Source organism: Candoia aspera, chromosome 3, assembly GCF_035149785.1.
Source record: "Candoia aspera isolate rCanAsp1 chromosome 3, rCanAsp1.hap2, whole genome shotgun sequence".
In the NCBI taxonomy this organism is placed as follows: domain Eukaryota; kingdom Metazoa; phylum Chordata; class Lepidosauria; order Squamata; family Boidae; genus Candoia; species Candoia aspera.
Genome location: NC_086155.1, coordinates 177,199,467 through 177,343,645, shown reverse-complemented (window position 1 = coordinate 177,343,645; position 144,179 = coordinate 177,199,467). Strand labels below are relative to the sequence as shown.

The window sequence follows — 144,179 nt, the reverse complement described above, 5'->3', positions numbered from 1 at the left end:
TCAGAAGGCAGCTCGATTGGCTGCAGGAGAGAAAAGGCGCGTGAAGATCAAGCTGCCAGAGACAACCGATCCATTTGTAGAAGAGCCATTACCTGCATCAGAAGCCTTGCCTGTAGCCAGAGTGGAACCAGTGCCAGCATCTTTTACCACCGCAGAACCATCTTCTGCACAAGCCACTCCAGTTGAGCCTCTCCTTGCCATCCCTGCTGAACACAGTCTTGTGTCCAGCTCCAAACATTGTCACTTCACTCCAGTGCAATTCAGCTGTGCTCCCAGATCCAAGCCTTGCCTAAACTCTCCAGTCCAGCCCAGTCTTGCTTCCAGTCCTCAGCCTTGCCTAGACTCTCCAGTCCAGCCCAGCTTAGCCTCCAGAGCCAAGCCTTGCCCAGAGGTTCCAGTCCAGTCTTGCCTAGCCTCCACGTGTCAGCCCAGTCCTATCTGTGTGCCAGCTCACAGAACCTCGCCTCCAGTTTCTGCCTTGCCACTCACCCTAGCTTCATCAAGCCTGACAGCTTCAATCAGAGAGTTAGCTGAATTCTGTCTTGCTGTTCTGCCACAATCTGATCCTGCAGCCTTGCCTGTTCATCCATCATTGCCTGGGTGGTCTTGATTTAAATTGCTTGTCTTAATTATTCACTAGGACTTTACTGTTGTAAATAGTTTATTTTCATAAAGAGCTTCGATAATAATTCTGTCTGGCCACCTCATAGTCTGAAAAGGACAATATGCTATTTTGGAAAGGCCTCCATTGTTGGGGGGGTGGGGTTGTAATTTATATTCCATTCATTGTAATGGTAGACATTTCAGTAGTATAAATTGAAATATAGTTTAGTGTGATCATTAAAGCCAAACAATACAATACCAAGGCCCAAAGTGTGCCTGCTTGATCAACCATCCACCTATTAGGTGCTGATATAGTTTCAGTGTGCCTGTTCTCCCATCGTGTGGTTTATCCTTTAACTGGACAGGGGCCATATAGCCTTTTAAACAGAAGATTCATGGCATTGTGTTGTGATAGCATATCTATGTTTTATGACTTGCCAGATGGATAAACTGAGCTAAAGAAAACTAAGATCAAGATGAAATGTGTTATACAATTTGTACAGTTCACCCACGATCTGCCAAAGGTTTCATGGAACAATACTGGTGGGGGAGTGGAACAGGGAGCAGCATGCCGTCCATGTTACTGGACATTTCTTAAATGTACATATTCTTTAGAGATTGGAGCAGCACAACATTCTTCTAATGCCAAAACACTGAAAGTAAACCGATGTCCATTATTATATTAGCTGAAATTGATCTGAATATCCAAAATAAACATCATATACAGAGAAAGTTCAGTTTTCATTGGTAACTTTACCTAGTGGAGGGAGGATTATATTCTCAGGCTTTATGAGAATAATATTCTTTTTGTCTCAGTAATCCAGAACTTTCTGCTTGCTGTAAAATTACTATACAAATGACAAGTTCTATCTCCCCCTATAGATCAGCTATTCTAGTTTATAAGTCATTTATTAAAATGATCTATTTTTTTTCCAAGCTTATAAAAATAGTGTCACTTTGTGAATCTGGTTTCTTAATAAACAAACTTCAACTGCAGATCTGTGTTACATCTTTCAAAGTCACATTTGGCATTTATGTCAGACTTAATGAACAACAGAAAGAGAAGCAAAAAGCAAGCCAACATCTTTGGTGGAGTGGCGGAGAAAGGCAACTTTATTATTGTTTGTTTTTCATGAAAAGGAAGTAGTGAGAAAATGAAACAGTGACCATTTACTAAGTTTGGAGAATACCTGAGATCAAGCTTGTATATAGATTTGTTGGTCATATGTCTGCTTTATAGTTGACATGCTCTAATTAAAAAGATAATCCTACTCATAGCTGCAAAGTAAGACAAAAAACAAAAACTAAGACCATAAATAATGGGTGTAGTTATGGCTAACTAGATTTCATTTAAATATAAGGAAGACGTTCCTGGCAGAATGATTATATAAATATTACATGAATAATTTGTCATGAGTGTGACCACCTGTGTATTAGATCCATACCCTCCTGGTTGGTCAAGGCCACCAGAGAGGGAGCATGTGGGTGAATCCATGAGATGATAAATGCCCCTCTGAGAGAGAGGGTGGTCCAGCCAGCTCTGAAAGAGGCTGTGGCATGCCCCCTCCTCAAGAGGCCATCCTTAGATCTAGCAGAACTGGATAATTTTCATCCAGTCTCCAACCTTCCCTTTTTAGGGAAAGTGGTGATAAGGTGGTCGACCTCCAGCTTCAGAGGGCCCTGGAAGAATCAGATTTTCTGGACCCTTTCCAGTCAGGATTTAGACCTGGGTACAATATGAAGACAGCTTTGGTCATGCTTGTCAATGACTTCTGGCAAGCTCAGGATGGGTATGATGTGTCCATCCTGGCTTTCCTTGATCTCTCAGTGGCTTTTAGTACCATTGACCATGGTACCCTTCTGGCCCAACTAAGGGGATTATGAATGGAAGGCACCATTTTGTGGTAGTTTTTTCTTCCTCCAAGGATGGTTCCAGTCGGTTTTGATGGGAGGGGAGCAGTCGAGTCCTAGTTCCTTGCTTTGTGGGGTGCCACAGGGCTCTGCCCTCTCTCCCTTCCCCCCTCCCCCCTCCTTTTTAATATTTACATGAAGGCAATGGGGGAGGTCATCCACCAGTTCAGGGTGAGGTATCATCAATATGCAGACGTTACCCAGTTATACATCTCTGTCCCTGGCCTTCCAAGTGAAGCTGTCTGGATGCTTCTCCAGTGTCTGGAGGCTGTGAGGATCTGGATGGGAAGAACAAGTTGCAGTTCAACCCTGCCAAGACTGAGTGGGTATGAGTTCTGGGTCTTCCAGATCTAGAAATGTACATGGAGCTGACCTTGAAAACCATCCAGAAGCTTCAACTGGTCAAGAATGCAGCAGAGATGGACACATCTTGTTATGCCCATGTAACACTTCTACTCCACAAACTGCACTGGCTCCCAATAGGCTTCCAGATGCAATTCAAGGTGCTGGTTATTACCTTTAAAACCCTACATGGCATTGGACTGTGTTACCTGTGGGACCACCTTCTCCCAAAAACATCTGCCTACTCCACACACTCCCACAGGAGGGCATGTTCCAAGTTCCTTCTTTTAAATCTTGTCATCTTGTGGGACCTAGGAAGCATGCCTTTTCTGTGGTTGCCCCTGTTCTCTGGAATGATCTCTCCTCCCCCACACCCCAATATACGACAGGCCCCAACTCTTCTTGACTTTAGGAAAGCCATTAAGACTCGGCTTTCCCCCCTGGCATTAGGGCCCAGTTTTGTGGGAATTGCCTTGTGATTTTGCTGAGTTGGGCAGCCTTTAAAATCTTATAAATAAATAAATGAATTTGTCCCTTTCTTCATAAAGTGAAAAATAATTTTTAGAAAGTTTGTAAGTTGGTCTCAAAGAGTTGGAACATTACATGCTTTCTTATAATAAATAAGATGCTGGTTGTAAGAATTGCAGGACTGACATCTACTCTTGCCAATGACCTCCCAAATTCTCTAGCAGGGGTATTTGTGTCACCTAACATCTATTTTGAGCCAGTTTGGTGTAGGCAACAGTCTAGAACCAGGAGACTGTGAGTTCTACTCCCACCTCAAGCACAAAGCTGGCTGGGTGACCTTGAACCAGTCCCTCTCTCTCAGCCCTAGGAAGGAGGCAATGGCAAACCACTTCCAAAAAACCTTGCCAATAAAACTGCAGGGACTAGTCCAGGCAGTAGCCAGGAGTCAAAAAGCTGACTCAAAGCCCCCCCCCCAAAAAAAAATCTATCAAAAATCAAATATACAATCTTCCATGTGAGCAATGCCTTGTTCTCCTCTATGGATATTGACAAACTTTATATATGATTGACATGCACATCTGCTCGTCCAGCTAGGTCTCCATCAAAAAGCTACGGAACTATTGTATCTGTGAGAATTCAGAGAAATGATAGACCAGAGAGATTGTTTAACACTGCTTTTCCCCAACAGTCTTCTTTCCAAGTAATAATAATTTTGTTTAGTTCATTTTGCATAAGAATTTATCAAAGTCCTTCCATTTGTTCATACACAGTAGAAATAACTTGATACTGAAATGGATGAAAATGAAACTGACTGATTTTCCAGTCAATACTTTTCTCCCAACCATGTAAGTTTCCATATATTGGAAACCAGTTTTGAATTATAGTGGTGAAGGTGCTGGCCTAGAAATCAGGAGACTGTGAGGTCTAGGCCTCCCTTAGGCATGAAATCCGGCTGGGTGACTTTGGGCCAGTCACTCTCTCTCAGCCCAACCCACCTTGCAGGATTGTTGTTGCGGAGAAAATAGGAGGCAGGAGTATTAAGTATGTTTGCTGCCTTGAGTTGGCCAAATTAAAAAAATAAAGTTGAGATAAAAATCTAATAAAACTAATAGTAATAATAATTCCATATATAGGCTTGTACCAAATCCAAAATTTGGGCTTTTCTTGATATTCTAAGTTTTAGTGATCTGTTAAATAAAGATCTGCTTAAAGCTTTTACTGCTTAAGTTAATCTTTGTCTTATGATTTATACTTGTATTTTAACAATGACTTGCAGCTTTTAAAATAATGTGAGATATGTTTTTTGTTGTTTATTCATTCAGTCGCTTCCGACTCTTCGTGACTTCATGGACCAGCCCATGCCAGAGCTTTCTGTTGGTCGTCAACACCCCCAGCTCCCCCAGGGACGAGTCCGTCACCTCTGGAATATCATCCATCCATCTTGCCCTTGGTCGGTCCCTCTTCCTTTTGCCTTCCGCTTTCCCTAGCATCAGCATCTTCTCCAGGGTGTCCTGTCTTCTCGTTATGTGGCCAAAGTATTTCAGTTTTGCCTTTAATATCATTCCCTCAAGTGAGCAGTCGGGCTTTATTTCCTGGAGGATGGACTGGTTGGATCTTCTTGCAGTCCAAGGCACTCTCAGAATTTTCCTCCAACACCACAGTTCAAAAGCATCGATCTTCCTTCTCTCAGCCTTCCTTATGGTCCAGCTCTTGCAGCCATATGTTACTACAGGGAATACCATTGCTTTAACTATGTGGACCTTTGTTGTCAGTGTGATGTCTCTGCTCTTGACTATTTTATCGAGATTTGTCATTGCTCTTCTCCCAAGGATTAAATGTCTTCTGATTTCCTGACTGCAATCAGCATCTGCAGTAATCTTTGCACCTAGAAATACAAAGTCTTTCACTGCCTCTACGTTTTCTCCCTCTATTTGCCAGTTATCAATCAAGCTGGTTGCCATAATCTTGGTTTTTTTGAGGTTTAGCTGCAAGCCAGCTTTTGCACTTTCTTCTTTCACCTTCATCATAAGGCTCCTCAGTTCCTCTTCGCTTTCAGCCATCAGAGTGGTATCATCTGCATATCTGAGATTGTTAATGTTTCTTCCAGCGATTTTAACTCCAGCCTTGGATTCCTCAAGCCCAGCACGTTGCATGATGTGTTCTGCGTACAAGTTGAATAGGTAGGGTGAGAGTATACAACCCTGCCGTACTCCTTTCCCTATCTTAAACCAGTCTATTGTTCCATGGTCTGTTCTTACCATTGCTACTTGGTCGTTATACAGATTCCTCAGGAGTGAGATATGTAAAACTAATTAAATATTGAAAATTCTTAACTAACAAGTTTAGTCTTATTCATTCTATGAGGCTTGTAAATTCCCTGTTTATTCATTTTCCATGATTACCTTCCCATGAGAAAGATGAATTTCCAGATTCATCTTTCCAGATTAAACCATGTTTTGACTATCACCATCACCATCATTATCAACATCATTATCATCATGGTTCTAAGCATATTAACTTGAAGAAAGTTCATGGGAGATATGTCCAAGTATTTTGATCACTGGGCTCCTTTGGGTAAATCCATCACCAAAGAAATAATGCCAACAGATGTTACAAGTTGATTGGAAAGCTCCCCCAAAGATGCCACTTTGTATCTTTGATTTACCCTTCACAGTCTCTGTTGGCTCTTTCTGGCATCCTGAAGGAGGTGCAGCTTTCTCCTGTCAATATTTTGCCTGCCCTTTGCAGAAAAGGGTCTGCAGTCAGCCTTATGTAGTACTGGGGGCTATTTGGCTTTCCCTGAATTTTGACCTTGTATAGGGTGTTTCCCACTGCCACCACTTGGAAGAGTTTATGTCTGCAGCTGTCCAAGTCAGTTAAATATTTGACATAATCCTTTAGAGAGAGAATGGACTTTAGATACATAATAGTGTTTCATATCATATTCTAGGGCAGGGTCTTGGGTTGCATGAATTCCTCACTTACAAAGTATGGCTAAATGTAAGAAGAGTGTATGAAAGAAAACTTGAAGAAAGTAATAGATACGGATGGCCCTCATGGTGCCTACAGTATAAATTATTACCAAGTCGAATCCAACCTTTGGCTTTCTTTGGCATGTCAAGGGAATATACTAGCAAACATATCTATATTATTTTATTTTCTGTTTCCAACAGCAGAAATCAATGGTCTTCAAACAGAACATAGACTCATAGAGGTGAAAGAGGTCTCAAGACCATCTGACCCACTTGCTGACATTTGAACCTCTGTACAGGCTATCTTAGCAAAATTCATAGGAGCTTCATAATTTATATATAAGTAGAAGATTCCATTTTAATCTGTCAATGGCCCTGAGAATTAAATTATGCCAAAAAGGCCCTTCCAGTACTTTCATGATTAAATGGAAACCCATATTCCTTTCTCTGGTTCCTGCACAAATACAAAAACATTGTATTGGTGCAGGCCAAGAAAATATGACCAAGAGAGATCTATCAGGGAACAATCCCACTTGTTCTGTGGCTGAAATGAAAAACACAGCTGGATAAAAAGCATTGTTGGAAAATACAGAGAAGACTAAGGACAAAGGTGAAGTGTGGGTGAGCTGGAGAATAAGTATGGGATTTGGAAAATGTCTAATACTAATTTTAAAAGAAGATGGAGATTTGCAAATTGAAAAGGTATGACCTTTCGTTCCTGAAGCCTTGGGAATCAGTACTTGTGGCTCTGGCAGAACCACTAAAGAAGACTGAAAATCTCACAGCCCAAAAAGAGAGATAAGACAAGTAACTTTTCATGGCTGAGCAATGACAGTCCAGTCAATTGGCTCTGCTTTCTGCTATCCTGCAGACTACAATCTGTTTCAAGATTTGGGCTTTTTTTGTTGTTGTTGTTCCCAGTGGATTTGAATATCTGTAGAATTTAGTATTATTTTACCCAAATCAATCCTGGAAATACAGTGAAGATCACATTTAAGTTATTTGTCAGGAAAAATAGCCTTATTTCATTAGGGATTTCTTAGTTCATTGGGAACATCCATTCACCAACATTCATCCTAGCTTTGAGATGAAATCTAGTTTTTGAAGACATAATGGTTATTCTCTATATTCTGTATATATGCAGATTATTCTTGAACTTATAATAATTTTGCAGAACCTTGAGATTCATAATAGTCAGGGCAAGCCCTTAAGGCATGTGACTACAATCTTAAAATCAGAGGGCCCATGTGCCCCCCTCCAAGGCTTTTGTGCATCCCTCCTTCTACACTGCCACAAATTTGGGTAACTTGAAGTAAACTCAGTGGCTTTTGGGCTGGATGAAGTGGGAGAAGATTGGTGGAGAGAAATCAAACTAGAAAAATGAAGGTCTTTTAACACAGTGTGGGAGGCATCATGGCGTGGAGCCTGGTTTTTTGAGGGACCACCTATCTCCAGTTGTTTCTGGCCATCCAATATGATCAGGCAGATACTCCAGGTCCCATCATTTAAGCAGTGCAATCTTGTGAGACCCAGGAAGCTGGTGCCCATGCTGTTGTGCATATGCATATTGTTTAGAAGGCTATGTTGTTCTTGTATTTGCTTGCATTTAAACATCTTGGAAAGGGTAAGCAAGTTCAGCTTCATTAGCAATAGCTTCTTCTCCAGTAGCATTTTGAACTGTGGCCATTTGAAGCTCCAGTAGTACTGTACTGCTCTCATCCCATTTCTTATTTAATAACTGCGGAAGTCATTGGCAGCTGCACATTACTTTTGGCTACCCTTTCTTTGATCACCATAGGACTGTCTGGCTACTGGTGCTTTTTGATCTACAGCTATGTGCAGAAGCCAACAATCACGCCTAAGAGAATTCTGTTACCAGACAATGTTAAGATAAATGACAGAGATTTTTTGGGCCACTTCTAGTAGGATGACCTATAGCATATGGATCTTATGGCCAACAGGGCTCGTTTCATTCAGAAAATGAAAATAGTAAATCACCAAATTAAACAAAGATCCTGGAATGCAAAGAAGAAAACTTAATGAAAATCAACAGTACAGGAACCTTTGGTGGGATATACCTCGGTAACAGAATTCTTGCACCTTTGAGCTTGGTAATGAAGCTGTGCAAGATGTTGCCAAGGCCATCAAAACAATGCTTGTCAGTTACGATATTTTGTACGAAGAACCAGAGGACTTGCTGGTTTTATTTCAAAGCTATTCAAAAATCATCTTTTACTCCATGCATAGATCATAGAGGTCATATAAAGTAGTTTTTCGCAACCTGCTGCCTTTTGGATGTGTTGGACATGCTGGCTGGGCATTGCCCTTCTTTGGTCCTGAAAGTCCAACACGTTAGGAAAACACCAAATTGGAGAAGGTTAGTTGGTCATATTATAAGCATGACAGAGCTACGAATTTTATTCTTCAAATAAAATAGAAACCAGTTATGATCTTGATCATTCTTAAAAATATTTTTATTCATAAAAGCTGTCTGAAAATAAAATGGTTTAATATAGAATTAATATACACCCCTTCCTGGAGTGAGAGGCCCTCTGAACGGTCACTCATGCCCTGGTCATCTCCCATATAGACTACTGTAATGTGCTCTATATGGGGCTACCCTTAAAGAGTATCTGGAAGCTACAGCTGGTCCAAAATGCAGCCCCTTGGGAGATTTTAGGTGCTTCAAGATCAGCACATATTACTCCTTCGCTCTGCAAGCTGCATTGGGTGCCAGTTTGCTTCCGGGTCCAAATCAAGGTGTGGTTATCACCTTTGAAGCCCTACATGGCATGGGTCCAGGTTACCTAAGGGACCGTCTCATCCCCATTACATCAACCCAGCCCACCCGGTAATGCGGAGAAGGCATGCTGTGGACCCCATCTGCAAAACAATTCCATCTGGCGGGGTCCAGGAGGTGGGCCTTCTCTGCAGCAGCTCCTGCCCTTTGGAACATCCTTCCCCCAGAAGTGAGGTTAGCCTCCTCCCTTTTGGACTTCAGGAAATGGTTGAAGACCTGTTTTTGTCACCATGCCTGGAGTGGGGAGAGGAAGAGCCACTCTTGGGGTTGGTTGGTTCCCTAGTCTTGCCAGGATTGGTCTTGTCCACTTCGGGTGGAATTAGATCTGCCGTTACTTGGATTTCATTACATTTTATATTTATATTTATTGATTATCAATATTATTTATGATTTTATTGAATTTTAAACTGCTTTATTGTGAACCGCCCAGGGTCCCCCATGTGGGGGAGATGGGCAGTGATAAAAATATGATAAATAAATAAATAAAATACAGAAAAAAATGGAAAAATGGAAAAAGAAAAATGCACAAAATAATAACTTTAAAAAACTCAGATTTTAAGCATAACATTAAACCATGATAGCACAGAATAATACTGATAGTCTTTCTATTAAATCAATAAATAACAGCTCATAAGCAGAGAACAAACACACATTTATTTATCTCTTCAAGAAACTTACATGTCCGCACATTATATACAACATCATTCTGGGTGGCTCACAGCAACAACATAAAAACATAAAAGAAACAATTTTTTAAAAAGATATCCAAAAAACAGCACCCAGCTCCCTAAAGCAACACTCCCCAATAATAACAGCAGCAATCACTGGGCTTCAGCCTCACCCTATCCCAGCACTTGGGTAAGAGCCAGCTTCATGAATCTATCATGAATTGTAAATCCAGAGTATCTCTCATGAGTGAGGATGGCGAGCAGGGGGCTCCCATCCAGGCTGTAAAGCACATGCGTAGTACTGAGGAATTAGGTGGCCATTCAAAGAGACACAGATCGGGCCTGCCTTAGTCTTTGGGGTTTATATGTCTGGGTTTTCCCACGCTTCTTCAGTTTGTTAGGATTCTCTGTTATGTAGCAGTAAATAAACATTAGAGACCTATTCCTTGTCTCAGCGTGCTTCCTGGCTGTTAGGACAGTATCACTGCCTTTCCATTATAAAAGTGAGCTCTGAGGTTTGTTTGTTTGCTTTTTGGACACACCCCATGCCTAGTAAATCCATAGATCTTCAAACGAAAGTATGAAGTATTTGAAATTTGGAAAGTAAGTTCCAAATTTTTGGTATATAATTCAAAATCACATTCATGTCTTTGAACTATTCCCCAAACGACAGTCGCAGCATCCCGCAGTCACGTGATAGACCTTTGTGACCTTCTCTGCCAGCTTCTCACAAGCAAAGTCACTGGGGAAGCTGACAGGGAAGGTCGCAGGTCACTCCAGCTGCTTTTTCTCCTGAGGAGTCCACTGCAGAATACAAGATCCCAGAGCTCATAGTCTGTAGCGCACGCCTGCCCACAGCAACCCCCCGCCCACACTCCATACTGCTCACATACATGCCCGGCCATGCTCCCGCCATGCCACAGCATTCCCTCCTCGGCTTGCATAGCCCCACAGCACCCCCTCCCTGCCTGCCCACACTCATGTGGCATGAAAACACGCCCTCCTCCATCTGCACTTGTGTGGCGCCACAGCACTCCCTCCCCCACTTACCCTTTCCATAACAAGAGAACTTACAGCTATTAGCTTTCAAGGGCTAACTCCTTGAAAGGGGATGCAGGAGATATAAAAAAGAAGTACTGTAATTCTACAAGAATCACGTAGTATTTATTTATTTATTGCTCACGTTTATATGGCTGCCCATCTCACACAGGGCAATTCGAGATCGCGTACAACAATTAGATAAAAACAGTGAATAAATAATTAGTAATAGTATTGCAATAGAATGGTAATAGTAAATAATAGTAAATTTACTGCCACCAAGGTAGTCATCAAGGTACATGGGTTTAGAAGATGATTAGGTAAATCTGTGCTTTCTAGTCAAGAGAGCTACTTGAGACTTCATCAAAGGCAACCACTAAGGTACCACAGTTAGAGACAGCTGTTACTTGTAAACTATTGGGCGGTATATACTGGCTACTGTGGGAAGCAGGAAGATGAGCATCGTAGACTGTTAGTTCAAGTAAGGGTTTTCTTATTTCTTCCTATACACAAATTCAGAAAGAATACATTAGCTCCAGAATACTCAAGCATGTAAATCAAGACCATGTGGTGTGGTAGATATGGTTTTAGTTCAGAACCAAACAGATCTGGCTTCAAATCCTGTGGTGAAATCTGTCTTCCAATTCTTGGAGAAGTTTTCCTTCTCTGCACAAAAAGCCATTTATTTTTCTATCTTATTCTTAGGGGGGTTCACAATTTCACATTGCTTTTGGTATTTCTCAGTTTACTCTTGAGAATGGTGGAAGGTGTTATGCTGGTGTTCTTTCAGGTACACATCTTTCAATCATTTTGGAGCCTTCCTGATAACCCACCCTTTCTCTCTGAAAAAGCCCCCTAGGCAGAGTTCCTTCATAGAGTCTTAGGATTTAATGGACACATTGGAACCTGGGAGTTTCCTGATTGCTGAAGAGGTAACTGTACAACAGGCTATTCATGAACATCCCATTGGACATTTCCTAACTATGTGATGCACCACTCTCCATCCATGAGAACAGAGTTCGTCCAAGTTGATTTCCTATTTGCTAAACTTGGAAAGCAATTCTTTTTCATCAGATCAAATAAAGACCAGTAAAAAAATGCAGAAGGATTTCTTTGTAGAACACTAATCTGACAGATTTAGTGGAGCTTTAAGCAATTAGGCGAGGTAATTCGGTGTAGTGGTTAAGGCATCAGGCTATAAACCAGGAGACTGAGTTCTGCTCCTGCCTAAGGCATGAGTCCAGCTGGGTGACCTTGTGCCAGTCACTCTCTCTCAGCCCTAGGAAGGAGGCAATGACAAACCACTTCCAAAATCTTGCTGAGAAAACTGCAGGGACTTGTCCAGGAGTCACCAGGAGTCAAGACTGACTCGAAGCAAACCTCCCCACCCAAAAAGCTATTAGTGCTGGTGGGAAATATAATTACCCTTTTGGTTTTGTCTATCATCATCCGTACATTTTATCTAACATTAATCAGGAAAATATTTAGGAGATATTTAGTCAGAGATAGAAAGTGTGCTTTTCCATATCTCTTAAGGTTATAAACACATATATGGCTAAGTAATTACTGGCTCATTTCTGAGTTTTCTGTAACCAAAAATTTACATTTTGATCCAAGAAAAAGTTTTGGTTTTTTTTAATTTATTCTGGGTTTCAACTTTACAGAATAGCTAATTACTTGGGGTAAACTGGAGTTCAGCTAGGGCAGGATTTCTCTACCATTTTTTCCATTTATTGAAACTATTAGCAAATGCTGGTTTTCTATGTCATAAGCCTATCTCAAAATGTAGAAGATCTAAAACTTTACCATGGCACTGTATAAATACTTTCAAATCAATTTAAATTAAAATGAAACTTTACTTGGGGATGTTTGCACTGAGAACACTTTGGGTGAACAGTCAAGCTGATAATCTAATGTAGTTTTTGGAATAATGTACTAAAATCGTCACTTGGCTAAAATATGCAGCTTCATAATGTAAGATGAACTGACATGAACAGGTTGTTTTTTGCATGACCACAGTTAGAACTTTTACAATCAAGGTTTCCCATTTGTAAGCAATAGCAGTCTATTGTTCTGTTGTTTTTTAATAGAAAAGAAAAGCCTAAAGCTTTAACATTATTTTACAGTGTGATAATATGGAACAGTCAATCAAACAAGGCAAATTTCATACTTTAAGGGCCCCTAGAGGGCTACCAAAGGATATACAGATACACATAACATAAATCATTGCTCTGTTAAAGAACAAATATATGTTAGTTAGCCCTGTTACTGCAAAGGGGCAAAGCTCATTTTAAAATAAGCCTATTATGCTATTACACAGCCCTTGAGTCATCAACAGGCAGAATCATATCCACTTAAAAGGAGTTGATGTGCAACAGGAATAGTTGCTTAGCAATCAAGTGAAAATAGCCAATCAAGACTCAGGCTGCAATCCTATACATGCTTACCAGGAATTTAGTGGGGCTAACTTCTGAACAGATATGAATAGAATTACACTGTTAATTTCTCCAAAATAAGGTAAAACTATTCCTTTTGTCAAGCTTCATGCCTGGCCCCAGCAGCCAGTCACAGCTCGGTAGACATTTAACCCTTAGTTTAGTTTTCAGCTAGACTTGGCAGAAAATTCCTATACAAGACTTGGCTAGATTAGAATCTTTATTGCAGACAAGAACAAAGCCTCAAAAACAACAATTAGATATACTGTAAAGTATGGATGGATGGATGGATGGATGGATGGATGGATGGATGGATGGATTCATTATCCAGGGTTTAAAACTAGACATCTTTTTCCCATCCTTTCGAATTAATGGATATGTGGTAGATCTTGGTAAGTCATTTAAGTGTTTGAGATACATTTACATAATTGCTCCCTCTGGCCTTGGAACTGCTTGTTTCCTCCACAAGAGCCTCAGCTCTTTTATATCTATCTATCTATCTATCTATCTATCTATCTATCTATCTATCTATCCATCCATACATACATACATACATACATACATACATACACATGCGCACACACACACACACTACAATGCCCAAGCATATTTTTTTTATCTAAGGATTTGTCCTGACAAGCAGGAACCATGCTGAGATGAGGAATAAGTCTCTAGTGTTTTATTACTGCTAGGGTAGACAGAAAATCCTACCAAATTGAAGAAGTGTGAGAAAACCCACACAGATAAACCCCAAAAGTCAAGGCAGGTCTGTTCTGTGTCTCTTTGAATGACTGCTCAAATTCTCTCTACTACGCATGCGTTTTCCCCCCTGGATAGGGGCCCCCTCCTGCTCACCATCAGTGCTCATGACAGGATTTCTAGAAGTTATTTACCTTTCAGTGTGATATACTATTGGAGAAGCTATAGCTATGTACTTTGGTATAGTAAAGGTAAAGGTTTCCCTTGACATTAAGTCCAGTCGTGTCCGACTCTAGGGGGCGGTGCTCATCTCCATTTCAAAGCTGAAGAGCCGGCATTTGTCCATAGACACTTCCGTGGTCATGTGGCTGGCATGACTACACAGAATGCCGTTACCTGCCCGCCGAAGCGGTACCTATTAATCTACTCACATTTGCATGTTTTCGAACTGCTAGGTTGGCAGGAGCTGGGACTAGCGACGGGAGCTCACCCCGTCACGCGGATTCGAACTGCCGACCTTCCAATCGGCAAGCTCAGCAGCTCAGCGGTTTAACCTGCAGCACCACGGTGTCCAGAATATATCAGAAAATTAAGAATTAAAACACAGGTCAAGGAAAATTAACAATAACAATACAGAAATACGATCAAAATACAGAAATAACATACCCCAAGTAAGGTATTAGGCTTGTTTAAAAAGGAAGGTATTTAGAATCTGTTACAAGCTGGGAGGGGGGGGGAGAGGTGCACTTCTGAGGAGAGTATATTCCATAGTGCCATAGTGGGGGGGGGGGGGGCAAACACTGTGAAGGTAGTAGCCTAACTTGTTCAGCATTATCAATTATTATCAGAGAAGAATAATAAAAGTATCTAACAATTCACTAACAACAATCAGATAAGAAGAGTAACCGTCAGTGATGGCACATGACTTTGCTCTCTAGGTCCCAAAAGTTAATTACCAGTTTGGTCCAAGGACAAGGTGGGATTCGAAGAGATTTGATCCTCAAATAAAGATTGGGCCTGCATAAAATAAGCACAGTTCTTGATTTAAAAGTTCCACATTTGAGTTCATATTTAACTTGTGAAAATTCACACAGAAGAGCCAAGTAGTCCTCATGATCCCTTAATAAGTTTCATAAGGAAGGGTAAACTGTTTGCATACCTTACAGGCAGGTTTAACAATTTGCTCACCCCATAATAGAATACGGTATCTTCCTGTACTGAAAATTATATAGCAACTTTTCCCTTTTATCACTAGTAGCTATAATAAGTTGTTATAAATTAAGTATGAAGGAGGTGGAATGAGTGAGAGTCCAAAAAACCTGAAATCTGTAATCAGGAAATCTATTAAACTAGTTGTTTAGTTCAAACAGTAGGTACAACAAAGTGCAGAAAGCAAACATATAAGAACAGATCAGAAACCTGAGGGGCTTTATCTGGGGTTGATCATAACTGCTGCAGCACTTAAATGCCAGAGTGGGGTGTCTCCTCTGAGTCCATGTGTCATTAATTTCCTGAGACATTGTAGAAGATCTCTGCCTCAGTTGTTCATTATACTTTGTTTCTTGCACTTTCATGTGTCAATATTCCTAAAGCCTGGGGAAGAGGAAGACTTTAAACGTTATTCCTCACTAATTCCCTCATTTCTGGGAGTACTGCTTGGTCCAGTCTCAACCTGGAGAGAAAACTGTGCTTCAGCTGGCTTTTCTAAGTCCAAATCCAGCAGCTGCTCAACCTTCGCTTCATCTGAAGATTTTTCAGTGGTAAGCATGACCGCAATATGCTTGAAAGAACATAACTGATCAGAGATCACCAATGTCCATTTATGCATTTAAGCATGGTTAAAAGAGGTTCATTTTATGAGATAAGTTATATTTCCTAAAGGGACAGAGCCCTGATAGCCAATGGGCAGGCTCAACAACTCAACAAACATAATTGTCCCCTAATGAATAATGTACAGTATCAGTGTTAGGTAAGGTATAATGAATCAATCTCTATGTGGCTGAAGCAAGTGGATCAGCTGTTTGGGATCAGGCCATACTGCAACACAAATGGGCAACCCCAGAAATAAATATTAAAATGCTTTACAGCCTTCACATGCTAAAATTTCGCATTTGGTTTATGAACACTGAGGAGCAGAAAGCGAAAAACTGGCATGGGTTTCAGGTTTCTGGAAATCATCTTCCTGAGTCTTTAATAAAGTGGCACCAAGTCCTACAGAGCTGAAATAAGTCATCAAAAAGGGAAGGGCAGCCAAATTATAACAAGCCAGAAAAGATTCCTAAGTCAATGCAACTTTCTATTGTTTAAAAGGTAAGTTGATAGCCAAAGACCTGTTCCAGGAGTAATCTTTTCAAGTCAATAACTGAAATGATTCTGAGATCTACAAGTTGCCAGAAAGAAAAAAAGAAAGAAAAGAAAACAACTGTGTAAAGTTTAGAAATGCTCAGACTTTCACATTGGCCTGTACCTTCTTAGGTTAGAAGCAACCAAGCAATATGCAGTCAGATAGCTTTTAAAGGAATGTTGTGCTGTTTGTGCAGTCCCTGTTTCTGAAATCTTTCAAAAATTGTATATGTTACAAAGCTCATCAACAATTTCAACAAACGCAACATGATAATCCAAAACACGGACAATACCAGAAAACCTCACAAAATAGAGTTCATTGCCTTGTGATAAGATCCTTCATTTGGCCAGGCCTTTCCTAAAGCTTCCTGTTGTAAATATCTCTTACATGATGCCATACAGATGTATTTTCCTGTAATTTGATCATAGTCAAGTCTCCCTATTTGTATGATTTAACCAATCATACAAACTGGTTAAATTGAATACAAGTACCTGCCAGTTTATATGATTGGTTAAATTTAACCAATCATACAGATTGGCAGGTACTTGTATTTGATGTCCAATCATGACATTTCTGTGTGGGTGGAACAGTTAGCTAAAATAGAAGAAAACATTCCTATCTGGTAAATGAAAAATCTCTGTTGTGTTGGCAATCACAAATATTGCAACAAAGTTGTTTTTGGTCATAATTTATGCTCAGTATAAAGATAACATGGTGCATGGTGGTAGAACAAGATCAGAATATAGCATGTTGGTATAATGTTCTGAGATCCACTTTTCTTATCAAATTGTTGTGCCTTTTTGCGAGATCTTAAATAGGAACTCCAGATCAGTAAATTACAGTAAACATCCTTAATCAGAACCTCCTAGCTCCCTCCTCCTGTCTCAATTTCTCTTCTTTCTGTCTCTTTTACAATGCATTCTGGAACTTGTAGTTTCTAAGCAATTACACTATAGATATCATCAATAATGATAAGTTATTGTAAAAGTAAACAGTAAAAGAATGATTTGAATACATCAAAAGCATGGAACTAACTGGAGAGACTATTAAACCACTGGATCAGAAAGAAATTAAAGAAGTGTTAAGGAGAGAAAAGGGTTGCAGAGAAGATGAATTCTTTTCATCTGTCTTCACTATAAAAGATGTAGGATAATGTTACAATGGGAATGCTAGGATAATGTTAGAATGGGAATTATAGGGGTAATGTTAGGATAAGGAGTTGAGGCAAACATTAGTGACAAGAAATGAATCAGTGGTTATCTATGGAATCTAGCTAAAAGTTCCAAGTAATATAAAATTGCTGATCTTCTAATAAAACTCCTTGAGATTGGCTGTGGTACTAGAAGGTTGTACCAATTGCTAGATTTTAATCAAAGATCCCAGTTGTTGGGGGATCTAGGGAATTGCAGTTCATAAGCTTAGCATCTCCTTTGGGTAAATTGGGGCAAACTGAGTTGCACTGGCAGCTTTAAGTTGGCTTAGAAATTTATTTAGCTTGGAACTGCAGAATTGCTAGTGGAGGAAAAGTGATAGAGGTTTTTTTTTTTACAAATAAATCAAATCAAATAAGAATACACACAGTAGCTAAAGAGATTAAAACATAGGAAGCAAAATGTGTACTCGCACTGCCATTTACTATTATCAGTCCAACTAACTATCATGTAGTTAGGGACTCCGACCTTGGATCTGGTGCTCCCCAGTTTAGTTTCTGCTAGCCTTATAAGCATTATTCCATGTTCCTGTAAGGCTATGGCTAGATATGTATCATTCTACAGGCCAATACTTTTTACAGTCCCATGGATTATAACTTTATTTCTTTGAGAATGGTGAACTCAGCAAGGTATTCTAGATAACAGATTTCCACAAGTTATGCCTAACATGTAGCACCACTGATCTTAAAATACAACAGCATTATCCACATGGGATGCATGATGGCATACAGAGGGGATAGTATAAAAGTTGGGATTTCTCTAGAGTACTGACACTCATGTGCTGGAATAAATTGCATGCATGAGGAATAAAATATATGTTCTGAGCCAAGAAATTTGACTGCACATCAATGCAAATGCAGTTATATGAGTGCAATTTTTTTATTGCATTTGTGTCTTGTCTTTCTTCTAGATCTATGAAGCAGCACAGCAGACACCACCCACTGTTCCTGCTGTAAGAAAGAAAGGATTGCATGTTTAATAGGTGAGTTTTAAACATAGAACTGATCCAAGATGTTTTAGTATCTGAAATGAAAAAAGGTTCTGTCCATCACCAATCCTGCAGTAAAAACAGTACCATGACTGCTGCTTGCCTCCCTTCAGTAATGTTCAAAATCTGACCTATCAAAGAGGACTGCCATGTTTGGCATAATGATGAGCTCTCTTCTCATTGCTGAGGTAGGCCTAGATTTAAGGGCGGAATTCATACAAAATGCTTAACCAGCCTCAGTGGCTGCATTTGCATGCTGTGCAGATCTTGTTAATTTTAACTTTGGTTTCTTTTGTGGCTTAATTAGAAATATAGACCTAAACTATTTGTTTATTTTTAGGGTTCAATTTACTGTTATCCAGGGATACAATGGATGCACTAAAAACACATTTATTGTCATTGTTGCTATGCAAAAGAGAACTTACTCATTTACCAAGACTCTAAGTGAAGTGACAGGTAATTCATGCCTAGAGTATTTTCTATTAGTTCTGAATACTTTCAGCATATTTCAAAGGTTGTTGGGTGCACATACCAATGGATAGATTAGAACTGTAAGCATTCACAAATTCTGATCACATATGAAGTAAAGTAAGGACTAATAACTGTTGTTATGGCAAGTCTTACCAGTAAAATGGTGTGGTTTCCATGGAAGATTCAGCTGAAGGACATCACCCATTGATAATGCTAAACAATCAACCCAAGTAATAATAATTTTTAATCAGTTGATAGTGGTGAAAAATATAGTTTACAAGACTCTGTATGTGTGTGAGAGAGAGAGAGAGAAAGTGTGTGTTCGATTCAGCTTTGACTCCTGGCAACTGCCTGGACAAGTCCCTCAGTTTTCTTGGCAAGATTTCGGAAGTGGTTTGCCATTGCCTGCTTCCTAGGGCTGAGAAAGAGTGACTGGCCCACAGTCAGCCAGCTAAGAAAGGACTAGAACCCACGGTTTCCTGGTTTCTACCCTGGTGTCTTAACCACTACACCAAACTGGCTTTTACAAATCATAGGTGAAGATTTAAAAAGGCATACAAGATCTCACCCTTTTTGTCCATCTTCCCCCAGTGAATAGTCTGTGGACATTTATTATTATGGCACTGTTGAAGCATCTGATATATTTGCACTGAAATCACAGAAAGCCTTAATAAACATGAAAAAGACCAAAGTGCTCTTGTCCAGAAATGTTTACACCATAAAAATATGTTCATGTCTGAGGTTCCGCAGAACCCTTTGTTCTGATTGCATTCCAAAGAATATATGTATTAGAAGTAATCCACATTTGGTTCAGTTTTGCTTACTTCTAGTTGAATATGAACAGGGATTCTGCTCTTTACTGCAACTGACTAACTCAGCTGTATCTCTGGAAGGAATTCCATGTAAAATACTGTAGTTACATCATTATTTGTGATATACATTATTATTCATGATACAATGAATAATAAATAAATAACTCTTTCAGTTGCTGGTAGATTCAACAGCATGCTGAATAAAAAGCTATTGTACATTATTAATATGTGTTTTAAAAGTATTTAACTTGATAGCTATATTTGGATTTGATGTTTGATTTGTTGTCAGCTCTTATAACCTAATTAGGGCACATGGAAGATTATTCTTGTTGGTGAAAAAAAAAAGACCCTTTAAATATTGTGTGAATACTGATCTGTTTAGGAAAAATCCTTATATAATATCCAGAAAGTTTTACATGACCTTGTCAATGTTTCATCATGGTAAAAAAATTTCCTTGAAAAATGGTTGATTGCATAAAATGAAACTGAACAGCTTACTGTTTCACCATTCTTGTTTGTTTAATATGTGTTCACTCCTCCAACATCAAGGGCACAGAAAAATACACTGGAAATGCTTAATGCCGTTGCTTCATTCTGGAAGCCTGGCACTCAGAAGCAGCCAAGGCTGAGCTAGCTTGCTCATTCTCTCTTCTTTCTTTGGCAGTAGTAATAAGTTATGGTCCAATTGCAAATGGATTCTTTACAGCACACTTCGAGAGCTGTTGGCTCGTATTTTGATTCTTCCAAGATCTCTGAAATTACCCACAAGTCCATTTGTTAAGACAGAAAGTATTTTGAAAGCTGAATCATACCTTTCTTGGCTATAAGAGAAAGGAAAGGAAAATGAAAAAAGAAGAAAGGCCAAGGTTAGAAAGAAGGGTGTAGCATGACCTGGCAAATGAGCACTTTTCTAACAAATTAATTTTGAAGCTCTTCAGTGATGTGCAATTTTGAAATATGGTTTTCTTCCCCCAGTCCTCTGGGGGTATGGAATTGGCAATCAATAATAGTTTTAGAATATTGTTTTTAGCTATCTAAATAGATTATTGCAGTGTCTTAAAACAATATTTTCTTAAATAAATGGATTGCCTCAGTCAGGGAAGAATAGACACACACTGGATTTCCTGGATATTACAGCAATGGGGCACATTGAGCAAGAAAAGATGTCAAAGGAATTATCCACAAATAGGAAAGTAGATTCTTTTGAAATCAGTGGGGCACATATCTAAATGACTTATTGCATCAGATCATTATTTCTTTATATTTTTAGTAAGCTAGTGATGCAACTGAATGTGCATGTTCTTTTTGCAAAGAATCTTAGGAGCCAAACCCAAAAAAATTGCTTCAAATCTCAGTTTAGTCAAAAACTCACAGATTGGTGAGTAGAGGGTACCTTAATAACTGTACCTTACCTTGTTTATGTATTGATAATTTATCAAAATAATTTATTATAGTTTTTCCCAATAATCAATGGTCCATGTGGAAAGAAACGAAAAATCCACTAAACTCAGAAAAAGTACCAGTAAAAAAAGAAACCAAACTAGCAAACTAAATCAAAGCCAACCAACAAAAAATATATCTAAAAGTCCAATAAAATGCAGGCATTAAACATCTGGTGATAGATACATGTCCCAGACCCTTTAGAGCAGCTGATATGGAGACTGTTTCCTTAACATAGCTTTCTTTAGTTTTGTGTGGAGTTGATCTTCAAGACAGAAACTAGAAGATAGGCATTCCTTAGCCTAGTTTTATGCTCTAGTAAAAGTCCTAAGCAATTCAGACCATTGACATATAGTAAGTAATCCATTCCTTGATAGTTATGTGAAAAAAGAGAGAAAGAAAAAGGGTATAAGAAAGTATTATTCAAAAGGAGGAGTCAGAAAGAAGCCCCACCTGCTTTGGGCTCTGAACCCATCCACCATTTGTCTGGGACTCAATCCCCAACCGATTGCATCTGTGGCACTCAACAGAAAAAAAGTGTTTCATTCTTGGTAGAAAGGGAGGTTTTGTTTAAGAAGTCAGGGCCCAGTGCTCTGTCCTCACTTTGATCCAGTTGTGCTCAGTATAAGGAACAGAATATGCTTTCATCCATATAGGAGATGATCAGATGCTTGGAATGTAATTTGTAATAGAAGCTACATTAACATCAACATAGCTTTTAACAGATTAAAGGCTGTTTGAGAATCATAAGATCCAGCTGAAATTGAATTTTGCCACCTTCAAATTTAATAAAAAAGGCAGGTTTGCTATTCCCCTAAAATAATTAACCAGATATTTGTGCAATGTAATTCAATACAGGAATCATTAGACCTAACCCACATGGTTTAGAAGGACACTTCCTCCCAGATCCAAAACTTTCCTGGTAGTGAGCCCACTGAAAATAGTTTTATTTTACTCTATTAATCATTGCTTTTTTTTTCTGTTGCTCTTTTCCACATATTCACAAAATGCTCTAATGTCAAACCACATTTGAAGAGATAGGAGATTTGGCAATTATATAGAAACACATTATGCACTTAAAGCTTATCTGGCATTTACTGTATCCAGAAAACTACTAAGCGGGGTTAGAAACAGACTTACTCTGCAAATTTTATGTATAACCTGAAAATAAAGCTATTGATCGCATTTCAGAAAACATGCATTGCATCAGTACCATAGGAGGAAAAGGTTAGCTTCCTCCCCTATTTAATAGCACCAATTCTGATAATGCAGCATCCCCCTTGTAAAAATATTCAGACTTCAAGTATTTACTTGCTATATATTCCTAATTAGCATGATTGTATTTGATTGCAGATATATTCTACAAGAAGAAAGACATAACTAATAATTCAACTGTTACATGTTCACAAATCCTAATTAGATTCCTGCCACATAACAATTGTGTTTGAAAGAGAGAGAAAATCCCTGACATTCATTGCAGACCAGATAGTGATCAATCAGCACGTATTCCCTCTGGTATTCAATTAATTCTGTGGGCTACAAAATTTGATTGTTATTCAGTCAGAATTTAATCCACTCATGAAACAAGATAAAGTATGAATAACCTCAGGATCCTCTGCATCAGTTACTTTTATAGTTCTACTAAAAGAAAGATGGGATGGAGGGATGGAGGGAGGGAGGGATGGGCAGATCAAATAAATACATAAAACAACCATTTAATTGTCCCAGTTGTAAATTCTCCAGTCCTGGTGTTTGTATGTGCGAGTTTTTGATGTTTCAGCTCTTGAGTGACAATGTCATTCTGCATTCACATCCTTTCTCAAGCTGTTACTTTACAGATATACATACTGGAACTGCAACACTCAGAATAATCCTAATAGTTCTGGAGATACTGAATGGGAAAGCTGAACTAAATGTTGCTATCCAGATCCTATCTTCCCCATTCCTCTCATGTTTTCATATGGCAGTATGATCAAAGCTACAGTGCAGCCATTAAAGTATTATAAGCAAAACAATAAAAAAATTGACATCAATTAATTTGGCTTTTGCAAAATTAGATGCAAATGAGAATAAAAACTTTCTGTGATCTAGATATATTACATGATTCATGAGAAAGGAATTAAAATTAATTCAATTCATCCACAAAGCTAGGTTTTTAGCATGTTATTTCCTAATTCTTTATCTTGTATTTGTTTTTCCTCTGGGTTTTTAAAGTATACAAGGGAACCTATTTAGTCAATAGCATAGAAAATATATTGAGATTGTAGAAGAATGAAAAGAAGATAACAAAGTTTTGCCAAACAGTTTATTACTGGTACGTGATCAAGGTATGAAATCAATACTGTAACTCAAATACTTGCTCCCAAGTTAATGCCACTTTTTGATTAGTTGTGGTAAGATGTTCTGATTGAAGGACCCAGAGTATACATTTTTTCTGATGCCAAATGTATCATTACTCTAAGATAGAAGTTTGAACAAGGCCTTTAGTAACCTCATATTTAAAGCATTTGTTTTGGAAGAAATTCTACAGCTTAAAATATATGTTGGAGAGATGGAATTTTAAAAATATACACTTCATGGTTTATGCATAATCACTGAAATCAAAATAGCCCAACATATTTCTTTGGTTCATGGTTCATAGCATAGCTGAACAACATTGCTATTTACTGTGATTTATTGTTGCTTATATAACCTGTATTACCAGAGGTCAGCAAGTTTCAAATGTTCTCTGAAGAAGAGGTACAGTTTCCCCAGGACACGGCAGCCAGCTCCAACCCGAAGTACAGAAAGCATTTTATATACTGTACTTCATATAATCTACAGTCCTCTAATCTGTCTATTCAGGATAATGATATAGGTTTAGAAAAGTCAGTGGAATACAAGAGTTTTCCCAGATTACTTTGCCAATACTGGATTATTCTACCATCTCTGATGAAGTCTGCATTACTCAACCACAGGAAACCTAAAGGAAATATGTGTGTTAGTGCCAAGCCATGGGCTTTTAGAGCCAGAAATCATCCATAGTCTGGAAAAAGCTGTGCGTGTTCCATCAGCTGGGTATCCAAATGCTAGCAATCAGGTAGGAGTAGATATATCAGTATTTGGTTTTGCTTCTGTAAAAGTAAAATGCCTACACTGAGTGGGCTAAAGTATCAGAAAGATTGTCTTGTCCTACATGTAGGTTCATCAGTTAAGATTTGCTGAAAAATCCCACATGGTGGGAGGTTTTATTTAAAACACACCTTTTGGGTTAGTGATATTCTGGTTGGAGGACTTCCTCCTCTCCCCCCCACCCCAAACTTTAGGCTGGTGCACTTTTCACATTCTCAGTTTCAACAGACTTCATCTGGTAAAGCCTTGCTATAATTACATAAGCATAGGTTTAATTTCTTTTGGATTAACCCTGATGCTCAGGACATCAGTGCCCTCTTGTATGGACTGCAGTATGGAGAGATATCAACCCTGTGCTCCCCCTCTCTTTGTCTTACCAAAATTTTAGGTCCCATGGCAATTCCCTATTCCCATTATCAGAAGCCTAAGCAATTCATTATAGTTGCTGCAATATTTCCTGCCACAGGACATTGTTATTCATAGTGAACCATTAAACTGCCATTCTGTTTTCCTTTCTCAATAAACTACAGTGGGAAAAGTGAGCTCCAGCCTTTTATCTGTGATTTGCCCAGAACTTTACTTTCTGGATGCTGTCATCCAAATGAATTAGTAGCTTATCCTTCAGTAACACAAAGCAAAGGCTAGAGTTGAAAACAATATCTCCAAGATATCTGAGTTAAACTTACCCCCTTGACCAGGTCATTTGTGTTTCAGGAGATGTAGGATCATAGATAAGTAGTTTTAAGAAGTGAAATGGGAGGAATGTGCAGAGCAGGTACAAGATTCTCTTACACCATCTAGCTACCATGATGTAGTAGAGTGTTAGACTAAGACTGGGGAGATCTGGTTTCAGGTCCACATTAACCCATTGAAACTCATTTTGTCTCAGTCTATCTTACCACAGTCGATTGCTGTTCTGAGGATTAAATTGGAGAAGGGAGAACTGTGGAAGATGTGTTGAGAAACTTGCAGGATATAAATCTATCAACAGCAGCAGCAAGTTCCATATATTGCTCCAGTCTTCATAAAGTGTCGCTGGTTTGATGGTATAGCACAAAGGCTTTCTTTCTCTTATCCTTTCTCCATGGAATCAGTCTAGAAGTATTTCCTTTCATCTGTGAAAATCATTTGAAGCAAAGGTTTTCTTCAGCTTTGGGTGTTATTTATATTTATATTATTATTCATTTATTGATTTAGAATATTTTTAGATCACTCAAGGGCAGCTAGAGGTACTATATGAGGAAAAATAATGTTTAGAATAATATAGGTTATTAAATTTTTTTTGTTTTTTTTAAAAAGGCCTAGAACACCATCCTGTGGATGTTATACAATAAAATCATAGATGAACAATAAAGTCAGAAAAAGGAATATTAGAGAATTCAGCCATGAATTCTTATGGGTTTTGCTCCTACTACATGTTGCAGTCCATGGACCAGGGTCTGCTATATATTAGCTTTATTAATGTATAGCAGTATCTGGTCTGCAAAAACTCCAGTTACCACTAGGTAACAACAAAGAAAAGTTTCTGTATCTGCTTCTATGTGGTTGTCATCCTGATTTTTTAAAACTTCCTTTTAATCCATTGAAAGACCAGAGCAGCCATGAAGGCCTTGAAAAAGATATTCAGATGCTGTAATGTGCCTGTATCTGCAGAATAGTGCAAGCAATGGTATTCCCTGTGACACACTATGGAAGCTGGACTTTGAAGAAGTAGGATAGGAAGATCATTGATCCTTTTGAACTTTGATGTCAGAGAAGATTCTTAAAGATTCTCTGGACAGCCAAGGAAACAAACAAATTGATCATGAAAAAATCAAACAGAATTCTCACTAGAGGCACAAATGACCAGGCTCAAATTATTCTACTTTAGACACATTACGTGAAGACCTACTGTAGCTCTCTAGACAAGGCTCTAATTCTCAGAAAGGTAAAAGGAAAGAGAAGAAGAGGACAACTAGTAACATGGTGTATAGACTCAGTTACAGTAGTGATGGGCGCACTGTTGGAAGACCTGAAAGACCAGATTAGGGACAGATCATCATGGAGAAAATCTATCTATATGGTCACTAAGAGTCAACCCTGACTTGATGGCACTAGTCAATCATTTGCTGGCAGTAAAAGAGACAGGATTTTTAATAGCTCATATATCCCTAATCAGGAAGAAGATAGTGTTTACTAAAAACTTCTGTATTTTCTTTCCTAAACATATAAAAAGCACTTCAAACTAGGAACATCCATGTCAGTCACCCTGAGTTTATCCCCCAAGGGATATAAATCCTGATAAGGACTTCTCCCAGAATCACCTGCTAGTCATGGCAGTACAAAGGCCTAGGGGAACACTAAATGCTTTGCTGGGAAGAGGACAAGTCTGAAGAATTCAGAGGGAGAATCCAAAGAAAAATCAAGCAAAGACTTCAACTTCAACACTGTAGTCAATAGAATTGCAGTATAGATTAAGAGGCCAGCAGTTTGAAGACCATACCTGAATTACATGGTCTCCTAACTCAACTTCCCTTCTCCCTGTAAACTATTCCAATGAACAACACTTTTCTCCCCCAGACAACTGGGTCTGCACCATGAAAAAGTTGCCCTGGAGAAAAGTCTAAGTTTTAATGGCTGTATTGACATTTGATGTGACCCCTGCCCCTATTTGTTTTCTTTGAAAATAAATTCATTCCCTTGAGAGAAACAAAACATTCTTTTTCTTCAAAGTCAGTCCATTGTGTTATTTGTACTGATGGCAACCTTACCCTTATGCCACCCTGCCATCCCCACAGGAATTGCATGCTCACATACCCTTGCTTGGCAATTCAGCTTCTTAAAAAAATAGCAGGGAAATGATTTCAGAGTGAATTGTTGTGAATTGGGGAAAGTGAGAAAGGGCTTTGTCAGAAGCATGAGCCAAACCAACTGGAAATTCTAACAGTTTTAAGGACAGCTTGGGATTCTTTCAGGGTCAAATTGTCTTAACAGATCCTCAGTCCCTACAACAGCAGTGGAAAAGGGATATGCCTGCATGTGACTTCCAGAATACAATCCTAAATGAGACAGTTCCAAGTTGGAAGCACCTCAATGGCCCTTTCTAGATTCATTAGCTAAGCAGAGTCAGGCTTGAATGGGACACTACTAGAAAATGCCAGGGCTGTAGATGGATGGAAACACATTCTGGATGAAGACATAAACCAGCTGTCTTGCTGTTACCAAGAAAACTGAATAGAAGTATCCATGAAGTCACCAGGAATGAAGGAAACTCTTTCCCCCCCTCCCCCTATTTTAATATGTGTGTGTGTGTGTGTATTTATATATATTTATATTTATATTTATATTTATATATATATATATATGTCTCTGTGTTTGTGTGTGAAATAGATTATACAAATAAAAGAATCAAGTATGGTAATGAAATACAGGCAGGTAAACAACAAATCTGAAATACCATAAAACTAATATATCCTAATACATCATTAAAAGCTTATGATATAAAATATTCCACATCCATTTTCTAATAACCCACATGTCTCTGTCAAACTTTACGATGAAAGTACTTAGTCAATACAGTTCAAGTCATTAAAAAGGACTGTAAATAGTAAACAATAATTACATCAATACTGTCAATTATACATTAAATTAAAATATGGACTCTAAAACCCCAAGTTTGGATGTGGGACAATTCCATGTATAAAATTGTAGTCCAGCAGTGGTTTTCAATTAGGATTAAATTCTACATCAGGTTTACTATTTAGATATGAAATTATTCTTACGCCATTTTGTTAGCCTTTCTTTGGAAGAGGGAATCAGAGATCTTTTCCAATAAAAAGCCTATAGAATCCTTGCAGCCATTAACATATACAGTGCTAAGTCAGTGTATTTTGAAGGGCTATACGGTTTAGTGAAATTGAATAACTCAGGCTGTAATGGGATTATAACTTTCAGAATTTGTTCCGTTTTATAAAGAATCATTTTCCAGTATTATTCTTCCCCCCCGCCCCCAAAAAACCCACATTGGAAATATAACAAACAGGTTGGATCCTTTTTTTCTTATTTATCTATTTATTTAATAAATTTATTCATTGCCCATCTCTCCCCGACAGGGGACTCTGGGTGGCTTACAATAAAATAGGATTAAAATTCAAAAACATTACAATACAAAATACAGTAAAAATACAGATATAATAAAATCTACATGGCAAAAAGATCTTAATCAGTCCTTGAGTGTAATAGGCCGCTCAGAATCACTTTACGGCACTAGCCATCCCCAGGTGTAATTATTCCCCCTCCTGTTCCAAGCCTGCAGACAAAACCAGGTCATATGTGGTGCCAGTGCTGAGACTTGACTTCTTCTGAAAGGGGGAAGATTCTAGCCCTGTCCCATTCCAATAAGGTGTGTGAGTCATTCCATTACTGCCTGAATCTTCAATGGCAACCACACACAAAAAAAAGGTTTTTAAAAAAGAGATAAAACTCCAGCCTTACCTTCAAGGAGACTGCTAGCCCCTCTTTTACACTGGAAAAAAAAAATTCTTTTTTTTACAGAAGAATTACAGTTTTCAATGTCCATCTCTTGCAATATTAGTTATGTAGCTAAAAAACTTGCATGAAAATTACCTGGTTATTTCTGTTTTATTTTTACAAATTTATGCAATATTTAATTGGCAATAACATCCCAGAGTCCTTTGGGATTGGGGTAGGCTCTAAATTATGTCAAATAAATAAACACATCTTTACTGCAATCAAATAATTTCCACTTCTAACATATTTTATCTTTTGTGCAATTGTTAGAATTATAGTTCACTTTATCAGATGTAACTCTGATACAGTAGAGGCACACTGTAGTTATTTTATAATGAATTTGTTCATTATTTTTATGGTAGACTGTACGCAGCCTTTCCAACAGTTCCCACCACCAGAGGGAACCCTAAGACAATCTGATTGTAAAACTTCATTCCAGGTAAAAATGTTTTAACTGCTATGGAAAGAAGAAAATATATGGAGTGCCATACCAGATCTGGAATCTACTCTCTCTAGTTTCTGTGCTTGCCAAAAGACTGTCTGTGCTTGCGGGTGTATCTTGTTAGACCACAGCTGCCTATACATTTGTATGTGCTTTGGTTCTGACTTTAATCAGAAGTCTATAGCATCTTTTCAAACTAACCAATTTTATTTAAAAACAAATTGTGTGCTGCAGTTCACTTCATCAGATGCAGTTTTGACATGTATATCTTGTTTTTCCTGCTAGAAGCTCAGGGGAGCATAGAGACTTTTCTTTCCTATTTATTTTAACCTCCCAGCAAGACCAGTGATGTTATCTAGAACGAGCATTACCAGATCTGAGCGGCAACATCCTGACAATTGCCAGAAGACGGCAAAGAGAATGCATGCTAAGTCTTCATCCAGATTTTTGCCACCCAGGTATGATACCCCTAGCAGATAGTGAGGAATTGACAACTTGCTGCAGCTTTTAACTGAGTGAGGCTCTCTTTCACTGGGTCCATCAGAACAAAATGCTCTGAGAGGAAGAGCAGCATGACCATCTGCTCTGGAGGCATTATCTGAGCATACCTGGGTTGCACCTTTCATTTTAGTTGGCCGTTATAAGAATCCAAAAGCGGCACCTGAATTGTCTTGTTTTCCTTTGGCCATGTGTTTCAGTATCAAATGGTAGAGCTCCAATCTGCATATTCCCATACATTCCTATAGTTAGATTTTATCCTCTTCTAAATATGCAGGGCCCAATTCAAAGTTCCTGGTGTACAGAATTCATACTAATTTCAGTCAACAGAGCCAATTTGCAGGTACAAAGGAGGACAGCTGGGTGAAGGCCTCCCTTCTTCAGAATGAATGAGCAAATCACTTTGAAAAAAATAAATTGACTTGCTTCTTTTTGAAACGGACTAGTTTCCCTTGAAACTGAGTTCCTTTTCAAATGGACTTTAGTTAAAGTGAAGTCATTCTGAGCCACAAAATGAGTTGGCAACAGTTGGGATTTAAAGCAAGGTTGCATATCTAAAATGTAGCTTAGCTGAGCTTTCCATCAAGATTTCACAGTGATGGGTCTTTGTTCTGGTACAGTAGAAGGGGAACAGATTTCAACTGCTGATTTGAGGCATTAAAATATCACAGAGGAAAAGCAAGGGTTAAATTAGCTTTCCCTTTTCTCAGAGGCACCCTCAGAAAACAACAGTCAATTTTCAGACCTTGAGCCATAAGCCACACAATAAATTTGGAAACTCCCCAAAGATGAGACGCTGCCATTGCATGATGCTATTTTTAAAAGACTTGGTCATTTTAATTTCTGTGATGACTAAGTACCTAGATAGAAGTGAAAAACAATGTTTCCAAGAACAATCCACATAGGCCTTTGGATTATATCCATTTATTAAGAAAGAGAAAGGAACCCTCCAGATCCAAGGTTCTCTGCCAAGATGAGTTAGAGCCCATTGGCATGGAAAGAAATAATGTGTGTGTGCTTTGTGATTATCCCAGAGCCTATTATAATCAGGCTATAAACTAGTCTCACCAAAGAAGTGTGGTCTTGTTGCAGTATTTATTAGAGGAAAGTTATAGGCCCCACAGTCTGATTTCTTCTCCCTACTAGCAAGAATAATGACTTCAGTTGTTCTTCCTGCTGACTCATACAACTGTTATGAATTAAACAGTAATTACAGCACATCAGAATGGATTAGTATTATAAAAGATGTTCATAAATGCAAATTAATTTGACTAATGTTGTGAAATTAGGAAGGCCATAGTTCATTTTAAGACCTCTATGGACCACCAAGTGAATTTTTAAGTATATTTTTAAATGTATTTTAAATGTTACATCTTCAGATGTTTTCTGAAGATCTGGTTCAAAATAGTACCTTGCTTCTCAGTCTTCTTGCATGAAAAATAATAAATATTGTGTGGACTGACCTAAAAGTATTGAACAGCAACCATCCTATAAATATATGTTCTAAGTGTTGATGCCCAGATTTTGGAACAGTTATTCAGGAGATGAAACTTCTGGGTGCCTTCTGATGCCTTCAATTGGTACAAAATTGGCCAACATGTAATTATTTGTTCCCTCAAAAGGATTTAAATCAAGTAGCTCTTAGATAAGCTCTTAGAGATTCAGTCACAGAGATCTCAAAAAATCTAAGCTTCATACTTAGGTAGCAGACCTTCAGGAGATCTCCGGGCTGTTTAACAAGGCAATAGCAAACCACTTCCATGTGATTACCTTTCCTCTGGAAAACACCTTTCCAGATACATACTCAGCAAGTGGTAACTAGAAACATAGTAGTGAGAAATGCTCCCTATTTCTTATTCTATCCACAGGAATATGGGGAATTGAAGATAAAGTAGATTCTCTTACATCAACTCATTTTCTATTACTTCCAAATAGATTACTTTGGGTGCTCCAATAGTCTCTCCATTTTTGCTGACATCCATAACATGCTGCTCTTTCACCTTGATTCTGAAGCTGTATTGCATAGGCTTATGGTTCTTGGGACAAGCTCCAGTCCCATTATTCAAGTATCCCATATTTCCTAAGGTATTCTGCCTGCCATGCCTAGAATATTTCAGAGAAGTATCTCCTTATACAAAGACAGGATTTTGTGATCTTGTCAGCTGAATCGGAAACCTGAATCAGCACTGGACTTTCTAGGCAACCCAGGATTGTGTTCTTATGCTCATCAGCCAAAAGGGAATGTTGAAGGCACTATCCTTTCCTAAAATTAACAAGCAGTATGAGCCTCTGGATTAGACATAACAGGTTTAAATACTGGGAGACAATCATTCCCTGAAATACATTTATTTATCATCCCTTGGGAGGACATCTTAAATATTAATACTGCCCTGTAATCTAAATCTAAATTCTGGTATTTAAGTTATTAGAATGATGTCACACCATGAAGCAAGGTCATCAAATGGAGCTGCTGCTCCTCCTCCTCCTTTCTATGAACTTAATGTTCTCTGTCTTATTCCTGATGGAACTTATGCAAATAAATTAACTTCCCTGCTAAGACCTCCAAAGCAGGAATGAATTCTCCATCCAAGAGTCACAATGGCTTCAAGTAATTTAATGAGCTCTAAGAAATGCAAGGGGAAAAAAATAAAGGCAGCAGTGAGACTCAACATGTAGACTGAGCAAGATTGCTTGTAGCCAACTAGCAACATATTTACTCATGAAGAATTGAACAGGGATAGTTGCAACATATGTGTTCATGAGCAGAATCACACTAAAACCTGGGTAGGGAGATGCCATTTGACATGTACTGCTACCAAGCACAAGTAACTAAACTAATTCATATTCTGAACTGAGAACTTAGTAATATTGCTCATTTAGTATGGAACTGTGAGTTAGACCATTGTATCTTCTCCACTTCTCCAGCTGACTGGTCTATAAATTCATAAACAAGCAAACAAAGTATGAATATATTTATATTTATTTATTTATTTATTTGATTTCTATAGCCGCCCATCTCAGCAAGTGACTCTGGGCAGCTTACAACAATAGAACTATAAAACAATTAAAACAATTACAATTAAAACAGTTAAAATATAAAGTAAATACAAAATAAATATACATGGCTGCCAAGTGAGCAATGTATGGATGTTGATACAGCCAATATTTATTTATTTATAAATAAATAATCTATAAATTATAAATTATATATAATATATATTATATATTATATAATATATAATTATAATATTTATAATTTATAAATAATTTTATATTATTAGTGTACTGCTCAGGATATCATATTCCATATGTAAATAAAAATCCTACCAAACAAAAGAAGACTAGGCACACATTCCTGGAACCACAAAACTGAACCCTGGAAATTTTAAAGAGCTGCGCCTTCAAATAATGTAACAGAATCGGGGGGTGGAGGAATATAACAATACTCTTCAGATACCTGAACGAACGTCCCACAGAAGAAGAACAATTCTCCATTGGTCTGGCATGCAAGGCAGAAAATAATGAATTTGAGTTACAGGAAAACAGATTCTGATTGAATATAAGGAAAAAAAATGCTTGACAATTAGAAGAGTTCAACTATGGAACCAATTAACCAGAAAGGTGGTTGGCTCCCCTTCACTCTGTTGGAGACTAGACAGGCAGGCATCTGTTACGGATACTTTAATTTGGATTCTTGTACAAAGCATGGAGTTGAATCTTATGTCCTCTTCCAACTCTATTCTATTGTCAGACAGTGTTAGTTTAACAATTATTCCTGGTATGGATACCAGCTTTAATTGTTCTATTGAGCTCTCTCTCTCTCACCATGAGACCATAATGTATTAATATCACCTGCTGAAGTGAATAGTATTCTCTTTTCCATTTGCAGATTAGAAGTCTTAAATATATGCTAGTATAGTACAGAGGGTAGAGTTGCTTTCTCTATTCAGTGTTCTAAAGATATGTTTGGACTACAATCCCCATAGTTCCCAGCAAAGCACCAGGTTTGTGAAGTCTGGAGTAGGCTAGAACGTATGAAACTGCTTTGATTTCTCTGTCTCTAAGCTTTATTGACATGCCCATAAACTGGATGAAATTCTACATATTACTATATATTCTTTGACCAAATGGCAATACACACTCACGCTTCTATAAACAACAACCAGATTTTTGTAAAAATTTGATCTGGATTCCAGAAGGGTACAACTTAATTCAGACAAAACAACTCAAACAAAATATATTAATCAAAGTTATTAACATGACAAAAATCTAAACCTAGAAGCAAAATGGGAATTGTTGCACATAAATAATATCAGTGGTTATTCTCCAGGTTGAGGCCATCTACTGTTTAAAATACCAAGTTTATGTATTTTGAAGTTTTCCCTTTTTTTCTCAATTTAATGGTATCTCCATTGAAATTATTAACAAATCAGGTAACTGTAAAGCAGAAAGCCCTTTGCAACAGCATGGCCCAATTTTGGTCTGAATTTATTTATTATTGCATTTATAAAGCACCAATTTCTGCAGCTTAACATGGTATACACGAAGTCTTCCCTTAATTTAATCTCTACACCAGACCTGTGGCCCAAAATCATTCAGTAGTCTAACAAGAATTTCAACCTAGATTTCCCTTTTCCAAGTCCAACACTTACATCTACACTACATTGTCTTTCAGGGATAGCACTGTAGATTTGTGGTTCCAGGAATGTGTGCCTAGTCTTCTTTTGTTTGGTTGGGGTTTTTTTTATTGACATATTGAATATGATATCCTGAGTATCACACCAATAATATAAATATATTCATGCTTTATTTGTTTGCTTGTTTATGAATTTATAGACCAGTGAACTGGAGAAATGGAAAAGAGACAACAATTTAACTCACAAATGATTTAACATACTCAAACGTTATTTACTTATATAATTTCATGATACAGTATTTCATTATACTTTATATGAAGTAATGCTAACCTCTTCTGCTGCTTAATTTTGGGGCCGAATGGAATAAAAATGGTAGAGTTGGTGGACCTTAAGAGGATGTTAACTATGTCAGGTTTCAACCAGAAGTCTTCAAGGGTTAGGGCGGACTCCTTGTAAAGAGGTAGCAAAACTAAGAAAAGGACATTTCTACAGTCCTCGCACTGTCCAGCAAATCCTAAAGCTGTGCTGACACATAAAAGTATTTGGCAACAACTTCAAATAAATACATTCAGACTTAGTTTTAAAAATAAGTTCTTACTGTTCCACTTACTTTTCTGGAATGCCAGGACTTAATATGATGCTGAAAAATCAGTATTGTCTTGTCCTTATGGGGTGGGGTGTTTTGCTGCCTCATATCATTGGGTTTTCTGTAGTGTCAGGAGAGATGGCATAGTCAGTTGATGGGTTTAGGCCCTCCTGGGAAGGACCTACTCATCACTGGCAGAATGTGGATGTATTAATATTGTGGTTGCTGGCAATACTTCGGGTTAGTAGAAGCAGCAGAACAAAGGTAGCACAATGAGATACAGAACAAGAGAGATAGTCAGAAGACAAAGAAAGTGGCTGGCACAAAAAGTAGGATTTGTAGCCTTAGCACCTTCTGTTCTTAAAAAACAATAAATGAAAACCAGCACTGTTCATGTTAGGCCGGCACCTATTCACTCATTGTTGACAGGCTTAAATTTATCCTAGTCAGGCAGAATTTAAAAGTAAATTTTGATCCAAGAGTATGTTCTGCTCTGGTCACTTCTGAGCCCATATTAGAAATGATGAATTTCCAGTCATGTTGGCAAGAATACCACAACAATGTTGCTATCCCAAAGAACCCCCAATATGCAGAGAGCTTTAAAAAGTGATAAAGTGAAACTTATTGGCCAGTTACTCATGTTAACATTAGAAAGCCCACCATGCTAGTCATCCCATCCCTATACCCCTCAATGCTTCTCATATATGGAAGCATTATTTTATAACATTATAATACAACATATCATATTAACAATATGATATGTTGCCTGTAGGAACTCCAGAAGTGGCAGAAAAGCCATTGGTTATGTTAAGCACTTCAACAGGCTACAAAGCATTTTGAAGCCACTTGATTCAATTCACTGCTTTAAAGCAGGTCCCCATTTTGATTAGTTAATGTATTTCAGTGAAGCAATTTCAGTCAAAGCTTTGTTGAACTAAAACACTCCTTTCCAAGCTTTGTTCAGCCCAACCACATACCCCATGAAAAGTTGAGATTTGCTGAGGTATAACCTAAACAGTTCCCTAAACTAACAGGGTATGAGTTTTCATTTCAGTTTTGTTGATGTGTTTAAAATTCTGAAAAGTTTTGCCTATAAACTGCATTCTCTTCCAGCTGGTCTGTTTAATCCTTTCCATGTTAACTAGCCACAGCTGTTGGCTCACCAGTTACTCTTTCAGAACTTGGGGTCCTCCTACAATGAGCTGAGCAATCCTGGAAGATGGTTAGCAAATGATCATTTATCATTGCTCAGTCCAAGAAAGTGTAGCATTTGCTAAGTATCAGAGAACTTGACTTCTTTTCAAGTAGCACGTGTCTTTGCTCTCTGCTCTGAGTTTTTTTTCCATCCGTGAAGCGGGGAGGGGAACCTTAATTTTGGCACAAGTGTGATCTAACCAACATGAAATGTGTGCCAAATTAAAAATGATTAGACCTATAATTTGGCACTTCAAGCCCCCCAAACGTGCTGGCATTGATAAGAATATATCTTATGAAACCCTGCAAGGAAGAGAGCTGTTCTTCCTTTGATAATGTTGGGTTTTAAGTGCTTTAAGATTCACTTAAAAATTACCAGTCTTCAGAACATTCTTTTTGTTAGAACTCTTCACCCTGCTAAAAGGGTGCCAGGACTGACTCTGGCTATCATGGGTCTTTAATCTATATATACATTTGATGTACAGCATTTCCCAACTCAAAATTAGTAAGCAAGAGGTTTTTTACTTTATCAACAATGCTATATTGATGACTTTGACAGGTCAGAGACTGATTTGATACACCACTTGCTGCCTTTTGCTGAATGCTACGAAAGGGAAGATCTGATACCCAACTACATGGATGCTTAAGTAGTGGTGTTTCAAACACTTGTAGAAATAGGAGGGGCAGGTAATAGAAGATACGTGGATTTTTAAGTGCAGTATGCATGGAGAGCATTTGCACAGTCTAGTAATTGGTCACAGATATGTAAAGGTAACTTTTTTATTTTGAAAAAAACCTAAAATACATTTTATGTAACTGCTATGATTAAGCTTGCCCATTTGATTTGGGTGATCAAATGTGGGCTAGAGGAGGAACTGGGTCTTTAGAAGTAAAGCAAGATAGATTTTTAGTAGTCTTCCAACCACTCACAACCAACTAATGATTGGATTGGTACAGATGCTGATGTACAAAATGTTGCTCTGCTATTGGTAATAATTGTTTTCAAGGAGTCTCTTGGCACACTACACAGAGCATTCAGGGAGAAAATACTCCATCTTGGAAAGGTTAACTACTTTTATTACTTCTTTAGTTAGGCTTCTTGAAAGCATACTTTAAGATTTTGGGGACAGAGGCTGTCCCCAAATAGATATTAGGGGAAAAAATGTGTCCTTAAATAACTGTTCAAGGTTTTAAACACAGGCAACAGGGACTGTGGCACCCAGTCCTCCTCTTCCAAAGTAAGATTTGAAATTGGAGTTGATGAGAAGGGTTGATACTTTTCATTCAAAACTGTAAAATCAATCAGTTAAAATAAAATCCCAAGAGTCATTACTTTGGGATGTTCCCACACATTTCTGTTTACTACATTATGGACTTTTAAAAGATGCACTGATATAGAATGTATTGAGAAAAAGGAGGGGATCTAATGAAAATCCGGCTCAGGTTTATCACAATCTTGAAAAGGCTTTGATTTTGTTACATAAGCATATTTTTAAAATTATTGGATTTATATATTATGAACCATACAGTTTTCTACATTTCTATGAAGTCTCATTCAGTATAATGGTGGTTACTCCTAGGTAATGGCTATAGAATGACAGCTCACTCCATTTAATCATTAGTAATCAATTATTCTTTGTTATAATTAAAGAAGGATGGAAGTTATTTTGTGGCTTCTGATGTTATATTCCATTGTAGCCAAACAACAGATGAGCTAAGTTTTGGCATCCTGTTGAAAAAGGCTCCAAAAAGGGAATCACATTTCCCAGCTTTATCTGCAAATAGTGCATATATCATGAACATTAATTTTGCTTTGCTTTTTGACACTCTTTCAGTCAATAGTATTATATTAATTCCATATTTTTCCAAATAGCAATTCTATTCCAGAGCAGTCAGTTTTGTGCACATGGTGTGAGCTTTTTCCACAAGGTAAATTCCTTGGGACTGGCACTCAGTTTAGTTTTCTAGTTAGAATATGCTCAGTATCAATTGGGATTACAGTTTTAGATCAGGATCCCTGGAAATGTCCATATGTTCATATGGAAGCATCCAAAATAAAGAACTGGGAACAGTAAATAAACAGTGTCAAAGAATCTTTCTTTCTTCAGTACTGCTGGTATAAAATTAATTTGGCAACTTGATCGAACCATGTTTTCTCCTCAAGCTGAATTTCATGAGTAAGCATTTTGTTTACGTTGTTGTCTTTCTATAAATCCACTGCTCTTAACACTTGCTGGGTCTTTTTCCATAACAATAAACATATCATTTACAAATCTGTTGCATCAGCCAAAGAGAAGTAAGCAGAGCTTTACCATATGGGAATGTGTGTTTGAGTCAGTTGATTATAAACTGTATCATGTCAACAATGATTGTAGTTAGAGGGAATTCTCCCACTGATCCAAGAATTTCACCCATCTGGTTAAGTTCTCAGGAGGGTCTCTGAAATGCAATTTTATTTCAGGAATTCCCACACCACAGGCCAGTTCAGCCCCACCTAAAATTTGACATGGCATTTTGTATAATTCTTCAAATGTCTTTTGAAATAAATAGGCAGATTACTTAAGCATCTAGCATGCTGCCACATATGTAGATACTGTCTGAACTAGTCAAAAGAGTGGATGGCAACCTTTGGGGGCTCTGAAGGATTCTACTACAGGCAACAAGGGGGACTGGGGGGGCCACATGCACACCAAGGTTGCCTTTGTCCATCCCTGTCTAAGGCAAATCCTAGAAGTAAACAGTGAACAGTCCCTCAAATAAGAAAGGCCATCTGTATAGGTCCTCCAAAGAGGAAATGCATGACACCCCCAAAATCAATTTCCACAAAATGTGCATAAAGTAATTTTCATATATTCTTGCTGTTTTGCATCTATTTTTTGTAATTATGTAATTACAAAATTACATAATTATGTAATTATGTAATTTACATAGAAGTGCAATATATCTCACCATACATGGGCATCTACCCTGTTGAGTCCATCAACATCATAATGCATGCTTTAGTTCCATCATAAACTGCTTTATTCATATTCAGCAACTTTCAACTCCAAGTACATGCAAAACATTTCATAATTCAAACCTATTCACTTTATCATATGCTTTAATTAAATTATTAAACATACAATAAACTTTCTCACATTCATATGTTTCTCAATGACCTTCTGAAGAGCAAACTCTCAGTCTGCACATTTCCTGCTGGCATAAAGTCAGACTGCACTTTCTAAAAGTTCCTGATTGTCATCTATCATACCTTTTTGATAAAAAAATTACCAAACAGCTTCTCAAACATACTTAACCAATTAATCACCCTGTACTTTTTGCCTTCAAAAACATCCTTCCTTCTGCCTTTACCTTTTTACACAGAAATGATGACAGCATTCTTCCAATCATCAACCATAAATACAGTCTGCACAGACACATTAAAACAGTCACACAGCGACTCAATAAGGAAACCACATCCATATTTTAAGATAGTTATGTTTATACCATCTTTTCCTCACCATTTTTCAACTGTATCACAACATAACAGTCAGGTGGCATACAAGTTTAATAAATTATCATCATTATTATTATTGACTTACTTTCATTATTTTTTTTTCTTGGATACTACTATTTATGACATTTGTTTCAATTCCATTCTTCAACATATCAGTATCATTGCCATACAAATCTCTAAAATATTCCTTCACTTCAGTTTCATTTCAAATAATTTCATCACTTTTATTTTTAATTCAGTTCACTCTGCTGCTTGTTTAACCTTTTTCACCCATTTCTAAAATAATGTTTATTCCCATCAAAATTGCTCTCTTTTTTCTCTGCCTCTTTAACAATTTTTTCTCTCTGATTATATTTGCAGCATTTTCTCTCATCAATTTTTTTTCAGTGATCATTCTCTTACAGGTAGTCCTCAGGTTACGAAGGCAGTTGGGACTGGGATTGCCATCGCTAAGCGATGTGGTCATAAAGTGTGACATCTTGTGAGTGCATTGCTTAGTGATGGCAATCCCAGCAGTCCCAGTTGCCGGCATAAGCCCAGGACACATGGGTCGTTAAGTGAGAAGAGACGGGAGTCCCATGTAAGGAGTGCGGGGGTTGCACAAGTGCCATTGGGGTGGGAGGGTGCCACAGGCAGGTGCTATGGAGCACAGACAGGTTGGTGGGTGCTGCAGAGGGTTGGTGGAGGTCTTGGGCAGGTTGGTGAAGGCCACGGGAGGGTGGGGAGTAGCAGACTCCTCAGGAGAAAGATCAGAGGGAGCGAATTACTGGGGTGACTTGTGACTTTCCCTGCCAGTTTCCCCATTAACTTTGATTGTGGGAAGCTGGCAGGGAAGGTTGCAAAGGGCAATCTTGTGATGTGGCTCACTGCAATATCGTAATCGCAAGCCAGGCATCCAAGCACCCAGATCGCAATCACATGACTGTGGGGATCCTGTGACAGTCAGAACTTCAAGGACTGGTTATAAGGCCATTTTTTTCAGTGTCACCATAACTTTGAATGGTCAAACAAAAAAGGATGAATCACAGAGAATCAGAATCATACTTTAGGCCAGTGTTTCTCAACCTTGTCAACTTTAAGATGCATGGACTTCAACTCCTAGAATTCCCCAGCCAGCCATTCATTCTGGGATTGAAGTCCATGCATCTTAAAGTTGACAAGGTTGAGAAACACTGGTTTAGGCCATTTAGTTATCAAGTTCAACTTCCTGCTCAGCACAATAATCAAAATTAGAGCATGCCTAGCAACTGGCAATCCAATGCAACCAGTTTGAAAATATTCAGCAAAAGGAAAAAAACCCATCTTCATTTGGAGTTCCTACTATTAGAAAGTTTTCCTATATATGATTTAACCAGGCTCTGCCTTCCCTTTATTTAAACCATTTACTTCCTCTTCTGCCCTCTGAGACAGTAAGAGAATAAGTTGTGGACTCTGGATAACTAGCTCTAGTTTTTTGGGTGTTGAACTGGAAGGTTAATTAGATAACTTACAAGTGTCCTTCTATGTCTATGATGTTAAAACCAAGGAGTGATGGGACTAAGTAGCAGACCCTCTCTAGTGTAAACAACATTCCCATTGCTTTGATTAATGTAAAGCCAAGTGCTGAAGTGACACTAAGGATACCCCCTTGGAATCACATCTCAGTTTTTAAGAATTAATAGCAGTCAGGGTCATGTCTGTTGAGATAGCTGAAAGTATTGCACATTGAAATTGGTGCTGTAGCCTTATTAGTGAGTATTTAATTTGATATTTTTGTGGCAATAATTTCCTGGAAGTTTTCAGTGATATGAAGTAACCAGGACCTTTATCCCAGGATATTACTAGTGCAATAAATTACATGATCTGTGAGCAGCTGAAATCTCCCATTTATAGAGATTACAGATTTAGAAGAAAACTGTTAAACTTTAGCATTCTTTTGTTGTGTTAAAAACACACACACTTTTATGATGCTATCCTGGAAACAATCCTAAACATACACACAAACTGTTTTTAAATGGATTTTTTCCCAAGGAAACAACTTTGTGTTCCAAAGTTCAGAACATGATGCCCATATTCAAAGCTTAAACAGAGCTAAACCATTGCAGTTCAATCCTTACCATACAAGCCCTCTTTTAAAGAGGAATATTCTGAGGCTTTTGATTAATCAGAACCAATTGGGCTGTTTTTAAAAGATACTTTTTTCATGCAAAGAGCAGTATTTTATGATTAATGGCATAAATAGCCTCATTGGTCTGTTGTAAGAACAGAGTGAATAGGTGAGAGGAAGAGAAAAGTGAAAAGTAACCAACTCCAAAGCTAATTTTTTAAAAAGTAGATATCCCATCTCTTCTACACTATGAGTTTTGTCCTTTGTGAAATCTGACTTTTCAGGTTGTTCACATTTTGACAGCTCCCCAAAATGAACCATGTGTACTTTGTTTTTCCCATGACAAAATAGCATTCTGTTCTTGTTAATTCACTTTACCAAAAAGAGAGGATAATGGGGAGAAAGAGGGCATGGACATACATTTCTTTCCAAAATCTGAAGTTATATCAGAGATGAAAACTAACTGAAACAGCCTCACATTCTACTTCTGACATATTGTTGGCAGACAGAATAAGTTGTTTTTTCCACAGCTTTTACCATTTAAATAACTCAATAATTGTAATCAAGATCTGTAAACCAGCAAAAAGTTAGCCATGACTAAGTACAATTAATTAAAAGCAATTTAACTTAAGTTAGGCATGACTAACTTGTTCCACAGATGACCATCAATGAGACTGGAAGCAATCCTATACTAAATGCCTCTCTGTACCCTGGGAATCCCTACCAACTGAGCAGGCATAGCGAGGTCATGGATATTTTGTAGACCTGTGCAAATCAGTAAAACTTACTTAATTTGAATTGGAATATAAGATCCAAAGATGGCATGATCCAATCAGAGTTTGTGATTTGAGATTCAATAGCAACCCAATTTGATTTGAGCTGATTCAAGATTTAATTCACAAAAGATCAATCAGCTCTAATGGAGAAACTTAAAACATCTGCAGCTGCTTCCTTTTTTTTTTTTTTTTGGCTGAATAGGATGAAAATAATAGGTTTGGTAGAAAAATTTAGAACTTTAATCCTGTTAAGTTTCAGATAAATACTTCTGAGATTGTAACCATAATAAATGCTTGAAATATTCCCCTGTACCTTTTATAGAACAGAGAAAGCAGAATGAGGAAAGGAATATACAAGTCTCCAAACTATTCATATCCAAAATCCCACAGAGAAGTCAGCTAAACCAGTGCAGTGTCCCACTCCATCCTGACTTTTTACTTGTTCTTCTGGGATATTTCAGGCATTCGCTGGGCTGGCATAACTGCTTAGTAAGCTTGGCCTTGTCTTTCCTTTTTTCTTTTCTGCATTCAAAACAGTCTTTAATCCTGGCAACTGCCTGGACAAGTCACTGCAGTTTTCTTGGCGAGATTTTTCAGAAGTGGTTTGCCATTGCCTCCTTCCAAGGGCTGAGGGAGAGTGATTGGCCCAAGTTCACCCAGCTGGCTTGGTCCCTAAGGCAGGACTAGAACTCCTGGTCTCCTGGTTTCTAGCCTGGTGACTTAACCACTACCCCAAACTGGCTCTCTTGGCCTTTTCTTAGAAGAACCTATTCAACACTGTCAGAATTAGCTGTTATCAGAGTTGTGACCTCTTGCAATATTCTAAGCTCATTAGCAATGATACCAGAAGCAGGCTAGAAAAGATAGATAGTATCCCACAGATAGGCCGGCCACAGAGAGTTGGGTTGCATTGGAAAAATGGCATTCTTAATCCTCCTTCCCCACCCCTGCCCCCAGTAGAAGTAGTAAGTGTTTAAATCAGCACCTCTCAATGAAAGTTTGGAAGACAGCCACTCCTTGTAAGGCAAACAGACTTCAACCTGCCTTGGTGAGGCAGAATGTAAAAGTAGGGTTTGACCATTTATTTATTTATTTAGTTAGTTAGTTGGTTAGTTAGTTGAATTTATTAGTACCCAACTTCCAATGGACCTTTGACTGCATGACACTGGACTGGCCAGCCTTGAGCCCAAATTTAGAATGATGAAAATTGAGCAGACCTCCAGTTATGTTGTCAGAACCAGAATGAAAATATAGCCTTCAGTTAGCACAGTGATGGCAAACCTTTTGGGCTGGCCACATTAAAGAAGTTGAGAACCAAGAAAGTGAACACTCAATACAATGTCAGCCTTCCCAATCTGACACAGCTCTGATATGCAGAGAGTTTAATGAAGTGATAAACCTCATGGACTGACTACTCATGGTAATGCCAGAGAGCCAATCACACCATTCAGTACCTCCCCTCCTGCATTCTCTATACAAAAAATTGTAAGGTTATGTATCGATAGTTAGGACCTTAGAAGTGACAGAAAAGCCACTGATTCTCTGAAGAACCTCTGAAAGCTCCAGAGTGTTTTGGAGTCATCAGGTTCCATTCATTACTTCAAAGCAGGTCCCCACTTCAGTTTACAAATCTGCTTCACAGAGTATTTCCAATGGAGCTTTCTCAAAATGACTAAGCCATGTGAAGTTAGTGTGCTGTTTTCTTCATTGGGATAACTTTAATGTATTTCTGCCACCTTAGTTCTTTGCTACCTTTAAAAAAAACAGCTTCTGAGGGATCCAGGATGTGGAATATCTCTGAGGAAAAGGGAAGGGATGAAAATGTTCAGCACTTGGAAGCATTTGGTTAATGTACCTAGTTTGCACCTTTTTAGGGTTCACGTGGACACACCACCCATCATCAGTATATATACAGTATACAGAAAATCATGCCACAAAATATGGTAGTTTTGCCATCAAAATTCAGAAGTCTGGGGGTGCTCTTGAGACTGCAAAAACGTGAATGGAGGAGCCAAATGCAGTCTACAGATTGCCCTACCTTAGCACATTCTTTTCCTCTTCTCCCTGGAATGCTTCTTCCTTGTACCAAAATTTTCCTATTTGTAAAAATGAATGCAATGGGATTTTGATCTGCAAACCAATTCAGAAATTGACTATAAGTTCAGGTCTTCTGAACTCTAAGGATTGGGTAACAGATGAGGATAATAAAAAAAAAACATTAAGGATATTCCACAGATACCCTTTTGCTCAAGTGTGGTAGGAGAAAAGGGAACAAAACTACACTTCTAGGTAAAACATTAACAACTATTAGTAAATTGTAATGTGGAGTTCCTGGTGCTCTATGAGCTTGGTTGTTTACTTGCAAACATTTCATTACCCAGCTAGGTGTAACGGGCAGTAGGAATAACTTTTTTTCCTTTTTATTAATCGTTATAAATCTTCATACATCATATTTCTGTATTAGCTCCGTGCCCTTCCTGGTTGGTCAAGGCTGCCCGGGAGAAGGCATGTGATTGGGTCTGGGCAGTGGTTAATTCCTCTTTGAGAGAGGGGGTGCTCCCACCAGCTCTTAAGGAGGCAGTGGTGTGTCCTCTCCTCAAGGGGCCATCACTCGACCCAACCAGCCTGGACAGTTTTCGTCCAGCCTCCAACCTCCCCTTTTTGGGGAAGGTTGTGGAGAAAGTGGTCGCATGGCAGCTGCAGAGGACCCTGGATGAAACAGATTATCTGGACCCTTTTCAGTCAGGGTTCAGGCCGGGTTATGGGACTGAGATGGCATTGATTGCACTCTTAGATGACCTCTGGCGGGAGCGGGATGGGGGCAGTGCGACCATCCTTGCTCTTCTTGACCTCTCAGCGGCCTTCGATACCATCGATCATGGTATCCTTCTGGACCGGCTTCAGGAGTTGGGGGTGGGTGGCACAGTGTTGTGCTGGTTCTCCTCCTTCCTCCGGGGTCGGTTCCAGTCGGTGTTGATGGGGGGGAAAGGTCCAGACCACATCCCTTACTCTGTGGGTGCCTCAGGGCTCAGTTCTCTCCCCTCTCCTATTTAACATCTACATGAGACCATTGGGGGAGGTGATCCAACAGTTTGGGGTAAGATACCATCAATATGCTGATAATACTCAGCTTTATATCTCTACCCCAGACCGCCTGAGTGATGCCGTGGATATTCTGACCCAGCGCCTGGAGGCTGTAAGGGCCTGGATGGGGTGCAATGGGCTTCGACTCAACCCAAGCAAGACTGAGTGGCTTTGGGTTTGTGGGCCTCCCGGTGCTAAGGTTTTTCCACCTTTGATCTTGGATGGGGTTCCACTACCCCAGACAGACCCAGTGCACAATCTGGGGGTCCTCGTAGACTCATGGCTCCTGCTCGAAGAGCCGGTGGCAGCTGTGGCTAGGAGGGCCTTTGCACACCTTCAGGTTGTGGGCCAGCTGCGCCCATTCCTAGACCGAGAGGCTTTGCTCACAGTCACTCATGCCCTCGTGACCTCCCGTCTGGACTACTGTAATGCGCTCTACATGGGGCTGCCCTTGAAGAGCATTTGGAAGCTTCAATTGGTGCAGAATGCAGCTGCACAGATAGTAAATGGTGTCAGGTACTCAACACATGTAACACCACTACTATGTGAGCTGCATTGGTTGCCGGTGTGCTTCTGGGTGCAATTCAAGGTGCTGGTTGTCACCTTTAAAGCCCTTCATGGCTTGGGGCCGGGTTACCTAAGGGACCGCCTTCTCCCAGTTGTTTCTGCCCATCCAATTTGATCTAGTAGTATGCTGTGGGTCCCGTCAGCCAGGGAGTGTTGGTTGGCGGGAACTAGAAGGTGTGCCTCCTCTTCCGTAGCGCCTGCTCTCTGGAACATCCTCCCTCCAGAAATTAGGATGTCTGTTGGTCTTTCATAAGGCCGTAAAGACCTGGCTTTGTGCCCGGGCCTGGGGCCTCGAGCGTGTGGATGGTCCCGTCTCTTGGCTGTATTAACATCCATGCATTGCTCACTTGGCAGCCATGTATATTTATTTTGTATTTATTTTATATTTTAACTGTTTTAATTGTAATTGTTTTATAGTTTTATTGTCGTAAGCCGCCCAGAGTCACTCGCTGAGATGGGTGGCTATAGAAATCAATCAATCAAATAAATAAATAAATATTGCTTCCATACAAGGATATTTGTACAGTATTAATCAAAGTTGTTAACATTCTATTGTTTATATGTCTTGGAGTATTGGAAATAGAGAAAAAAGAATGAATAGCCCTGAGGAACAGGAGGAAGAGTCACAACCAAGGCAACGGTCAGATAAAAGAAGTTTGAGTCGGAAATGTAATTTGAGAAAGCGTCTGAGACTTAACCCTCCCTAGTCCTCTTGAACATAAAGGGAGCGGGGAGGCACATTCAGACTTGCAAGTTTCTGTTACTGTAACCTTACAATAAAAGTAGTATTAGTTTTCATTACTTTGGTTTCCTAGTCTGGTCTACCTCAAAGGGATGACACTAGGTAACCTCATCAGTGCCATTCTGTGCTACATACATTCCCTTCTATTGGATACTGTAATGCTACAATTATTGATTTGTATTGTGACCTGAAATTCACAATACAAATTCATTCAGTTCAGTGATCATATATGGACTGGCTAATCCTTGTGAGCTTGCATGATCGGAAGAAGCACCACTTGACTTCAGACGGATCAATTCCACTTCCCCCCTTCCCCCAGGCATAAGAAGCATGAGAGGTGGGTCTTTTTGGAGTAATTAGCTCTTTTCACTCTCTTGTCTGGCCATTTCTGGGACCCCTACATAGAATTCTGCCTTTTTGCTTCGAAGGGAAATTATGGTTGCCATACAAATAGTACATACAGTATATATTATAATTAAGACTAAGTATAAACCCTAAAAAAATTAATAGAATCACAATTGGTACTGCAGAGAATTGCAAAGATGATGGGCCAAGGAGAAACAAGTTTGCAATCACTGTTACTGTAAGAAGCATTTTGTTGTCAAGAGTTACATATTTCATACACTCAATCCTTCGTCATTCTGTTTCTATCACCTGGGATTTTTGCTAGAAGTCTATTCAAGCTAGTTTAATTGTTCTGTGTGTTTCTGATAAATAGAAGTACTTTTGATGACATAACCCTGGTCGGATTTTCAGATAGTTTTATGAATGCAATGGATATACCTGGACAATTTTATCTGACCTTCAAAGATAAGCAGTTTGAGCCTGGTAAGTGCTTGGATGGGAGACTACCTATGAAATCCAGGGCTATAGACTAGAACAGGAAGCTAAAAGTTCCCCAGAGAATGTAATGCTAACCCCCTCCATACTGTTGCCATGGAAACAGTATAGGAATCTCATGTAGTCAGTAGGAATCAAGCTCAACTCAGGGGCAAATTTGCCTTCTTAATGCATGCATGAAGCTGCAATTCTTTGATGCTCCACTTTCCCATATACATTTTCAAGCCATGAGTAGAAGATATAACAATACCAATGGGTTATATTTAAAATAAAAAACTCTGGAAAACTCAAGATTTTTTTTCCCCCTCCAGAATGTAGTCTTAGGAAAACACTGCCATCTGGTGGTCATTTGGTAGTCAATGACAATTTCCTATATTCCAGAGAATAACTATCCAAGTGAATGAAATGGCATTATGGGTCTGAATAACACATTTTCATTGTAGGTCACTCTATTTGGAAAAGCATGCACTTTAATGGAGAGAAAAGTGGCACTATACATTTTTAGAAAGCACTGTGGAGAAAGAATGGCATGCTTATTTTTTTTCTGAACTGCCAGTTAATAACATAATCTAGTTTTATATTGGTTAGAGCAGATTATGCTTTAATAGTAAATTAGAGAATCCCTAATCAAGATGATGCACCATTGCAGCTATCCAGTTTCAGATTTTGTGAATATTAAATGCTTTTTTAATATGAAATTTTAATATGAAATGTACTTTCTTGAAGCTGATAACAAAAAAAGAGTATAGATATATAAACATTAAATATTGAAACAAAATTGAAAAAGTAAAATATCAAAAACAAGGAAAGGTTGAACATTTGATAGCTCACATTCTCCTTCCCTTCCATTGTCCCTAGCCACTAATCACTACTTAAATATTTCTCCTTTTCTTGAAATATTGGAGACTGTTGCTTATATTTATTTAAATCATTTTATCTTATATTTTTTAATTAATCTCTTAACTTTTTTTCTTAAAAACCACATTTCAAATATATAAGCCTGCCTTGCGGTGTAATGCATTCCTCCCTGAATTTAGTTAAACTTACGTCATGAATCTACAGTCAGTTTTACCATTGGTAAATTTTGGTCTCCCATTTTTGAGTAACAAAATGCTGATTGAAGTAGATTAGCAATAATGCCAAAGCAAGTTCTAATTCTACTCTTACCTGGAAGTAACCTCTGTTGAGAACAAAAGAGTTTCTTCCATATAAATCTGCTTAGTACTGGAGAATAAAGAAGATGCCAGTATATAATCAGCATTGTTTGGTTAAATTAAAATCGGTGGTAAACAGAGCATGTCCAATTTGTTAGTATTGCCAGAATATCTGGGTCATGTAGTTAAATTATTTTCATATGTTTTCTACCACCTACTAAACCCAAAAAAATCTTTTTTTGTAAGTTTTAAAAGTATGTTTCTTATTACAGTTTAAGCAGAGAATCAGAGTAACATTCTATTAAAAAAATAGAAGTATCACACACTAATTAGTCATTTTCACAAGTAAATTATCATGTTGGCTTCAATACATATTTTCTGTTGGCAAGAAAATTCATCTAAAATCTTGTGAGTGGATGGCTAACCTTCAATAGGAGCTGTTATAGAGATAAATCTGTTTATTTTCAGCTTTCTTTGGTCATAAAGGTAAACGTAATGTAGATTTCCCTTCAGCAAAGGATCATTACCTTGTCGTGGTGCTGGAGCTTGAGCACCTCAATGATGCCATGAGCTAAACCGTGAAGGGCCACCCAAGACAGGAAGGTCATGACAGAGAGGTCAGACTAAATGCGATCCCTGGGGAAGGTAATGGCAACCCACCCCAGTATTCTTGCCATGAAAACTCAATGGATCAGTACAACCAGAGATATGTTGGTATACCATCGGAAGATGAGACCCCCAGGTCAGAAGATGGTCAAAATGCTACTGGGGAGGAACAGAGGATGAGTTCAACTAGCCCCAGGCGTGATGACGCAGCTAGCTTAAAGCTGAAAGGACGGCTAGCGGCCAACAGTGCTGGTGGTGAACGGCGAATCCGATGTTCTAAGGATCAACACACCATTGGAACCTGGAATGTAAGATCTATGAGCCAGGGCAAATTGGATGTGGTTATTGGTGAGATGTCAAGATTAAAGATAGACATTTTGGGCATCAGTGAACTGAAATGGACTGGAATGGGCCACTTCACATCAAATGACCACCAGATCTACTACTGTGGACAAGAGGACCACAGAAGAAATGGAGTAGCCTTCATAATTAATAGTAAAGTGGCTAAAGCAGTGCTCGGATACAATCCAAAAAATGATAGAATGATCTCAATTCGAATTCAGGGCAAGCCATCTAACATCACAGTGATCCAAATATACACCACAACCACAGATGCTGAAGAAGCTGAAGTAGAGCAGTTCTATGTGGATCTGCAGCACCTACTGGACAACACGCCTAAAAGAGATGTTATTTTCATCACGGGAGACTGGAATGCTAAGGTGGGCAGTCAAATGACACCTGGAATTACAGGTAAGCATGGCCTGGGAGAACAAAACGAAGCAGGACATAGGCTGATAGAATTTTGCCAAGACAACTCACTCTGCATAACAAACACTCTCTTCCAACAACCTAAGAGACGGCTTTATACATGAACTTCACCAGATGGTGGCAGACATCTATACAGTCGGTAAAAACAAGACCTGGAGCTGACTGTAGTTCAGATCACGAACTTCTTATTGCACAATTTAGGATCAGACTCAAGAGATTAGGGAAGACCCACAGATCAGCTAGATATGAACTCACTAATATTCCTAAGGAATATGCAATGGAGGTGAAGAATAGATTGAAGTGACTGGACTTAGTAGATAGGGTCCCGGAAGAACTATGGACAGAAGTTCACAACATTGTTCAGGAGGCGGCAACAAAATACATCCCAAAGAAAGAGAAAACCAAGAAGGCAAAATGGCTATCTGCTGAGACACTAGAAGTAGCCCAAGAAAGAAGGAAAGCAAAAGGCAACAGTGATAGGGGGAGATATGCCCAATTAAATGCAAAATTCTAGAGGTTAGCCAGAAGAGATAAGGAATCATTTTTAAACAAGCAACGCGTGGAAGTGGAAGAAGACAATAGAATAGGAAGGACAAGAGACCTCTTCCAGAAAATTAGAAACATTGGAGGTAAATTCCAGGCAAAAATGGGCATGATCAAAAACAAAGATGGCAAGGACCTAACAGAAGAAGAAGAGATCAAGAAAAGGTGGCAAGAATATACAGAAGACCTGCATAGGAAGGATAACAATATTGAGGATAGCTTTGACGGTGTGGTCAGTGAGCTAGAGCCAGACATCCTGAAGAGTGAGGTTGAATGGGCCTTAAGAAGCATTGCTAATAACAAGGCAGCAGGAGATGACGGCATCCCAGCTGAACTGTTCAAAATCTTGCAAGATGATGCTGTCAAGGTAATGCATGCTATATGCCAGGAAACTTGGAAAACACAAGAATAGCCATCAGATTGGAAAAAATCAACTTCTATCCCCATACCAAAAAAGGGAAACACTAAAGAATGTTCCAACCAGCGAACAGTGGCACTCATTTCACATGCCAGTAAGGTAGTGCTCAAGATCCTGCAAGGTAGACTTCAGCAATTCATGGAGCAAGAATTGCCAGATGCACAAGCTGGGTTTAGAAAAGGCAGAGGAACTAGGGACCAAATTGCCGATATCCACTGGATAATGGAAAAAGCTAGGGAGTTTCAGAAAAACATCTATTTCTGTTTTATTGACTATTCTAAAGCCTTTGACTGTGTGGACCATAACAAATTGTGGCAAGTTCTTAGTGGTATGGGGATACCAAGTCATCTTGTATGCCTCCTGAAGAATCTGTATAACGACCAAGTAGCAACAGTAAGAACAGACCACGGAACAACAGACTGGCTTAAGATTGGGAAAGGAGTACAGCAGGGCTGTATACTTTCACCCTACCTATTCAACTTGTACACAGAACACATCATGCGACATGCTGGGCTTGAGGAATCCAAGGCTGGAGTTAAAACCGCTGGAAGAAATGTTAACAATCTCAGATATGCAGATGATACCACTTTGATGACTGAAAGCGAAGAGGAACTGAGGAGCTTTATGATGAAGGTGAAAGAAGGAAGTGCAAAAGTTGGCTTGCAGCTAAACCTCAAAAAAACCAAGATTATGGCAACCAGATTGATTGATAACTGGCAAATAGAGGGAGAAAATGTAGAAGCAGTGAAAGACTTTGTATTTCTAGGTGCAAAGATTACTGCAGATGCTGACTGCAGTCAGGAAATCAGACGACGCTTAATCCTTGGGAGAAGAGCAATGACCAATCTCCATAAAATAGTTAAGAGCAGAGACATCACACTGACAACATAGGTCCGCATAGTTAAAGCAATGGTGTTCCCCGTAGTAACATATGGCTGCGAGAGCTGGACCATAAGGAAGGCTGAGAGAAGGAAGATCGATGCTTTTGAACTGGGGTGTTGGAGGAAAATTCTGAGAGTGCCTTGGACTGCAAGAAGATCAAACCAGTCCATACTCCAGGAAATAAAGCCAGACTGCTCACTTGAGGGAATGATATTAAAGGCAAAACTGAAATACTTTGGCCACATAATGAGAAGACAGGACACCCTGGAGAAGATGCTGATGCTGGGGAGAGTGGAAGGCAAAAGGAAGAGGGGCCGACCAAGGGCAAGGTGGATGGATGATATTCTAGAGGTGACGGACTCGTCCCTGGGGGAGCTGGGGGTGTTGACGACTGACAGGAAGCTCTGGCGTGGGCTGGTCCATGAAGTCACAAAGAGTTGGAAGCGACTTAACAAATAAACAACAACAAATGTAGATTTCCAGAGAGTTCCATATCTAAGCATTGACCAAACTTTGTCTACTTACTTTGTTCAGAAATGTTGCTTCATTCTCTATCAAGCCATATCTTTGAGGACATTGGAGCCCCATGGATAAGTATAAGGATTCAGGAATTTAATACTTCTATTTTTATATAACAACGGTTTACTTACTACCTGTTTCTTAAGTCTGACTATATTTTTATATATAAGTTTAATTTACTCCCATCTGAGGATTTAGTTCCAGAAAAACTAACAGAATGCATTTTAGCTTACTGTCTTTAGTATAAGTTTATATCAGGTGGGGTTGATAACAACATTCAAAAACTGAATGCATGAATTGTTCAGTGGGGAGAAATAATCCTGGAAAATATTTGTATTTAATTGAAAGGTCTGTCAGTATAAGACAAATTCAAAGTTTTTGCAGTGACCACTGAAGCATAACCAATATTTGTCATTTGGGGACCCAAACTACTATATAATTATATGTTACGGTCTGTTTCAGCTGATTTGCATGTGTTACAGTTTGAAGTGCATGCCAGTTAGTGTTTTAATAAGATGCAGCTATAGCATTTTTGAAGCAACGGACATGGTTGTACCTTGAGCCACTGGCTGCAATATATATATACTCTGTCTGTGGGGGGTCGGGGGTGTGTGAAAATACCAAACCTGCCTTTCTCTTGGATATAAGAATGATGCTGAAGATAGATGATTCTTTAGCCAACATTCCATGCTGATTACCCTGAGAACCAACTTGGTATGGTAGAGAGCAGTGCTTCACAAATGGTGGGACAGTTTCTTTCCTAAGTGACATGAATAACCTTCAGGGGTTATTGCATGAAGGATTACTAGTTTACTCATCAGTGGCCAACCACTGATAAACAATTTTAGCTCATTAATGATTAATTTAGGAAGAGGAATCCCAGCCTTACCAATTGGAGAAAATCAAGAAAAGAACCTGATGCCCTGCCTATTGCAATGTTCTACCCCAAGCATCAGAATGAGATTAAAAATGCTGGTAAACAAATGGGACCCAGTGCCTATTCATCCTCCCTGCTGCCACTGTTACCTACAGTGGAAAAATTCATAAGATTTGCCACAGACTTGTTTAAATAAATAAATACCTGGGACTTTATCAGAAGGTTTCACCAATGGGGTTTTGTCTTGCTATATGATGCAGTGCAACAGAAAAAAGGAAACAAGGTCCTAATCCCTTTTCTGATGTGCCTAAAATAAATGAAAATTTGAGAATCTAGGGATAGGAGCATTTATGGTAAAAGTACTGAAACATTTGTGTGCCTGCTCTGGGACTTCTCAACTTTTGCTGCTTTTTTCCTCTATAGGAAGGGGGGGTTCCCCAAAGAGCAAAATATAAATAAAAACTGAACAGAGTTCAAGAAGACTGAGAAACATTCATATTGGGACAAAAGATCCAACTTAGATATGGAAAAACCCAATTCAAATCCTTGATCACCTAGGTAATTCCTTGGTCTCATGTATCTGCTAAGATTATTATGAAGGTAAAATTATATTCTAATTTGGGGCTTATTCTCACTGAACTCTGTGTGGTTTGTCTCTGAATTAACATATAAAGAATATAAAACTCCTTAGAAGAATAGGTTATTGTTAAAATAAATAAGTAGGGTGATGCCTTAGCAATGCTATTTGTTAGGTTAAAAGTAGTGCAACTAGCCTTGCAGTTTTGGATAAGGGGAAAAATATATGGGGAAAATCCTCCTCCTGGATTTTGTTCACAATGTCTGACACTGCAATATACGTGGTCTGGAATGAATTTTTTCCTAATCAGATTTGTTTCACCAAGGGGGATTTTTTTTTTACTTTGCTCATTCCTGGCACCAGGAGACACCAGAGCCTTCCTTGAAATAAATATCTGTGTTTCTTTTATTCAAAACAAAATTCTGTTTCTATAGTGCACTACAAGAACAACTTAGTCCATTCCGCTCTATCAGCAACTACTGGATATAATTTTGTTGGATGTGAACGAATCTGGGCAGCTTTGCACATTGAGAGAAGTCATTATGAGGGAAACATTTATGGCTGTTTCACATATGCAGTGCATCCCATTCCCACTTACAAGTTATTTCTTTAAGCTCAGGCATCCTGTGGTGATCGTATCTGTGAAAGGCTTCAGCTGGCATTGCACTCAGCATATGATAAAGATGCTTTTAAGTGGCCTCTTGAGTTGGAGGCAGAAGTCTGTATCCCTCAGAATCAACGTGTGGTCTGAACACTACAAGTTCAGCGCTATCTGTTCATTGCTATCTAGATCACTACAAGAGGAACCATTAAAAGTATGTCAGGACTATCTCTTTAGAAACTCCTGCTTTGTATGTGTGCATTGGTGTACATGCTCAACAGAGGAGTGTTGCAAACCTATATTATCAGATCTGGCTTTGTTCACTATTTGTTTTGGTCTTCTGTAGATTTTTATGTGGGTCGATATTTATTCATAGAAAAGAATTTCCTTGATGGAATATAAAGGTAAAGACACATGCTGCAGACAAGACCAAGGACAAATGATTGAAGAAAGAATGTTGACAGAATCCCAACTCTGCAAATCCGTATCACCACAAGATTACTGCATCAAATCGACTTTATATCTCAGAAGGTTGGAACATGGAAAACAGATCAAAAATTAGTTAGGATAAACTAAGAGAAACCAACAACTACAGAGCAAGAATGTTGTTGACAGCTGAACAATCTAGTGAGCACTATTTTATGTACCTAACTACTAAAAGAAGTTTTCTAGTGAACAAAGAGAGAAAGTCTGAATTCTTAGCTATGTCTTTAAGGCAGTGTTTCTCAACCTTGGCAAGTTTAAGATGGGTGGACTTCAATTCCCAGAATTCCACAGCCAGCCTCAAACTTGCCAAGGTTGAGAAACACTGCTTTAAAGAAAAGTAGCTTGTACAAATACCTTCTTTATTGTCCTCAGGAAGCAGTAGTTTCATTCTTCTCTGCATGGGGATGTCCTAGAAGATTTTGTTCCAGTATTAGATGACTTTCATGCCCTCCATCCCTGAAGTAGTACTCAGACATGTTTAGCAATTAAGCTATTGTTTTAAGTAATTTTAATTGTTAAAAAAAGGCATAAAATAATTAGTCAAAATACCATGTTCATGTTTGTTCTGAAGAAGTTGTATTTGTGGAACAGATATTTTCTGAAGTACATCATAGGTGGCATTAATACACTGGCACAAGATATATGTTTACATTAAGATAAAAAAACAGACATCTATATTTTATATGCACAATATCCCGTGCAAATTGCACACTGATTCTCAATAAATAGATTGCATACACCACTAACGTGCACAGGCAATTCCATCAACATTTCCAAATCACACAGACAGTCAAGAGAGTCTGATAGGCATAACTTTAATTTGTGCCTTGGAAATCTACCTGCTATGTACCCAATGCCTATCTAGTCATACTTTTTAAGCCTGTGATTAAAGTGTGTGCCACTGTGTCAGCCAACATTAACTAAATAGCATATAGAGAAATGTATTTTGAGCCAATCACAGTACAACAATCCATTAATACAACAGGCATAAACTTCCAATATTTACAGATCCAAACTAATTCGCTTATGGCAAGATGTAATGAACTATATCATTCTGACTTTTATAAATGCATAATTATCAAATGACATGATTAAAGCAAATGTTAAGAAATGACTTTTAGGAAAAATGAGAGGCCATTTATTTTTCCATGCCCTTCTCTTCTACACGGTTGGCTGGGGACTCACTTGAACATAATGGGATAGTGTGCAGATGTAATGTGATGGAGAGGAAGTCAATCAAAATTGTATAAAGGGGCTTTGCACAGAACTAAGTCGATCCAATCTGGGATGAGTCCAGCTTTAACTCACAGCTCTATATCCTTCATCCCATCCTGCTCAGAGGACCAGCCCTTTCCTCCAGGCAGATACTTTCATAGGTGAAGAAGGGCAGCATGGAGCAAGAGGAAACAAGGAAGTTTCATTCCACGTGTTTCCACAGTTCCACATACAAGCTACTGGCTGCTTCACACACTGAGCTAAGCATCAGTTGTTTTACCCATGAGTTGCTGAATAAATCAAAATTGCTTACAACACAGAAACCATCAACAATAGTTTACAATCCCTAATGGCTTGATGGATAGGTTACACTAAATCAAAATCAAACTGAACATATTATAGCTTAGCAAGATGTTTGAAATCAGCCACTGTCTCTTCTTCCTCCAATTTGCAAGATTCCTTTATGTTACCTATGTATTTCTACAACAGAAGACCATGTTTTGGTCCATTATTCTTCAAGTCATCCTCTTTGGGGGATAAAGTAGTCTGCTCCCACTCTGGCAAGGAAGCACCTACAGATAGCTCTGCCTTCCTCTAATTGATAACAGCAAACTGGAAAACCTCTTCCGAGCACAGACAAAAGCAAAATACCCTATTCCTGCTAAGAAGCCAGCCAAAAGGGTTGTGCCAAAAACTTTGGGTGCCCTCTTCTTTGCCACTCGAAATGCTGTTGGAAGAACTGCTGAGATGAGTATGTTGTTGACATGTCCCAAAACCTTATGAAATGCTTGTCTCTTCAAGACCCGCTCGTAATAGGCCTCCAAGTTGGGTCGCTTTCCATTTCCCCAACTTCTCCTTGCCAGTCCAATGAACTTCAGCCGATGGAGTGTCACAGCAAGGGATACATCAGCCAAGCTAAAAAATTCTCCACAGAGCCAAGGCTGATGTCCATTTTCTGATATCAAAAATAAAGGCATTATTAGAGACTAATTAGAGACTAATGAAATGTAGGATGCAAAGGATCCCCCAGGCTATGCATATGTGATCAATTTTCTTATTGTATGTGTGTAACTGTTAGTTCCAGATTACTTCTTGTGATGGTTTAGCAAATAGCTTGCCTTAGGAGCGTTACCTGGCTTGAAACAACCTAGGGATTTCTTATTTCAGCACTGCAAAATTAAGAGAAAATGAGAGAGAATTGACGGCAAATAGTTTACTACCTGGTGTTTCTTCATTTCTTCTTTGTAATTCAGTCTCAACCTGATCCAAAACTTTTTCCAACTCATCCAGTATTTTCTGTAAGTACTTTATGTTATCATGATCCATCAGCTTAGACTAAAGGAAATAGATTACAGGTTATATTTCAAAAATGATTAGGAAAAGTTATTTTGAATACAGTGGATCTTAGTAAGCAATTGTAAGACTCTGATGAATGACACAATCCTGTGCACAGTTACAGAACCATCACAGAACAAAAATGACATGTATATGATCTCTTTTAAAACGGAGTTATTCCAAGCAGAAATGCATGACACAACAATTACTGCTATTTCACATTAATATCCAAGCAATCCTAGAATTCTGGATCTGTTTTGACTAGTTATATATATATACACATATATTCTGTTCTTACTTTGAGTCGTTTCTGCTTTGCTATATATGCATCTTGCAGATCTGGGTTTTCTTCAGCAAGTTTCTTTAATTCAGATTCAGTATTACCTATTTGGCCTTGCAAAATAGCAGTGAGTCAGTTAAGGTTAATAATCAAATTTTGTCAAACTTTCCAGAAAATGTAAGTAAAGCTTATAACGTTAAAATGTTTTACTTCCTTTTTAACATAAGTTTTACTTACATTTAAAATTAAAAGGAGATTAATAGGAAGCAAAAGGCCTCTGAGAAAATATATCTGCTTCAAAAAGCAGAGTCCATAATTGGTGCTATCCAAATTGTATTTTTATTTATTAATTTTGTATTTAAGTTAAATTTCCTGAATGTACCTTCAAAACCTGAAACCTTGTTAGACATTCACACTTATATTTCAAATACCATGATAACAGGAATTGACTGAAAAGCAGAAACTGTATTTGCTGCACATAATTGCTAGATTTTTAAATCAAGGCTTTAAATATAGGCTGCATTTAAAACACTGGTTTTAATTATTTTGTTAGCTGCTTTAAATTTGTTTTAAGTACGAATGGATAGATATATTTTAAATAAGTAAATAAGGCACATAATCCCTAAGAATCAAAAGATAAAAATGTCCCACACAGATGAACTATTGTAGGTATACTTGCAATAAAATACATGGACAGTTCAGTGAATACAAGTGAATGTCCTTGGCTTAATATCAGACTGCCAGAATGAACGGTACATTCGAATGCATTGAACACTTGATCAAAATCAGTACTTGAACTCCACAGAAACCAGGGCACGTAAAATGCTTGTACGTACTACGAATTCTTGTTGTGGCATATGCAGGAATCATGGAGTCCACTGCTAGTTCTGGATGTAAAATGCAGCCATGTGTATATGCATCCATAGGCAAGGAATCCAACAGTTCTCTGTAGTGTTGAACCCTAGGATAATACATACTTCCTTCTTCTGGCATTAATCTTGGAGTCTTTTCTACACAGAAGAACATCCATAGATGAAGGTTAAGAAAAAATTAAAAGCAGGTTTGTTTAGATACTTATCACCTCTTAGCATTTCAGCCCTTATATCTGAAAGTGAATGATAAAATCTCTTTTATCTATGATCTGATTGTGGATGAGAAAGTGAACTAGTCAAGACATAAGACATTTGAGATAGGGCTAGCCTTTCTTTCTTGGTCCTAATGAGAATTCATTCTTGAGCCTCCTTTACGACAGTGATAACAATGAAAAAGGCCAATGTTCTCTTCCGCCACCGTATCCTCTTAATGTTGTACAGAAAAGCTTTTCTCCTCAGTTTAGGACCTTTAAGTTCTGTCTCAGTAGAAATCAAATACATTCCTCAGAGCTCACTAAGCACCATATTTTAAAGACTGCCAGTAGAAAAGTATGGGGAACTTCCTCATCACTTTTTGACTGTGTTCCATTTTTAAAGCTGTAGAATGAGAGTAAAAAACTTGATAAACAGCACTTACTTCCTTCATCCTTGCCTTCATGTTCAGCTGGGTCCAGGAAGTTACAAGTTCAATATTATTACCATTGTTGTTGTTGTTTATTTAAATTTTTTATAGATTCCCACTCTACTAGACTAATATTATTAGTTATGGTATCCTTTCAAGAGGCTGTCTGAATCAGGTCTAGATAATTTTTGTTTGTTCATAGATGCCTATCTCCAGAAGGTAGTCCTGGTAAATTTATGTTCAGGTCCATGGAATATATTTTGTAGGATTCCATAAAGTTCTATATTTTATCATTTATTTTTACCCTGTTGAATATCTACATATACGGTGACACATTCTTGGTATGCTTATGCCTTTAGTTAACAGAACCATATAAGAAGTAGAGAAATCCTCTAACTTCCCAGAGAGCCATTGCCAATTAGAGTAGACAATACTGGTCAAGGCAGATTCCTATTTTCCTACAGAACAGTTGTGGATAAAAAGTTCTATATGTCTATACCCCACTCCAAAAACACTTTCCTTTCAAAGTGTTTTTTTATATGCCCCGCAAGAATAAAGCTGAATATTATGTATCCCACCTGACACCTTTTTCAAACTATAATCATTTGAGTAGGTAAGTAAATTTCTATGAAGGTACATACATTAAGGCATTCTTTTTTTAAAAGCACATAAGTACTCTTATTACCATTCACAAAAGTATCTTCAAGGTAGTCAATAATCTGAGTTGCATCACAAATTATGTTCTCTTTGTGAATGAGCACAGGGACTTCTCCTGATGCATTTAAACGCATAAACCAAGGTTCATTGTGTTCACTCAACGGAAGGCTTACATCATGCTCTTCACATTTCAACCCCTTTTCCGCAATCACCAGGCGCACCTGAAACAGATTGATGAGCTTTCCTGTTAAAGACTATGAGTGCCACATTTTTTTAAAAAATCAATTATACAGTTTATCACATATTGTACAGGGACTAAGGAGACTCACATTCAAATACAAACCTGGCCATGGAGTCAGCAGGGTGGCTTGGAGCCTAACCTGCTCCTAGGATAGTTGGGACATAACAGTAGTAAATGGCTAAATAAAATATGTTGCTGCTCCCCAGAAATAAGAAAACCAACAGGAACATCATTTAATGTGAATATTATATACCAGCTCTTCATATGACATTTTTTCCCTCTAAGGTTCTTTGATCTCACTTGGTTGCTTTTGTTATTGCCTGTTTTTCATTCCTTTACCTTGGGATGAGCCAAGCCCCAATTTTAAATGCACGAAGTTTAACAATAATGGGAAAGGTTCTGGGCCTGTTTGTAAAGCTTCCTGGCCTAAGTATTCAACCCTTTCATTATTTTTGACTCCCTCTTCTTTTAGGCACCCCCTCAGAGCTGCCTTTAATACAGTGCTTCACCCCCACAGGCCTAGTAGGCAGCCTTAAGTGGGCTTCAGGGAGCTGTCCAGGTTCTACAATTCAACATTCCTGAAATCAGTTTAGACACTCACCTTTTGGGAACTGAAGGACTGTGTCCAGTGATAGAGGATGAGTTTGGCCTCCGTCTTGACATCCACTTCAGCTGGGGGTGCTTTGTCTGCCATCTGGTCCTCCTTTCCTTCTGCCATTTCACGTTTTTGTTCCTGCTCAATTCACTGCTCTGAGATTCTGCCCGTGAGATTTGATTCTTTTTTTCTCTCCTCTCTCCGTTACTGAGTCTGCTCCATGAACTGAGCATGCTCATTATTGGCAGATGAAGTTGCCTTCCTGATATTGCCCTCACTCCCCCATAGGATTTTATGAAACGAAGAAGCTATTGAAAATCTAGGTATTCAGGACCAGCCCAGAGATAACTAAGCTACTTACATGAAGAAGATGAATTTGAAAAAGGAAAGGAGTCCTTTTTCCTGACTCTCTTCTCTAATTTGTAATAAATGAATATTCTAAGATATATTTAATTAATTAATACAAATAAAAATCCAAATCAGTTTCTTTGATCTCAGACAGGAATCTGAACCTAAACAATGCAGGACAATGGAATCAAATGGATACGCCTTCCATATTTCAATAGCATATTAATATCTGCCTCAAAAAGTGTATGAGGTACATTAATATTATGTATTCCCCATGCAATGTTTGTCTTTTAGTTCAGCTCACCTTCATACGTAATTTTATTAACCTCTTAGGCATTTCAGTTGCCCATGATTGTGTTCCATTGTAATTAACCTTGCCTTTCCTTTATAACAGTAGATGTGATACTATCTGTTGTATTTAAAAATGTATATTCTAGCTTTTCTCCATGTAAGATTAAAGAGGTTTACTGGGGATCTTTTTTCACTTTTATTCCCCACATGGCCCAGGCTAGACCTGAATACTTAACATATTTCAGCATGAGTGTATGTTTAACTGGTCTCAAGAAAATATATAGGCTGTTGATAGTATCATGGAAATCACAAATACATTTTTGGAATCTAAGCTTCAGATCTGGATTGCATAAAGTGCAGTTTCCAAAAATTAATCATGCACATATACAAATAAGGGTTAGAGATTTCATGCTAGAACTTCAAATTAGCAATCTTCCTTAAGATAATTTATAACAAAAAATTGAAAGGTTTGATTAACTAGGGCAACATTATGTTTAGAAAATTAAATTTTTATATTTTGATTACAGAATAAAAATAGATTAATAGATTAATCATTAATGAAAAGAGTCACTTAAAAGCAAGAGCGTTTTGCTAATAAATGTCCACAGCAAAATAAATGTTTCTGGAAAAGCATCACTTGATAAATTCTTAACCAGTTAAATTACTTAACCCTGAATGACCACAAGAGGTCTCCATAGTTCTGGAAATAGTGAGGAAACACGTCCTCAAGTAAAAAGCTACATTGAGTCTCTATTTTTCCAATTACTATCATTTTAAAAATTGTTTCCAGTACAGATGCGAATTAAGTCTCCAGTCACACATACTTATATTTTTTAAACTCTTTAGGGCAAAAGTGAAAAGGGTATATGCAAAAAAACAAATTGTACTGCAAACTTACTATCTCTTCTACATGACATCAGTCAGGAGTATTCCAGAGGGAGAAAGAGCAGCCATTTGGGAATATATTTCCTGTACTCATGGCTGTTTGTTCACCTCTTTGGTCTTTATACTGTAACAATCTGAATTTCTGGGACTAAACTGAAAAGCACCATCAATCTTGGTTCTCTATAAACCAAGAAAAGGCAATGCTTATATAGGGCAAGCCCCAGGCATTTTTTTCATGGATCCTAGATAACAGGCCATCAGGAAATTTCAGTGCTGTAGACTAGATTGAGAAGTTGAAAATATTGGAAGGCCAAATTTAATGGCACTGGCTCTTGAGCATGTCAGAACAACTGACCACAAGAGGGCAGTAAGATGTAAGTAGTTTAAGGTTAACTCTGTCCTCTCTGTCTCTCAGTCTTCCTGCTATTTGTCCAAGAGACTGCTAATCTTGTTGGAAGTCCTGGCAAATCCAGCATGCCTTATCTGCATGTGAATTAGCATGTAAATTGAGTTGTCCCACAATGCAACTCTGAGGAAGCTGTTTGTTGCCACTCCCACTTCCTCTTTCTATCTTTCCCCTTCTTCCACCCAGGGAGAAGCAAGCCTGCTGCTCTGCTCTCCATTCATCAGGGCCATGTGCTCGGGCCTTGATGAAGGATTCTGCCCCTTTCTTCCACACAGCTCTTGGCAGCTCTGGGCTGAGAGTTTAGGGCAAATGTATTTAGAAAGAAAAGAAGAACAAAGGAACTTCATCTTTTCCACCAAGATGAATGTAACAGAAGCAACAATAAAGTCAGTAAGAAATTCTTTTACTTATCTTAACCTAATCTGTCTAAGCATGTGATTCTTTATGCTTGGGAGGGCTGAGTGTGTAAGATTAATAACCTGTGTTTCTCTGACATGCTCACTGAAGCTATCTAAGATAATTTTCTTTTTCTGTGCCAGCTTCTCAGCTGTGTTATAAGCTCTGTTCCATTTCTGTGGTTCTAGCAGGCCACTAAATTGGTTTCATATCTGAGGTCACTGTCTTCTACCCTTCTTCCCAGGCACACATACATTGACTACCTGCTCTTGGACTCTCCTGGTAGCATGTGGGCTTTGCCTTTTGCTATAACCTATTTCGTGTAAATACATCTCCCTTCTGTTACAGTTAAAAAGCCTGCTTCACTAATCATGGCTTAAATCAGACTTCCACTTTCAAGAAGACTGCCATGCAGATACAGGTTATTTTAACCAGCCCCCATCCTCCCCACCCACCACCACCCCAGACCCAAATCTGGACTAGGAAATGGCAAACCACTTGCATATTGTTGCCAAGAAAACTACTTGGATATATCCATGAAGTCCACCAGGGGTCAAATCTGACTAGAAGGAAACTTTTTCTTTACTTTAAGAACCTCCCATCATTACAACCTCACTGCTGAATTCCACCAGTAAAAGTGAAAACAGGAATATGGGGATTTAATCATTTACCTATCCCTGCCCTTCCCCTCAAGCCCCCCCAAAAGCCTGCCTATTGCTGTAGTCCAAATAAATATTAAGACCCATTGCATTCCATTAACAGTTACTCATAGGTGCATGCCTTTTATGATTAGAACGAGGCAATAGTTCAACATTTTTACAAAGCCTTTACTCATTTGTTCTGTAATCTGTACAAGTCACAAAAGGTTTTGTTATGTAAGCTATATGAGAGAGATATGTAAAACTGGAACATCTCAGATTCTGATCTGTTGCCTCTGTGGATTGAGACTTCTATCTGATTACTAGTACAAAATGTGGGTCATTTTTTTAATTAAAAGAGGAGAGAGAGAGAGAGAGAGTTTTTTCAAACCTATCGTTGGAATACAATTGTTGTATTATATAATTGTTGTATTGTACTGTTGAATATTGTCAGAATACAGCCTTGTGTGGCGCAGAGTGGTGTGTGGCAGTATTGCAACTGAAACTCTCCCCACAACCCAAGTTCGATCCCAGCGGAATCTGGATTCTTGGGTGACGACTGGGGAAGGCAATGGCAAACCACCCCACTCTATAGTCTGCCGAGAAAACATCCCGAAAGCGGCATCCCTCCAAAGCATCAGACATGACTCAGTGCTTGCACAGGGGACCTTTCACCTTTCATCATTGTTGGAATACTTGCAATAAAAAAATACTAAATATATACTGTAATATGGAATACTTTCAGTATATAAAATGCTTTATTTCTGTTTTCATTTCACTTCACCCTAATGCTTGAATATAAAGCATGGTTTCAGATTCTGGTTGAATTTCATTTTAGAGGTATTGGAAGGAAATAAAATTAAAAGTTATCTTATGTAAATTGCGGTAAGCCCCAATTTTAACCTGCCGTTTTTCCTGCTGCACATGTTAAGGATTGTAAACTACGGAAACTGAATGTAAACTAACCTATACAAAATTTTAGGAAGAAAATAGAGGGAATTTCTGCTGCTTCTTACAGCAATTCAACAATAGCAGCAGCAACATCAACAAAACTTTTACCAAGTGTATTAAATACCTTCAGGAGCTAATCATCCTGCTTATACTGAAACTAAAAATTGCATCCTCCTTTCCTTTCTTCATAAATTTCATAAATCAGATATATTGTTCTGGCATATTTCATTTCCAGAAACTGAAATTTAAATTTTTTAAATGTTAACATTTCAAGGGGGGAAAACTGTCCTGTGGTTCTCAATTTGCTACTGCATGCATCTCTCTCCCCTCCCTTTCAGATACTGATTTTATGTTTTTTCAAATGTTCAGCCGTGATTGTATTTGCTGACAGAGATAAAACAGCATTACTGGTAAACGAGAAGGAATTTTCAGCAGACCCAGAAAGAACTTGAGGTTTGCAGTAGTAGAAAAATAGACATTACAGTCATGAGCATGTACAGTCCTGATTGCACTACTTTTGGGGGGGAAGATTCCCAGCCCCCCTTGGTTCTTTTTATGATGTTGCTGGTTACTTTGCTTGCTTCCTTGTCATGCATGGGCAATACTGGTTTGGCTACAAAATCAATAGCAGTCAATCATGAGCACTGCAACTAGAAGGAACTGGAGGACAGCAATCCAACCAAAACTAATTTTAAATAAACTGCATTGATTTTTCTGGAAGAGAATTAGGCCAATAGGAGTACCTAGCATGTTTCCAGAAATGAGGCCAGATTTTAGTTACTTTCTTGGTGTAACCTCACCCTACCTTTCACTTCACAAAACCTAATTTGCATGATTAGGGAAAATTCATGCACTTCAGCTACGACTGCAAGCTGTGCCAGCATGGCTGGAGCATTTGCCAAATTTACTTCTCACTGTTTTCCCCTCTCTTATGCTCTTTAATAATATAGCACTATGAAAAATATTGGACACTTACAACCTTCCCATAACAATAAATCATGAATTGGCTTTATAAAGGTACTGCCTTAGTATGAATCTGTGGCAGGAGGAAGTATTCTCCCTTCTCACACTAACATTGTTACTTTTATTTTATCTCATAAATCTATCTACTGCATGTGTGTTTTAGCTTGTTGTTTATTCATTCAGTCGCTTCCGACTCTTTGTGACTTCATGGACCAGCCCACGCCAGAGCTTCCTGTCGGTCGTCAACACCCCCAGCTCCCCCAGGGATGAGTCTGTCACCTCTAGAATATCATTCATCCACCTTGCCCTTGGTCGGCCCCTCTTCCTTTTGCCCTCCACTCTCCCTAGCATCAGCTTCTTCTCCAGGGTGTCCTGTCTTCTCATTATGTGGCCAAAGTATTTCAGTTTTGCCTTTAATACCATTCCCTCAAGTGAGCAGTCTGGCTTTATTTCCTGGAGGATGGACTGGTTTGATCTTCTTGCAGTCCAAGGCACTCTCAGAATTTTCCTCCAACACCACAGTTCAAAAGCATCGATCTTCCTTCTCTCAGCCTTCCTTATGGTCCAGCTCTCGCAGCCATATGTTACTAGTGTTTTAGCTACTTTAGGGATATTTGTGGTCATGGGTGATTTTTAATTGTGTGTTCAAATCACAAATACAATATTCTCCCAAAATAAGATGTAATAATGCATGAAATAAAAATGTTCTATTTCTCCTTGTGATCAAGATTCATTATAAATACCCTTCTTCCAGAATCTATTATATCATTGTAACAGAATTACACAGAAACAAACTTTTGAGGTGGAACAGTATTTTTTCCATAAGAAACGCTTACTGAATACGCTAAAGCTTCAACAAATATTTAAAAGCAAAATTTGAATATCTGCATGTACATACATCTGGAACAGCATTATGTAACTCACATCTGAACTCAAATAAAAATCATAGATGTGGTGGAGGAGAACAGAATTCAAGTTTTTTGTTTTTTAAAAAAAGACCATTCTACCCAGGAAACTATAAATTTGGAGAAAGATTCTCCACATAGTATGCCTCTACTCATGAATGACTAATACAGATTATCATTTTACTAAGTGTTCTGAGGTAAGTCAAACTTGGTTTTAAGTTGCACAGAAATTTTAAAAACTGTTTCTTTGGACCAGTGTTTCTCAGCCTTAGCAACTTGAAGATGTGTGGATTTCAACTCTCAAAATTCCCCAGCCAGCATGACTGGCTGAGGAATTCTGGGAGCTGAAGTCCACACATCTTCAAGTTGCCAAGGTTGAGAAACACTGCTTTAGACAGAAGATTGTCCAAAGTTATTATGAGAGGCTTAGTTTACCACCATTGTCCTGCAAAAGAACTGAATGGCTTTTTAAACTAAGGTCACCCCACAATGTGGTCCCAATTGGTTTTAAGAAAGGTGTAGCAACATATCTGATCCTTGCGCTCTCATTTTTCAGTTGGGGAAAAATAAAAGTTTGCCCAGACATTATCCAGTGGATTAGCTTCCTTTCCAAAAATAGCACCTCTTAGACAGGAAAAGTCAGAGCCAGGGAGGAAAGGGACCTGCTCTCAGAAGGCTGTCTCCCTCCCCCATCTTCCCCAAATATCTCCCCTTGTAGCAATTAGGCCAGAGAATTTGGAATGCCTTCCAAAACTTTTGGACTTCAACAATGCCAGCTCTAAACAGGGCTGGAGGCAAAAGTAGGCGGAGCCAGCACCCAGGAATGCCTCCTCCTGCCAGCACATAGCCTCTGGAAATTCTCCAGGACAGAATGCATTTCTCTGACTAAAAAATGATTCCAACTTCTGGATTAGGAAAAATCGTCATTTTAATTGAAAATCCAAAAATCAATGCAATTATTTTAACTGGATTAATTAATTCTGTATACTATAGATTCAACATTGATTCAATAAGGAACAGCTTAGTTCTTGCAGTGGGGAGAAGATTTGGATAATGTATTTTACCTTAGGAAAAATCAGAGCAAGGAAGTGTTAATATTTGTAAGAATAATTGTAAAAAAATGGGACATTTTATGTTTTATACATTTTATACATATTATGTGTATGTAATTTTATACATATTGTATATATGCATCTTCTTCTTAGAATTTGTAAATGGGCATTTGTAAGCGATCTGAAACAATGGCCAAAATATAGATACCTGGTATTACTTTCTTCTTCAAATAAATGTTTAAATTAATGGGAGAGACATTTTATGCCTAAATAGAGTTTTAACTCCTCCATTACATATTAACAGCTTGCTACCTTCAATAGGTCTGCTGTATATTGGTTGAAAAAATCCAGATTATCACTAGGTGGCAGCAAAACAATAACTACTGCTCACCCAGACTTTTGGGCCCAAATATGGTAGCCCTCACCTTCCCCAAAGGCTAGTGGTTAAGGCAATGGACTAGAAACCAGGAGGCTGTGAGTTCTAGTTCCGCCTTAGTCATGAAAGGTGGCTGGGTGACCTTGGGCCAGTCACACTCTCTCAGCCCAACTCTCCTCACAGGGTTGTTGTTGTGGGGAAAATAGGAGGAGGAAGGAGTATTAGTCATGTTCGCTGCCTTGACTTATTTATGAAGATAATAAAGGCAGGATAGATAGATAGATAAATAAATAAATAAATAAATAAATTTCGCCTAATATTGAAAGGAGCTATACGTCAGAAATGCCACGGTTGCACTCTTCCATTTGCATTATGCAAGGCAATGCATGTTGCTGTCAAGACCACAAATAACAGCAAGCTCTCATGTAGCACACACTCTATATCCGAAACCCTGAGTCAGCTGCTCTTGTAATATCTGGCCCCAAACACCCTGCGGCACCTTTTGCTCCAGAGCCACACGCCTCCTCCTGTTTTGCTTGATGTCAGCTTGATGGGGAGGGCAGTTAAGCTTCTCTTAACCACAGCTCCATTTGCAACTGCTTTATCAAAGCCTTTGCATGCCTGGCAGCCAATGGCCCCACTGGGTACCAGGGAATGTGATCTGCATCTCCGAGTGGAGGAGCAGAATGACCATATTTATGGCTGTTGCTATTCTGGGGCAGCATGCTGCCACCTCTCCTCTCTTGGCAGCAGAAGCACGTTGCCTGCCCCTTCGTCTTTCAACACTCACAGCTAACAGAGAGAATGAAGTGAAATACACCGTTTATTCAAAGAATTACGGCTCGCACGCAACAACCTTTTTTTAAAAAAAGGTCTTAATTACAATGTATTCAAACCTGATGTGCCAATAACTGTACAGTAATGCTCCTCTTATATTTGGGCATTTTATACCTATACCTATTCCTCTCCCAGCCTGTTCCTATAAAATACAGCTAATCTCATGTGCTGGTTCATACAAGTTCAAAGCTGGGCTGGCTTATCATCACCTACCATATCTTGGCTGGCCAGCAAATGTAGCAGACTGTATAAAGCAAGCATCAGAATGCTAGTTACACAAATAATGCAAACTCATAAGGTGCTCCAAATATGGCTAAATCTCTACACGAGCAGTGCCCTTCTGTCAGAATTTGCATGCATAGACTGACAGATAGAGATCACAGATCACATGCAATCCATTCTCCTTCCCCTGCACAGGAAAACTGCAGTGGATTATAGTTTCCAGATTAATGTGGAAATATGTGGGATTGTCATATTTGCTTACAGGCCACATATTAATTTGTAATTGCCAGGGCTTTCCATGTGCAAGGTTTATGATACAGAAAGCAATAGCCATCCCTTCCTTTTGTTTTCACACAAAATATGTAAAGTAACTTACATTAACAGAAGCATGTTATTCAGATTATGGGAGGTAATAATTCCCCACTACTTGGCAGTGGTTACACCAAAGTACTTGGAATAATGTATCTACTTCTGAACATTATACAGGTAGTCCTCATTTAGCAACCACAATTGGGACCAGCAACTTGGTCGTTAAGCAAAGTGGTCACTAAGTGAAACTGCAACTGTGCTTATGATCTTACTTCAACTTTCCTTTGCTTTACAGACCTGTGAAGGTTGTAAATACAAGGATTGGTCGTAAAGTTACTTCTTCATCACTGTTGTAACTGCAAATGGTGGCTAATAGAGGCAATCACTAAACAAGGACAACCTGTATTTTAAAAGGGACATGGAGAAGCTAGAGTGGATTCAGAGATCTACCAGAATGATAAAGGGTCTGGAAACCAAGCTCTGCAAGAAACAGTTAAGGAGTTGGTCATGTTTAGCTTTCAAAAAGAAGACTGCGGGGAGACATGATACTTTAGAGGTTTGTGTGTTTGTATATGCATACTTGCAGATACAATATATGTTTATACTCTAATTGGAGCAATATCTGGTGCCAAGAAAGAACCACCATGAATCCAAGTAATGTACCTGTTAGAACAAGAAAAGAAAACTGCTGATACACCAGATGTTGCTAAACTATACTCCCAGCAATCCTAAAAAGTGTGGCTAATGGCAAGAATGCTGGGAGTTATCCTTCAGCAATATCTGGAGAGACAGAAGTCGCCAGTCATGCCCCAGTCTGGCTAAGTCATAACATTTCCTGGTAATTTTGAACCAGTTCCTATCTCTCACTCTCACTCTTACCTACCTGACAGGATTCCTGTGAGAATTAAAGAACCAAAGCCATTGCTTGAGCTTCATAGGAAGAAAGTAGGACATTCATATAACAAACCAACTGGAACATAGAGGTGATAAGAATAATCACTGAAAAACATGCATAGGCAAGATAATGTACATAAGCACAAGACAAAATTAAACATTAACATGGTGGAAGTAATTCTTAGGCTCAATATATACTATATTGTTATGCATCTGAAAAATGTGATGACTTTCCCTACCAATCAATTCCTTTTTAAGGGTTTCCATAAAAAGAGTTACCATTGGCACACCATTATAAAGTGATCCTCACCCTAACCTCTAAATCTGAATGCTTAGTTTGAGGTCTTCTACCCTAGGTATCTCCTTTCAGCCTGTTTGGATATAAGTTATTCATATTATTTATTGTCAGCGGAGGAAAGCTATAATATACATAAAATAACTGATAAATACATGTGTCCAAATTTTGAGATCTCTTCCCAAAACGCATCTCTGAAAAAATCAAGAGTCACACTGCTGTCTGGATATTTCTTCCCAATTTAACTCCTGTGACATCATTTATTCAGAAAATTCCAGTGAATGTTATGCCTATCAGAAATATATGCTTATAGAAAGCATTTCCAGAGTTCAAAATTGTCACATATATTTAATCTGGCTTCTTGGTCCTAAGAACAGAACCTTCAGGATAAAGCAAATTATGTGCCTACTGAAAGTGTACCATTTTTATTCCTCTATAAAAGCAATCAGAACTAACCTCCCATCTAACCAAATCCTACGTGCTCAGGATCACCTTGTAAGTTCACAAATGAGCTAAGACTGGAATGGAGGATTTTCTCACAACTCACACTGCTTGGCAAATCAAGCATCAGCTCTCATTGCTATTCCTCAGTAACTGCCTGAACAGATACGGTTGTTATTCCACTCCAGGTGCTGTTGTTTTACCCTGGACACTATGGTTTCTCCTTGGGAATAGATGATGGACATTCCATCTGATTGTCATTCCACTTATGGGCCTGTCATGTATTTGCCATCCCTCTCTGAATGCTCAATCCTGCTGGTTCCCATGACAACCTACATTTGTTTCTCCTAGGCCCCCTTCCTGTAGTTTTATTTCTATTTTTCCCCTGGCCTGTCAAACTTACTTCCCTCTTTTCCTTTCTGCCTCCACCATACTCTTCTATTGTTCTATGTTACCCACTGCTCTAATTAGCTAGTCCTTCTCATCTGCAGATCTTCCGCTTCAAAGCTGTGTTCACTCCGACTTCTGTAGAAAACCTTGCACCTCAGGAAGTACCCCTGGGAAAGGCAAGTTGTTTATTTTGTGTTGGCCAAAAGCCATACCCACTGGAGTTAAGGCCTTATACATATAGAATCCTATTCTCCTTGTTTATTTCTATTGCCTTTTAGATGTTCTTCCAACATCAAAAAGGTACCTTATTGCCATTTTTTTACATGCCTTTTTGCTGGGAATGCTAAAAGCAGGGTTTTGACTGAAATAACGCTCACAGCTTTATTTCTTATAGCTACATCCAGCTTTTCTTGCAAGAGATGGAGGCAGCATATGAGTTCTTCAGATTTTTATCCTCACTAAAACATTACAAAGGCAGGCTAGGTAGAAAGGGAATCAGGCCCAAGGTTATCTAAATGATTGTCAAGGCTAAGCAAAGATTTCAAGCAAGTATCATAATAGTTCAACATTGAACAGATGCAGATGTCCTCAACACTTCACTTCCTAGATGGAACTGATTAATTTCTGGCTGTGAAATTAATTACCTCTGTCTTCCTCAAACAGTTCCAGTCTGATTTCCACATACAGCAAAATGAAATAGGAATGAGTTACACTGTGCATACCTTTTTAGAATCTGCATGTGTGTTTGTGTGTGAGTTTAATGCTACAGTGTAAGAATATACATCTACTCAAAAGATACAACCCAAAGTACCTAGCAAGGTTCCAGCAACAGCCAACCTAGTTGGCTTTATAGTCCTCAGCTCAGGGAGGCACCATGTGTACTGTTTTACACCCAGAGAATTAAAATTGTCATATGTCATCCACCGTTTGAAGCAATTCTATCTTGGAAGCTGTAATTTTGGAAATAAATAACTAAGTCACATCCCCAGGGAAAACTTGTTCAAGAACAAAGGTAGGGAAGGGAAGGAGCTCTGCTCATGCTCAGAAACAGAAGCCTAAGAGGACTGCCAACGCTTCCTAGCTCAGGGCTTTGGGACTGCCAATACCCAGGAGGGGCCCAGTTCACCCTGGGGTCTCAGGTGGCCAAAGGGCTGCGCAAGCGCATTTCTCTACCTCGCCCCTCTGTCACACACCGCTTCGCCCTCCATAAGGCCACGCGGCAACTCCAGCGGACGGGGCTCGCGAGCCTTTTGCCTTCCGAGTTCCCGGAACCAGCCTTTTCTCACGCGCGCTCAGCCTCTTGAGCCACCTGCCCCTGCGGGCTCCGCCTCGCTCGCCGCTCCTCCGGTTCGCTTCCTTCGCCCGGGATAGAGCCGGACGGCCAGGGCTTGGGGACGGAAGAAGGGGACGGGCAAGGGCGGGGAGGAGCAGAGCCGAGGGCGGGAGTCAGTGCCGAGCCGAAGATCGCTGAGTGGGACGGAGCCGCGGCATTTGTCGCGGGCACCTTGGTAGGGAACGCAGCGCGTGGCAGCGGCGGCAGCAGCAGCAGCACGAGGTGGCGAAGGAGCTGAGCTCGGCCCGGGTGCGCCCCGCTCCCCCTGAATGACGGGCGGCAGGTTCGACTTCGACGATGGCGGCACCTACTGCGGCGGCTGGGAGGACGGCAAAGCCCACGGGCACGGCATTTGCACCGGGCCCAAAGGGCAGGGCGAGTACGCGGGTTCGTGGGCGCACGGCTTCGAGGTGGTGGGCACTTACACCTGGCCCAGCGGCAACACCTACCACGGGTATTGGGCGCAGGGCAAACGCCACGGGCTGGGCGTGGAGACGAAGGGCAAATGGATGTACCGGGGCGAGTGGTCGCACGGCTTCAAGGGCCGCTACGGCGTGCGCCAGAGCCTCACCAGCCCTGCCCGCTACGAGGGCACCTGGAGCAACGGGCTGCAGGACGGTTACGGCGTCGAGACCTACGGGGACGGAGGTGAGTGGGTGAGCCGAGAAGTGGCCGCTAGGGGGCGCCCAGGGCCGGCGCACATTGGGGCATGCAAAGCGCTACTCTTCCACACGGGCGTGTGCAACCGCGGGGCTCAGGAGCGCGAAGGTGCGCTCAGCAGGTAATGCGTTTGGTTTCTCTTGCTTCCACTTTTTTTTTTTAAACCCCTCTCTCATATACTATGAACAAACGGATTCGGATGAATTCTTGGAGACTTGTAGCTTGCGAAGAAATATATGTTCACTCCCCGCTGAAATAAACTTTTCAATCGATAACGCGATTGCAAAGAAATAAAAATGAGCTCAAGTGATAGCAAACCCGGAAATGTAATATCAGATCTGAGCAGCATTCACAAATCTTTCACTCTTCGATAGAGGCGTTTTGGCATCATTTCACTTTTTTCCATTGTTAAACTGTTGTGAATCAAAAATAATTGCTTGACATCAACTAGAAATTTACCAGGAGTTTCCAATATACCTTACCCCACTCCCTCCCCTGGGTAGTAGTTACAGTGGTAGAAATGAATATGGCCAATCTGATTTCAATTTAGAATTTCACTCAAGTCATCCTCAGGAACCCTTTCTTGCAGAAGAATTTCTGTGTTATTAAGCTGCACCATTAAGTGCAGAGTGCTCTCACAATTAATTACAAAGGTTTTGTATCTTTATTCTTTTTATTTAGAAATATGCCAGTCTAAAATTAAGTATCATTGGTAGGAAACATCAAGATTTTTTCTGCCTTTGCTTGCCATTTCAGAGAGATTTGTTGTTCTGGCTAATATTGATAGAATATTGGTAACACACACCATACTTGGGAAGTCACCTTGATTTTAATAAAAATCGCTTTGATGTAGAGTTCACACAACTACCCAACTCTTTTAGGACAAGATCTCACACAGCAGGGCTGTCAACTATGCATTCATCTCTATGCATAACTGTAAAACTTGTGGTGAGCATACAATCAATAATGCCATTTCAATAAAAATATAAAAATAAGGGTAAAAGAAATAGAAGCCATGAAGCCAACCAAATCCAGCAGAGCTAAAATAAATTTTAAAAAGGAATTAAATGTGTGATGTTTCTAGTCAACCAAGACATTTATCAACATAATGGCTATCTTGTTGGAGCTCAGCTTCAGTAGGCTTGCCTTCATATGGTATAAAACTACAGTACTTCCAAGCACTGATTCAGTGTTTCTACCGTGCTGAAAGAAGTAACATGAGTTGCATAAGCATGTTGATGGCACCTGACTGTAAAACTTCAGCTGATCTCACTGAGCAGTTTCATGCAGATATTGAAGATCCAGAAATAGGAGTTGGGTCACAGTTCTTTTCTCACTATATATCGGTGTTCAGGGCATTGTCACTGAGATCTGAAATCAAATTGAAATGGGTTCAGAAAAAAAGTTGCATACAGACACGAAACTGCAAATGCACCACATTCTTCCAGATATCCAGTTGTAGTAGGAGATACTTGAAATCAGTCAATAGCAGTTAACATTTATCCAGAATTAATGAGGGTTAAGTTTCTTGTTTTTTTCAAATAATATTTAACAGGTGGAATAGAAATATATCAGCCATATTGTCTCTCTCTGTTATTTATCTATTGTTTTAATAGTATTTCTGTAAATGATCAGCATATCATTTTATATGGAATTAATTAATTAGGAACCTTAATTAATATATACCTTAGACTGTAGTTCTCTACCTGCCCACCTCCCAGAACAGCACTGGATTGTGAGTTTTCCCCTCCAAGGTCAGAGATAAGGCTGTGACCTTTGGGATAGAAATCTCATATCCACACCAGTCTCTTTGCAGTTAAAAAGGAACAGTCATGACAGTTAAGCAGTTAAAATTTAATATAAGCTGTGATGAGCCCAGATAACAAGCAATTATATGTTTTGTCCTATCAAGAGTTGAGGATAATTTTAGCATATTGGCAATGTAAAAGGTTTCTGTATAGGCTCACTTGTAGTGAATCCTGCATATTTCTGTTGTAAAAAAAGCTTTTAAAATAATCTAAATTATATTAGCTATATGACAAAAACAATATTCTTGAGCATCCTACTGTGATGTTTCTATCCAGTCCTAAATGTATGACTTTACTCTGGAAGAAAAAAAGTTTGCAATTAATCTCTGGATTTCTTGTGGCTTCAAAGTGAACATTGCAAGGGTATCAAACAAGCAGCTTCAAGAGAGAGTACATCTTGTTCAGATAATTCTTTCACTGGCACCCTCTATTTGTGTCATCTGAACACTAGTCAGTGTTTGGTCAGTTTTCAGTGACAACATTTATGGAAGGCTATAGAGCCATTCTTGATGTATTCTAACCTAAAAATATTTTACTAATGAAGTGCCTTACATATATTAATCTCACAGCCATCTCACACTTAAGGAAAGACAGAATAAAAATACTTATGTAAATAAAACATAGGAATATTTATTTTGCTTGTGCAATTAATGTTGCACAAATATAGAAGAAATTTACTTTGCAGATTATTTTACAATATTTTATAACCAAGTATATGTAGAGAAAAAATAAATATATTTTTTAAAGAAATGTTATTCTGTCTTGGCACACTCTGTAGTGTGTGACGACCAAATGCTCTGCAACTTCTTGCTTGGATGGAAGACCCATTTATAGCTTAACAGCTCAGTTCTCTTGTGTGTTTGCTGGTACGTAATTGTCCAGATGGTACTTTGTGTGTGTGTGTACTTATGTACTGAACCTCTCATAAAATTTACTTAGGAGCTATTGCAGCCCATTATTCTATTCCACTCATATCAGAGGATTGGTGTTTCTGAGCTGGAAGATTCAGAAATATATGTACTTTTCAGCCTGATCCCAGTGATTATATCTGGGTACCTAGTGGTAAATTTCATATTAAGTTATATTCATTATATCCTTTACTTGATAAGCTTTCCTTTAAAATATTTTTAGTCCTTGTAAATTTAAAAGATCTGTTGGATTTTCATATCTCACAATTATACTCTAGGTTCTTAAGCCATTCTTAATATATTTCATGAGGCTTATTTCAAGTAAATGGGCAGAGTTATAGCTTCTTAGTTCCCCCTCCCCCAAAAAGGTCATTTTCCAGTTCAATCTTGATTATCAATTATGTGCCATCACATTGCTGTTGATTCTTAGTGACCACATATATTTTGTCCAGGACACTCTGTTTCCAACCTTGTCCTTCAGATCTTCCAATGTGTATCCATTGTCACTGTAATTGAGTCCATCCACCTTGCTGCTGGTTGTCCTGTTTCTCTCTTTCCTTCCACCTTTTCCAACATTATAGACTTCTCCAGAGAGCTAAGTCTTTGCAATCTTAAGTATTACATTATACAAAATCTTACATAGCAATATAATTTACAGGGTTGAATTACCAAGTATTTTTACATAGGTGTTTTATTGAAGTGTGCTGTTAAATATGAGATTCATGTGTTGGGAATGATTAGTAGCAAGTATAAATTATTATTTTCAATGTTACCTATGGATAATAACTTTTTTCTCAGTCATTCAAAGTTTCAACCATGTCACTATTAACTGGGAAGGCCAAAAATTCCATTATATAGAATGACAGTTCAAATCCTTTTGTAATTTGCTGCTACTGAAGAAAATACTGCTTTCAATATTTATTGTGTTTTTTTTAAATGTATACAGATGGTAAAATGTATGGTTGAATTCCTTAAAATTATGGGATATTTTTCTATAGGTTCACATTGACGATTGTGTACAGGTGCTGTTCTTAAAATGTTTTTCTCTTTATGCAAATTTAAAGATGCTTTCTGCATTCCTAGAATATGAAATAAAAATATTTTTGTACTGCTAGAGCTTCCTATGCAGTGAATACTTACCTTGTAATTAATAATTTTTAAATGCAAACTTTTTAGCCTGAAATCCAACCTGACTTTAGTGTATTGAACAGTAATATTTATAGCACTGATTAAGATATAATGTATTTTGTAAATTATCAGATAGCACAATCAAGCTGCCAAATATTTCATATAAATACTAAATAGAAAACCATGTACATGGCCCTCAAAGTTGCTGTGATCAAGGTCTCCACCATTAGTGAGTCCACAGTAGACATTTGTGGCAGTCTAACAAATATTTATCATGACTTATCTCATGTTTACATGGATATAAGTACCTTTTGAAATGGTATTTAGTTCTTGCTGAATAAGCTTAGTATTTTATCTCACTGAAAACAAACAAATCAGTTGCAACTAATTTAGGTCCTTTGTTTTCATGGCATTTAATAATGACCAAATTTAGCTGAATTTGTATCATTAGTTTCAGATGTGAATAATCCAGATTCAGGTACTTCCTGAAGCAAGAAGCTTACTGAACACCTTGATTTATGGTCATTCTAATTTGCTTCACTGGTTTGATAGTCAGGTATACTCAGAAGCAAGTCCCATTGGATTCAGCTGAAGTCAGGAAAGGATATAGTGTTAATGTCACCTGTGACTTAATCTACCCTCAAGGTCAAATTAAACTACTACTATCAGTTTCTGGATGCAATAGATGAGAGACCAAGTCATCCCAGTGTCCCAGATCACAGAAGAAATATAGCGTATAGTGTCTCTTCTGGCATCCTTATCAAAACCCACCATTTATTCAGGATTTGTGTTGACTCAGCAGTCTGTATTCTTTAACCCATACTCACATAATTGTTGAAATATCGCTCCACAATTCCAAACTCACCCCTGGCCCCTTGGCCAACAGTTGGAATACACCATAGAGAGCTTCCATGTCATTTCACATGCTGTTTTTTCAGCATTATATGTGCTGATTAAATATGCACCCATCATAATCTAGCCTTTGTAACGTGCTATTATTTTAACTCTCTTTTTTTCTAAATGAATCAAAAGAAAAAATTCAGACAGGGTTAATACTTTGTGGTGAAAATACAGAAGTTGAATCCTGAGGACTATTGATGCAATATGAATAAAACCTTCATATATTTATTTATTTCATTCATTATTTCTCTTTGACAAGGTACATACCAGGGACAGTGGACAGGAGGGATGAGACATGGCTATGGTATGCGGCAAAGTGTTCCTTATGGCATGGCGACTGTGATCCGTTCACCCCTCCGGACATCTCTAGCTTCACTCCGTAGCGAGCAGAGCAATGGCACTGTTCTACATGACATTACTGCAGACAGTCCAGCTGGAACTAGAGGAGGGTTTGTGTTGAATTTTCACAGTGATCTTGATAGTATTGGTAGTAAGAAAAAAGGAGGCCTATTCAGAAGAGGATCTCTTCTTGGTAGTATAAAACTTAGAAAATCTGAATCAAAATCATCAATTTCTAGCAAACGTAGCTCTGTCAGGAGTGATGCTGCCATGAGCAGGATTAGTTCTAGTGATGCCAATTCTACCATTAGTTTTGGAGATATGGACTGTGATTATTCTCCAGTAGAAGACCATGTTGATGCTACCACCACAGAAACCTATGTGGGTGAATGGAAGAATGACAAGCGTAATGGTTTTGGTATTAGCGAGCGTTCAAATGGGATGAAATACGAAGGAGAGTGGCTAAACAACAAGAGACATGGATATGGATGTACCATGTTTCCAGATGGCACCAAGGAAGAGGGAAAGTATAAAAACAATGTTTTGGTCCGTGGAATAAGGAAGCAGCTTATACCAATAAGGAACACAAAAACTAAAGAAAAAGTGGAGCGAGCACTTGAAGGTGCCCAGCGTGCAGCTGCCATGGCTAGAACTAAAGTGGAAATTGCAACCTCCAGGTAGGTCCATTCTTTGCGTTAATGATACAGACCAGAAAGCTTATGTTAGCTATGAATTAGCTAGCTTATACTTTCTTGTGTGGAACTTATTTGGTTCAATTAAATTGGATATCAAAGTAAGAAGAGAAGGGGGGGTCAAAATGTTTGAGCTGTACAATCATTCTGAAATGAAGTTGCACAACATTGATAGTTGAGGTTCTGGAGTATATAAATCTGTTTAGAAACCAAGTCATGTGTATTTTCCCCTCCACTGGTTCTTAGCATGACTTTTTTTTTTTCTGACTAAACCTGTAGTTGACACTGAAGATAAAGGCATTTCTGCTGACTTGATTAAAGGCTTTTTCTCATGAGCATTCTCTTAAGCTTCCCTAGCCTATGTTCTTTGAAGGAGTCCCCACGATTACCATGCAGCTGAAAATTGATGAATTTTCAATTTTAGGAATTACATGGGATGTGCTTGCTATACCTGAAATCAAATACAAAATTCTTTTGACAACCATGTAATTTGTTATGTGAGCATCTTGGATACTTAAGTGAAGCATGGCGTTTATTTTCAATCTCACATTTTTGTTAGCTGCTTTGGCAATAATGGTGCTGAAGGTGGGATACAAAGGCAGATGCAAAGATTTGAATTCAGATTTAATCATAGAAGCTTTGGTGTGGGCTGGTCCATGAAGTCACGAAGAGTCAGAAGCGACTAGACAAATAAACAACACAGGCCCTTCAAAATCAGTGTAACTACTTAGTCTTTAATTTGAAGCTTCCTGGGTGTTTTCTGGTAGTTCGTATTGGACAGTTCACACTTTTTGAATGTTAGCTGCAACTTCGACTTGATAAACGTGTTTTTTTCCTCAATATGTTCTCTTGCAGGGTGACTTCTGCATTATATTAACGTGAATGTAGAACCTATTAATGGGAAGATAAATCTTTCAAACAGTAGGTTTAGGAAAGTGACTAGCTTCTCAACTGTAAAATAATTATTTGGGAATTGAACAGAAAATTCAGGAAAAGCAGTTTTTATTACTGTGGTACAGATGTTTAACTTGTAATCTTGGCAAAAAACATTCTGCAATATAAATTGTAAGGATGTGTGTATAGTTCCTATTTAAAAATGATTTTGTGCAACTTACTCCTGACATTTAGATTAAATAAACCTGCTCGTAGGCCATACTTTTAAGTGTACCTTCACTATACATGTGGCAAGTTTGAGTCAGGAAGGGCTTGTATTTAGAAATTTGTATTTTTAAAAGATACACTTATTTTTGTTGAATTTTTAAATACTCTTAATTATCAGTTGTTGTGTGACAGTCAGTCTCATATGCACTTCGCTGGATCACTCCTAACCTACAACTGGGTTCGAAGCCTAATCTTTTTCAATCATGCTTCCAGGCATCTTTAAAAAAAAAACAACTAAAGGTGTCAAAACTGAAACCAGGAGCTTTTCTCTGAAAAGCATGTGTTCTTCATATGAATGATAGAGAGGTACATTTAATTCATGTGTACAAAAGCACAGATATTGTATGTGACCCTCAGCCACCAAAAAATGTGGCCCTAGAGACACTACCCCTTTCTCTCCACTGGCCAGCTGAGCAGCATGATCAAATAGTCTTTGAGGATTAAGTTGCTGGATAAGAGGGAGGTGGGTTGCTGCCATTAATAGCATGAAACCAAGCACTATCTGATCAGTTGGCTGGCAGGGATCATATTACTGGTTTCCTGCCATTAATGGCATCGGAATACCAGCACTCTACAGTAGACTTTGGGAAGAAAGGAATTGGATGAGATGTCTGTGAAGAGGTGTATGTGCGTGTGAGTTGGGATGTGCATGCAAATTTCCAACTGCTGATTACCAACCTAGCATCTGTGTGGCTCTCAGGATTGAAAATGCCCCTCCCCACCTCCAGGTGAAAAGGTTCTAAGAAACTCCATTTTAAGAAACATAGATACTGAGAAAAACATTGCAAGAAGCAATAGGTATTAACGTACTCTATAACTCTGCTGTGTGAAAATGTGCAAAAAGTTAATAGGCTGTGGGAACATTTTGGTTGATCTAGGAAACTATGCAGGATTGGCCTGATTTGAATGTGGATGGAAGACTTCCTCAGAAAACCAGTTCTGTTGGCTAGACTGGGAGGTCAACGCATTCTGGAAGAAGGCTATGACAAACAGTTTCGATACCATGCATAAAAAGCTGCATGTTGGAATCAGGCCCAAAGTGTAGGCAAATATAATAGGTTAAATAGAAATAAAAATGACTGAACTCAGTGCCAGATTAAACATTGTTGTGTCTGCCCATTGTCAATCTCAGCTTTTTTAGAATATATGAGAAATAAAGTAAGAGGTTGAAGTGGAAATCATTTTCCCCAACTGGATTCTGAACTGCATTTTTGAATAGACAAAGTGGATACATGATTAAGCATCCCTTTTTCTCACTCCCAGATCAATTTGAACCACTCCTAATGTAATATACAAAGACAATAAAATTGTAAATTAACCAGTCAATTTAAAAAGCTATTAAAAAGCAGGAACAAGAGTAGATATAAAATTAATTAGGAGGCCATATGAAATTAATTAGGGGGCCACAGTGCAACCAGAATAGAAAATTAATATTGAAGCAACAGAGGAATTGCACAGGCCTTTGTCTGGTATCAAAGGAATAATAAACACAAAATGAAATTTGCTTGGGAGCAAATTCCAAAACTGGAATGCCATATCCTTTAAATTTTTGGCTTTTACTCTAAAATAAATCAAGATAAGACAGTGATTTTAAATGCAGCAGATCTATGCCACGCTTTGGGATTCCTTCATGAAAGAAGCAAGGGCCTTCCTACTTTTATATCAATTTTTTATGAATTGTCTTCCAACACAGAGGAGTGTGTACTGTATATGGAACAAGCACTTGTCTCTCTCCTGTGTCCTGATTGCAACGAATCAGTAGCTAAGCAGTGTAGAAGCTGCTAGTTGTAGAGGCCATTTGCTAAGAGATTTGTGGGGTTTTGATGCCAATGCCAAGACCTTTTCCCAAGCAATTTTGGGTGGTCAGCTCTTCGTGTACATCTGCTTGCCACACAGATCAGTCCCCACATGCCTGCCTCTAAAGTGGATGCTGCAAATGCTTGCTTATATTACTGGCACTGTATTAATAGATCCTAAATCGCACTGAGAGCTACTGCATATAGATAACAAACCCAGATTTTTTAAAGAAAAGCTGCTCTGAAAAAGAACATATGAAGCAGAGAAGCAAAGGTGTGGAAAAGGTTTCTTAACTGTTGTATGCCAGTTTTCTACTTTAATTTAGCCCACTCTGGATTCCCCACCAGTTGTATACCTGCTACGTAATTACATATGCACATTTGTCTGGTGGGGGATCCAGCAACACACTCATTCACTGTTGCTTTGGCTCCAGCTAGATAAAGCTTAGACTAATGTATATGGTGTGACTAGATATCAGTGTTTGGACGTAGGTTGAAGTATGACTAATGTTTATATTGGCCAGAGAAAGCAGACATGACTGAGAAAACCCAGTCATGATTGTAAAATTCAGTGGCAATTGGATATTTGCAGAAACTGGCTTTGTAAAAAAAGCAGATGTGTAAGTTTGTAAGAAAGGAAGGAGGGGCTCTGTATGTATGTGCTTCAAGACTGGGTTTTAGACTGTGCAGTTTCAGCAGAATTAGAGGAAGATGTGGGTCTTAAAGTAGTCTAGACCAGGTTTTCTCAACCTTGGCAACGCTAAGCTGTGCGGACTTCAACTTCAAGCAAAGCTGGCTGGGGAATTCTGGGAGTTGAAATCCACACAGCTTAGAGTTGCCAAGGTTGAGGAACCCTGGTCTAGAAGACAAGATTTTTATATATCTCCTATGTAAGTCAAGTAGTTTAGGATTATGATGCTTTATTACTAGCATGTTATACCACTGAAATACTTAGTGTAAGTTTAAGCTATGATGGACCACATAACTGGCTTAAATGAAGGAGCCCACGCTTTTAAGGAAGCATTCACAAAAATAAATGAGTCACAGCCATTTCTGTCCTTGATAATGGAAACTATACATTTCTTAATTAGCCTTTTTAGTGTGTCTCCGCAAAGCTACATCCTCCTCCAACGATTGTAGCACTAAATAGATTGTAGAGAAAAAAAGATGTTGTCAGAAGAGTATTATTTCTAAGTGGTGGACATGCTAGTTAATAATATCTCATATTCTCGAACAGGGTACTCAGATTCAAATTGTCATAAGGGTACATGAGAATTATTGTAGTTTGTTAGCCCAAAGGCTGCAACACCGAAGCCTTTTCATGCACTAATAAGAAAGTCCCTAATTTCTTGTGATGCATATCAGAAAGAGTGCTGCTTAGAATTGTACAGTTATACTTGTCTATTTCTGTAGTTTTTCTGTGTTATTGTTGACTAATAGCAAGTTGTGCAACATGGTGGCTTCTGTATCTTTACGAAAGCGATATTAATGTCAGCTGAGGTGCTGAAGATGCAATGCTGGCAGATCCTGCTTGCTCTCTTGGTGTTCAACAAATGTAAAGGGAGTAGTGGAATGGCCGTGCACGAGTGTACTTAACCTAAGCAGCCACAGTGATGACAGGTGAGTTCTAGTGGTATTGGAGCTGGGCATGTGGTAGACTGTTCATGAAGAGTGATGAGGAGCAGCAAAGATGTGTTCCCACCCTGATCCAATCTAAGCCAATTCCAGTCCCTGCACTGTCCTTCTGCCAATGCAGTATCTCCCCTCCACTTGATTTTTTCCCTTGGTCCCGATATAGTTTTAACTAAGGGCTACATCTTGCATCAATCAGAAAATTTGGTAATTATAAGGATTTTTGATAGAAAAGATGGCAAAAAAGAGGTAGAGTTGGGGACTTGTGGAAGGGGTTAAAAAAAGTCCTAAGACCCAGGGAAGGAGGGATGAATGAGTGGAGGAGAGTTGGAATATGAGATGATCTCGTACATGGCAAGATCAGAGTCCTGGGCAGTCTCACAGTTGCCGTGGACATTGTTCTGTCATTAATACCACAGATGGAACCATCAGACAAGTTCACTTTGCAATTTGCCACACTTTATTTCCAAATTACTTGTTAGACAAATATCTGGGCAGCAAAAATACAGGTGGCCATTTATGAGTTTTCTGCATCCTTTTATTGTCACCTAGTGGTCATTTGGATTTTTATAAACCATACATGGTAGCACTAACCAAGCTGTTCATAGTAGCTAACTGTATATATTTATATTAGAGATTTCTGCAGGGGAACTGAAGAAACACACCTGCTGTCTTTTCATGGATTTAAAAAGGTTTAGATTGCTTAATGGGAGTTGGTTGTGAACAAGTTTCAGTATTCTCCACCATTTCATTTGAGCATCCTATTTCAGATTCTTCCTTCAATAACCATTACTAGTTCACTCTGCAAAAAGATGTGAACTTGTGTGCAGAGCAGAGCAGAGCAGACAACTTTCCACTGTGGATTAAGCTGGCAAGACAGTTTTATTTGACACCAGAAACTAAACTGGTCACTTTTTCAAGGGTAGTGCCAAACAAATTATTAAAATGCTTTACTTATTATACTCACAGTATGAACATTATGTAAAGGAATAGCATTCAGCTAATGCTGCTGTTATTAATACAGCTTTGTCTGCTTTTGTAAACCATGATAACATATTTAACAAACTGCATCTAGGATAACATTACAACATCAAGAACAAGCAAAACATGTAGAAATTACAGTTCTTGAAGAGTTGATGAACAAACTCATGAGAGATTTGTTGATTTCTACCTATGGACTTGTGGAATTAAATGGATAAAGTGGTAAAATTCCATTCAGATCCTAGCATTGTTACAGTATAATTAGTTAACATTTTTTGTTTTTAGTGAGAATAGTAGTCACATACCTCAGAAATGGGACTATATACTGTACTTGACATACTTACATTTTAGCAATAGGATGGGCTATAAATTTGAATAAATGTTATTCAAGAACTCTCAGCTATGCTTTTTATTCTTTCTTCTTGCCAAATTTCCACATTATGAAACCATTAGCCTTAATAGCTTAAGGTTTTTTAATGCTTTTGCCATTAATGTTTTTAGACAAACAGAACTCAGTATTTATTTATTTTTTTGGCTTTCCAGTCAAATAATTCAGAGATACGTATAATGAAATTATTATACTGACATGTGTTAAAAAGGTTCTTATCTCCACTCTGAAAGTTAGTTTAAACATTTTGAAACTTCAGGATTATGTTGAGGGATAGCCATATGCATGCTGGTAACCTGAGACTTTTGGCTGTGTAAGCGTTACGTTTCTTGCTGGTGTCTCTTCCATCCCAAACTACAGCATTCAGGAGTATGAAATAGTTGTGGCTCAAGTATATTTGCAAGGCTGAAATTCAGTTCCAAAAAAGTACTGCAGAACAAAGTGGGGCACAAATGTCTGCGAGTCTTTAAAAGTGCTGGGTCTTTTCCTAGGATCCACAATCACAAGAGGGTTGAAGTTACATGGTATCTGTTTGGAGAAGGAACAAAGATTGGAGAAGGAATGGAATGGATTGTCTTAAGAAATATAACTGCATGGAACCATAAATAGGAACATTCCACACTGTAGCATTTGATGGCAAGTCCCTGTTGCTTTTGAGTCACCCAACTTACTTTTATGCAGGTATGATCAAATTTAAATAATCAAAATGAAAGACAGCTTTTCACCCACAGAGAGTTCATTAGTATATTACTCTACGCTTCTTTACTCAACCTTTTGGGGGTTTAATATTACATTATACTAAAGTTTTCCACGTGATTAATTGGTGGTGACTCATTTATAAATGAAATTCAGCACTTCATAAAAAACAGTGAAATGTGCATGGATTTGGTAGGGAAATGATAAAAATAATTCTTGAATATAGCAATATTTTGGCTAACCAAAAATTATTTAGATTCTAGAAAGCTCTCATGGCTGTTGTGAACCATCCCTTAAGATATAGACCAGGAACTAGCTATGTGTTATTTTTCAAAATTAAAGTAAAATCCTACTAACTTTGGGAAGTTTATAAAGGATTTCCACTACTTTCTAGTTTAGGAAGTATTTTGGTTTTCTTTATTTCTTTATATCTCTGAGTACCATAACTAAGTAGAACATGGGGAATATATTGGATGACCCAGTCACTTTTTAACGTTTAACATAAAGAAATGAATCAACTGTTATTAAAGAACTTAAAATAAATTATAAACATGATCCCTTGGTACTGTGGACCTAGCTACAGCCTGCAAATACTTGTCTTCCTGACTCTAAATATATTTATTTATTTACAGTTTTTATCCCACCTTTATTGTTTTTACAAATAACTCAAGGCGGTGAACATACCTAGTGTTCCTTCCTCCTCCTATTTTCCCCACAACAACAACCCTGTCAGGTGATTTGGGCTGAGAGAGAGTGACTGGCCCAAGGTCACCCAGCCAGCTTTCATGCCTGAGGTGGGACTGGAACTCTCAGTCTCCTGGTTTCTAGCCCAGCACCTTAACCACCAGACCAGACTGGCTCTTTTCACAAACCTCTCTCTGCCAGATAGAGCTTTTCCTAGACTGGAACTCTGAGCCTGTTCAGACTGTTTTCCAAAACCCACCTCTCCTTAATTCTCTCCCCACTCTGGAGCAGTGTTTCTCAACCTTGGCAACTTTAAGATATGTGGACTTCAACTCCCAGAATTCCCCAGGGCTGGCTGGGGAATTCTGGGAGTTGAAGTCCAGACATCTTGAGAAACCATGCTCTGGAGTATAAACTAAGATAAGGTGCCCTGCATTGCCATGCTTTGATTGGCATTTCCCACACTCAATTGGCATAGGGCCCAGTCTAAAGTATGACCAGATTTACTGATTTGATTTGATGCATAAGCCTTCTTTCCATCATGAGCACTCATGATGGCTAACAAAAACTAAAACATAATTTTAAAAATTAAAAATGCAGATTAAAATTAGACTAAATCATCTAACAATTAAAGGCCAGCCAAAAGAGATGTATCCTTAAATACTTCCTAAAAGTTTCAGGCCAAATGCAGTTGCTGAGGAAATACGAATTGTCTCTGTGAATTTACCATGAAGAACTTTCACCTTAATTCTGTCAACTCTTTCTGCTGATTGGAGCAATATGGGACAATATAGGTACAACACTTAGTATGAAATGATTAATTAGCATACTTGTACTGTATACTGTATGTGACTGCATTTCTACCATTTTCCAGGTTTACTTTGATTTCGCTTCTTTGTAGGCCTGTTCTCAGAAAAAGAAGGAAATGAATGTTTCAGCTGTTAAAAATTAGCAGTTACATTGATTCGGTGTAATTATGCAGCTCCTCCGCATACTGTAGATCAAATACAGCTAGCAGTGGAGTGTCCTCATTTGGCATATACTTAACATCCTGGTTTATTATAAGAGAAATTATATTAGAAAAAGCTAATTGTAGACAAATGTGCATAGAAAGTAATGGTGTTTAGTGATTACTGTACTTTGCTTTTTACTTTTTTGATTAATGATTTGTTTGCGTTTTATTGTATTGCCATTGTTGGTAAGATTTTATTGCTTTGGGGAAATATTAATAATTTTAAGACATCAAAACATAAATGGTTACAAAAATATATATATTCAAAACCTGCTATCAGGCCCACTTCCAAGTAAACTTAGCTAAAAATAGAAGCATTGCTTCAGTGTTTTACAGTGGGATTTTTCTCTTTTTCTGTCTCATAACAGTATTTATCTTTGTATGCAGAATTGGTAAATTCCCTGTGGATAAAAGGAGGAAATGAATGCCAAAGTTCTGATGTGTATGAAAAATAAACACATCGCACTCTACATACTTCTGTAAATTTGCAGTTGTTCCAGTGCAGAACTTAGAAATCCCCTTCATAAACAGAGCTGGGCTATTTTTATTATACGTTTTATTTTCCTCAATTTTTTCTGCCATTGCTTCTGGAAAATAAGGTTACTTGCTACATGATTATAATTCCTAACCTAGGAAGAGAAAGAAAATAATATTCCAACTATTATTGTTAAAAATATGTTGAAGTAAGCCAACTGAAGGCATTATTTTTAGAAAATAAGAAAGGCCTGGGATGAGTGCTTGAGAGAGCTTAAATTGATGCATTTCAAGGATGATTGTAGTGAAAAACATAATTTGGCCTTTAAGTTGTTTTATTTTTTAATCAACACATCAAGTACATGTTCCGTATTTGTCCTATCAATCAAAGGTTTTTTTGTTTTTCTAGTGCTGAAATGTGTTTAACTATAAACTGAAAGTTAAACAGAATCTGAGGTTTGTTCGTTTTTTTCCCCAGCATTGAAACATGAAACACTGAAAATTTACTGGCTGGTGGGTCATAGAGAGGTCTCACTAAACAGACGATTTCATTCATTTCCCTATCAGCCTGTGACAGGAATATAAACTATTAGTTAATAATAGTAATCCATCATTTTTGCTGGCTATGCTTTTACCATATGTTTGTTTATCAGAGTACCATGTTAAGCATATTGCTTGCCACACCTAAAACATACTTTGCATTTTAAAACAAAAAATGCTGCTTTTTAAAAATACAAAAATCTGATAGCTTTTTTCAATTAAAAATTCTTTTATTTTGTTTTTATTCAAATGTAAATTCTGTTTTAAAAGTGTCTTTTTCAACAAACAATTGTTGTTGCCAGACCAGACTAAAAACCGATCAGGATTCCTCATCTATGTTTATCCCGCAGATGCCATGGAGTAACTAGGTGACCACATATTCCAACAGTAAAACTCTCAGTAATGATCAAATAAGAATACACAGTGTTCTAATATTCATTGTACCCACCACCCTAATACAAAGCAAATCTCTCATGGGGCCATCTGATGCTATTACTTCATTCCTGGGAATCTGACTCTGTAGTCAGCGGCTTGTACTGAAAACACCAACAGTCTCTGTAAGAACTCCTTTGTTCACTAGTCAAGAACATTTTTGTTGTAGCTGGTTGTATACTGTCACAGTTTTGTTATACAATCTCAATGGACTAGGTGAATGTTCTTTTTAACTGTGATTAAATAACCAGTCTTTCTCTTAGTAAAAATAAGTATTTTACAGGTAAGTGAGGCAATTCAGCCTGTACTGAGATTAGAATATTCTTGGTAATAAGTTTTTCAGAAGTTTCACATTTTAAGGCAATATAATTGTTCAGATGAATCATACATTTATTCACTGACACATGGGCAGGAGTGAGAAATCTTTTTCCAGATGTCAGTACATGATGTCAGTAAATGGCGCTCCTTCCCAATCCTCCCTGGTGATTCTCTCATTAGGCTTGGAGGCCTAATCAGCAGATTGAACGGGGAGACCTCACGGCCAGAAGGATCAAAAAAGTCCACCCCAGATGTACTGCTTTCATATACTATGATTCTGGGAGGACATACCAGTTCCTATGCAGGTATATTGCTTGTGAGGAATAGGGAACTGGGACATGTCTTCCATATTGAGTTACATTTAGGCTTATGTTCCATCTTTCTGCTTCAAATGAACATGGAAGGTGACTTACAGTTCAGCATAGTGGACATATTCAAACCAGTAAAGATCCAGAAAAAAAAAGGTGCCAACAGATTTATTTAAAGATAGAGATTGGAGCAAAATCCACACCCAAGGGAATGCAGTTCATATTCCTGTTTATTTTCGCCATCCCAAGTTTGTGCGCAGTTGTTGGCTGAATGGAAGAGACAAGTTGGGAGGATACCTATAGGAAGTACATTCAAGCCTTACATCTTGATAATAACCTTATTCAAAAAAGTGCCTGGGAAGACAATGATAACTTCTTGAATGTAGCTAGGGAGAGGAGGGAGTTTTTGCTTATCTGATATAGCTCCCTCCCTGAACTTTGAAACCACAGTTCAGACCAAAACAATACCCCACTTTCTCAGTTCTAACCTTTTAATGTTGTAACTATTTACAAATTTATGTCAAATTCCTCTGGTTCCCACTGGGTTGGGGCTTTACTTTCTTTCCCTAGTGTAGTGTCTTTCCAGGCATATAATAATATTTAGAAAAGTTTGTAGCTTTTATTTATTTATCTTACCATTTTACAGTATAGGAGTGTTTCTCTGTAATTTTTAAGCCTGGGTTTTTAGGTTTACATCTTCTTGGTTTCATTAGCTGCCTTGACAATCTTTTCACAAAAGAATGTCCAAAACGTACATTAAATAACATTTTGTAATCCTATATTCTGGTTGCTTTACTGTATTATTTTATCACAGCAATAACATTTTAACACTTATCTTCCTGAGGTCAAAATTGGCAAACTTTAATTGTGTGTTAGATACAGAAATGTTGAAATGCCTTTGAATTTCTCAGATGTTAAAACTTTTATGTATTATGATAGCAAGCTTGGTAAATTTCAGCTATGGTGTGGATTGTATTCTTATCATGTCTGAGAATTTTACCAGACACTTTTGGGTACTTTTAATTGTACTGGTCCATGACTGTAATAAAGAATGATTCTGATTCTGATGTTAAAACTTTAGAATAAAGAAAATTGAGACAGGCATAAGCATCACTTAAAAAAAAAAACTGACCTTAAAATACCAGTATTACAAACTGGTTTTCTGTTCTTCTGTAGCAGGAATCTTGTAAACATTGCCATTCTGCTAATGGCAGCACAAAAATAGAATGAAAGCTTATGAAAGGTCTCTTTATTCAAATGTGCACAATTACAATGAGAGTATTGATCCTGTGGGTATTACTTTAACATCTTTTCCTGAATGTATGCGATCAGCTTGCAACATAACACTGAAATGCTTACTGAGTTGTTCTAATATGACAAATAATCTATGAATATTTCTAAAGAGGGGTGCTTATGAATATTATATGAATAATCATAGTTTCCAAAATGGAGCCAGAACATAAGCTGTGTACATAATTAAAAAAACATATCTAAAAATCTCTTACTATTAATATTGTCTAACAAATTCTTTCATTTTTCTTTTTCCTATTTCTTTTATCACTTAAATAAAGCATGGACTCCCAACTTCTAAGTCTGATTGAAGTAATTCATTATGCAAATATTGCAACAATATAGCATGAGTATGAAACCAACAGTATATTTAAAGAGGGCTTTAAATATATGTATCAGAAATTGAGAAAGGGAGGCACTTAATCTATTCCAGAATCTGGAATATAAAGTATATAAAGCATTTGAACTTCTAGCCATCAAGACCTTGGTTTGGGAGTCGACTCAATTTTATCTTTGAACTTTTTTCTTGCTGCTTCCTTGTGCACAAGGCATCTGTGGCAAGGTGTTGTCAAAGCAGGCAAGATGGTGATTGTGATATTGCACTGAGTCCCTTTTTTACATGTGTCAATATTGCACATCAATGAAAAGAGCAGGCCTTTGATCACAATGCTGTGACCACCATCTTGCCTGCTTTTACTTTCTCTGCGAATGCCATGTTTGGACACTGCCTGCCTGCTGAGTCTGTTGCTGCATGTATGAAACTTGGAATGGATTTCTGGCTTTAAGCCAAATGGATTTATTGCAATTGTAAACCAGATAAGCATTGTCATTCATAAGAACAGGAGAGTTCCTATTCATTGATGTACAAGTGCAGGCAATCAACTTTCCAAGTGGCATGAATGTATTCACTTCACTACTGTATTTCCAGGAAGATACTCTAATTTAATATTTGCATTCTTACCCAGTAGGATTCAGTTTTGTTATATGAATATAGAATTTTTTAAATCAAGGTTGGTAGCTTGGGTCATGCTTTCCTAAGCCGGTGTAGGGCTACGCATGGTATCACCATAGTGTTATAGACATCATAAGAAAAGGTAAAGCAGTGAGGGGATTATCTGGTTTGGTTTGGGGGAGGAGCTTAAGAATAAGAATGGAGGGGAGGCCAAGTCTTCCTCTTTCCACTGTTATGTGGCAGGTGGCAACATAGTGAAAATTGTGTTACTAGAAATTGGCCATTTGGGGCTGAGTCTTGGGCGGTGCAGAGTCAACCATGGGAAGTGGATTGCTGCTACTCTTTTAAATGAAATGAAGGCATATTTCTCCTAAAGTAGACTTTTCTGGGAATTAATATGTTGTACTTCTGTAACGCTAATATACAATAACTGATGCACATTTATGGATAATTTGCTCTTCTTACATGCATATATCCAGTTAACAGAAAACAGAATTGTGTGATTTACTTATGAAACATAACATGTGACCATTATATATTCAATATGAATCTAGTTCAACATAAATATATTCAGTATGAATCCAGTTCAAGCTCTAGCATGGCACTAAACTAGAATTAATGTAGCTGAAATTACAGTTGAGAGTTAACATAATTTAAACTTACTCCGTAATAAAGATGTGGATATTAATTACTCAAATGCAAAATCATGAGAAATTTCAAACATTTAGCTAGGTAATGACTGGGAGGTTTAGCCCAGGATGAGGCTTGCTGAGCCAGAGAGAAAATATGATAGTAGAAGATGATTACAAAATAAACTTAAATAGTTTCATGGCAATGTTTCAAGTATATTTATTTTATTTAGCACCATAGTCATCAATCTAGCTGTGCTGGGTATTTAGTGGCTTTTCTGCCCTGTAATGTACACATTGGGCTGTAAGTGTAGTTGCAAGTATGCTGTGCATTCTTAAGTAAACCAGTCCTGCAGTATAGAGAGAGTGGGATGGGGATAATGCCTCCTTCCTTGCTCTTCTTGACCTCTCAGCGGCCTTCAGTACCATCAACCATGGTATCCTTCTGGACCAGCTGTAGGGTTAGGAATGGGCAGTACTATATTGGCTGGTTCTCTTCCTTTCTCAGTGTCCGGTTTCAGTCAGTGTTGATTGGGGGTGAGAGATCCTGTTCTTGGCCCCTAAATTGAGGGGTAGCACAGGGTTTGGTACTCTCTTCACTCCTGTTTAACATCTACATGAAGTCACAGGGTGAGGTCATTCATAGCCATGGGGTGAGGTATCATCAGTATGCCGATGCAATGTCCTGTTTCAGTGTCTGGAGGCTGTAGGGATTTGGATGGAGAACAATAGGCTTCGGCTTAGCCCTGGGAAGACTGAGTAGCTTTGGGGCCACCTGGATTTAGGAATTTACTATCCTTGGCTCTAGATGGGGTTGAACTTCCCCAGACAGACCTGGTATTCAACCGGGGGTCCTTCTGGACTCAAGATTTCTGCTTGAAGAGCAGATGGCAGGAGGGTCTTTGCACAGCTTCAAGTTGTGCACCTGGTGTGCTCATTTGTGGATCAGGAGGCTCTATGCTCAGGTACTCATGCCCTGATCATGTTCCATATAGATTACTGTAATGCGCACTACATGGGTTTGCCCTTGAAGAATATTTGGAAACTTCAGTTGGTGCAAAATGCAGTGGCGCAGGCAGTTATGTGTGCACCTAGATCTGTGCACATTACAGCTCTGCTCCGCGAGCTGCATTGGTTGCCAGTTTGCTTCTGGGTCCAATTCAAGGTGCTGGTGATAACTTATAAAGCGTACATGGCATAGGACTGGGTTATTTGAGGGACCGCCTCTCCCCAGTGGCATCTACCTGTCCCATCACATATAGCAGAAGTGTCTTGTTGTGCGTTCAGTCCATTAGAGGGTGTCATCTAGCGGGACCCAGGAGGAGGGCCTTTTCTGCTGCTGCACCTGCCCTATGGAACATCATTCCCCCTGAGGTGAAGCTGGCCCTGACCTTGATGGCCTTCCAGAAGGGCTTGAAAACGTGGCTTTGCCATCTGGCCTGGGGATCAGAGAGTGGTATGAACGTGATCATAGTTGGTGAACGTGATCATGCTAAAAAGGCAGTTGTTTGGAATATGAGCACCTGAGCTTCTGATCTTAGACTAATATAAAATTATGTATGGTAGTAAAGTATGGTAGTAAAGTTGTGTTGAGATAGGAAGATGCCTTGTATCAAGTCATATTATGTGCTCCTCTTGATCTCATAATCCATTCTAATTCCAGAGTCTTTGGCAAATATATTTTCTGTCATAATATATTTTCTGATTATTTCCATTGGAGACATCAGGAATTGAACCAGGAGCTTCCTTTATGCAAAACCTATAATCTGCCATGTTTAATACATGTTAAAAGTATTTTCATTTTTTTTCTATAGCTCTGCATATGCACAGCTGACACTAGCTCTCCATACATACTGAAAGGCAATTGCCCTATTTAATCAGTGTAACATCTGAAGAGTACTTATTTTTATACATTTGTAAGTACATATTTGTTACCTAGTTCTTAGGAACAATGTTTATTTTGTTTAGCAAAGCAGCCTAAACTGTAAAGTAGGGAATATTTTACATTTCTGACAGTAATATTAAAGTGTTCTGCATGAAAATAGGGACATGAAAACATCCTGAAGAATATAGTTCTGTGCTATTTAGCAAACAGGGATATACACGGTAATAAAGAAAGTATCTATTATGAGTGGCTAGGCAGGGTACCTCAGGCTTTGTAAATAATAATGGGAGGACTCTGTCTTCTCTATATGTATAGGAGCAGAGAAACAAGAGACGCGATGATCATACTTCTTAATAAGCTGTTCTATAAATAGACCTTTTGCCTGTGCATGCACCCTCTTTGTTCTTCCCTTTGACACAAAATCAAACTTGGAAATCTTCAATTAATTATAGTTTCTGCATTTCATCTAAACTGCAAAACTATGATTGCTAGTCTAGAAACTTGCTAGGATATTATTTCATGTGCAATTTAAGACCTGAGGTTGCTCTGAACCTGGTAATTGCAGGTTCCCAGTTTGGACAAAATGGGAAACCATAATTAACTAGAGGCTTCCTTATTAGTTCCTTAATATTGTAAAGGGGCCACATATGTTGGCAAAAGTATAATTCAAATCTTTTCTCATTACATCAAGCTATGATTATCAAAACATGGCCAAAGAAAAAAACATGTCTTGCTGCATGCTGTCTACCATCCACTACTAAAGTCCTTGCATGAGACTCTAGCAGAAAAAAATTGCAAAAGAAGAAAACATCCAGTTAATACTCCAGTGTGTTCTTTGGTCTAGATCAGTGTTCTCAGCCTTAGCAACTTTAAGATGTGTGGACTTCAACTCCATGCTGGTTGGAGAATTCTGGAAGTTAAAGGCCATACATCTTAAAGTTGCCAAGATTGAGAAACATTGGTTTACATAATTATTTTCTGGTTCTTTCAACAGGTTACCTAGATGAAGGCAGCTCTTACAGCTATCAGTCTCATCACTATAAAAATTTCTTAAGTGATTAAAAACTGTGATAGTAGCAGTCTCTAGGTTCCCATCTGAATTAACTCAATAAGTACATTTTACATCAAACTGGATAAGAAGTACTATAAGAGGAGAAATGTTTTTCCTATGCTGAGGATCATGCCTTCCACTTGTTTAAGGAACACAGTTTTGGGGAATTTTCTTTGGAAATGGTGACTGTGTGCTTCCATCCATAAAAGGTCTAAAGGCTTCAAGTTCCATTCAGCTGTGTTGCTCAGTGGGTGATTTCGGATCAGTTGTTAATACAAACTGTCATGACTATTATCTGGGAATAAAATGTGGGAAGACCTCCATGTTCATTGTCTTGGGAGCTCAGAAGCAAAACAGGGTGCAAATGTAATGTAATAATATTTTTGCTTCCTTCACAGAGAGGTGCTATACATACAATAGACTGGATCTTGCCCAATGTATGATAACTTATTCATCAGTTTAAATATTACAGTGTAATGCTCTGGCATTGAACGCAATTTCTGTGATTCAGGTGAGGCCTGATGATTTCAAACTCATCTTCAGCACTAGATGTAACAGATCTTCTCTACGGTCTTTAAATTTGATTCCTGGCTAGTATTCTTGCCCTCTTGTCCTGTTTCTTTCTATTAAGGGTTTAAAAATTCAATGGAAAAGTCATATAAACCAGCATTTCTTCCTTATCACATTGTTTAATTGTAATTATTGAGATTAAGTCTCCCACCAGATATATCAGTACTCTGCCTACAAGAGTAGGATGATAGGATGCAAAGAAATCAGTGTTCCTTTTTCTCACATTTGTTCCATGTTATGTGCAAGTTGATATCTTCTCGTTACATATTCATATTTTACTTGATATTAAAGACTTTTAAATGTTTATGACTTGTCCAGTTCAAATGTAATAGGAAATGAAGCTTTGTTGAGTTAAAAACTCTGAAAAACCAATTTATATCAACCCAGGGAACAGGGTTAACTTTCAGAAACACCTTGTTTCTTGGGAATCCATAATCCAATATTTTATTTTAAAAATCGGGAATTGCTATTCACATTTTTAATTCAATTACTATTCACATTTTTAATTCTTGAAAGGGGGGAGTTCAGGATAAGTTTCTACTATTAATCCCACTTCTACTATTTTTTTCCATGCTGTATGCTACACATATGTTTTTGGCTGACCCATACTTTTTTGCCTGAGGCTGAATAATAAATAGCAACACCTTCCAATCAAATGTTGTAAGAGCTAGGGATGATCACGTTTAGCCCCAGAGCAGACAACCCTGTGTCTTCTCCGTGGGAATAAAAATGCAAATAAAGGAGGGTTATTTTTCATGTACTCAGAGTTAGTAGGGCCAAGTGAGATAATATTAAATGCTTCTGATGAAGTGATTGATGTGTTGTGCTGTAATAAACATTAATCCTTATAGTACAAAAAAAAGTGTGTGAGCTAATAATAGAACCTCGCTGTTTCAGGAGCAGTTTCAGCAGAAAGGAACAAACTTTCTTCTTGAATCCATTTTTCAACAAATTCTGATTAAGAAATTCCCTCAAATTTTAAATGCATCTTAGCTGAATTACAAAGTATTTATTTTGATTCACGCTAAGCTAAAATAGCTGTAATTTTTTTTCTTATGCTGCTATGCACTGTTAATTGTTTGAGTTTACCAATTTGAAATGATGAATTTGAGATGTTCATTTCCTTATATTTGTAAAAGAGATAACATAACTTAATAACATTTCTCACACTCTACATGAGGTTGTGTTGTATTATTATTTATTATTATTTACAACCAAAAGACCTGAATAATACATGTAGTGGGAAAATGCATTCAGGCCTTTTGGCAGTTGTCAGAGATGATGAAATGTATGGAAACATTGCTGAGGATTTGTTTTATAATGCTGCAGAATTAAAAAAAAATAGAGGATTCTACTCACAAATAAAATAATTGAAACAAGCTGATTTTTTAATTTTATTTTAAACAGCAGTCTCCCAGCTGCTTGTTTTAGGGCTAGTGGAATTACAGTTAGTCCTTACCTAGCGACCACAATTGGGACTGGCACTTTGGTTGTTAAGCAAAGCGGTCGCTAAGTGAAACCATGACTGTGCTTATGATCTTACTTCAGCTTTCCTTTGCTTTACAGAGTACACCTTGTTACAAAGAAGGAGTTGCCACAATTCTTTCTGTCTAGGATAAGGATAAAGCCAACTCACAGTTGTTCTCACCTCTGCAGTGATCATATTCACATCTTCAGGCAGAACTTATTGAAAACTTAACAAACTCTGATGTTGAGGCAGGTGCTCAATTCATTATTTTCTTCTCAGTTCAAGATCTGTATTAATGTATTATAGGCAGAAATCACAGTGTGTTTTGTCACGTGTTCCACTAATGTGGTTGTGATCTTTTTTTATTATCATGCTAAGGTTGTATAATTATTAGAGTGAAACTGTTGAATGTGTAAAGAGAAATGACTGTAATGCTCTTCTTTCCCTCTTTCTGTTTTAAAAGATAGATAGTTGCTATGGTGATTGCTGTTTCCATTTCATCAGCTCTAATCTGGTTTTCCACATCAACTAAATTGCTGCAAGCAGAACATTGTGCTTATTTATGGATATGCTTTGGATTCAGCTGAATCCTAGGTTGAATTGGGCCACTTTGGAGACATGATATGGCCCTCCAAGATGAAGTGGAATTTCCTCCAGGCAACAGGAACCATCACAAAGACTTTCACAAAGCTTTGTGCTTCAGAATGGCAAACAATCTACCTGCAGGAATATATTTTTTTGCTTTGCTTCCCATATATTAAAAATGTCAGGTTGGTGGAAAGAGAGCAGTTGAGTGAATGATAACTTACCCTCTAATCACAGGGAATTCGCACTGAAGGTGTTGCCTAGCCTGGCAATGAAACAACTGCAAGAAAACAGCAAAGCTCAGAGAGCACCAAGGACTCCCCAGTTCCACCCTGAGCTGACTATAGACTTAAGTCTTTTTCATCAGCTTAATCTTGCTTCCTGAACTAGAGAAATCCCTGTTACAGGTTTCTTTATGCAGTACTCTTTGTTACAACCAATATTTCAGAAGTTGAAAAAATATTGAATTCATTCTGGTGTATTCTGTGTACCTTAATAAGAAATTCAGATTACAAGAAGGATTTTAATAGTGTTGTGTTACACTCTAATTATTTCCAGGCAAGACAGTCTAGTTATTATGGCTTGTTTGTTTGCCTTTGAGTCAGTTGACTTCTGGAGACTGCCTAGAGTAGTTCTGCAGTTTTCTTGGCAAGATTTTTAGAAGTGGTTTGGCACTGCCATCTTCCCTAGCCCTGAAAGAGAATGATTGGCCCAAGGTCACCCAACTGGCTTCATGTCTAAGGTGGAACTAGAACTCACCATCTTCCAATTTCTCTATGGAATTAAATTGAGTACAGTTCATTTTAAAGGAAATGCCTGGCCTGAATTGGGTGGTACTTGATAACAATCATATTTCTAATTAACTGTGGAAGGTAGATGCCCCCAGGGTTAGATAAATATATCTGAATGACCCTGTGTCAGCTTCAAAGTGTACCTATTCAGATGGAATACACCAATTATATATATGAATATAGAATAAATCATTCAGTTTTTTTTTGTTCGTTTGTGCCTTTGAGTCAGTGTTGACTCCTGGCGACTGCCTGGACTAGCCCCTGCAGTTTTCTTGGCAAGGTTTTTCAGAAGTGGTTTGCCATTGCCCCCTTCTTAGGGCTGAGAGAGAGTGACTGGCCCAAGGTCTCCCAGCTGGCTTCGTGCCTAAGGCAGGACTAGAACTCATGGTCTTCTGGCTTCTAGCCTGATGCCTTAATCACTACGCCAAACAGGCTCTCAAAATTATTTAATTAATTATTTAATTAGAGCTAAAATAAAACTTCAGGATCTCATCTTAAAACAAAAATATTTCCCACAGTAACGGTCTGTGAGAATAACCCTGGGAGACGGGAAGAAGAGCCACAGCCTAGGCAGTGGTCAGAAAAACAATATCTCAACCCACAGAAGGAATCAAGACATGGGAACTGCCTCAGAAGGGACCCCCCTAGTTCTCCGGAGCGTAAAGATGGGGGAGGGGGAAGTACTTTCAGACTTGCAAGATTCTGTACTGTGACCTTACAGTAAAGGTAGTGCTAGTACTCATGGTTTCAGTTTCTTGTCTGGACTACCTCAAAGGGCTGACAGTTACTGACACTGCATTGTGATTAGACAGTAATCAGATACAGATATAGATATATAGTTATCAAAAGAAGCAAGATCTGGGACAGATTACTGAAATATGTTTTGCTAGTGAATTCACAACAACATTGTATTTGTTTAAAAAATGAATGGGAAGTTGACAAACCTTGTATTTTTTCCCAGAAGTATAACATTTTACTGAAAAATATCCCATGGCTCTGATATATTTAAGAATTGTGCTTTGCACTGCACTCCTTCTGATGTTCACTGGAACCATTCTGAATTAGAGTTGTGCTTTGTGTTCATCTGGCAGAATTTTGCAAATACAGTCTAAGTTGGCCACTTAGATTGAGTATGTATCAGTTAATCATTTTCAAGCACAGAATTGAAGTAGTGAGATAATCTGCATGCTTGGATTTCTGTCTACCATTCATCAGTTAAAGACATAGAAGATTCTATTGAAACAAGCAAAGCATAGCTTCTGGTGTTCTTTCCATCCCCTTTAAAATAATTCTGCTCGGGTCACATGACCTGGAGGAAGGATGGAGAAAAACTTAGAATGAAGGAGTCAGCAACATTCCAAGCCACTGTCCAATTGCATCTTCCATAGGGTGCATTAGGGATTCTTTTTCTGGAATGTTTTTCTCCACAGTCTCCAACTGGATGTGATCCATTTTCAGACGTGATGTTTCTTTTGCTGGCTTCTCTCCTCACACCAGATGTGGTCTGAAACATGGTGATAGGCCCAAGTTGCCCGGTGAGCTTCCATAATTGAGAATGGATAGACTGAGGTCTTCCCCATTCTCATCCAACATTTACCATAAATGAGCTTGTAGCTTGAAGCCATTGATCGTTCTCTAAATCACTCTTATGTCCTCATTTGACTTTTTCACCAGGTCAGTTTTGTGCTCCTGTCATCTGCTTTAAGGTCCAGCATTTTTCTTTTAATAGAAAAAAATGGGGAAGCTAATTTTTAAACTTTGCAGTTAAATACACATGCCTTCAAGTACAAATTCAATAATTTACCTATAAGCTGTTTTTCTAAAGTTTTCTTACCCTATTTATATGAAGGTTATTTGTTACAATGGCTACATTCCCACATTTTAAACTAGGGGTCTTGTCTTCATAAATCTTAATGTGGGAAACATGCATTCTGGTCACAATTAAATAGTTTACCATTACCATTACTATCTCTTCATATGAACAGTTAAAAAAAACCTCATGAGAATGCTTTATGCTATGTCCAAAGCCGTAATGGATTTGTGATTATCGTAGCTTAATGGTAAAGTTGATGAAATGGCTTGCTCAATTTTTCGTTTGCTTAGTTGGCCACTTAGACTGGGTATGTATCTGACTAATCTGGAATGGGCAGCTTTGGCGATTTGTGCTTAAAAGAGAGGGTTTGTCTCTCAACCATGTTAGGTCATGAAAGGTACCTTGAAAAGTTTCACAATTCTCCAGTGTTACCTATTCAGATTTGTGAGTTCAGTTGTGTAACACTTATTTACAGAGATGCTTCTTAATGGACACTTTGCTTCACAGACCTTCCAGCTCAAGAACTAAATAATTTTCCAGATAATTGGCATAAAATATTTTCAATATATTGCCAGTTATGGGTTAATCCAGTGAATTTTTAAAAAGTATTTAATGATTTATGAAAAGCAAATGCTTTGAAAACCACAGGATTTAAGCAAAATTTTAGCTGTATAAAGTACTGTGAATCTTGTTAAGTGTGACTACAAACTCTGTTACTAGTTCAGCTTCTCTTTTTTCCTGTTCTATAATTTATTCTGTGAGTTTTCTGTAGTACTATTATGAGTTGATACTTGCAATATAAATATGCATATATTATTTCTTTCAGAAAATGAACATGTTTTATTTTCTACCAACTAGCAGTAGCAACTTTTCATCCTTTCTAAGTTTGGATCTGCTTTTGTCAAATATCATTTAATTACCTTAAGAAATCTTTCCACCTCAGACCTAATAAATATGAATGCCTTATATGGCCAATATTTTGCAGCCGTCTCAATATGAATCTTTTGTGTTGTTGTGTTGTTTTATTTTTAGGATCAATATATGAGCAAATTAATCATTTGAGAGTCCGCCCACTGGAGAGAATTCAGTTGAGATGGTTCTCAGCAGTTTTGATGTGCTGTTCAGTATATATTTAGTCATCATGTAGAAAACAAGTTCCATATGAAAGGAAGAGAAATTGCAATTTATCATGGCAGCTGTGCAGTTTTTCTAGGCACAAGTATTCAGGTGACAGAGAAGCTGAAGTGGTAGGTGGAGGAGGGGACCATGGTAACAAGGCAAGGATGAGCTGGAGAAGAAAGAATCGTGGGGCAGTTGCATGGTTGAAGCCTTTTCTGGGAAGGAAACACAAGTACAGCCCCCGTCTACAAAAGTTTCAAAATTACTTCCTTGCAGGAGGGTGGGGTCTATTAATGAAACGGAGTACTTGTAAAAGTTAGGGAGAAATTGTACCTTGTGTAGGGGTAGAGTTTATATATGTATATATGATAGAGAATATGTATTTAAGGGTGGTTTACATGTGTGATATGTGCATACTTATCTGTACATATGTGGAAAGAATTCTGCGTATATGTGTGGGAGTAGATGTGGAAGAAAGTTTGTATTTGTGTGTGCATACAATCATGTGCATGCATATACCCTGAAAGCTTGCCCATGCACTCAAGTCCCAAGCTACAAAAGGTTGGCTTAGTTTAATGGTGTGAAATTAGATCCTTTCAAGCAAAAAAGGCAACACGTGCTTTCATGTCATAACAGAGAGAAAGGAAATGCAATAGATATCAAAGTTTGAACCAGGACTCTCACTCAAGGTAAAATCATAATTTAAAAAAAATCCAGTTTTCAAAAACAACAACAAAATATTTCTGACAGATCATCCTGTAATTTCTCCTTTGTCATGCCTTCACCTTTGCTAAATTCTATTACGATATTTTCCTCGGCATCATCCTTAGTTTGTTGGTATCTTATGTGATGTTCCTGAAACTGTTAAAGCTTTATAAGAACTGGAGGGTATACATTGATTTATCCCAGTGCTTCTACTATAATATACCTATTTCTTCATCCTGGAAGATCATTGTTTATTTTAAATGCCATATTACTTTGGAAATCAGAAACGTGAATGAAGAGTTCAAAGAAGGCTTGGAATGGGAGACATCTCTGCATTGTTCTTAATGAATATTAGCTCCCTGAATGTCAAACTAGTCTTCCAAATGGCACCTGCTATACAACTATTCCATTACCTTTATTAACTTCAGTATGCTAATCTGAACAACAGTATATAATATAGAATAAGGTATTTGAGTAGATAAACTTTTTAATTATTTAAAAATAGGAGAAATGATTTGTGTTAATACAGAACTGAGAGCTTGACATTGTAGAACGGTAGTACAATTTTGTGTAATTTGATATTTTCATCATTTTTTCTCTTTGCTCTGCATCTTTGTCATTTTTCTTTCCCCCTTTTTAAGATTAATGTATTTTTCATTTGTAAGCAAATAGTTTATATTTTCATATATAATGATTAACTGTTATTAATCTGAAATATCCTACAACAAAACTTTAAGAATTTTTAACTGTAATGTTTTAAAAATCCAATAAGAAATTTAAAAAGTAGAAAATAAGGCAGTGGTATGCTTAGAGAAACATTACTCTTATGCTGATTCATTTTAGATGACCACACCAGTAGGTATAGTTTTGTGATGGTCAGGTTCGGTGAAGCATTTCAAGGAAACTTCTGCTTGGAGCTAAGTAATCACCAAACTTTGAATATTAGAGTTTATCCTAGGGTATTAGTTGAAGTGTGGATTTGTGATACATTTTCCATTTGCTTAATGGTGGCTGCTTTGAAATTTTTGTGTAGTTTTAATTCCATTCACTTAAAAAAAAAACCTTTCCAGAACCACAGCCAAATTTGCAGTGTGCCTTTCCGCATCAGTGGAGATTATGTACTTGTAGATAAAGGATTATCATAGGGAATAACATTTGAAAACATTTTCCACATGTGATTCTAAGAGTTTGATTCAGGTATATCAGCTTATGAAATGTGGTAGAATATCAAATCTATTGTCCTAGTTGAGCTTTATCACCTAAAATTTACTTTGATTTTCATGGATCTTGTGAAATTATAATTAAATATATAAATATCCAGGGGGAAAAGACAGCAAAAATTAGGAAGGGGATGCTTTTTCTTTCCCCATTTTTTCCAAGACTTTTTTTTTCCCCTGAAATTTTTTTTAAAATATTTGAAATATCACTTAATATTTTTATTTTAAATTATGCATATAATGGATAAGAGATGCAGCAGACTGATCTATGTTTGGAAATAAACCAGATCAAGAAGTTAACTAACAGGTAAAATGGTAGCGATGGTTTCTCAATAAAGGCAAAATCTCTAATGAAAACGATTAAATGATAAAAAATAAAAGTATTGAAATAAGTAAAATGGCAGACTTTTGTGTGAGGAAAATGGTGAATTAGATGTCTCCAAATGAGCGGAAATGAAGCCACGGCGATAACCGATGGATCAGCGGCAAGCTTGGTCCAGCGGAGCCTCTCCGGACAAGGAGGAGATGAGAGATTGCCCACTTGTGGTCTAGATGGCTGCTTCTCACAAGGAGCCTGCAGGACGGTGGTTCTCCCATGGGTTTGAGTGCCAGGAGTCAAGTGAAGCCATCCAGCTCTCAACCACGGTGGAAACTTTAAGGACACTAAATTTGTCTAACCTCACTTTGTAATCACTTTTGGATTTATGATCATTTTAAAGTTAAAAGAGGGTTTCCAAACAACAAGTCTGAAAATATACCTGGTGAGTAAAACTTCATCCTGAAATAGAAGAAAAATTAACTTACAGTTTAAAGAATTTAAGAACATAAAATAAATGGCAAAAAGCTCAGAATTGAACTTAAAGTTTTAAACGGAGTAAGGGACCAGACAAATTTGGAATATTAAGATTTCTGCTAAGAGCTTTGAAAAATTGATTAAATAAAACAACATTTTTGTGGAAATGTGAATTGTTTAGTCTATGAGGAAAGAGATTGTTGGTGGAAAGTTCAAAATAAAGAAACTTGAGATTTTGTGAATACAGAAATGGGACACTAGAAGGACTAAATTTCCAGGAGGAAACTTGCAAAATGACAGATAATGGTATGATGCTTGAGACATTCAAAGGATCTTTGAAGAACTGGGAGAGAAACTTATAACAAAACTGACTGCAGTAATTTCTACACTTGCCAACATAATTTCTTGAAGAAAATTTAAGAAGAAGTCAAAGATGTAAAAGCTGTAGAAGAGAAAATCCCAAACAATGTAGAAATATTGCAGAATGAAGAAACTCTGGATTATAAGACAGATGATTGTTAGGGTGGAAATACAAATGACAAATCAAGAGATGGAAAAATGACCTGGACAAAAACTTATTGGATTTTAAAAAGGTTTCTAGAGCCTTGAAGAAATCTTTGAGATGGGAGAAAGGAAGTTTGAATGGAGATTCAACCCTACTACAGCAATTTCATGAATTAAAGATTAAGACTGTTAGAGGCGAAAGGAAGGAATATAAAGTCTATTTGATCAGGGTTGAATTAAGAACTATATTGTAACGGTTGCCTCGTTTCCCAATAAGGCACGGACTCACTTAGATGGGGCTAAGGATTTCCGTTTATTGAGTACAGAGTGCATACGCGCAAAAAAGACGGGAATGCGGGCATGGTTGCAGGATACCTCGTATATACCCGCGGTGTGGCCCGTGCCGTCCACCCCCCCCCATTGTCCCACAAGCTGGATCCGGACCCTTGATGGGCAATCTGGAAGCGATACCAGTCTGTTGATGGGCGATCATGAGGATCATCGCTGGTTTCCTCTGTCTCCTTCCCGTGTCCGGTGCAGGTGTGTCCCCCGGGGTAATGTGGAAATGTTCGGGCGATATGTTGATGGCTCCTCTGGTCTGGGCACAGGTGTGCCTCCTTTGTCCTTGTGATTGCTTTAGTGTTAAAGTGTTTAAGGGATTAGGATTATTCCTTCCTCCTTCCTTCCCCCTTCCTGAAAGGCATGTTCCCTGTTGTGATGCATGGGTGCCTTGCAACGGGGAACATGACATATATACAATTCTGGAAACCCTTTATGGACTTTCTGCCAATACCTGGATAGAAATGACAAAGATTTTTGGATTTGTGATTGGATAAACGGGGGTGGGGGGGAGGTTATGGGAAGAAGTGAATTATGTAACTAACCACATAGGTGGTAGGAAAATGCTAATTTGCTTGTACTTGTTGCCAGTTTGGTCTAGTGGTTAAGACAATGGGCTAGAAACCAGGACACCGTGAGTTCTAGTCCTGTCTGAAAGCCGGCTGGGTGACCTTGGGCCAGTCACTCTCTATCTCAGCCCAATTCCCCTCACAAGGCTGTTATGGGGAAAATAGGAGGAGGAAGGAGTAATAGGTATGTTCCCCACCTTGAGTTATTTATAAAAATAATAAAGGCGGGATATAAAATAAATAAATTAAATAAATAATTTTTTAAAAAGAAAGATTGGGAATCACTTCTTTAAATATTCTTTTTTCTATCCCTTCTCTTTCTTCTGTTCTTTTTTATTATTTTCTTTTTTCTTTGCATTTTGTATTTCTTCTCTTTTCTATTCTTTTCTATATTTCTGACTTTAGTTTGTATTATCTTTTAATGTTGTAAAATTCTTCAATAAAAATATTTTTAAAAAAGAAAGAAGTAAAATGGCTGATAATGATACTTCAGATTCAGAAAATGAGACAAATCAGGCAATATTTCATCTAGCAAAATATACATTCTGGACTTTTATTTCCACCACCACACCCTTTTCCTGAAAATTAGTGCTTTCTGTATCTGCTTGGTACAATGGAAGACAAATTTCAGAATATTTAACCTTCTTCATTTTAATACAGTGAAGGTGGCTTCTTTGGTTTTCACCTTTTTACCTGTCTTTTTCTCCTAAACAAAAAAAGGTGCTACATTTTTAGAGTTTAACCATTTATAGTTCTACCTGTAAATATTTTTTAAATCTTAAAGGAAAGCATTTATATTTATAAATCTGAATAATTATTATCTGAATAAACTATGCAATTTTATAGACCAAACATGTCTTTATAAGTAAATAAGTTTATACATAATATGTTTTTTAAAGTACCAAAGTGGCTTTTCTTTCTGTACAGTTCTGTACATTTTTAACAGTGTTAAAAATTAAGCATTGCATACATTTCAATTTCTATTCTCCCATCCTCTCAAAAAAAAAAATCACAACCACATTTTCCTCTATTTCTACTTAGGACTAATCATAAAGATATACAGGCAGTTTATTTGAGCAGACTTGGCAAGTAAGGGGATGGATTTTGGATTTTCTGAATGGTTAAGTGTGTGTTTGTTTGTTTGTTTGTTTGTTATTCAAATTTTGCTACTGCCCATCTCCCCCAAAAGGGGGAGTCTGGGTGGTTTACAATAAAATTAAAACTATAATAATAACAATTAAAATCTATAAAAACAATTACAAATATAAAATGCAATATAAATAAGTATACAATCCAAGAGGTTAAAAATTCTGATCAGGTGGGAGGGGCTCTAAGATGTGAGCCAACCCCATGGATGGTTGCCCACCTGCCCGCCCCATGCAAGATGGCAAAACCAGGTTTTCAGGGCCCTCCTGAAGGTTGGAAGTGAAGGCGCCTTCCTCACTTCTGAGGGCAAGATGTTCCAAAGGGCAGGGGCAACTGCAGAGAAGGCCCGTTTCCTGGACCCCACCAGATGGAATTCTCTTATCGGTGGGGTCCGGAACATGCCCTCTCTGCCTGACCGGGTGAGACAGGTTGATATTATGGGGATGAGATGGTCCTTCAGGTAGCCTGGCCCCATGCCATGTGGGACTTTAAAGGTCATAACCAACACCTTGAATTGGACCCAGAAGCAAACTGACACCCAGTGCAGCTCACGCAGTAAAGGTGTTATATGTGCCGATCTAGGGGCACCAGAAATAACCCACGCGGCTGCATTCTGGACCAGCTTAAGCTTCCAAATACTCTTCAAGGGTAACCCCATGTAGAGAGCATTGCAGTAGTCAATATGGGAGATGACGAGGGCATGAGTGACTGTTTGGAGGGCCTCTCGCTCCAGGAACGGGCGTAACTGGCACACAACCCGAAGGTGAGCAAAGGCCCTCCAGGCCACGATTGCCACCTGCTCCGCGATCAGGAGTTGTGAGTCCAGAAGAACCCCCAGATTATGCACCGGGTCTGTCTGGGGCAGTGTCACCCCATCCAAAACTAAAGATGACAATTTCCTGGAAACCGAGGAGCCATCAACCCACAGCCACTCCATCTTACCAGGGTTCAGCTGGAGCCTGTTGTTCCCCATCCAGGCCCCCACAGCCCCCAGGCACTGAGACAGGGCAGTCACCGCATCACTTACCTCACCCGGATGGAGATATACAATCATCCCATGGTGATGGATGATCTCACCCAGTGGTTTCATGTAGATGTTAACTAAGAGAGGGGAGAGAACCTAACCCTGCGGCACCCTGAAGTGGAGGGGCCGAGGGCCGGATCTCTCACTCCCAATCACCACTGACTGGGAACGGCCCTGGAGGAAGGAGGTGAACCAGCGCAAAACCACACCGCCCACCCCCAACTCCCTGAGCCTTTATCAGAGCTTCATGTTATCATTACTAATATATAAAGGGAATCTAAATGAACAAGTAACACCACAGTTCAGTGCTTGTTTCATTACTTTCATTAGTCATCCAAAATTCATTGTACCATTGTGGAAAAGTAATCAAAAGTAATCACTCCCTACTTCATTTAATTGAGTTAACAGGGCAAATAGGGTCTGTTGTGTGAGCACTACATTAAACTAGTGATTTGATCCAGGGCTGCTCTATGTAAATTTCAAAACGTTATCACTATTAAGTTGTCATCACACATATTCTAGAAGCACATCATGCTCTGTTCAAAAGAAATTTCTGAAGATCTTTATCTGGAAAAAGTTACAAAACTAACTCTAAAATTTGGGATCCAGTATTCCATAATCAGAAACACAGTGTTGAAATGGATAAGATTTGGGACAATATGAATCTTCCAGAGTGATCATCCTATCAAAATCACTAAGAGGGCAGCATAACATTGTCTAGAAAGTCACAAAACCCCCAAAAGAGTAGCAACGGAGATGCAGACCTTTCTCTCCCTAAATAAAGACAGTAGTCATGATTCCACCATGAACCGAGCAAAAATGGAATTCATGAGAAAGTAGGAAGGTGGAAACCATGGATTACTAAGAAGAGCATTCAGTACTCAAGTCTCAAGTTTGCCAAAGCATCTGAATGATCCTCCAGACTTCTAGAATGTCCTGTGGATAGATGTGTCATGAATGGAACATTTAGGCAACATAGGAGTTATTAGGTTTGGTGGAATGAACCAGTACATTCCATAATAACCTCATTTCAATTATCAAACATAGAGGTGGCAGTATTTATTTATTTATTTTAATTAACTCAAGGCAGCAAACATACCAAATACTCCTTCCTCCTCCTATTTTCCCCACAACAGCAACCCTGTGAGGTGAGTTGGGCTGAGAGAGAGTGACTGGGCCAAGGTCACCCAGCTGACTTTCATGGTTTGGGGGTGCTTTGGTGCCTCAGAAACTGGGTGACATGCCAAAATTGAAGGAAACATGAATTCTGCTTTGTATGAGAGAATTCTAGGCAGATATCACACTGCTATAGGCTTTCATGGACGGTATCTGTTGGTCACTGTTGAGCTTCAGGGTTTAGTGACCATGGTCTTGACAAAAGATTTCCTGACATTTCACCAGCAACTGTGGCTGGCATCTTCAGAGGCAAGATGGTCTGCTATGCAGATCACAGTCAACTGAGCAGGGACTGACTGGGCACCTTTAGCCAGGTGACCTGACTTCTGATTGGTCTTTAGCTGAGCTGGTTTTCGATTGGTGCAGAATGTTGAGGGCTGGTCTCTGATTGGTTCTTTGTTTGTGCCTGATCCTGATTGGTCATTTTGGTGGTGTTGGTTCCTAATTGGTCCTTTGTTCATGCCAGCTTCTGATTGTTCATTTTTGGACTGTTGATTCCTGATTGGTTCTTTGTGCAGGGTTGCTAATCAACCAGATCCCAAGCTGATATGAACATTTTTTTTTACTTTGGAGTATTTGCCTAATGCTTCCACCACACTTTAGCCTATGGCGCAGAATTTTTATTTATAAATAAATATGGGCTACACTTGTGCTTTCTGTGATATAAACAGGACAACCTGCAAAATTAGAACTAGGAAAAATGGTAGCTGTGGATCAGGATAAGAACTAAATTTACATTAAATTTAATTACAATTACATTACATTAAATGCATTTAACAAGATTATCATCAATATATATACTTTTTTCCTTGATCACTAAATATTACACTTCAATGGCAACTTCAGTGGTGCTCTAACAGCCACTTGAGGGTGGGGTACGGCATAAATAACCTCTTCTAAATAGTTTACCATCTGAGTCTGCGTGGCCTAGGTATCTTGAATGTTAAAGAGGTTACGTTCAGACCCAACTGAATGGTACTCCATTATTCAATCCTAACTCTTAAAAAATAACAGACTATAATATGGTTATTGTTACATTCCAATTTTTCCTCTGTTTATGACGTATTGCCTTCAGCAAAGGATCGTTACCTTGAGCACCTCAATGATGCCATGAGCTAAACCGTGAAGGGCCACCCAAGACAGGAAGGTCATGACAGAGAGGTCAGACTAAATGCGATCCCTGGGGAAGGTAATGGCAACCCACCGCACTATTCTTGCCGTGAAAACTAAATGGATCAGTACAACCAGAGATATGTCGGTATACCATCGGAAGATGAGACTCCCAGGTCAGAAGATGGTCAAAATGCTACTGGGGAGGAACAGAGGATGAGTTCAACTAGCCCCAGACGTGATGACGCAGCTAGCTCAAAGCAGAAAGGACGGCTAGCAGCCAACAGTGCTGGTGGTGAACGGCGAATCCGATGTTCTAAGGATCAACACACCATTGGAACCTGGAATGTAAGATCTATGAGCCAGGGCAAATTGGATGTGGTTATTGGTGAGATGTCAAGATTAAAGATAGACATTTTGGGCGTCAGTGAACTGGAATGGACTGGAATGGGCCACTTCACATCAAATGACCACCAGATCTACTACTGTGGACAAGAGGACCACAGAAGAAATGGAGTAGCCTTCATAATTAATAGTAAAGTGGCTAAAGCAGTGCTTGGATACAACCCAAAAAATGATAGAATGATCTCAATTCGAATTCAGGGCAAGCCATCTAACATCACAGTGATCCAAATATACGCCCCAACCAAAGATGCTGAAGAAGCTGAGGTAGAGCAGTTCTATGAGGATCTGCAGCACCTACTGGACAACACGCCTAAAAGAGATGTTATTTTCATCACGGGAGACTGGAATGCTAAGGTGGGCAGTCAAATGACACCTGGAATTACAGGTAATTCTCCATGGCCTGGGAGAACAAAACGAAGCAGGACATAGGCTGATAGAATTTTGCCAAGACAACTCACTGCATAACAAACACTCTCTTCCAACAACCTAAGAGACGGCTTTATACATGGACTTCCCCAGATGGACAACAACGAAATCAGATTGACTACATCCTTTGCGGCCAAAGGTGGCGGACATCTATACAGTTGGTAAAAACAAGACCTGGAGGTGACTGTAGTTCAGATCACGAACTTCTTCTTGCACAATTTAGGATCAGATCCTGCAAGGTAGACTTCAGCAATTCATGGAGCGAGAATTACCAGATGTACAAGCTGGGTTTAGAAAAGGCAGAGGAACTAGGGACCAAATTGCCAATATCCGCTGGATAATGGAAACAGCCAGGGAGTTTCAGAAAAACATCTATTTCTGTTTTATTGACTATTCTAAAGCCTTTGACTGTGTGGACCACAACAAATTGTGGCAAGTTCTTAGTGGTATGGGGATACCAAGTCATCTTGTCTGCCTCCTGAAGAATCTGTATAACGACCAAGTAGCAACAGTAAGAACAGACCACGGAACAACGGACTGGTTTAAGATTGGGAAAGGAGTACGGCAGGGCTGTATACTCTCACCCTACCTATTCAACTTGTACACAGAACACATCATGCAACATGCTGGGCTTGAGGAATCCAAGGCTGGAGTTAAAATCACTGGAAGAAACATTAACAATCTCAGATATGCAGATGATACCACTTTGATGGCTGAAAGCGAAGAGGAACTGAGGAGCCTTATGATGAAGGTGAAAGAAGAAAGTGCAAAAGCTGGCCTGCAGCTAAACCTCAAAAAAACCAAGATTATGGCAACCAGCTTGATTGATAACTGGCAAATAGAGGGAGAAAATGTAGAAGCAATGAAAGACTTTGTATTTCTAGGTGATAAGATTACTGCAGATGCTGACTGCAGTCTGGAAATTAGATGACGCTTAATCCTTGGGAGAAGAGCAATGACCAATCTCCATAAAATAGTTAAGAGCAGAGACATCACACTGACAACAAAGGTCCGCATAGTTAAAGCAATGGTGTTCCCCATAGTAACATATGGCTGTGAGAGCTGGACCATAAGGAAGGCTGAGAGAAGGAAGATAGATGCTTTGGAACTGGGGTGTTGGAGGAAAATTCTGAGTGCCTTGGACTTCAAGAAGATCAAACCAGTCCATACTCCAGGAAATAAAGCCAGACTGCTCACTTGAGGGAATGATATTAAAGGCAAAACTGAAATACTTTGGCCACATCATGAGAAGGCAGGACACCCTGGAGAAGATCCTGATGCTGGGGAGAATGGAAGGCAAAAGGAAGAGGGGCCGACCAAGGGCAAGGTGGATGGATGATATTCTAGAGGTGACGGACTCATCCCTGGGGGAGCGGGGCGTGTTGACGACCAACAGGAAGCTCTGGTGTGGGCTGGTCCATGAAGTCACAAAGAGTCAGAAGCGACTAAACGAATAAACAACAAATAACATATAGCAACTAATTCAACATATTGAAAAGAATTTCAGTAGCTTTGGATGCCGGCTCTATTTTAAAAAGTGAACACTGGAGAGATTCTTTTTATAAGATGTATAGTTAGAATCATAACTGTGATGACAGAAACAGCACATTCTTATTCCATCTGTTAGTCACTTTCTCTGCAAAGATGTGACACACAAAGATCTGAAAAATGTCCCCATGCGTAGGAGTTTGCCGTTAGCAGAAGGATAAACCGTGCATAGGAACACAATGCTAGTAATTTCCTCTTTGACACTGGTAGGGTTAGAAAGGAAGGACTAGTGGTGTTTCTTGCACCATGTTATATTGCTTAGCTCTCACCCGTTTCTCAAGTGCTTGCTTGGCCCAAGAAGAGACAATTACACCTTGTTAATAATATTATACGTGGAAAGCAAGGATCAAGTCATCCAAAACATTTTGGCGTGGAGACTACTTTTTTATATTTTCGAGAGAGAGATTCACACATGCACACACGTACAAAACATATTTGTGCGATTTGAAGGATGCTGAGTGACTAGAATCTTTTGGGAGGTACTGATGTGTGTGTGCACAGATCAAGCTTAAGATGGAGGGGCAGAACCCAAAATAATATACTGTATGTAGTACATTACATAAAACCTTTAGTAGAAATTGCTTGTAAAACATTTAAAATAGCTATTACAGTATCTCTAAATTCATACTATAGAAGTTGTATAGGAAATAAATAGAAATTAATTAGTGATTATAATAATTCGTTATGACGCATGTTTTTCAAGATAACCTTTTGCCTGACTTTATCAAAGAAGAAAATAAAATGTCTAGGTGGAAATTAAGTGTGTTCTTGTCAGCATGAAAAGGTAAAGGCAATTTATTTTGCTGTACACAGATCTTAGAATTTTCTGCTTAGAAAGATTTGTCCTGCCTCTTCATGTTGGATTGCAAATGCATCATGGAGGCAAAGTCTCCTTCAAGTCAAGCTTGCCCCAGGGATCATCTTGGCAGCAGTATAGAAATAGTAGAATAATTCTACTTCCTATCTTCCTCCTCCTCCCTGTCTTCCTCATTATTATTATTTATTTCCCAACCTATTCCCTGGAGGTCTCCATCTAAATACTAACCAGGCTTCACCCAGCTTGCTTTCAAGCCCAGAAACAATAGGCAGCATTATTATTCTCTATTTAGTGACGTCTTACTAAAGGCTGGATTTTTATTCTTAATCCACACTTATTAAAACAGAATAACAATCAGAATAGCAGAAAGGAAACTTTCAGAGGATGTAACTGAAAAATTGTGGCATAATTCTTAGAAACTAGAGCTGAATATAAAAAAGTGGAACAAGACTTGTGTTATCTTGCATGAATGGAAATGAATTAATGTGTAGGGGTTTTTCTAATAACGTTAGATAACCCTGGTGAAAGCTAATTATTTTTATATTTTATTACACATCCACATGCATGAATATGTTTCTTGGTAAACTGTGCAGTGTAACACATACACTTTTCCAGTTATTTTCCCCTGATATTACCTGTCCCTATCTTCACATTTTATTTCTGAAGTTATTACTCCCACATCAGTATACTTCTTGTCGTAAATTTTCATGTTTTGAGCAATGGATTAAGCGTATCAGAGTGACAGAGATACAAGGTGAAATAAGTTTTTGAAATTCATTCATCTTTTTTGTGTGTGCCAGCTGTTTTGCTGCACTTCTTCTTTAAACTGACATGCAACTATGTATGTTGTTGTTATTCGTTCAGTCACTTCCGACTCTTCATGACTTCATGGACCAGCCCACGTCAGAGCTTCCTGTCGGTCGTCAACACCCCCAGCTCCCTCAGGGACGAGTCCATCACGTCTAGAATATCATCCATCCATCTTGCCCTTGGTCGGCCCCTCTTCGTTTTGCCTTCCACTTTCCCTAGCATCAGCATCTTCTCCAGGGTGTCCTGTCTTCTCATTATGTGGCCAAAGTATTTCAGTTTTGCCTTTAATATCATTCCCTCAAGTGAGCAGTCTGGCTTGATTTCCTGGAGGATGGACTGGTTTGATCTTCTTGCAGTCCAAGGCACTCTCAGGATTTTCTCCAACACCACAGTTCCAAAGCATCTATCTTCCTTCTCTCAGCCTTCCTTATGGTCCAGCTCTCGCAGCCATATGTTACTACTGGGAATACCATTGCCTTAACTATGCGGGCCTTTGTTGTCAGTGTGATGTCTCTGCTCTTAACTATTTTATTGAGATTTGTCATTGCTCTTCTCCCAAGGATTAAACGTCTTCTGATTTCCAGACTGCAGTCAGCATCTGCAGTAATCTTTGCACCTAGAAATACAAAGTCTTTCACTGCCTCTACATTTTCTCCCTCTATTTGCCAGTTATCAATCAAGCTGGTTGCCATAATCTTGGTTTTTTTGAGGTTTAGCTGCAGGCCAGCTTTTGCACTTTCTTCTTTCACCTTCATCATAAGGCTCCTCAGTTCCTCTTCACTTTCAGCCATCAAAGTGGTATCATCTGCAACTAGGTATAGCTGAGATTAATTTGGCCCCTAGTGCTTAATGTTTTGTGTCAAGTATTTTGATAAAATGATCATCTCAGTAGATGTCCAATTTTATATTGCCCTGTTTTTCTCTTAAAATAACAATAATCCTTATTTAGTTTACAGTTTGCCTTTAGAAATCTTTTAGGACATTACTGAGTTTTATGCACCTGCTGATAGTATTCATGTTAATGAGATAAATCAATAGGCTTGGTGCTTGTTCTTCGGTTTCCCCCAAGTGGTGTTCAAAAGGATTAGAGCTCCATGTGTCTGCCTGAAGGATCCAGTGTGCCCATGAACCTCTATCTTGCAGCCTACCTGGATCAACATTTGACTTTCTGTTTTCCCTTGGGGTATACCACCATAGCGACACGTCTGTGAATGGATAAACCCTTTGATGAGATCTGTAAGATCCACAACATAATCTCAAAGTAGCTGAAAACATAGGGATCCCTCTACTACCAGGGATCTGTTGCTTTATTCTTTCATGTAAATACGTCCATAATAAGCATTCTCATTTTGTTCATCTTCAGCATTACCACTAGATATAACTTCTATATCATGCTTGTATCATAGGAATCAAACTGAGTTGCTTTTAAGTACAGAAGGCTTATGCAAAATGTATTAATCCAGTAGTATGATTGTCCTAATGCATGACCTTTGTCAGGAAAGGGACAGAAATAGTTTAGTCTGTTGCTCTTGTTTGATCTCACAGCAACTTTTGATATGATTATTGTCAGCCCTTTGAGGTAGGCCAGACCAGGGAACCAATTCCACAAGTTTGATTGGAATTACTGTATATTTATTGATATAGGTGATTGCTGCAAGTGTCTCTGCATCGTTTCTCCAAGGTCATCTCTGAAACTCTGTCCAGTTAACTACAGTATTCTCCTGTTTGGCTCCAGAGATTTTGAGTATTTGTAGCACTTTTGTGTAGTGGTTCTGCTTTTAACTTCAGGCAGAACTAGTTCCAAGGAATAGCATTGGAAGACTGTACATTAGTCCTTAGCAATGTTAATGTGAGACAGACCAAGAAACTATATTGTGGAGTCCTTGGTGCTCTCTGAGCTTGGTGGTTTGCTTGCAGACGTTCCATTTCCTGACTAGGTAACATTATCAGTGCTGGTGAGTGTGGGGTTTGCTCCCTATTTAAATACAGTAGCTTGCTCTGCCAGTGGGGGGTATTGTTTGTCTCCTTGGTAGTACCTTGATTAGGGTATTGTTTTCTGCTTGATTGTCTGGTGTTAATCCCTGCTTATCTGGGTGTAGGCTGCTGGAAAGGATATGTTTTGGTCTGTTTGTTTTCTTCTTAGCTTTTTTATTGTCTCCTTTAAATGGTGTGTAAATATGGTGTATCTCTATATGTCTATTGGTGGCTGATTTGTCTGTATTCAAGCTTCCAGGAATCCCCGAGCATTTTTGGATTTAGCTTGGTCTAGGATGCTCACACTTTCCCAAATATCCAAAACATCTTAAGTAAACCAAAAGACCCCGTAGCCCAAGAAGAAAAAACAGGAGTCATCTACAACATACAATGCAAGGACTATGCAACAGCCACTATGTAGGACAGACAGGCAGAAGACTAGCAGAGAGCATCCATGAACACCAACTAGCAGTCAGAAGACACGATGAGAACTCCTCAATCTCACAACACAGGGACAGACTCAACCATAGTTTCAACAATATATGGGGATTAGTATATAAAGCCCTGAACATCTTGAGACAAAATTGCTATGAGAAAGTTTCAAGTTATATCAACTCACACCCAGGCAGCTACTGTCTTTAGAAGAACACCTACGCTCGTGTTGTGGCCTATGAATTGCTGCTCGGCATCAGTGCAGAAGTGGTACTTTAAAAGGTCCTCCCCTCTGCAGGAAACCAGTCATCAATGAAAGCTTGACATTCCCCCAAGTGTTATAAAAACAACATTGCTGTAAATTTTTAATCTGCAAAATGTTACTTTTTAATTTTCAGGGCTTGCTATTTAGTCCATTGTATAATGCAATTTCATGCTTCCAGGAAACTGACGTATAAGTAGAACTTGAAGACTCTCCCTTACTTACTTTTCTTTTAACTGCTATATAGAGATGGACCAGAAGAGCATTTGTTGGGCCATGTGAAGTGTTTTCAGGACATCTAGGCAATAAAATTGCTCAGGGTTGGATACCAGCTGAGCAGGACCTAGCAAGATGATGGAGGCCACATCTTGCAGTTATCAAGGATGAGTCTGAATCTGTTGATCCTGAAGAAATGGACAACGTTCTCTGCTAACTTGTAGTTTAGAACCCTGCCCTTCATGGTTGTTGAAAGCCTTCAGGGACATGCCAGGAGGCTGAGTTTGGGTGGTGGTAAATGCTTCTCTGAATATATACTTTTTTCTGCCTGAATCTCTGACCACTCTGGTTGTTCTGTTTTCAGAGGAGCAGTGCTGTGTTGACTGCATACTAATACAAGTTTCTAAACTTCTGTCATTTCCCCCTTGCATTCATTTTTTTTTCAGAATTAAAAACTCCAAAGGTATGGAGCCTGTGGTCCTCCAAAAGTTACTAAAGTACATTTCCCAGCAACCCTCATCTTTGGTTATATTGAGACTGAAAGTTGTCATTCAACCACATCTGGAGGGTCATAGGTACCCTATCTTTACAATATTAACTTTACTTATGTGGAAATTCTTCAGACATCAGATCATTTTGGTATAACTATATATTCTGTTATATAAAATAGTACAAATATGTCGACATAATATTGTATTGCAGTTTCAAAATTATTTAACACCAGTAGCATTTATTGGATTGCCTAATACAGATATATAATATTTTTTTCCAGAAGTAAGATATTTATGTGCCAGGACACTTGTTCATAAACCTTTCTATGTCCCGTACAGGACTGCACATGCAAGAGCTAAAGCAGATGCTGCAGATCAAGCCGCTCAATCTGCTCATCAGGAATGTGACATTGCCAGAGCAGTTGCCAGAGAACTTTCTCCAGGTTTCTATCAACCAGGTGACAGAAGGAATCTTTGTTATATTTACATAATATAATGCATTATATTGCTTTTAAAAATTCATGGATGAACAGCTTTGGGATAGTGTATTATTGTCTTGTAAGAGTGCATGTACTGGAGAAGAGGGCAAGACATCTAATGTCAGCCTTGTGTTACAGAAAGTTATGGTAACTTCCACATCTTCTGTGCACTTACAACTTATTTGTGAGAGAAAGCACATATGATTTTAGTGTACTGCTAATGCACTGGCCATACCTATGCAGATGTAATCCTGGCCACCAATCAAATCAAGGTATCCTGAATCCAAGAGCTACCTAAACTGCAATCTTGAATCTTCAAGGAGACAGTGACTCAAACGAATAAAAATTGTGAAAGCTTTTATTTATTTTTTTTCCTATATCAGAGGAGAACATGGGATTCCCACAGAAGTTTCAGCTCACCCTATGTTCACCCTCTAACCAGCAGCTTTGAGTGCACATCATATATTACTAAGGTCTGGTGGTTCCTTTTCTGAGCCCTGGCAGTTCCCTACATTTCCTAACTGTAGCTAAGCAACACCCTCTTCCTGGGTCAAATTGTCCTGAAAGTCAATATTCTGGGAAAATGTAATTTTACACTCTTCAAGTAGAAAAGGGCTAAATGTGTAAAACCAGCTATCTGACCTTTAATGGCCATTCATAGGATAAATCTACAAGACTGATTTCTTAAAAATCAAAAAAGTGGTCAATAAAGTCTAGAACTTTCTGGAGAAAAAAATTCCAGTAAGAGATTGCATAGCTGTCCTCAATTCTGCATTATCTAAGAGTCATTCTTCCCCTCTTTAATGCAGCACTGGTCTGCCTCTGAACTGAAGTCTGAGCATCAGCTTTCTCCAACCTGATGCCTTTCTGATCTGTCCAGCTAAATATCCATCATCCATAAGAAGATGGAGTTCTAATCTGTGATGTGACATTGGGTTGGGAAAAACTGTTGTATGCTCTGCAAGATTGATAGTCTTTGTAAAATGTTGTTGTTTATTCGTTCAGTCGCTTCCGACTCTTCGTGACTTCATGGACCAGTCCACGCCAGAGCTTCCTGTCGGTCGTCACCTCCCCCAGGGACGAGTCTGTCACCTCTAGAATATCATCTATCCATCTTGCCCTTGGTCGGCCCCTCTTCGTTTTGCCTTCCACTTTCCCTAGCATCAGCATCTTCTCCAGGGTGTCCTGTCTTCTCATTATGTGGCCAAAGTATTTCAGTTTTGCCTTTAATATCATTCCCTCAAGTGAGCAGTCTGGCTTGATTTCCTGGAGGATGGACTGGTTTGATCTTCTTGCAGTCCAAGGCACTCTCAGGATTTTCTCCAACACCACAGTTCCAAAGCATCTATCTTCCTTCTCTCAGCCTTCCTTATGGTCCAGCTCTCGCAGCCATATGTTACTACTGGGAATACCATTGCCTTAACTATGCGGGCCTTTGTTGTCAGTGTGATGTCTCTGCTCTTAACTATTTTATTGAGATTTGTCATTGCTCTTCTCCCAAGGATTAAGCGTCTTCTGATTTCCTGACTGCAGTCAGCATCTGCAGTAATCTTTCTACATTTTCTCCCTCTATTTGCCAGTTATCTACCAAGCTGGTTGCCATAATCTTGGTTTTTTTAAGGTTTAGCTGCAAGCCAGCTTTTGCACTTTCTTCTTTCATCTTCATCATAAGGCTCCTCAGTTCCACTTCGCTTTCAGCCATCAAAGGGGTATCATCTGCATATCTGAGATTGTTAATGTTTCTTTCAGCGATTTTAACTCCAGCCTTGGATTCCTCAGGCCCAGCATGTTGCATGATGTGTTCTGCATACAAGTTGAATAGGTAGGGTGAGTGTATACAACCCTGCCGTACTCCTTTCCCAAACTTAAACCAGTCCGTTGTTCCGTGGTCTGTTCTTACTGTTGCTACTTGGTCGTTATACAGATTCTTCAGGAGGAATACAAGATGACTTGGTATCCCCATACCACTAAGAACTTGCCACAATTTGTTATGGTCCACACAATCAAAGGCTTTAGAATAGTCAATAAAACAGAAATAGATGTTTTTCTGAAACTCTCTGGCTTTTTCCATTATCCAGCAGATATTGGCAATTTGGTCCCTAGTTCCTCTGCCTTTTCTAAACCCAGCTTGTACATCTGGTAATTCTCGCTCCATGAATTGCTGAAGTCTACCTTGCAGGATCTGATCCTAAATTGTGCAAGAAGAAGTTCGTGATCTGAACTACAGTCACCTCCAGGTCTTGTTTTTACCAACTGTATAGATGTCCGCCACCTTTGGCCGCAAAGGATGTAGTCAATCTGATTTCGTTGTTGTCCATCTGGGGAAGTCCATGTACAAAGCCGTCTCTTAGGTTGTTGGAAGAGAGTGTTTGTTATGCAGAGTGAGTTGTCTTGGCAAAATTCTATCAGCCTATGTCCTGCTTCATTTTGTTCTCCCAGGCCATGGAGAATTACCTGTAATTCCAGGTGTCATTTGACTGCCCACCTTAGCATTCCAGTCTCCCATGATGAAAATAACATCTCTTTTAGGCGTGTTGTCCAGTAGGTGCTGCAGATCCTCATAGAACTGCTCTACCTCAGCTTCTTCAGCATCTGTGGTTGGGGCGTATATTTGGATCACTGTGATGTTAGATGGCTTGCCCTGAATTCGAATTGAGATCATTCTGTCGTTTTTTGGATTGTATCCAAGCACTGCTTTAGCCACTTTACTATTAATTATGAAGGCTACTCCATTTCTTCTGTGGTCCTCTTGTCCACAGTAGTAGATCTGGTGGTCATTTGATGTGAAGTGGCCCATTCCAGTCCATTCCAGTTCACTGATGCCCAAAATGTCTATCTTTAATCTTGACATCTCACCAATAACCACATCCAATTTGCCCTGGCTCATAGATCTTACATTCCAGGTTCCAATGGTGTGTTGATCCTTAGAACATCGGATTCGCCGTTCACCACCAGCACCGTCGGCCGCTAGCCGTCCTTTCTGCTTTGAGCTAGCTGCGTCATCACGTCTGGGGCTAGTTGAACTCATCCTCTGTTCCTCCCCAGTAGCATTTTGCCCATCTGCCGACCTGGGAGTCTCATCTTCCGATGGTATACCGACATATCTCTGGTTGTACTGATCCATTTAGTTTTCACGGCAAGAATAGTGCGGTGGGTTGCCATTACCTTCCCCAGGGATCGCATTTAGTCTGACCTCTCTGTCATGACCTTCTGGTCTTGGGTGGCCCTTCACAGTTTAGCTCATGGCATCATTGAAGTGCTCAAGCTCCAGCACCATGACAAAGTAACGATCCTTTCCTGAAGCTTTGTAAAATACTGTTTAGTATTAAAACTTCTTTTAAAATTTAAGTGCAGAATTCAGTTATCTCTTGAAGCAAATATACCATATCCTTTGCTAAAGCTGAATTTGTGAGCCTTCTCCTACATTAGTTACTCTAAGGAAACCCTTTACAGATAAAACCATTTACACCTCTTGCCACTTTCAGAATGATTAGGCATCATTTGCGATATACATTTTTGCAAAATACTCAGAGAACTTCAGCTAAATGTGCCACAACAGAAAAAAAAATGTATAACTAAAATGAGCAAACTTAACTTCCTTATTTTTGCTTATAGTTATGTGCATGTACATTTTGCCTATAAATGGTAATAAATTCCAATAGCAGAGAACCAAATCAAGAAAGAAAAAGAAAAGGAAACATACCTCTTAAAATCCCTTAAAACAGAATTTGACATATTGCAATAGTAAAGATCTAACACATACAGTATGTTAAACTTATAAATAGTCACTGGTTTGCAAAAAATAAATATTATAATGGTATATTTTAATCAAATACAAATAAAATAGAATGCAAAAAATAAAAACAGGCGAATGATGCCCCTTTATTCATTTTTGTTCCTCTCCAGGTTTGTTTTCTTTGCCATTGTTGTTGGGGTTTTTTCTTGTGTTGTTTTTGGTTTTTGTGGTTTTGTTTTGTTTGTTGATGTTTGATTTTTTTTTTTTGCTCTTAAATGTAAACCAGCCAGAGTCGCTGGAAGCCAGGTGACATATAAAATTAATTATTAATTATTATTAATACCACTTTATTATTGTAAAATATCATAAAATCTATGCCAAAGAACATATTGTTTCATACTTATATTAGTTAAAAATATTGTCTTTTCCAGCATAGATAAGTTTTCCTTTCCAAAAATCCTTAATGTCTGTAATAATATCAATTTTCCAATTTCTTTTTGCTAACCTCGCAGGTACAACCATAATTCCTTATAGACAGATTCCAGAGCTTAGGTGTATAATTCAGAATCACATTAACATCTTTAGTGATTACAGATTTCCTCATTAATTTACTTAAGTACATTGAAATACAGTACAAAAGTTCCCAAGAGCGTATCTGATGGGTCATTATGAAAGATTTGTATCTTGCTTTTCCCCAATATTTTCAGAGCTATTTAAATAATACCCCAGAAGGAATTTCATGTAGTCTCTTCAGCCCTGGATGGAAAGACTGGGATTTTATTTATTTATTTTAGGAATATGAAAGTATATTAGTAACATCCCTTTCAAGTCATGCTTGACTCCATTGATTTCATAGACATGCCTGTGTAGTTCCTCTTTCCCATTGCATTCCCTTGGGATGTTTTTCAGCTTCCCAGCTCTACAGTAACTTACAGCCCTGGAGTTTCCTCACAGGCTCCCATCCAAATACCATGTGGGGTTTAAACCTGCATAGCTTTTTGAGTTAAGCCAAGGTTAGCTAAGTATTACCACCTACCTGGCTTTGTCTGTATTACAGTATATATTTGAAAAGGCTGTATGTACCCTTAGATAAGTTAGGATAATTTGGAGGGTTATATTTCCCCTGAAGGTCACATGTATGTAGTCCTCCATAACTTTATCCTCACCCATTTATCTCAGTAACTGACTAGGGATTTAAACCTTGTTCTCCCTAGTCCAAGTCTTTAACCACAATACTATCCTGGCTTTAGAAAAGAAAAATGTCTTTTACCACAAATAAGGAATCACAAAAATATCTTATTTAGTGAGGCACTTCATCTTGTCCTCAGGATCTATATTTGCAGAAGAAGCTTCTAGCTATGTTAGCCTACATAGAGAAAATGGTGATAAAGAAGTTATGGGAAACCTTTTATTTTATAGAGCAGGCTGTCTACCACTGTTATAGAGCTGACTTAGGAACAGACACTAGTCTTTTTTTCGAGTATTAATAGGGCTGGGTTTATATACATGCTTTCTTCAGAGTGCCCAGCAATAGCATATTCATTTTCTAACCCCTTAGAGTCCTTTATCTGTTTCGTTTTACCTTTTACTTTTCTTGTAGACAAGCATTCTGCCTTTACCTTTATGATGTTAAAGGCTAATTTCATAAGTGCTAGTGTTGTGAAAGCAAACTTTCATTCTCACATAGGCACAATCCCTTGGGAGAGCCCAGACAAGTGTTTACTAATCAGGAATGCCATAGTCATTCATACTATTTACAAGCCATTCTTGGAAAACAAGCTTTTAGATTTGCAGATTTAAAGGCTACTGTACCTCCATGTTCTTCCAGTGCTCCGACCATGTGCTAAAAGTTTCTTGGGGACGATCTTGCATCTTCTAGAGTACATGTGATAGTCTCTTAAGAGATATCAATAGACCTCTGCTACAGAGCTGGTCCGTCCTCAGGCCTGGGACTCGCTTTCAGATTTGCTCATGGTTCCTAGTTCAAAGATCACATCACAGATTAGAACTCCATCTTCCGATGCCCCATCATGCCAAAAATATTGCAACTGCCATAGACCTAGGGATATGCTCCATTCACCATTCTTTAAGGTTCAGGCTAGTGTTAGAGTTACATGGTATCTGTGCACTATTAGAACAAACTTTTGTCCAGTCTTTGTCCAGACGTTTTATAGGACAATCCCTACTTTGTAGTTATTTTTATGTGCAGTGCGTAGTATATATGCAGAGGAGGACGTATAAACTGGATAAACAGGACAGCACTAATTATTTACATAAAGACATGAACTTTGTGTAAGTTTTAAAGGAAGTGCTGCTTAGCTAGCCACACACTTAGGGGTGTGTGGGTGTGTATGTATGTGTGGGTGGGTGGGTGGGTATATAAATATATACATACCATAGCAGAAATGCATAGCAAAGGATTTAATTACAAGTGAATTTTAATGTTATTTGATCGAATGCCAGTGAAATGGACAAACACTCCAAAAAGCACAGAGACGTGTTGTTAGTACTACCAAAAAAAAATAATCACCTTTTATTATTGCTTTTATTATACAAACCTAGGCGAGATTGGGCATGGTAATGCTTTTAATAATAGCAAAAAAGAAAATAGAAATAGTAATTGAATGAAAGGAAGACGCTTGAATTAATCAAAATTAATGCTGTGAAACTAACTTAGAGGTGATAGGAGTCAGCACATTAGATGAGAAACCTGATCCTACATCCATCAGAGTTAACTGCCAAACACTGCAGGTTCGGCCCATGGAATTGAAACGTGATACAATTGCAAAAGTGCTAATGCTATTTTAGGCTGTGTATGGAAAAGCAGAACGTCATGGAGAAGCAAAGTGATAGTCCCTTCTTTGCATATGTCTGCACTGGATATTGGCAATTGCAGTACTGGAAAGATGGAGACAAGGTGAAAGGTACTGAGAGTAATAGTCATGGTATAAGTTAGATTTCATTCTGGAAGCTGCTTTGGAAAACTGATCTTGCAGTCTTCATTGCCTTGCAGAAGTTACACTGATAATATTATTCCCAACAATTCCGATTCAACGTTGTTCAGTTTTTAACTATTTTTAAAGTTAACTTTTATTTCTGATATAATAACTGATGTACATGGATTTACTTGTTAAAATGGTACCGCTGTGAATACTCACATGGAAATGTAGTGGCAGTTATTTGAGTTCAGAATAGAAGTTCTGATATAAAAATTCCCAATACTGTATATGTTACTGACAAGGTCACAGATCAGGAAAACAATAAAGTTTGAAGTGTGTTTGACTATCAGTAATAGTCTTTACTGAAAGAAAGACACAAATGTAAAAATACTTATAACCAAGTCTTTCTTACATAGTAAGAAAATGTGGAAATCTTTAATTTTCAGGAAAATAATTCATAATTACAAAACAGAAACCAAAAATACCAATTCCAAAATATTACTAGGCTATTGCTCCCATTATGGATTTTTGCATTTTTATTATGGGCATTATGAATATCTTTGCTTTTTGTGACATGGACAAAAACAATAAGGATTTCCAGTGAGAAATCGAATGAATCTCCTTCCTGTTGTTTCAGTAATTTAATACTTCACTCAAGTTATTGTTGGTTTGTTTTTAATTCCAGGTCCAGATTATATTAAGCAGCGATTTCAAGAAGGAGGGGAAATTAAGGAAATACCTGATAAAAAAGCTCAGGAAAAACCTCCTACACCAAAAGAATCTCCTCATTTCTACCGAAAGGGCACTACACCTCCTGGGTCTCCAGAAGAAAGCCAAAAGCATAGCTCAGCCCCCTCTACTAAGCCTTCTCCTGCAGAACAAGGAAGAAAACAGAATTCCACCTCAGAAGACAGACTTATTCAAGAAAAAAAGAATGTAATAAGTGAAAACATTGTATCAGTAGTCCACAAACCTGTTTTTTCTAAAGCACCTGCTGTGAAAGAGGAAATGATGGCCAAACACCATCAAAAGTTGTCACCCCGTAACAATCCCAAGAGCAAAGAGAATGGAGAGTTGCATGATCATTACCATGGATATTATGTGAAAACTAATCCAACATTGTATCCATATGAGCTTGGGGAAGACGAGGACCATACCAACCCATTATCTTCAGCACTTAAACCAGTAGCATCAGCTCAGAAGCCAAGCCCCACCACAGCTGGGGTTCAATTAGATGCCAAAGAATCATTAAAGAAATCAGAATCCTCTGCACCAAAGAATCCAGCTAATAATGACTTCTCTTCAATGGAAAAAGAAATCAATTTGGTAGGTATGATGTATTGAAAGGAATGATTAAAGGATGTTTATCATACAAACAAGATGACTGACAGGAGATGATTGTAGTCTTCAAATATCTGAAAGGTGTTATATAGAAAAGGAAGTGGTTATAACTTCAAGGAAGGAAATTTTAAGTTCAGGCTATGTATAAGGAGGAACTTCCTGATTATATGAGATGTCAGCCAGTGGAACAAGTTGCCACAAGAACTAAGAGCTAAAGTGAGTTCTCTTTAGTTGAAGGTCTTCAAACAGGCTGGATAGTCAATTGTCAGAGTTACTGTAGTAGATCCTACACTGAGCAATGAGTTACCCAGATAACCGTTAAGGTTCATTCCAACTCTATGATTCTATGAAAGCGAAAGACTATCTCTTAATAGTCAGAGAGACTCACATATCTGATAGTACATTCCTGCTGTCCTTTATTTTCTGGTAGTTTATATCAGTGTCAGAATTGTTGACATGTGTTTTTAGTGGGTAATGACAATTCATTTAAGCCTAAATGAGGGCTTCATATTCCTGAAACCTTATATGGTCTAGACATTTTCCATGAAAATCAAAAGGAAATTAAGTACAGAATAACTACATTCCCTGCATACAAGGTATCTCATGCATTTTGCATGGAAACTAATGAAATAGTGAAAGATATATTAGATGGCTGGAAAGAGTATAGAATTTATAACAGAATCTTCATTGATATGTTATTTGCAATTTTTTCATTGAATTATACTCTATATAAAATATACTCGTGAGTGCAGTAAAAAGTTCAAGCCTAGATAATTATCCCTTGCTCTTATCACATATTAACATTAGTAGTAATGGCTTGAACCAGTAATTCTCTTACTGAACTGTTCATATTTTTCATCCACATAGTAAAATTCTTCAGGAATTCATAACTATATCTATGAAAGGGGCAAATACACAATCACTTGCGGAAGCACCCCCCTGGTAGAAAGTTAAACATGAAATCTTGATGCAAATTTAAATTTATATTTATATGCAGTTTATTTCAAAATAATAAAATAGTGAATACGGCAGGTGCTAAAGCTTGGACACTGAGCTGATTCAGTGCTACTTTTTTTTTAGTTTAAAATTGTTAGTAAGGCCCCAAAAGGTAACAGGGAGTTGATGGGTTTTTATACTGTGGATTTTAATTTTGTAAGCCACCTGGAGTCACTGTGTGTGAGTTGGGCAGCCATATAAATTTGTTTAATAAATAAATGACTTGTTGAGACCTACAGTTAGCCAGGCGAAGGCACAAATGAACAAATACATTGACTTTCCCAGCTTCGTCAGTTGGTATTGTGGTTCTTTCTACTTTCAATAACTTTGGGCTCCTTTAAATGGCTGTCTGGACATTTGAAAATGAAGATAATGCACTCTTAGAAACCAGGGAAAGGTTTTTAAATATTTTCAGCTAGCAATTTCAACTGTGATAAACATTGCTAAGAAATAAAAATTACACTGGCCTGTGGAAGTCAAGAGAAGAACTGGAAGGCCAAGAAAAATCTCTGCTTGCACTGCCCCCACATTTGTCGGATCTGAGGTACAGAATTCACAGACCACTACTGAAAAGTTTAGCTGACACAGGAGAGTTGTCCTCAGATCGTTTTATAAGCATTGTTTATATAAAAGTGATCTGCATGGGGGGCAGCCCTTTCAGGTAGGCCAGGTCAGGAAACAGACACCACAAGGACTACTAGAACTGTTATTGTTGTAAGGTCTAATGACAGAATCTTGGAAGTCTGACAGAATTTCCCTCTGTCCCTCTTATACCAAAGAAAATCAGTGCAGGGTTATCTTGAGTTTCTTTCTCACCTCCTCTTCCCTTCCTGAGCTAAAGTAATGTTTACTTAAGCATGTTGCATTACTTCTTCAAGGTTCGCTGCTTACTCCTCTATACTGTCAGAGTTGCCAGAAGAAAATCTTACCACAAACATAATCCCAAAGTTTATTGTCTAAAGTATGGAAAATAAAGCCTTAGTAAATCCAAAATGTTTGAGAGCGAAGTGTTTTGACTGAATAAAAAAAATGAACTGTTTGGGCCCAGTCCACACAAAATATATTTGGAGAAAAAAGGGTGAAGCATTTGAAGAAAAGAACACCTTGCCAACCATTAAGCTTGGGGGTGGCTTTATTACACTTTTGGGGTTTGTGGCAGCAAGTGGCACAGGAACTATTGTGTAGATGGAAAAATGGATTCAACAAAATACCAAAATATTCTAAGCTGTCTCATAGTGAAGAAATTGAAAGTGAAAGAAGTTTAGATATTTCAGTAAGACTATGCTCTAAATAACCATGAGGTACTACAGTAAAAAAAGGATAAAGGCTTTGGAATGGGTTTCACAGTCCTCAGACTTGAATATTATTAAATATCTGAGGACAAACATGTGAACATGATTTCACAGCCAATGAAAGGAGACCTAAGAATATTTTTGGGCTAGAAAGGTTGTTTCTCCCTCTTGCCCACCCTGCAGAGCAGAGAGATTGGAAAGGAAGGGATTACAAGAGAGTAAGCAGGCACACAGTGGGAATACATCTGGCTGTTTGTGGTCCCAGTTGTGGTCACTGAACGAGAACTACCTGTATGCCGGTTCCTGGCTGCCATGTGTTCCACTGTGAATCAGTGAACTGAATTTGAAGTCTGTCTAATTCCCATAGTAATGGTAGTAGAGAGGGCATGCTGTGGACCCCATCGGTAAGAGAATTTCACCTGATGGGGTCCAGGAGTCGGGCCTTCTCTGCAGTAGCACCCACCCTCTGGAACATCTTGCACCCGGAGGTAAGGTTAGCCCCATCGCTCCTGGCCTTCCAGAGGAACTTGAAGACCTGGCTCTGCCACCTGGCCTGGGGTGGGGAGGAGAATAGTCATGTTTGGGGTTGGCTAGTGCCTTGAAGGACCCCTTCCATGTAAAGACTGAACAAGATCACAGTCATCTGGATTTTACTCTTATTTATATTTATTAGTGATGGGTAATTTTAACCCTAAAAATGCACTATTTTTTATATATTTATTATCCTTGTGATTATTTTGTTGTAAACTGCCCAGAGTCCGTCTGGTGGGAGGAGATGGGTGGTGACAAATTTGATAAATAAATATTTCCATATCTGTGAAAACCTATGGCCAAATTCAGAGAAGAATTTCAAGAAGGAATGCAGTATTAAATGTTAAGCAGTTCCCATGTTAATTCAGTTGCTATAAATGATGCCACAGTCCTTCCCACAGAGCTGCTTCCTTCAGCAGCGGCAAATGAAACACCTGGAAGTCAAATGCAGGTCAAAGTGATCCCCCTTTTGATTATTGCTACTCTAAGAATTAGCATTGATGGTCCATGGACACCATTGGTAAGTACTAATGTAACATTTCTTGAGTGCTTTGAATTTTTAAAGGTGTAAAATTAACCTTTTTAATGGGTAAGGAAATCTGTTGTTAAATGACCTTAAGGGTTGTTAGCCATGCTAGCACATCATGTCAAGTGAACTTCAGAACATAATAATTCCTGAAAGAATCAATTGCAGCCAGGATTCAGTGCTTCCAGGAAAAAAACCCCAAACCTATAAATATACTGTACTTTAATTGTGGTTACTTCAGAGCTGATAGCCCTTGTAGGAAAGAAATGCATATACATATGCGTATATTACCAGAAGATCATTCTCAGAACTTTACATAGAGAAACGGTATTGTGAAAAAGAAACACAATTATGCACATATCTGATAAATAACCTTTGTAAACACAACATATCAGCTTAGTAGAATAATTGAATTACCGTACGTATGTGTTGGCAACATCAATGTAATGATTTTACTAAGAAGAGTGGAAAAAACAGGGTTTGGAACTAGCTTTCAAAGAGACTTAAGTGAATTGTACATATTTAGGTGATCTAGGGAGAGAGGTGTATATTTGTGTTTGCCTCTTTTTTAAAAATTAAAAGGTCATAAGTGTTACAACTTTGCTTATTTCAAGCAACATAGGATTTCACAGTCTTTGAGGCATAATGGGAATATCTCCCTTACAAACACCAATTACGTTATTTTCAACAATTTAAGTTGCTCTTAAATGAATTCATATCCACCCAGTATCTTCTTGATGCAGAGCTTTTTTACAATGTTGCTTGCATTTTTTTCTTCATGGCCATTTCAGCTGAAGGAAGAAAGCAATTACCTTCTTCCTCCTACCTCTTCTCTGAGCATTTCAACAAGAAGACTATCCCTTGTGCCATTCTTCAGCAGTAAGAATGGCAAAAAACTATTGGAGATAAAATCCAATAAGATGTGACATTTATAAGATGTGAAAGACAATAGTTTGAAAAAAATTCCTGGTGTATTATTTAAAAAAAAATAAGGCTTGAGATTAAGAGAACTGTCTGATAACAAGTTAGACAGGTGGTCCTTTCAGCCCACAACTCTATTTTCACTAGAAGGGATCTTTCCAAGGCTAACCCCTTATTTTGGTTATTAATGCATATCATTGAGAAATTTATTAATGTGATAAAAATGTGTTTGTTGATTTAGGTAACACATATGATAAAGTGAATAGGCTTCCATTATTGAAAGTTATGTGCATATGTGGAGTGGAAGACTGGTTATTGAATACAGAAAGAACAGTATATGATTAAGCTTAAATGAAATGCTTAGCAAATGGTTCAACACTGAGCAATGACTGACAATGACAATCAACAATCTGTGATGCCCTCTACAGTGTTCATGGATAAGTGCATGAAGAATGCTTCTGATCATATTAGAGATGCATCAGTAGGGAACATGAATGGACATGTGCTTTATATGCAGATGACTCCAAGTTGTGGGCTGAGAACCTGAATGATTTGCAGCAAATATTAGATAGTATAATGAAACAAGAGTATGGGTCTGAAAATTCATATATCCAAAACCAAGGCAATTATGTTTGACAGGGAAAATGGAGTGAATAATTACAAGTTATACATACATGATGAAAAACTAGGGCAAGTAGGTAATTTGTTGATATTGGTAAAATGTTTAATAAAGATGGGGAAAATGAGAAATTACTGTTTCCTAAAGAAACTAAAATGGCTGTGAATAAGAATACTCTCTTTGTTATATAGAAGTAAAAGTTGGATACATAAAACATAAAAGTTGAATGCAATAGGAATGTTGTACTTAGGGGTGTGGTAATAGAAGAGATAGGTTCAAGAATGAATGGGTACTAGATGAATGTAGTTTGAATACAAAAATGAATGACCAGTATGAAAAAGTATGCTGAGATGGTTTGGTCATATCAAGAGAACGAATGAGGATCCAAATGCAAAACAAATACATGAAGGAAGAGGAACAGGAAGATAGTGGAAATCGTTAGGTAGAGTTGATATCCTCTAAAAGACATAGGTGAGAAGTTTAAAAGGCTCCACATGAAGCTTATGAATGTCATGGAAGTAAGGATAGAAGGTTACGGATAGATAGAAAAATTGTGTAAGTATAATTTTAGTGTCATGAGTAAGGATGGCGAGCAGGGGGCTCTCACCCAGACTGTCAAGCGCATGCGTAGCACTGAGGAACTGTTCAGCCATTCAAAGAGACACAGATCGGGACCGCCTTAACCTTTGGGGTTTATATGGCTGGGTTTTCCCACGCTTTCTCAGTTTGTTAGGATTCTTGTTAAGTACTACTAATAAATATTAGAGACCAAGTCCTCGCCTCAGTGTGTTTCCTGGTAATCAGGACATTTAGCTATGTTTTTTCCTTTGTCTCATGCCTTTAATTTCTTTGGCTTACTAGTTCTTACTCCTTTTTTGCACTCTGCATAGTGTTACTTTTCCTGAAAAGGAACAGGATAATGTACGTATTTCATAGCCCAGATATATGATGATCAAAAAGTGATGAGCTGAGTGTAGCACTGCAGAGCCATTCCCTTCTCCTTAATTGTGCTTCATAAATAATGAGATTCTGTTTATAAAATAAACCTGTGATAAAACTGGTTATTTCCTAACCAACCCTCTTTTAATATGTAGTTCCTACCAGCGAGTACCTCATAATGCCTATTAGTAAAAAGAGTTTAATGTTGCATTTTTCTCTTTTGTACACCTGAAGCTTACTGTTATATAAGGACAATTCTCCAGGCATGAATAAAGCTTTTCTATTATAGCTTCCTTTAAACACCTGTTCAAATCAGTCACTGAAAGCAGAGACTAATTTTGCCTTTTTCTATTTTAAGCCATGGCTGATCACTAAGGCCTTATTTATGGTGCTTCACCCTAAAGCATTCTGGAGTCACAATGTTAATGTTTTAAAAGACACAAGTGGAGCCGCACTTTGAATTTTTTTTTTTGCAGTTCTTTATTGTTTAAAACACCTCCAATATCTTAAGCAATTACATGAGTTCTCTGTTTTTCCTGATGTGTGAAACATTTCATTTATTTTTCTTCTTGATGTTTGTAATTATGTTTTTGTTTCAGCTAAATCAAGGTTTTCTCAAACTTCTTTGAACCAAGTGCCATACTTGAGTGGCTCACCATGGGCCACATTTTGAAATATAGGGAGGGTAGAACAAAGAAAGAGACAAGCTAGGAAATCACTAAATTTGAAGTTGCTGGAGCCAGACCAGAGCTTAATTAAATATAATTAAAGTATAATTAAATTCATTAAAGTATATATAATATTGCTCCCCATGTTTTTAATTTTCGGTTAATAACGTAGCTCTGAATTTTAGACTAGCTCACAGAGCCTCACCCAAGACATTCAGGAGCCTCATATCAATCCTTTGCCATCAGCAGCAGTACTGACATCATAATGTACTAGGAATCTGACAAAAATTACCATTAGAAGAGAGGATCTGTAGCTCAGGGATGAACTGTGGAGTTCTTGGTGCTCTCTGAGCTTGGTTGTTTGCTTGCAGATGTTTCATTACCCAACTAGGTAACATCAACGGGCACTGATGTCACCTAGTTGGGTAATAAAATGTCTGCAAGCAAACATCCAACCTCAGAGAGCATCAAAAAATGACCATCTTTGCAAATTGCTTATCCATTTTGTATACCCTGGAGCAGGAGTCATTGTTAATGCTGAGTTGAGGCGGAAGCATATATTACAGATATCATGCCAGTGCTGTAGAGAATGACTGACTGATTTATATTTTGCCAAATCCAATTAGACTTATGGTAGTTTATAGAACGTACTTAAAATATCCACAGTATAACACAGAAATAACAACAAACTGTCCACAGTAAAGTATAAAAATAAAATATCCATAATAATAATGTAACACTAAAATGGGACGCGGTGGCGCTGCGGGTTAAACCGCTGAGCTGTCGATCGGAAGGTCGGCGGTTCGAAACCGCGCGGCGGGGTGAGCTCCCGTTGCTCGTCCCAGCTCCTGCTCACCTAGCAGTTCGAAAACATGCAAATGTGAGTAGATCAATAGGTACCGCTTCGGCGGGAAGGTAACGGCGTTCCGAGTCGTCATGCTGGCCACATGACCCGGAAGTGTCTATGACAACGCCGGCTCTAAGGCTTAGAAACGGAGATGAGCACCGCCCCCTAGAGTCGGACACGACTGGACTTTACGTCAAGGGAAACCTTTACCTTTACCTTTAACACTAAAATATCCATAACCAAATAGCCCTAATCAATAACATGCACATAAGTATTCTCCTAAATAAATGAATGGATTTCTTCATTTTACCAGAACCATAATATGAAACACCATTCTTCAAAGAAGCTTAGTGCTTGCTATGGAGATATCTATGCCAGTGTCAGCTACCTTTGAGAATAGCATGGGAATATTTCATAACAAGCAACAGAATAACACAAATGAAAGTTATACAATAATAAGTTAGTCCTTTGAAGTGATTTATGTTAGTTGCAATGAAACTGCATAGTATTTGTAACATATGCTCCAGCTCTTCAAAATAGGAATATATGTTACAGTAAATGCCAGAAAATGTTGTGAAAGAATTCAGGTCCTCTTGATAATTTACCTGAATCACAAAAATTTCCTTCCTCTTCAGAGCAATGAACGTTACTTTATTGTGTCTCTCCACAGAATGCAAGATGTGATAAGTGTATAATAACATTTCAGTTTGTTGGGTTAAAAATGCCTTCCCCATCTGATGCCATCCAAATGTATTGCTAAATAAGGATTATGGAGGTGAAGTTCAACACATTTGGTTGGCACCAGATTGCAGAAAATTGGACCACTCTATTAAGAGCTGCCATTTGAGAGGCTCAGCACTTATTTATGATACATGTTTTCTCCAAAATCTTTTGTTTTTTTAGAGATAACAGTTTCAAAGCATTTGGAAGCTATACCTTTATTAAATCTAGAATTTAAACTATTTGAAGTTTTAGAACTATTCTTTTTTTTTCCACTGCATTTCTTGATTTCTTGGGGGAAAAAATCCATATGACAATATCATATTTATTTACTTTATTTTTAATGAAGAGACTATGACTACTTGGACATCTCAGAAAATAAATTTAATGTGTGGTTTTAAACAGGAGCAAGGTCTTTCACTTTCAAAGTCTTTAATTTTTCAAAAGTACCATAAGGCCTACAATGAAGCGTTTTAATTCTGTTATTAAGATATAATTTGAAGCAATTTATTTACTTTGCAAGTGTAATCACACCTATTTTTCTTCATTTTCAGGGTCCTAATTCAATCATGATTGTCCTGGTAATGCTCTTGAATATTGGCTTAGCCATTCTTTTTGTCCATTTCCTAACTTGATTGGAATTAAGAAAGGTAAGAATGGTCTTGTACTTCACATAAAAAAATTCTATCCTCCCCCAATAGTTTTCCAATTTAAAATGATAAAATGATTTGCAAACTTTCATGTTTCCCCAATTTAATTTTGGCTATGCCTGAATGTGATTCAACATAGTTAATTAATGATATAACTGTTTTGATCCTTCAGTGAAGTCATGACAACTAGTGGTGTAAGCCTGCAGTTCTCAGCAGTTGTGTCATCAGCCTTTTTAATGGCACGAATCATGTTCAGACACAGGGAAGGAGGCATGGACTTAGGATGGGACACGAGAGATGTGGAAACTTGGAAAATTCAGCCCAAGGGCTTTTGAGGTCCTCTGAAAGCTGAAGCAAGCAGCCATTGTTGGGGGAAAAAAACATCGTCATACACAACAGCTTTCTGAAGCACTCCAACAAATAAAGTGTGTTGGTTACTCCATCTGTTTGAACAGAGAGTGTAGCTAAACTGGAAATGTACGGAGCTGCACTTTTGTTGATGGAACCGAACAGCTGCCTTACTATTTTGCTGTCTGATGTTTTTGGTGGGGGAGATGGGAAAGTGACTGCCAGAGGAATGTGGTCAGAGGATTCTGTTGCTGTGGAAGAGATTCCAGTATTCACTCCTATCTCATTAGAAGAAATAGTTAGCAGCATCACTCACCAGTCTTATTCCATTACCTGCTGCTTTTAAAATCTCTGCCATTTTCTGGGAGATTGTGTTTCATTTGCTTATGCATGATTTCTGCTCACTTGCTATTTATTTAAAGCCTTTGTACAGCGGTAATATAATAATGTTGACCAGCCTGGAAAACTTCACTGGTTTTCATCCTGTATTGAAGAAAACAAAATAAAGCCTGTACTATATGTGCAGTGTGAATATGTTCTGGCAAGATCCATTTCTACATAATATTTCTTTTAAAATGTAAGATAGAAAAGTCATCTTTTCAGGATTAGCAGGCAATACACTATGAGACTTTAAGCCATAGTTTATATCTTCCTTGTGATACTGGCAAGTAGAATTATTTTAAATGCTGCAGGATTCATCAAGCTATAGCGGCATGCTGGATTAGCAAGGTGGAATGATTTGAGAAGCATTTTGCCAGTCAGCAATGTGGGACTTTGCCCTGTTACGCCCAAATTCTACTAGCATTAAACCCTTGCCTGATTATACAGTGGAACCTGTTAATTCAACTTATCATAAATAACCATTTTTGAAGATTACACTTCATGTTGAATACATTCAGGTAGAGCATTTAACTCTGTTAACAATGACTATCAGCTTGATGCCTTTAATGTTGTTAAACTGAGTCTGTCATCTTACCTCAGCCACTTAAAACTTAAGCCTCAAACTTTGATTTAACTCTTTGTGTTAACTAGAGGTACAGTCCTTTGTTTTGATGATGTGACCCATGTTTTACACTCCCCACTGAAATAAATGTACTAAAAGAGCATGCTTATTTACTTATCACAAAATTGTACACGGTGTGATCATTTGGAAAGTCAGCATTTTAATTAGAAATAAGAGGTATAGGGCTTGGGTTTTCTTTTATTTTTATCTCTAGAATTAGAATTTATGCTTTTCAACAGATATTTGATCCTATTGTATATTATTATTATTATTATTATTATTATTACTATTATTTGCATGGTTTAGTAGAGAGGTTTTTCATAATTACATTAGCTATCACAAAAGGCAGCCCATTATAATTGAAATGGATTTGGAATAGTTCTCAGAACCTAGAACTGCTTAGTGCAGTAAAATAATATAATGGCATTTTTTGCAGAAATGGGTTGACAGTCCTGTGTTTTGACCGGTATGGAATTGAGAAGAAAACAGAAAGGCAGCAAATGAAATGTAACAACTATATGCTTTTTTTAAAGAAGCAAAACATAGTTTACTTATAAGTTTAGAAAAATAATTCTTACTTGAGAATCAGGATATTAAATTTTAACAAGCCTTATGTAAACATGCTTATCTACAATAGGCCCCAATGAAGTTGTTGATTATTCTAATTTTGTAACACAATATTACATGTGTATTTAAAAATCCAAAAATTATGGCTTTTGAAAATGTTTATAAATTAAACATGTTGTTTCTGTTTATAAATATGATTTATAAGCTTTTTTAAGAGTAAAGCTCCAATAAAAAAAATGTTAGTATTTTTCTAAAATGTGTATTGCTGTATTTTACATAAAAGGTTATTTATAGTTGGTTGTAATACTGTACACTACATTTTGGACAGCTTATAACCCTGCCAATGTATTTAAATGATACGTCACTTTGTCTATTTAAAATTTCTTGCTGTGAATGAACTCTTTTATCTAATGAGCTGCTTTATTTATAATTCTGGAAACCAAAATGGATAATGTACAGTTTTCATAACTGTATTTGATCAAATTAAAAAAAAAAAAGAATTAGTTACAAATGTGTAGATGTCCTTTATTTTCTCTCTCTCTTTACAAAAGCAAGGTCAGTGTTTTCTGCATTTTCCTTTTTTTTTTTTTTAAGGAAAACGTATGGATAGTTTACAAATGAAACAAACCTATCTTAACTTACAAGTTCAGCTTTATTTTGGATATATAGACAATATGTCATATTAGGTTCCCTTGGAAATCAGTATATGGAGCAGGGTTTCTCAACCAGGATTCCGTGGAACCCTAGGGTTCCATGAGAGGTCACTAGGGGTTCTGTGAGAGTTCATAATTTATTTTAAAAATTCTTTCAAATTTGGGCAACTTCACATTAGAGAGGTAAGTTTCATTCTTTATTTTTAGTTTAAGAACACTGTTGGTGCATATATACAGGCCTACACATGAAACAAATATAATAATTTTATAACTGTCTACTTTATAACTTGTGGCCAATATTTGAGCTTGAATGTGCAGGGGTTCCCCAAGGCCTGAAAAATATTTCAAGGGTTCCTCCAGAGTCAAAAGATTGAGAAAGGCTGTATGAAGGGATAGAAATACATGCTTTTATAATGCTGTCCTCCAAAATACCCTTCATTCATTGTACTCAGTGAATCAAAGCATTGATTCACTGAGTGAATGCTATACTTGCTCTATATATCTTCACTCTTTGTCCTGATGTAAAATTATGGGAGAAAGTAGAATCTATGTGTAGCCCTTCAAATTCTATCTACAAAAGGCATTTGGAGTGCCCAAGAATATGAACACCTGTAACACCTTAAAGCAACTACATCTTTTCTTGGGACTGGTTGACTGGAATTGCTGCTTCCTACAAATAGACAACCTCTTGTTTACAAACCTGGGTCGATCATGTACTACACTGTATACTAATTTTAAATGATCCTATCTGAGATCTGCTCATGTGACTGTGTATCTAAGGACTAGGCTGAACATTCTCCTTAATGAGTTTTATCTTCAAGGAAAAACGTTAAGTCTCTCCTTCCCATGCTCAGCCATCCTGATCCAGGTCATCCCTTTCTAGAATAAAGCAAAGCTGTTTTGTGGGATGTATTTATGTATCAATAAAATAGTTAAGAGCAGAGACATCACACTGACAACAAAGGTCCGCATTGTTAAAGCAATGGTGTTCCCCTAGTAACATATGGCTGCAAGAGCTGGACCATAAGGAAGGCTGAGAGAAGGAAGATCGATGCTTTTGAACTGTGGTGTTGGAGGAAAATTCTGAGAGTGCCTTGGACTGCAAGAAGATCAAACCAGTCCATCCTCCAGGAAATAAAGCCAAACTGCTCACTTGAGGGAATGATATTCAAGGCAAAACTGAAATACTTTGGCCACACAATGAGAAGACAGGACACCCTGGAGAAGATGCTGATGCTAGGGAGAGTGGAGGGCAAAAGGAAGAGGGGCTGACCAAGGGCAAGGTGGATGGATGATATTCTAGAGGTGACGGACTCATCCCTGGGGGAGCTGGGGGTGTTGACGACCAACAGGAAGCTCTGGCGTGGGCTGGTCCATGAAGTCATGAAGAGTCGGAAGCGACTGAATGAATAAACAACAACAATTTTATTTATCATCACTGGCAAATGGCTGACCTCTCCTTTCCCTGAAAAAATAGAAGAAAGGCCAGACCAGCCTCTGATGGTGATGTTTGGCATTCTCCTTTTTAATGTTTAAAAGAACAGCAATGCTGCTTGTTCAGGTTCAGTGAAGTACTTTGTTTAAAGCAAGGTCATGAATCAGCCTTAGAGTAAAGATTAGGTTAAACGATGCACGTTGCTGAGCTTGTTTGTATTGATTGATTACATAAAACGTTGGGGGAAAGTACTTTGAACTCAAGAGATTTTCCTACTTCGAAGTCATAATATTCTAAAAGAGGTAAGTTTTCAGGTAGATAAATGACATGCTTGGCAGCAGCTCATAGTTGTTCATAGTTACAATGGTGAAACAAAACAATGTTTACATGGATTGTTTCCGAAAGCCCAAAGACAATTTAACTCCTTATCATTTCTACCAAAAATGCATCTTGTGCCAAATTATAATCAGAGATGTGTGGAATAGTGTAAACTATAGGAGGGCCCTGAAGCAGCTGCTTTTAATAAAAAAGGTATGACACCTGATTTTTATCTCCCTGCACCCATCTACAATTACTTATTGTTCTTTTTTCTCATTTCCATGTGACTGATTCCCTGATGATGATTCATAGCTATAGAATTTATTCAAGGCTGGAAGCCACCAAAGGACCATTCATCTGGAGATTTCAGAACTGTCAGATTCTATCTGTTAAAAGTTATATGGCCATCAAAGGTGATACTGATAAAAGTAACACTTTGTCCAAGAATTTTGCCTCACTAGCCAGTTGTGCATAGTAAGTTGTATGGTACGGAGAAGAAATTGGTATGTAATGAGTTAAAATTCTAGACTACAGAATCAAACATAAAGATAAGGGGTTTTGCACAGTGTATGTGTCCATCTATTATTTCACACAACCACTAAGCCAATACATTGTAGATCCCTCCCAATCATTTTTAATTTTCTCGCTCCCAGATTAGTAAAGTTATGTCTATAAATTCTGAAACCCGCAAAGTAAAAAACTGGATGGTTGGGTATACCTTTAAATGAATTCTTACAAAAACTGAAGGAAATTTTGCAGAGATGCTTTAGCCAAAATTAGTGGATTATTGGGTTTCTAAATGCTCTGAGAAGAAAGCAGCTCCCAGATGGTAAAATTAAAATTTGGAACATTTTTTTTTCTGCCAGATGGTCTGTGCTGTTTTCTTTAAGCTACTTCTTCCAGCTATATAGTCTTTCTAGAAGAAGGAATGAGTAGTTTTGCTATGTCTTGAGACAGTAAGATAGCATCATACTTAATTATGCTGCAGCTATAAAAATGAATTATCTTACATGTAACCTACAACATTAATTAACAGTTAAATGCTTTTATTTTAAGCATAAACCACCTCCCACAAATAAGTATTCACTTTTTGGGTCTCTCTATCCACAACCTTTTAAAAATGCATGCACCTGCCACATTCCTCCATGGTGTTTGAATCAAAAAAGAAATTTGCAGGTGCCCTGATAAATGCAAGTTTGTTGAACAAGGCATCACTTTCTGAAATTTGCATAAATATACTTGTAAAACAAAGAACCACTTCAAGAATCTCTAAATTGAAGTAGCATGTAAACAGCACATTTATGCACTATTGGTTTTGGTATGTGGGGAATGGCTGTTTTTGAGTAACAAATAGGGATTAATTAGTTCAAGCTCACACTCAACATTTACAGTGCAGTGTCATTAGCTCAACAGGAATAACACTTATAAGCAGCTTGGAAGAACTAGCTCAGGAAAGCATTAATGTTCAAGTATTAACTTTTTTTTTACATGCACAAGCAAAGAGAGAATGCAGAATTTATTCACTGTATGAGAAGAAAATAGATTGGCTTAAGACAATATGTGAAGCCATACATAGAATGGGTTAAGAGTCAGAGATAACAACAGATGTATTCTAGGCAGGAAGAAATATAAAATTGTGCTCTTAAAAAAATCAAACATCTAAAAACAATCATGGAGAACTACTGCAAATAGTTTATGCAACAGTTTGCATTTTAGGAGAATAGTAATATTTCATATTTGGATGATTCCCTATTCAGGCTCTGAATTGGTTCCTGCTAATTGGATACATCTTTCTGGATTTTTTTACAATCTAATTAGTGGGTGGATGCACATAGATATCCTTAAATCAACCAGTGCCATAGACATATGAATAATAATAATCAAAGAGAAACTGAAAATTCTAAGTTATAAAGTCTAAACCAAATATAAAGCAACACAATACATGTGTGTAGAAAGCTGGCAAGTCTTAATTTCATCTGTTAGCCTAACCAAAAGTATCATGGGATTTGGTGCTTATAAGAATTGGGACCATATATGTACACCAAAAACCCATTTGCTTTAGAACAATAAACTTGAGGACATCATTTTTATGGCACTTCTTACTGACCATGAGCTGGCATGCTTTCTACTATTTCTATTTCATGAAAGCATTGATTAGCTGGGTGTGACTGCTGTAGGTTCGTTTTTTAGTTTGATCCCAATGTTGGCAGGAAGACCCACGCAAATATGATAAAACAGTAGGAAGATTGTGGGCAATATGAGCTGATATTTAGAGGATCTCTTCAAGATGAGAACTGCATCAAGAACGTGCTATGGAATCACATATCTACCCCAGCACTTTTTCTTTTGATCTTCCTGTCCCCTGGCCAGAAATAAGAGTGAGTGCTGCCAGGTGAAGTTTCCTATTTTTATTTTGACTAGTTATACTTCAGGACACTCACTTGTTTTTATGATTTAGGAGCACAATAATTCTGTTGTTTCAGAACTCTCCCGCTGCAAGCCATGCAAAAGATAAAGTAGGGTTAACTCAAATTGAATATAATCTTGCTGCTGATTATGGAGAACTGAAAGCTCTCTGAATAGCAACTGTAATGTTAGTTTGTTACTACTAGGTAGTTGCATCACTCTTACAATGGTTTATAATAAAAACATAAAACACAATTAACACAACCATTAAAACACAACTAACACAATTAAAATAACCATTATAGCTAAAACACTAAAACTTGGTTAAAATGATTACTTAGCAGCAGCCCCCTTGCAAAAATCTAAATAAATAAACTGTTCCCCTGGGAAAGTTCAGCATAGGCCTGCTTGTTTTGACACCTTTTGTTAGAAGATCTGGTCCACCCACAAACTCAAAGAGAGCAGCTTTAATGTAGGAGGATTATGTACGAATACTTGTATTATAGAGAAGCATATAGAGTATTACATTAAAACAGTGGAGACTCATGTTCAAATCTCCCTTTAACCATTGAGCTAAGTCACTAACTCCTACTTTACAGGGTTGTTTTGAGAATAAATTGATGGAGAACCGCTGTACATGTTTTCCTCTGCATATGGTGTAAGGGAGAATGTAATGTGAGAGAATTTTCCAAAATATATTGTCATACAAAATCAGCTATCCATCTTGGTTGTGTCTTCTCGGATTAAAAATTAACCTGGCTGATTCTGGGGTGATTGGAACCAAACTATTAACTTCTCTGGTGCAAACAATGAAAGACCATCACAGACCATTTGTGTGTTAGGTGATTATGTCTTGTAAATAGTGGTTGTAAGTAAGAAGCATGGTTTTAGGTCACATATACTTAGTATGATTACTATAAAATTCTACTCCAATATATGGGATACTGGGAGACACCCAAGAGCTCCATAATGGATGTGCTTGGCACCATCTCAAGTTATTGGGTCCTCCCTTGCAAATGGATGGGTAAGATATCAGTAAAATCTACTTCTTTGCTTCTCATTAAAATATGACTGTAATCTTGGAATTTCTCAGACTGGGGAAGAATCTTCCCATGCAGAACAAAGCATTCATTCATTCATTCATTCATTCATTCATTCATTCATTCATTCATTCATTCATTCTATCCTGCCTTTATTATTTTTATAAATAACTCAAGGCAGAGAACATACTTAATATTCCTTCCTCCTCCAGTTTTCCCCACAACAACAACCTTGTGAAGTGGATTGGGCTGAGAGAGAATGACTGGCCCAAGGTCACCCAGCTGGCTTTCATGCTTAAGGTTTCTAGCCCAGCATCTTAACCACTAGACCAAATCTGGCTCCCACTAAAGCATCCTACTAAACTGTCTCCCCTTCGTTATGCATGCAAGCCATTAACATACCATTAGCACCTTTCCCCCATTGAGGTCTAATACTTTCCCAGGCTTAATACAGGGAGAATATAATAAACTAGAGATAAGGCTTTTTTGTGCAAGACTGCAAACACTTCCTCCTCTGTTTTTTCCCTTTTCAACACATGGATGAAAAATTTTATACTGACAGAGTCTGCTGGAGAGCCAATTTGGTGCAGTGGTTAAGGCATTAGGCTAAATACTGGGAGACCCTGAGTTCTAGTCCCCCCTTAGGCACAAAGCTAGCTGGGAGACCTTGGGCCAGTCCTCTCTGTCAGCCCCAGGAAGGAGGCAATGGCAAACCACTTCTGAAAACCTTGCCAAGAAAATTGCAGGGACTTGTCTAGGCAGTCACCAGGAGTGAACACTGACTTGAAGGCACCAAAAAACAGAGTTGTTTTTAATCTTTGATACAACTTGCATGGTGGGTGATGGCCTGACACTGGGGAAAAGCAATCTATATATTCCATTTGAAATGCTTCTCATATTATGGTGATTATACTGTGAATAGTTCCATGGCAGTCCTTATTTTCACTTGTAAAAATACTAAAGATCCAAATCAAAGCTTTGCTGCAAGTTTAATGCAGACATTGTGCTTAGACCCATTTCCTACTGTATTGTTTTACTGCTTTTTGCTTATGTTTCTGCTGTCTATAATCCACTTAACTATATATGTGAAAGAATTAGAGTTGCTAATCAACACAATAGGGCTGCACTGGAAATAGAATTCAACTTTCAGCTCAAGAATACAGCAGGTGGCCAAATACTACAAGAGAAACAATCTATTAATTCTGCTAATATCCAGCATAGATATTTGTATTAAACCCACTCAGAATACATCTGGGTTTATGCATGCACCACATGACAACC

General features: G+C 38.3%; 2 protein-coding genes across 3 annotated transcripts; one reads left to right on the top strand and one right to left on the bottom strand.

Annotated features, from left to right (window-relative positions):
- Window positions 1-55,765: 55,765 nt before the first annotated feature.
- Window positions 55,766-61,278, bottom strand: GDAP1 (ganglioside induced differentiation associated protein 1). The gene is made up of 6 exons (XM_063300252.1): window positions 61,025-61,278; window positions 60,211-60,403; window positions 58,868-59,041; window positions 58,050-58,144; window positions 57,637-57,751; window positions 55,766-57,371 (listed from the first exon to the last, which is right to left on the bottom strand). Exons 1-6 carry the CDS (start codon window positions 61,139-61,141, stop codon window positions 56,989-56,991), a joined length of 1,077 nt encoding a protein of 358 aa, XP_063156322.1. The 5' UTR covers window positions 61,142-61,278; the 3' UTR covers window positions 55,766-56,988.
- An 11,807-nt stretch (window positions 61,279-73,085) lies between these two features.
- Window positions 73,086-137,545, top strand: JPH1 (junctophilin 1). Of its 2 annotated transcripts, none has more exons than XM_063299399.1 (6): window positions 73,086-73,598; window positions 78,614-79,370; window positions 118,264-118,382; window positions 125,764-126,404; window positions 135,033-135,128; window positions 136,916-137,545. In XM_063299399.1, exons 1-5 carry the CDS (start codon window positions 73,220-73,222, stop codon window positions 135,111-135,113), a joined length of 1,977 nt encoding a protein of 658 aa, XP_063155469.1. In that variant the 5' UTR covers window positions 73,086-73,219; the 3' UTR covers window positions 135,114-135,128; window positions 136,916-137,545. The 2 variants fall into 2 exon arrangements, with proteins under 2 accessions (XP_063155469.1, XP_063155468.1); XM_063299398.1 differs by having other exon boundaries at window positions 135,301-137,545.
- The last annotated feature ends 6,634 nt before the right edge of the window (window positions 137,546-144,179 follow it).

What these genes read in the sequence shown, in the direction of transcription:
- GDAP1 (XM_063300252.1), bottom strand. Translation starts at nt 61,141, where the DNA reads ATGGCAGAAGGAAAGGAGGACCAGATGGCAGACAAAGCACCCCCAGCT. An exon ending in TGCCACAACAAGAATTCGTA is followed by an intron (nt 58,145 to 58,867) that starts GTACGTACAAGC and finishes CTATTTTGCAAG; the next exon opens with GCCAAATAGGTAATACTGAA. An exon ending in CAAAGCAGAAACGACTCAAA is followed by an intron (nt 57,752 to 58,049) that starts GTAAGAACAGAA and finishes TATTTCCTTTAG; the next exon opens with TCTAAGCTGATGGATCATGA.
- JPH1 (XM_063299399.1), top strand. Translation starts at nt 73,220, where the DNA reads ATGACGGGCGGCAGGTTCGACTTCGACGATGGCGGCACCTACTGCGGC. An exon ending in CGAGACCTACGGGGACGGAG is followed by an intron (nt 73,599 to 78,613) that starts GTGAGTGGGTGA and finishes CTCTTTGACAAG; the next exon opens with GTACATACCAGGGACAGTGG. An exon ending in TCCAGGTTTCTATCAACCAG is followed by an intron (nt 118,383 to 125,763) that starts GTGACAGAAGGA and finishes TTTTAATTCCAG; the next exon opens with GTCCAGATTATATTAAGCAG.